The sequence below is a fragment of the Mesoplodon densirostris genome, chromosome 2 (genome assembly GCF_025265405.1).
Source record: "Mesoplodon densirostris isolate mMesDen1 chromosome 2, mMesDen1 primary haplotype, whole genome shotgun sequence".
Classification (NCBI taxonomy): Eukaryota; Metazoa; Chordata; class Mammalia; order Artiodactyla; family Ziphiidae; genus Mesoplodon; species Mesoplodon densirostris.
Window position 1 is genome coordinate 193,120,041 of NC_082662.1, and position 143,771 is coordinate 193,263,811.

Consider the following 143,771-nt stretch of genomic DNA (forward strand, 5'->3'; position numbering starts at 1 on the left):
ACCCCACCTTTCCCCTTTAGTAGCCATAAGTGTGTTTTCTAAATCTGTGACTCTGTCTGTTTTGTATGTTAGTTCATTTGTATCCATGTTTAGAATCCACTTATAAGTGACATAATATGATAAGTCTTTGTCTCTGTCTGACTTATGTCACACAGTGTGATCCTATGTTGTTCCATGGGAGTTGCTGCAACTGGCCTTATTTCATTCATTTCATGGCTGAGTAATATTCCATTATACATAAGTACCACATCTTCTTTATCATTTTTTTCCTTCTAAGGACATTTAGGTTGCCCCCAAGTCGAGGCTCTTGCAAACTGGGCTGCACTAAACGTTGGGGTGCACAAGTCCTTTCCATTTATGGTTTTCCCAACATATACGTCCACGAGTGGAAGTACCGTATGTGCTGTAGCTCTATTTTTTTAGATTTTTAAGGAAACACCATACACTTCTCCAGGGTGGCTGTTAGCAAATTACACTCCCACCATCAGCTTAGCAGGGTTCCCTTTTCTCCATGCCCTCTTCTGCATTTCTTGTGTTTACACTTTGTGAGGATGACTATTCTGACTGGTGGGAAGTGATCCCTCTTTGTAGTGTTGATTTGCATTTCCTGCATGTCTGGTTGGCCCAAAAAGGTGTAAGGGTTTTTCCCTAATATTGCTTCAATCCCCATTCTGGTTACTGGGGCAACCCGAGCCTTAGGGAAATTCCTCTTCCTGATTGGAATTTAGAGTGGCGTGTGCCTGTCCAAACATGTAGGGATTTTGTCTCATTCCTTCCCCACCTTCCCCTCCATCCCCTGGACAAATTCCAAGCCATGCATCCCCTGTTGAAGGTGCTGACTTCCCCAGGTGGGGAGACTCTAAGGAAAGAGGCTGGAGGGGGAACCCGAGCACCAGCAGATGTGGAGATGGGGTGACTTTTCCAATCTCTTCCCGCCCATACGGTCCCCCATGCTCTGGGTGTCTGGTCGGGCACCGGGTGGTTTCCAGCGGTGCGGGCTCTGGCGCCACCCTGCAGGGAGCAGCCCTGATCCTGCGCCTACAGCGCCGCCTGCTGGTCTCTCCGTCCTCCCGTCAGGCGCGGTCTCCTTCTTCGCCCCTGCCTCGGATGGTACGTCTCTTCACTGTCTGGCGATCAGCCTCTCATCCCCACCGCCCCCAACCCTAGCTCCACACCCCTGGTCCTGCGTCATGGATGACCCAGGATCCTCCCTGGGCTCCCCGCCTGCCCACCTTTGTTCAGTGTCCTCAGTCCTCCCATGGGGACAGGTGAATGTTCCCTCTGGAAGCTCCAAACATTTCACCCCAACATCTTCCCCAGGGTCGGCCCCATGTCCCGTCAAGATGTTCCACCCTCACCAAGCCCACAACTACATGGCAAGGGCGGGCATCAGGCCTGCTGCATGCACTGCTGTGCGTCCTGCTGTATACACAGGCATGATCCTGCCCCAGGAGGCAGGAAAAGCAGCCCTCCTGCGGGACGTGGGGAGACAGACTGACCACAGGGCGGACGTCCGCTCTCGGCTCACCAGGCAAGGGCAGCCGAGTGCTCACTCCTTTGACCATTTGTCACCCAGCCGGACGGTGACCCGGCTTTGTTCCCACCCTCGTTGTCCCTCCATTGGCCTCACTCTTGTGGGCAGAGCGGGACAGTGTGGTCTGTGGTCACAGGCGGAGACACACAGACACTGGCTGACCCGCGTTCACCCACGCTTACCACGCGGAACGGGCACTGCACCAGGGCCTGTGCAGTGTGGGTTCACCTGCCCACAGAGAGGCCGGGCCTCTGTCCTGGCTCCACAGGTCACCTTGAGTCTGACGGGAGTGTCTGTGCTCCATGGGCCTCGCTCCAGGCTGGTCTGTGCTGACGGCGTGATACATGGTGGGGCTTCCTGAGTCGCCCCCGGGGTGCTGGAGACCAGGCACATGGTGTCCCCCACGTCGACGTGACAGACCCAATAAGCCCTGCACCTCAGGACTCAGGTGGGCTTCCCTGGGCTGCCACAGCCGAGGAGGTTGGACCCTGCTCATCCCCTCTGTTCTCGCTGATTTTAACTTGCATCCTTCACCATAATAAACCCTGGGTATAACAGCCTCAGGGAATTCTGGGAGCCTCCAAGAAAAAAGAAGCCGGGGAGGGGGTCTCTGTGTCCCCGACTCTGCAGTTGGTGTCAGAAGTCGGTGGGGAGGACCTTGGGGCCCTGGAATCTGAAGGGCCCCTCTACCAGGGGAGGGGTAGGAGACCCCGGGTGGTAGTTAAGCTGAGTCCAAGGCCCTCCTGCGTAGGAGGCATCCTAGCCCCGGGGATCCCAAAGAGGCTGGCTCCCTCCTGCCCTCAGCCCCCAGGCCTGGTCCCTGCTCTTGAGAAATTCCCTAGGGTGGGGTCCTGGTGCTGGATGTGCCCCGATGCTGTGGCCTCCTGAGCCTCCAGTGAGGATAACGGGAGTGGGGGAAGACTTGTTCACAGAAAGGGAGCTTCTGCCGGAACAAAGCCTGGGGTTGCTGCCCCCGCCCCCAGGTGCACTGGGGCAGGAACGTGAGAGAGAGGCTCCCTCCCCTCCCAAGACACACAGGACACATGGGCGCTGGGCACTGGACTCCCACACGATATTAAAATCTCCCACGTAGGCCTGATGGATGAGAGACACTATTTAAAGACTATTAATGGGGCCCGGGGGACCCAGGGGGTGAAGCTGGGGGTGGGGAGAGTTGGAAAATCACCCAAGGATGTGCTCTCCCTGCAGCGACCCCCCAGGTGAGCTCAGGTGGAGGTGGACACATCAAGTCAGAGCCCACATTCGGGGTCTTTGGGGGACAAATACCCAAGCACCCCCAGTCCTTGCCTTCATCTGCTGCAGTTAGGGCCTGCCCTGTCTTCTTCATGGCCAAGTTCTCACCCCTCCCAGGAGCCCTCTTGGGGGTTCAAGGGATGGGGGTGTCCATGGCAGGACTGGAGGGCCTGTGGTGGGCTGGAGGCCACGTGGCAGGCAGGAGGGCTCCCACCGAGCCTGCCGGTCCACACCTCCTGGTCACAGGCCCTCAGAGTCCACCAGGCTGTGGATGTGGTAGAAGCTGCAGAGGTGTGGGGACCGGTCCAGCCATGCAGGTGTCTGACCACCGAGCGGTCAGTGTGGAGTATTCCCAGGGAGCCCTGGCCATGCTCGCACCCTCCCAGGAAGGACACGTCAGCATGGTCCCTGGAATGACCAGGAGGTCAGCCAGAAGCGCCCCCCACCCAACCTCACTGTTACCACAGGAAACAAGAGACAACTCCGTGAGGAAACACAGAACATCACCAGCCTGATGCTGTCCCGAGGAAGGTCGGCTGGCATCTGGGAACTGGCTGCTATGGTGGGTTGAATGGGGCCCCCCCAAGGAGTTATGTCCACGTCATGCCCCCCAGAATCTGAGAATGGAACCTTATTTGGAAGTACGGTGTCTGCAGGTATAATTAGTTACGGATCTGTAGATGACATCATCCTGGATCCGGGTGGCCCTGAATCAGTGACAGTGTCCTTCTAAGAGACAAGGGGAGAGACACAGACACACAGGAGACACCACGTGAAGATGGAGGTAGAGACGGGAGGGATGTGGTCACAAGCCCAGGGATGCCTGGAGCCCCCAGAAGCTGGAAGAGGCAGGCAGGACCCTCCCCTGGAGCCTCTGGAGGGAGCGCGGCCCTGGGCCACCTTGACCTCAGACGTCTGGTCTCCAGGACTGAGAGAGGACAGGTTTCTGCTGCTCTGAGCCTCCGTTTGTGGTCGTTCATCACAGCTGCCCCGGGAAGCTAGTGCAGCTGGTGAGCAGCTCCCGGGCCTGATCTAAACCCTCCCGCCTCCCGTTAGGGGCAGCCCCCTGCGCCTGTGCTGTTGCACAAACCATGTGGTTCATGCTGAACCCCGGCTCCCCTTCTGGGCACCGGCATTTTGGAGGGTGAGGGCAGAGCACACCACGCGACCAGCCCCTGCCGGGTGCCAAGCCTCTAATGAGCTTCCCTGGGGGCACGGGGGTGCGGGTAACTGTCATGGTTCTGCCCTTCGTCGCTGGGGGAAGAGACACCCTAGAGACCCTCGAGGGAAGGAGGGGGCATGAGGGTCATGTGGTGACTGGAGCAGGGGCCCTCCCGCCCGGGCATCCCTACTGCGTGCTGTGACCCATCTCAGCTGTGAGGAGCTGAGCATGTGCCGAGTCCTGTGAGCCTCCCAGCCAGTCCCTCAAGGTGAGGGCAGCCCTGCAGACCCCAGCCCTCTCCTCCACGTCTAGTAGGTGGAAGACCCACTTTTGCTTGCCATTCCAGAAGCGGTTCTGGAGCTGTCCTGGGAGGGCTTCTGGGGTTATGCAGGCTGAGCCCCTGTTGCTAGGCACCCACTTCCCCACAAGAAACCCAGAGCAAGCAGTTTGCCCTGTTGCCTGAATGACCGCCCACCAGTTTTCTCAGGAAAGAATCAGGGGTTTCTGTAGCAATGTCTGCAGGCAGCTCTGCTTCTGGGCCCACGTTCACATCTTCTGTGTAAACACCGAGAACCTTCCTTGACACGTGCCCTGGGCTGACCGCCTCCGCATGCCGACCACAGGCCCCAGTGCGGGCGTCAGACTGACCGCCCGTCTCAGCCTCCTCCTCTTGTTGTCAGAGCTGCTGCAGACCCTGCTCAAAACCCGTGCACCCACCTTTCACAGGGCTGTCCTCCACCCCCCACTTCAGCAGGAGTTGACCTAAGTATTTAAGTGAAGGTCCAGAGATAAGAAAGGACGCTACAAACAAACAGATGGAACCAGCTGGGACCAAGATGGCAACGAATGTGACCTCCAACAGACCCTGAGTCTCATCACATGTTGAATTTGCTATATCAGCATATTAAGTGACACACCCACCGGTGGCCATGACTGGACATGAAAGACCAAAAACCGGTCAAAGGATGTGGTACGCCCCCTTGGAAAAAGCCCCTCCCCTCCCCCCCCAGGCCTCTTCATCCCATCATTAGCCTCACTCCTCCTCCCTTTGTCTTTACTCTTTAAAATTAAAGCACTCTCTCCAGGAGGGCGAGAAGTTGATCTGTGAACTTAGTTCCCGCTTCTCCATTCTCTGGCCACTGAATAGAGCCTGTGCTGTGGTGGTCTGGGCTTTGGTTTTGTTATTTGCCTACTTGACTCCACGTGGAAAAAGGAAACCTTCCCCGCTGAGGCAGAACCCCTCGCCAGGCTGGGGCCTGAGCAGGGTCCACAGGACTTCACTTGGTAACAGTCTGTAAGGGGACGGTGGTCTCTGCCTGTGGGGTGGGGGGAGGAACACCTACAGTCACTGCACCGGCTCCGTGGACGGCACGGCCCCTCGTGGGCCTGGACCGTGTGCTCTCGTCCCCCCACGCCTGACACCCCCGGACAGTCGTGACGCGGTGACCCTGGCTGCTGGGCGTCCAGTCAGGAGGGACCAGAGGCAGCACCTGGTGCCAGGTGAGACGTGCCTTTTCACGGGCAGGGGACGTAGGAGATATTAGGACTTTGTGTCTAGAAAACAATCCAAGTGGCTAGAAGGTGATCTGAGCTGTGGACTTGAAACCCACGTGCGAGGTGAGAGCTCCCACTGGACACTGGCTCGGGAGCTTCCACACAGGCGAGACCACACCAGTGCTTCCCACCCGACCCCTCCAGGCCTCTCTGTGGGCACAGCTGGACCTGCGCTCCTCAGGCTCCCCGACCCAGAGCCTGAAGGGCTGATGCTGCCAGGGCCTGGGGACGCGAGGGGTCCCTCCACCAACGCTGCTCGGCTCCTCCTCGCCAGTGACCAGGGAGGGAAGCCCCGTGGAGTCTGAGGCCCAGCACAGGCAAAGCTCGCACCACCACCCCCGGACCCCTGGCCCCGCCCTGCTTCCTCAGGCCCACCGTCTGCCCCTCCTGGTGCCCGCGTCCCACCGACCCACATTCCCAGTGTGGACGTCCACGTGCACAAGCCTCTCCGTGTCCTGTTCCCACATGGGACACCCCCATCCCTGCTTCTCCCTAATGACGGCCTGGACCCCGAATGTTCTGGGCAGGAAGAGGGCCGAGGAGGACGCCGGCCTGTCCCATCTGCCTCCCGGGGGCCCAGACACAGGACTCGGGGTTGCTGGGCCTTGAGGTCTGGATGCTTCCAGGTGTGGGATGACGATGCCACTGCCCGCTGGAGCCGCTCCTTCCGAGACTCAGGAAGCAGGGGGACCCACCACACGGAGCCCGTCCCCAGGCTCTGCTGCGAGTCTGCTCAGATCTGCTCTCCCGATCCTGAAGGCAGATCTGTGGGAAACAGGGCCTGCGATTCCTATACTGACGGTGTTCTGTGGAACTTCCACTAGACCCCTTCCTACCCTGTTCTGAGCAAATTACTAGTCAGTCCATGCTTCCATCACCCCACGACCAGACCAGGAAGCTGAGGCTCTGAGAAGCCAACTAATCCAGCCGGAAGCACAGACGTGGGACCACGGAGTGGGGTCTGCACCCGCTGCACGCCCAGGGGGACTGCCCACTCCCCGCAGGTTCCACGCCTGCTCCCTTCACCCCTCTCCCGGGACCAGCTCACAGAGCCTCCTCTTGGGGGGATTCACTTACCTTCTTCTAACAGGATCCATCTCACTGTCCTGTTTTGGGATCATCTGGAAGGCTTGTCACTGAAGCACGTTCAGCCTCACGTCACCAGGGCAGCTTTCCTGGATCACACTCACCACCTGCACGTCCACTCTCAACTCAGACCCAGAAAGGCCCCCTCGGCCCCGAACCCCATGGCTCTGCCTGGGCTCCCACCCCCTCCTGCCTGGTCCGTCCCTCTCATGTCCCCTTCAGGGTCACCAGGAGCTCCCACCTGCCCCAGGCAGGCTGTCTGCTCTGTCCTGGGGAGGCCTCCGTGCTGTCAGGTGGAAGACACAAGAGGTACCCGTGGGGCCTCCCTCACGCAGCACAGTGGCCAGCACCCGCCTCCTGACCTCATCACTCAGGATGGACAGGGGCTCAGGGGGCCCGTGGCATCTCCTGGTCCTCATTTCATCCCAGCACTACCCACAGGGAAGTTGCTAAGCAACTATGTGCCGGCTGCGCAGAGAGGACGCTCATACACACGCCCCCCGCCCAGCCCACGGGGCTCTCGTGGCCAGGCCCCTCCCAGGATATGGAGCTCACCTGGGCAGGCACCCAGCAGCCCCCGGGGCTCTCATGTTCAGGCCCCTCCCTGGGTATGGAGCTCCCCTGGGCAGACACCTGGCAGGGCTGGGCACACAGGAGCCATGCACGTAGCCCTAATTGCAGAACACCCCCAGCCCACCTGTTGGTCAGAGCTGACCCTGAGCATCTCAGAGCAGGACCTGAGCTAACAAACAGCAGCTCCTGGACAGGTCTGTGACCCTGGGCTTCACTCTGTGCAGCCTCCCTCCACCTGGTCTTCCAGAGGCTTCCACTGCAGCCGGGGCACCAGGCCTCTGTCTCCACCCACCACCCCTCCTCTCCCTGACTTCTGGGTTCCTCTCATTAGGAGAGGGTCTTGAAGTTGTCTCCCACTCATGGACCAGATAAAATGTTGAGAATACAAGCAGAGTTGCAGCCCTGTGTCTACTGACGCTCAGGACCCCACACCTGTTCCTTGGACCTGGCCGGTGCAGCAACGCCCATTTTCCACAACTCTGAGTCCCTGATGGGCAAGGATTGGCTGACCTGGGCAGCCTGACCCGGCCGGCCAGCCCTCCCCAGGTGTGCCTGTGTTGAGGTCTATATTAACACCCTTCCAGGCAGCAAGAGCCCCTGCAGCTGTGCCTGACGCCATATTCTCTGCCCCGTCAGCAGTGTCGGGGCTGTGCTGGTGGGAGGGAGTGAGGGGCCACGGCTTTGTGGGTGGCCCGTTGTGAGTGGGGCTCTGCTGGACTTTCTGCAGGAGTTGCCAGGCTGCCACCTGTAAAGAAGAGGATGTGTCACCCATACCTGCCGCTGGAATTTCTCTCCGGGCAGAGGTGAGGAAGGAAAAAAGCAGTGGGGGCTGGGACAGGAGGCGTACCTCAGGCAGGGAAGTGGAAAGCTTCCAGAAGAGCACCCGGAGACAGGACCATCCTGGCTGGCCTGCAGGCACCAGGTTGGCCTGCGTGCTGTCGCTGGTGTGGCTCCGCAGCCCTTCCTCTAGACTTTCAAGTCCTTGCACACATTCAGGTGTTTTACCTGGGAAGGGTGGGAACAGTTCAGCAGCAGCTGGCCTGGGGCTCAGCTCACATTTACTCAGAGACGCCTTGGCACAGTCCTCCAGCTTTGCAATGAGGACACTCCTTGCGGGGGAGCTGCTGGCTGCCTGGGAGACGATTCCCCACCTCTGACCAACTTCAGAATTGTTTACCACTGAAGCAAGTGCCCTGATAGGGTTTTCATCTGTGTAACTAGGGGTTTCTTAATTAGCAATGTGAACGGTGACATCAGAGGTCCTGAATCAGGATGGAAATACTTATCCCTAACATGTACAGGCGTAAAAACCTGGGGAGGCCGTGTGCAGCCAGCACCCTTAGGGATGGGCTTCCGACTGACCCCTCAACATTCTGGTGTCCAGCCACTACTTTATGATTTCTGGGGCCCAATGCTGACTCTAAGGGTTCTGTAATCCAGCTTCTATCTGCCTTTAGTGAGACCCACACTTCCAGGATCCTACAGAGCAGGGTCTGTGTGACCGTTCTGTGGCTTCTGTAACAAATGACCACAAGCTGGGTGGTTTAAAACAACAGGAATTGATGCTCCCCCAGTCCTGGAGACCAGGCAGCTGAGATCAAGGTGTTGCAGGACGGAAGTCTCTCCAAAGGCTCCAGGATAGGGTTCTTCCTGACTTTGCCAGCTTCTGGGGGCTCCAGGCGTCCCCAGGCTTGTGGCTGTGTCCCTCCCGTCTCTGCCTCTGTGTTCACGTGGCTTCTCCTCTGTGTCTGTGTTTCTCCTCTGTTGTCTCTCATAAGGACTCTCTCAATTGGATTGAGGGCCACCCTAACCCAAGATGACCTCACCTCGAGATCCTTCATTACATATACAAAGACGCTTTTCCCAGATATGGTCCTGTTCACGTGTTCTGGGGGGGCACGTCTTTTGGGGCCAGCATTCAACCCATTACCTGTGTATAAAATAACCTTCATTTTAGGAGGTAACCAAGGTCCCGTATAGACTGGCACAGACAGCAGCCATGTGGGTGGGGTCTGGGCAGAGTGAGGACCCTGGAATCACCTGGAAAGGATGAAGTCCTGGCTGCATTAGGTGAGCTCTTCCACCACGGGGCCCGTGGAAACAGCCACTCCACTCTGCCCGTGGAAAGGGACCCAGTGCCGAGTCCAGAAGTGGTTATACTGCAAGGCTGGCTCTTCTGGGATTTCATCATCAGTAGCATCATGTAACCAATAACTACGGGCTTGGAGGAGTCACTCTCTGGTACGTGATGACAGCAATGTCACTTTAGGGTCATCCAGCCTAGAATAGGAATGTCTGAAGGAGGAGAGTTTGGGAGATTGCTTGGTTGTCAAGGAAACTGAGAAGGTTTGTCAAGGAAACTTCTCCCTTAAACTGAAGGCAGGGCTGGGAGAGCTGAACTCCAGGGATCTTTTAAAGGGGCTGCTCTGAAGCACCATCACCTGAGAGGTGGTCTCAGCATGAGCTGCGGTTTGAGAAAAGTGTGAGGAGATGAAGCCTGACTTTCTGTGACAGCTGGGGAGGGGTTTGTAAAGCACCTTGGCTTTTAAGGCAAAAGTTTGTTGCTGGAACAAAGTGTTTCCCAAAACTGGGTTGAAGCTCAAGACGTCTCTGTCCCCTTCTCGTGAGAGTCCAGGGCAAGTGGGTGTCAGGTCCCAGGCTCTGTCCCCCTTGTTTCTCCTCCCTGCTTCCAGGTGAGGGCTCCAACCAGCAGGGTGGGGTGACCAGGTGGGCATCATGCCCTCCGTCCTAGGATGCAGGCTGGCCAAGGCCCTCACCACCTCCACCCGTTTCCCTTGGTAACACGAGACACTGTGCCCCAGCTGTAAGGGGTGGGAAGGCTGGGAGGTGCAGGGTAGCCGTGAATAGGAAAAAGGGAAATGGGTTCTGATGGGCAGCTGTGTGTCTCTGCTGTGAGGGTCACCTGGACGGTAGCGCACAGACACTGGGTCCTGTGAAGCTTCGATGCTTTGTGGTTCTGGAAATCCTATAGGAGACGATCCACAGCAGGTGAAGCTAATGCTCTCAGTGGAGCTGGTGAAGCCAAAGATCTGCAGTTCAGACTGAAGGTGCCGATGTACATACAGGACAAGACCATCTCGTGTGAATGGATTTCAGGCACGTTTAACGTGAATGCAGTCATGTTAATGCCTGGCATCTTCTATCTTGTGCCTCCCCTCAGGGACCCCCTCCTCAGTTCCTGAGGATCCTGTAACTCACGTACAGGGGGATGGAGAGTGGGCTCTGTCCAGTCTGAGCCCTGAGTTACCCTGCGTGTGAGTCTGCTCGGGGCCGCCGTAACAAATACCACAGACTGGGCCGCTTAAATAACAGACCTATCTCCCAGTCCTGGATGCTGAGATCAAGGTGTGTGCAGGCTGGCTTCTCCTGAGGCCTCTCTACCTGCTGCTTAGGCAGCCATCTTCTCCCCAGGTCCTCACATGGTCTCCCCCTGTGCCAATCTGTGTCCTAATCTCTTCTTGTAGGACGTCAATCCTATTGGATTAGGATCCAGCCTAGTGACCTCATTTTTACCTTGATCACCTCTTTAAAAATCCCATCTCCAAATACAGCCACGTCCTGGGGTCCTGGGGGTTAGGGGTTCAGCATGTGGATTTGGGGGGACGTGGCTGAGCCTATACCATCCTCCTTAGGAACCAAGGGTGCCTCGGTCCTTCCTTCCCTCAAGTCACACGAGGTGATATAATGGCTCAAGGAGAGGCCACTCGTGCAGAGTTTGTGTCCCAGCTGGGGAACCCTACTCTGCTCTCTTTCATCAGGCAGTGGCAGTGCCAGTCCCCTCCGGAGGTGAGCAGTTCTGGGGTTTCCTGCCATGTCTCCTGGCCTGCTGAGGTGCTCATTGTCAGGGAACCCAGGAGCCAGCAGCTTAGTGGGGATGCCGGGGACCCTCAGGGCCTTTGCAGATGTCTCTCCCGGCAGATACCCTAGCGAAAGTGGGGAAACATTTGGGGGATTGCAGGTGGGAGAGAGTCAGTCTCGTTTATGCTTCAGAAAGACCACGTTGGGGTGGGATGTGAGACGCACCGCGGGGGCAGGGAGTTTGTCAGGCCTGATGGAGGAACCAGGCACAAGATCGGGCTTGGGCCAGGGCTGTGGGCGTAGAGGGGAATTAGTGTGGGAACTGGCCACAGACTGTTGTCGAAATATCGGCTTCCCTGTGCACCGAGGCCGAACAGAAATATAGAGACAGGGATTTTGGAGGAAGAGAGAGATGGCTTTATTTTTCTGCCAGGCAGAAGGGAAGACACAGCCGGCTAGCACCTCAAGAACTGGGCACCCCTCCTTGAGAATCAGGGAAGATTTTAGATGTGGGGGTCTCGCATTCCGGGGTATAGGATGAGGATAAAAATAGTGAAGGTCTTGCATTCCTCCTTTCCTTTGCATTATTTCAAAACAGTCATTGCTGGCATCAGGCCGCCCGGTAATTGGGGCCCAACAGTCTGGTAATTGCATCTGTTTGCCTCTGGTTTATCGGCCGATGAACTTGTTTCTGAAATGAAAACCTAGGGGGTGATTTGTTATGAGGGGCATATAGAATGTAAGTGCTGGACATAATAAGGTTAGGGAGTGAGAGGCAGGGGATGTAACTCACACAGAGTCAGGGGTGATGGGGGCCGAATGTAAATTACATAGTGTCAGGGAGTGAGGTTAGCTTTGTAAAGTACAAATCTAGTTACTACAAATGAGTGACAAAGTAAAACAAGGAGTGATGAACTCTTTCAGGCCAGGTTATGTTTCTTCTCTAGCCTGTTCCCTGTTCCCTTTGTTTTCCTTGTTCTCAGGGGAGGGAAAACTTCATTTCTATTTTTGCTGCAAGAAGACTCTGGAGGAGCAGATAACAGTCAGTGGGGCACAAGGAGGGTGGGAGCCTGGGAGACCCCGGTGTTACCGAGCAAAACGTGGGTCCGCTTGCCCGAGTGCAGTAAAGCCAGTCTACTGACACCGGGTGTGGTGAAGGAAAGTGCAGCTCTAATTGTACAAGTGCCAATACAAGGAGGCCAGGTGGCTTGTGCTCTAAAACCCCAAACTCCCTGAAGGATTTCAGCAAAGCAATTTTAAAGGCCAGGTGAAGGAGAGGGGTCGCAGGGTATGTGGTCAGCTGGTGCACAATTCTCTGGCTGATGGTGAGGTAACAGGCAGTAAACATTGTAAATTCTTAGGCGCCAGAAGCTCCGGGGCTACCTGTTCATGATCATCAAGTAGTTAATTTCTTCCACTTGGTGGTGGAGGAAGCGTGCATCAGACACTGTTATCTGGGTACTTCAGAGAGGACTTACAGCAGAGGACGTGGGGGAGGGCTCTGTCCTGGGAAGGCCCCGTAGGGTCCTGCTCGGTTACACCCGGTGCCTGGGCTCAGCAACCTGGGAAGGTGGGGCTGCTCCTGGGTGTGGGGAGCTGCGGGATCCCAGTCCTCTGAGGGCCCTGTTAGCCCCCAAGGTGAGATGGGGGTGCAGTGGCTGGACAGAGGCGTCTGGCCTGGGGGAGGGGTCCAGGCTGGAAATGTCACTGGAATCATCATAGGGAGGGAGGGAGAGGAAAGGCCAGTGGGGGCAGATGGGTCACAGCAGACTACGTGCAGGTGACTGCGGTCCTGTTGGAAGCAACTCAGAGCCAGAAAGGAGTGGCTGTCAGGGGCTCGGCTCCATTCTCCTGTTCCTTTGTAAAACCGCTGTGTCAGAGCTTGAGACACCACCAGGGGACGTCTGGGCCCAGTGCTGCCGTGGCTTCATCAAAGGCCCCAGGGGGAACACAGGACCACTGCAGGCCCCGCCCATGTCCTCACTGGGAATGAACCCCATTGGGGCTCCTGCACTCACAGACTTGAGGGAACCTCTGTCCTCAGGACCGGTCTTCCTCCCTCCTCTCACCTGCTGGTCAGAGGCCCAGGAACCCCCAACCTGGCTCCACCCCCAGGGCCTGGATTCTGGGACAGCTTAGGGGTAAGCAAGACCCTCATGCTCCTTTATCTGCCTGGGGGTGAGAATGTCTTAAACGCTGCAATTGCCTGATTATGGAGGGCTGAGTGTTTCCAGCAGGTATGGGTGGAAAGATGGGGTGTGAAGTTCCTATGTCTGCAGGGTCTTCCCAGCCTGAAGATGTGTGTGTTTCCCCCGGCCAGTCAGCATCCTCCCAGGAAGCCCAGATCCAGGATTACGAGGGCAGAGGCTCTCCCCTTGCTTATCTGTAACTTCCCACGCCCACAGCAAGGAGCCTGGCTGCCACCATCTCCCATTTATCTGTGCATTGCTCCTTTCCAGGTTATATGTGCAGAGGTTTCAGAATTGTTAGCTACTACACCCTGGAAAGAACTTCGTAGAATAAAGCCCACAGTTTATATATGGACCATTTTGCCTTTAGTCTACGGATTCCTCTCATTTCCAAAGGTAACTTAGGTCAGCAGCTTTTACCCCATCCCCTACAGTGCCTTGTTTCCATATCTTTCTAACACAGTTAGACTCTGTTACATTATGTATTCCATCCTGCAACACTCCTACATCCTAAATAACTAAATATGAATAGATTATGATTGGCCCCTTGGGCTATGCACATCTGTGGGCTTAGACAAATGCATAGTTACAGGTAACCACCCTAGAGTATCACGTGGAACACTTCAAACCCCCCACCCCATGATCTGCTATCATCTATGTAGCTTTGCCTTTCCTGGAATGTCGTCAATGGGGTCATACTGTGTGCAGCCTCCTCAGACTGGATTCTTTCACTTAGCAGTATATACTGAAGATTTATCCATGTCTTTCCATAGGTTGATGGTGCATTCCTTTCTGCTGAATAGGATTCCACTGCATGTGTATGGGAGGGAAAACAATTTTCCCTCTACTTTTCTAGGTTCTTGGTTGAGGCCCCCCCCACCGACCCTGTAATAAAAGACAGATTACCAGGAGAAAAGCAGGAGTTTAATAACATGTATACCTTCTGAATACAGGGGGGATAGCACGGAAACTGAGTCACTCCCTGAAATGACCAAAACCATTCCCTTAAATACCGTCTTCAGCTAAAAACAGAAGAAAGATGCTGGGGAATGGGGGAAGACCACTTATGGCAGGTTATCATGCAAAGCTCAGTAAACAAGGGTATGACTGTTTGCACATTTAAGTCAGGACTTCTCCATTGAAAAGAGTTACTTAAGATTTAATTATCCTTCTATTTTTGGTGCAAAGAGGGACATACCCTTATAAATGGAGATTTCTCTATTGTAAATGTCCTTCATAATACGGCAATCTCAGTTTTCTGAGATTTTTAAAAAACTAAATTTATTATTTTATTTTTGGCTGCATTGGGTCTTTGTTGCTGCGTGCAGACTTTTCTCTGGTTGTGGCGAGCAGCGGCTACTCTTCATTGCGGTGCATGGGCTTCTCATTGTGGTGGCTTCTCTTGTCGTGGAGCATAGGCTCTAGGCATGCAGGCTTCAGTAGTTGTGGCACACGGGCTCAGTAGTTGTGGCACATGGGCTCAGTAGTTGTGGCTCGCGGGCTCTAGAGCGCAGGCTCAGTAGTTGTGGCTCACAGGCTTAGTTGCTCTGTGGCATGTGGGATCTTCCCAGACCAGGGCTCGAACCTGTGTCCCCTGAACTGGCAGGCGGACTCTTAACCACTGAGCCACCAGGGAAGCCCTATTTTTTTTTTAAAGCAGGCCAATAATCCTTATGCCAGAGAGACATATTTTGGGGTGGCATATTCTACTCGCCTTGACATGGATGTACCCCAATTTGCTTATGCATTCATCTTTTGAAGGATATCCTGATTTCTTCAAGTTTTTAGCCATTATGAAAGTGCTGCTGTGAATAATTGCATCCTTGTTTGCATGTGGACATAGATTTTCAAAGCAGTTGCCTAAATACTGGAAGGATGATTGCTGGATCCCAACGTGAGACTTGTTTAGCTTTGGAAAAAACTGCCAAACTGTCTTACAAAGTGGCTGCACATGCATCCCCCCAGCGATGAGGGAGAGTTCCTTTTGTTCCTCACCCTCTAGCAATTGGTATTGTCCTATTTTTGGAGCTTAGCAGTCCTAACAGGTGTGCTGTGATATCTCATGATTTTAATTTGTGATTCCCTAATGGTGTATGATGTTGAGCGTGTTTCTGTATGACTTTCACTCTCTGTGTATCTTTTTCGGCGGGATGTCTGTTCAGATCATGCTGTCATGTTCATGCTGAGAGGAGCCCCGTCTCCTCAGGACCCGCTGGGGCTTTGGCTTCTGGGACACGCGGGGCCGAGTCCACGCTGATGGTCGGGCTTCGGGACAAGCCGGGGTCGAGTCCACACTAACAGAAGCCGGGTCTCCTCAGGACCTGCTGGGGCTTCAGCTTTGGGACACTGTGGGGTCCAGTTCATGCTGACAGGAGCCTGGTCTCCTCAGGACCTGCCGGGAGGTGATGCCACTGAGGGAGAAGGTGAGGAAAAGTGGGCAGAAGGTTCCTGTGCGTGGCTGACCGCTGAGGGTGTCTGTCTTCAGAGGACCCAGGAGAGGAAGGGCTTGATGTGGAAAACTGGGTTTTTGGCCCCTTTTGTGTGCAGTGTAGACAGAGTGCAGTGTTGTTCTTTGGCGTGTGGCGTCTGGTTTTCCCAGCACCGTTTATTGAGGGGACTGTCCTTTCCCTGGTGTATGTTCTTGGCTCCTTTCTTGTGAAGGAACTGACCACATACCTGTGGGTTTATTCCTGGGTTCTCTGCTCTGTTCTTCTGGTCTCTGTGCCTGTTTTTGTTCCAATTCCACACTTTTTTGGGACTGTAGCTTCGTAATCTAGTGTGAAGTCCGGGAGGGAGATGCCTCCAGCCCATTCTCCTTCCTCAGGGTCACTTTGGCTCTCCTGGGTCCTTTGTGGTTCCACACACAACTTAAGATTATTTGTTCTGTTTCTATGGAAAATGTCATTGGACTTTTGGTAAAGATTGCATTGAATGTGTACATTAATTTGGCTAGAATGCATATTTTTTTTAAATTAAAAAAATTTTGGGCCACACCACGTAGCATGCAGGATGCGGGATCTTAGTTCCCCAACCAGGGATTGAACCCGCACCCCCTGCAGTGGGAGTGCAGAGTCCCAACCCCTGGACGGCCAGGGAAGTCCCACCTTAGAATGCATATTTTCACAGTATTCTTTTTACTCATGAGCACAGGGTATCTTTCCATTTATTTTTGTCTGTTCAGTTTCCTTTATCAGTGTCTTCCAGTTTTCAGTGTGCAGGTCCTTCACGTCCTTGGTTAAATTTGCTCCTAGTTATCTTTTTGGATGCAATTGTAAGTGGGATTTTTAAAAATTCTTCTTCTGATGGTTCATTATCAGTGTATAGGATCACAAATGATTTTTGTGCATTGATTTTTCTTTCTTTTTATCCTGCGGCTTTACTGAATTCATTTTTTAGTTGTAACAGTTTTTTGGTGGTTGAATGTGGAAAACTAGAATTCAGAAATCCCACAGTTTCATCTACATCCAGGTCATCCACAGCACCCAAGACATAGTGGCTCCCAATATAATCTTCCTATGGTGCCTCTTGTAGTATGTGGACTCCTACAAGGGTGATTAGCATCACCACTGTGGGTGAACTGGATCTGGGTAGGGCTTGGCCTCTATAACAGAGTTTGATGTCTATATTTCTGGCATGATATGACATGGTTGTTTTGATAAGTACTTTATTTTCTAGTAAATTTCAAGTGTATAAAAAACTTTAAATAGCAGTATAAAGTTTTCCACATTCACAAAATACTCCAGTCTGTTTTACTCTGTGAGAGTGGGAGGGCCACTCTCCCAGGGAACCAGCACATAACCCCATAATGGGGAATAATTATGGTTTCCACATTATAATCCTATCCACAGACCTGCTTCAACTTTCATCAGCTGCCCCAGCTTTGTGGAAATGTATTTTTCCATTCGAATCCAGTTTTCTTTTCTTGGAACCATCACTGGGGCTTTTCCTCACTTTAAAAACCTTGCTGGATTTAAAGTGTACAAGATGAGCATGATCTGGGTGGTTTTTCTGTATGGCTCCTTTCACTTAGGATGTTTTCAGTGTTTATCCACATTGTAACATTGATCATTATTTCGTTCATTTTCCCCATTGTGATTAAAAACACATAACATTTACCATTTAAACCATTTTTAAAAGCTTTTAAAAATTATTTTATTTTATTTTCTATTTTTTGGCTGTGTCGGGTCTTTGTTGCTGCACGCAGGCTTTCTCTAGTTGCGGCGAGCGGGGCTACTCTTCGTTGCCGTGTGCAGGCTTCTCATTGCAGTGGCTTCTCTTGTTATGGAGCACGGGCTCTAGGTGCACGGGTTTCAGTAGTTGTGGCACGAGGGCTCAGTAGCTGTGGCTCACGGGCTTAGTTGTTCTGCAGCATGCGGGATCTTCCAGGACCAGTGCTTGAACCCGTGTCCCCTGCACTGGCAGGCGGATTCTTAACCACTGTGCCACGAAGGAAGCCCCATTTAAACCATTTGTAAGTATACAGTTCTATGGCATTAACTACATTCGCATTGTTGTAAAAATATCCTCACCATCCATCTCCAGAGCTTTATTTTTCCCATGTGAAACCATAACCATTAAATACGAACTCACCTCAACCCCTGGCAACCTTATTCTACTTTGTCTTTGAGTTTGACTTATCTGGATACCCCATACTAGTGGAATCATAGAACGTTTGTCCTTTTTGTGTCTGGCTGGTTTCACTTAGCATAATGACTTCAAGGTTCATCCACATTGTAGCATGTGTGAGAATTACCTTATTTTTAAAGGTTGAATCATATTCCATTGTGTATATACTACACTGTACTTATCCATTCATCTGTTGAAGGATGTGTTGTGTTGCTTCCACCTTTTGGCTATTGTGAATAACGTTGCTGTGAATATGGGGTACAAATGTCTGTTCCAGTCCTTTCTAATATTTTGGGTGTACACCCTGGAGTAGAATCAAGGGATCATACATTTTCCATGTTTTTTAGGAGCCACCATACAGTTTTCCACAGCGGCTGTATAATTTTACTTTATTCCTTTATATGACAGAATAATGCAGCTTATGGATCTACCTTATTTTGCTTATCAATTTACCTGCTGATGGACATTTAAATATTTTCTACCTTGGACTATTGTGAACAGTGCTGCTATGAATAATTGGTGTACAAGTTTTTGTTTGAACGCCTGTTTTCCATTTTTGGGGTATATATCTAGGAGTGGAGCTGTTGAACCACACGGTAATTATGTTTTATATTTTTCAGTAAATGCTAAAGTTTTGCACACATAGACTGCACCATTGTGCATCTCCATAAGTAACTTTTAAGGGTTCCAATTTCTCTGCGTTGTTGCCAACATCTGATATATATATATATATATATATATATATATTTTTTTTTTTTTTGCAGTACGCGGGCCTCTCACTGTTGTGGCCTCTCCCGTTGTGGAGCACAGGCTCGGGATGTGCAGGCTCAGCGGCCATGGCTCACGGGCCCAGCCGCTCCGTGGCATGTGGGATCCTCCCGGACCGGGGCACGAACCTGTGTCCCCTGCATCGGCAGGCGGACTCTCAACCACTGCACCACCAGGGAAGCCCTATTTATTTATTTTAAAATTTATTTTAAAGTTTATTTTTATTCTAGTGTGTGTGAAGGGGCATCACACTGTGGCTTTCATTTGCATTTTCATCATGACTATTGACGTTTGACATCTTTCCATGTCCTTGTTGACCATTTGTATGTCTTGCCTGGAGAGCAGTCCATGCAGCCATTTGTCTGTTTCAAAAATTTTGTTGTTTGTCTTTTTGTTGATGAGTTGGAAAAGTCCTGGGTATATTCTAGGTAAACAGCCTTATCAGATATATAATGTGCCAATATTGCCTTCCATTCTGTGGTCTGTCTTTTTACTTTCTGGATAGCCTCTTTTGATGCACAAAGGTTTGTAATTTTGAGGAAATCCAATTTATCTATTTTTTTCTTTCATTTCTTATGCTTTACTGTCAAATCTAAGAAACCATTGCTAAATTCATGGCCAGGAAGATTTAATTCCTTGGTTTATTTGAGAGTTCATACAGTCATCCCTCAGTACCCACTAGGCCAGGCTTTAGGCCTGGAGTTGAGTCAGTGTGAGGGTTCAGGGGTCACAGTTTCGGGTTATGGGTCATTGTTGGAGAGTCCTGGTAGAGGGTTGTGGTTAAAGGGTCGGGGATTAGAGTTTAGGGGTCAGGGGCGAGGGTCTAGGGGTCTGGGGCGAGGGTTGTTAGGGGGTTACGGTTAGAGGTTAGGGTTCTTAGGGTAAAGGATAGAGTTAGGTTTAAGCACAATTGGCCTTCATTGCCCTCCCCTCTCCTTCTCTCTGAAGCCTCCAGAATGGATAGGACTTGCCCAGGGTCAAACAGGAGTCAGGGAGCTGAGGTCAATAACTGTTTTTCTGGCCTCCCGTCCCCCAGTCCTGTGCTCTGAGAGAAGAATGAAATGTCTGTTCTTGTCTCGGACTGTTTCTTATCCAACTCAACCTCTGTCAAGGATTGGGGAGGGTGTCAGAAGTCATGCATGGTTTCCCTCTGCCCTCCTACCTGGGAAGGGTGATGCTGGCCCTACTCTGTCTGGGCAGCCCCAGGTTCCAGCACAGCCAAGACAGGAGGGCACTCAGTGGACACGTGTGGATTTATACAGGACTGGGTGTAGTGACCTGCCAGCCCCCAGATGCTGCCTTCTTAAGGGCTGGTGGGGCCCTCCTGGCCCTGGAGGCCTCCTTTGTTCCATCTGAGTGGGCATGAATAGATGATCAAGTCTCAGGCAGGATAGCCTTTGACCTCTGACTATCCAGGCAGGCATCTGTGGTCCTCTAGCTCAGTCCAGCCTGGGCATTGTCAGGCCCTCATGTACAGTTACGGAGTTGACCATGATGCTGGGCAATTCAAGAGCTACCTGGGCAGTGTAGACATTCCTTTGAGAAGTTTCAACTACCAACATGCATGTGGCTGAGAAAAAGGCCTCCCGCTCACAGCCTCATAGGCTGCCAAGAGAAGTAATAATCCTCTAAACATTGGAGTGTGTCCCTGACACAACACCCATACAGCAGACCATGGCCCTGCAATCCTTTGTCCTTTCAGTCGTTAGAAACTTTTGACATGCATATTCATTAAGAATCAAAGATATGGAAGCACCTGGACCGCCCAGTGGGAGGTTTACACTGACACTGCCATTGTCTTGGAGAGCCATATGCATCCATGTGGCCTCTGGAAGCCTGCCAATTATGGGTTCCATGGCATGGAATAATTCTTGAGCCTCCTGTTACTTCATTGCACAAGAGTTTCCTTACCACCCTAGCATTTGGTTTCTTCCCTTAGAAAAGGAGAGAGAAGAAACTGGAAAAGGAGCAGTATTGTTTTTCAGGGATGGGTAGTTAATATGGCCAGGGAGATGGCATAACTCACGGGTTCCCACCTCTCAGGGGCAGGAATGAGGTCTGTGGGTCTTCTGAGGGCACATGGGCTGTTCTGGGCCCGCCTCTGAGATGTGAGGACCTGATGCCCAAGGAAAGAGACTTGAGTTTACCACCACCAATGATCCTGACTTTTCAACAAGTGAAAGAACTTCTTGCAGTCTTGGGAGGGACAGTAAGAGCACTGGATACATAGCTGCAGCCCCTGACCCTGAGTGAACCCCTTTCTTCCTTTTGTGTCAGATTCTGTGCTGTGCAGTGAGCTGTCATTGACTTAGAATCTGTTGCTTTCTCCCAGCGAACATCTGTTCTCAGGTCCAAGTGCCTCAGTTTTCCTTTGGGAATTACATCTCACCTGCTTCCAGTCCAAACAGTTGCAGAAGGATGACCCCATGTTCCACCCAGCTCGAAGAAGGGTTTACAACCCACATCTAGCCAGTCCCATTTTCCATCTTCTGGTGTTGGGTCAAGGATGAGAATGCAACCCAAGCCAGATCAAAGGCATTTAAACCCATGACTTTTTGGAATCCAAGAAAAGGAGAAACTCTTTCTCGGAAAATGGATGGTGAGTGGTTGTCAGCCTAGAACTGCTGTTGGCCCAAGGGCAGTGAGAGAGCCTGTGCCTGTGAACGGGGTCCCCCAAAGGCACTGAGCGGGACAAAGTTTTGGAGAGAAGCAAGATCACACTGAGACAGTGTGAGCCGCTGGACCTGCCAGGTCCAAACCCATTCTTCAACTTGTCACTTGCAAGTATTAATGTATTTCTACCCTTACAATAAATACTAATTTATTTTACTTCCGTAAGTGTGTCCAGTCGCTGGGAAAAGAAAAAGTCCTGGTTGATACATCTGAGTCAATAATCCCTGACCCTTTCTCAGGTGTCCTCACTGGGTAGGCGTGGCTGGGGGAGGTGAAGACACTGGGTGGGGTCATGTACTAGGGGAGCTGCCAGACAGCTCTGTCCCTGTTCCTTCCCTGTCCCAGGAGAGGAAAAGCCTGGAACAGTGATAGGATAACCAGTAGGGGAAGAGGTTCCTCAGTGATTCATTGGCCTTTTTGTGTTTTCCTTAATTTAGGGACCATTTTGGTAATGTGTTTTTACAAAGAAATCCCCCTTTTCCTCTAGGTTTCCAGTTTGTTACAGTAGGTTTCTCTTATTTGACATGTACTTTTTCCTGTCTAATTTTCTACAGAATCATGACAAATAATGAACAAATACTGATACTTCACTATTAACTGAAGTCCCTATTCATGTTCCCTTTGTTATACCTTTCCTTGTTCCAGGGTCTCAAAGGACATGGGGTCATCATGTCTGTTTAGTCTCTTCTGGGCTTTGACAGTTGCTCAGACTCTCCTTGTTTCCATGACCTTGACAGTGTGGAGGAGGACTGGTCAGGTATTTTATAGATTGCCGGGCATTGGGATTTGCTTGGTGTTTTTGTCGTGGTTAGACTTGGCTTTGAAAAAGCAGATCACAGAGGTGAAGTGCTTCCTCTTCACTATATATCAAGAGGACAGGCTCTTAAGGAAACTTCTCACTTATATTCTTAACTTTGGTCACCTAGCTGAAGTAGTGTTTGTCAAGTTTTCCCACAGGTTAATTTTTTTCCCATGTCCATCCTGTGTGTCTTATTTAGGAGGAAGTCATAATGCAGAAGCCACACTTGAGGAGAGAGGGGTTAGCTTCACATCCTTGATGGACAGCTGAGTATCTATATGAATTGTTTAGAAGCTTTGTGTGTAGGAGATTTCTACTTAACACCATTCATCGAAAACTATGTAATTTATTTTTACCAGTTTGGACACGTGAATGATTATTGTAAACTTTTGGTTATAATCCAGCACTACATTATTAGACTGCTTAGTTCATTCTTGCTTTGGCTGTTGAGAGCTTTATCCATTTGCTCCTGTTTTCATTTTACATAATTTTTCTTTGGTGGGTTTTTAAAATTTTGGGTACTTCTTTACTTTCTGATATTTTAAGATTACGCTGCTTCATATATTTACTGTCTCAGTCCTAGCATCAGCCCTTTCTTCAAAGAGCCCTTGTTCCTTTTATTAGAGAATGGTATTAAAAACTTACATGTGGGAGCTAAATATGCTCAGCTGACAGTACATAGAAATACGTGTATGTATCCCAGCCTATGCATATACACATAATTATAAAGATTTCCATGTGGAACTATGTGTAGGCTAAAGATAGTTTATACCGATGTCTCCAACCGGATCTGTTATGACATGGATATCGTAATCTTCTCCCTTTGTTTGACTGTAACATCCCACTCCAGTGGTAAGAAACCTGACTTCCACCATTTGTCATTTATTAAATTCAGTGCTTGTTCCATTCGATTACTGATATAGTAGTTTCAGTACTGTTAGCTACTACCCCTCATGGGAAAGAACTTAGAGTCCACTATGTATGTATGGCACATTTTGTCTTTGGCCTACAGATTCTGTACATTTCCAAAGTTAACTTAGGTCAGCCCATCTGTCCCACTACCAACAGTCAGTTTTTCCATACATTTCTGAAACAGTTAGATTCTTTGTTACATTCTGTATTCCAGTCTTTGACACTCCCATATCCTAAGTAGCTAAGTTTGAATAGATTGTAAATTACTTGTTGGGTTGTAAAAATCTTTGTGTGTAGACAAATGCATAGTGACAGGTATTCACCACTAAAGTATCATATGGACTATTTCAACCACATATTCCTTAAACTGTTTACCATTGTCAGTTTTACCTTTTCTAGAATGTCATATAAATGAGGTCATACAGTGTGTAGCACTTCAGACTGGATTCTTTCACTTAGCAATGTAAGTGTTAGTTGCATCTATATCTATATATATATATTTGCACGGGTTGATGATCCATTCCTTTATATCTCTGAATACTATTGCACTGCATGTATATGAGAGGAAAAATAATTTTCCCTCTACACTTCTGTGTTCTTTATTGAGATCTCCCTTGTAATGAAAAAGAGACAAACTGGAGAAAACAATCAGAAGTTTAATATATACCATGCGTACCTCCTGTATACTTGAAAGATACCCAGGAAAACCGAGTCACTCCCTGAAGTGGCCCAAGCCATTACCTTAAATGCTATCTTCTGCTGAGAACAAAAGAAAGATGTTAGGGAATGGAGGAAGCCATTTAAGGGATGTTAGTAGTCAAAGCCCAGTAAACAAGGGTATGGTTGTTACACAGATTTACATCCAGGCCTATTTCATTGACAAGCTTTTTTTTTTTTTTAAACATTTATTTATTTGGCTGCACTGGGTCTTAGTTGCGGCCTGTGTAATCTTTAGTGGCGGCATGCGGGCCTTTAATTGCAGCATGTGGGATCTAGTTCCCTGACCAGGGATTGAACCCTGGTCCCCTGCATTGGGAGTGTGGAGTCTTAACCACTGGACCAGCAGGGAAGTCCCAACAAGCTTTTCTTGATATTTAGTCATCATTCAATTCCTGGTCCAAAGAGGGACATACCCTTACAAATGGAGATATCCTTAATAAATGTAAATTTACCTCCTAAAAGGGCATTTTCTACTTTATTTATTTATTTATTTATTTGCGGTACGCGGGCCTCTCACTGTTGTGGCCTCTCCCGTTGCGGAGCACAGGCTCTGGACACGCAGGCTCAGCGGCCATGGCTCATGGGCCCAGCCGCTCCGTGGCATGTGGGATCTTCGCGGACTAGGGTACGAACCCGTGTCCCCTGCATCAGCAGGCAGACTCTCAACCACTGTGCCACCAGGGAAGCCCTCTACTTGGTTTTGAAAGATTCTCCTGGATCTGCTGTTTCTTAAACTAATCAGTCCAAAATAATCCTTTTGTCAAATGGGCATATTTTGGGGTGGTGTATTCTCCCCTTGACATGTATGTGCCCTAATTTGCTTATGAATTCATCTACAGAAGGACATCCTGATATCTTAAGTTTTTAGCCATTATGAATAGAGCTGCTGTGCATTACTTGATGGTAGTTTTGGTTTGAACACAGTTTTTCAAAGTGTACCTCTAAATACAAGAGGTACACTTCTTGGATCCTAAGGTGAGACTTTTTAGATTTGGAAAAAACTGCCAAACTGTCTTCCAAAGTTGGTTGTACATGCATTCCACCAGCATCTTGAGTATATTCTTGTATGTTTATTTACTGCCTGTTTATCTTCCTGGGCTAGGTGTGTGTTTCAATCTTTACTAAATTTTAATGGCGTTGTTGGCATAATTTGAGTACAAATCCTTTATCAGATATGTGTTTTGGAAATAGTTTCTTGCAGTTTGTGGTTTGTCTTCCTGTTTTCTGAATAAGGTCACCAGACCCAAAGTCATGTAGATTATCTTTTTTTGTCTAGGATTTTTATAGTTTGGTAATTTAAATTTGTCTATGGGCAATTTTGAGTGAATTTTGGTTTAAGTTGTAATGTGTGTCTCTACATTCATTTCATTACATATGGTTTGTAATTAATTGCTCCTTAACCAATTTTAGAGAAGATACAGTGAGACACTTGGCTCCATTTCAGTTTGGATTTCCAAACTTAGTATATACAGCAGAACTGCCTTCCGGATGAGGCCTCTGGGTTTGTGAGAGCGGCACTCCCGGCACTTTTCTCACGTCCCACAGGGGGCGCCAAACCCACCTGTCTGACCCTGGGGGCACAGGTGCACCCTGCCCACAGACTTCGCTCTGTGACAAGCAGACGGGAGCTTTGTCTCCTGTCAGGGCTTAGGTTTCTGGACCATGAGGCATTGTCCACACTGACAGGAGCTGGGTTTTCTCAGGAGCCACCGGTGAGGAGACTCCGCAAGAGGAAAAAATGAGCAAGTGTGGAGAATCTTCCTGTGCAACTGACTGCTGGCTGGGTGGGTGCATCTTCAGGGGACTCAGGAGAGAAAGAGTTTAATGTGGAATACTGTGTGCTTTTAGTTAGCTTTATATGCAGTGTAGATGGTGACCACTGTCGTTCTTTGGAGTCCGGTGTCTAGTTTTCCAGGCACTGGGTGTTGATGGCTTTAGGTAGAATAAACATTTTTTTAAAACTTTGTTGGAGTATAATTGCTTTACAATGGTGTGTTAGTTTCTGCTTTATAACAAAGTGAATCGGTAAAACATATACATATGTTCCCATATCTCTTCCCTCTTGCATCTCCCTCCCTCCAACCCTCCCTATCCCACCCCTCTACGTCATCACAAAGCACCAAGCTGATCTCCCTGTGCTACGCGGCTGCTTCCCACTAGCTATCTATTTTACGTTTGGTAGTGTATATATGTCCAAGCCACTCTCTCACTTTGTCCCAGCTTACCCTTCCCCCTCCCCATATCCTCAAGTCCATTCTCTAGTAGGTCTGTGTCTTTATTCCTGTCTTAACCCTAGGTTCTTCATGACATTTTTTTTCTTAAATTCCATATATATGTGTCAGCATACGGTATTTGTCTTTCTCTTTCGGACTTACTTCACTCTGTATGACAGACTCTAGCTCCATCCACCTCATTACAAATAGCTCAATTTCGTTTCTTTTTGTGGCTGAGTAATATTCCATTGTATACATGTGCCAAGTCTTCTTTATCCATTCATCCAATGATGGACACTTAGGTTGTTTCCATCTCTGGGCTATTGTAAATAGAGCTGCAGTGAACATTTTGGTACATGACTCTTTTTTTTTTTTTTTTTTTTTTGCGGTATGCGGGCCTCTCACTGTTGTGGCCTCCCCCGTTGCGGAGCACAGGCTCCGGACGCGCAGGCTCCGGACGCGCAGGCTCCGGACGCGCAGGCTCTGCGGCCATGGCTCACGGGCCCAGCCGCTCCGCGGCATATGGGATCCTCCCAGACCGGGGCACGAACCCGTATCCCCTGCATCGGCAGGCGGACTCTCTACCACTTGCGCCACCAGGGAGGCCCCATGACTCTTTTTGAATTATGGTTTTCTCAGGGTATATGCCCAGTAGTTGGATTGCTGGGTCATATGGTAGTTCTATTTGTACTTTTTTAGGAGCCTTCCATAATGTTCACCATAGTGGCTGTGCCAATTCACATTCCCACCAGCAGTGCAAGAGTGTTCCCTTCTCTCCACATCCTCTGCAGCATTTACTGTTTGTAGATTGTTTGATGATGGCCATTCTGACTGGTGTGAGGTGATATCTCTTTCTAGTTTTGATTTGCATTTCTCTAATCATTAATGATGTTGAGCATTGTTTCATGTGTTTGTTGGCAATCTGTATATCTTCTTTGGAGAAATGTCTATTTAGGTCTTCTGCCCATTCTTGGGTTGGGTTGTTTGTTTTTTGGTTATCGAGCTGCATGAGCTGCTTGTACAAAATTTTGGAGATTAATCCTTTGTCAGTTGCTTCATTTGCAAATATTTTCTCCCATTCTGAGGGTTGTCTTTTCATCTTGTTCATGGTTTCCTTTGCTGTGCAAAAGCTTTGAAGTTTCATTAGGTCCCATTTGTTTGGTTTTGTTTTTATTTCCATTTCTCTAGGCGGTGGGTCAGAAAGGATCTTGATGTGATTTATGTCATAGAGTGTTCTGCCTATGTTTTTCCCCTAAGAGTTTGATAGTTTCTGGCCTTACATTTAGGTCTTTAGTCCATTTTGAGGTTATTTTTGTGTATGGTGTTAGGGAGTGATCTAATCTCCTACTTTTACATGTACCTGTCCAGTTTTCCCAGCACCACTTATTGAAGAGGCTGTCCTTTCTCCACTGTACATTCCTGCCACTTTATCAAAGATAAGGTGACCATATGTGCGTGGGTTTGTTATTATAGGTCTTTTCCTTCTCTTGTGTTTCTTGCCTAGAGAAGATCCTTTAGCATTTGTTGTAAAGCTGGTTTGGTGGTGCTGAACTCTCTCAGCTTTTGCTTGTCTGTGAAGGTTTTAATTTCTCCATCCAATCTGAATGAGATCCTTGCTGGGTAGAGTCATCTTGGTTGTAGGTTGTTCTCCTTCATCACTTTAAATATGTCCTGCCAGTCCCTTCTGGCTTGCAGAGTTTCTGCTGAAAGATCAGCTGTTAACCTTATGGGGATTCCCTTGTGTGTTATTTGTTGTTTTTCCCTTGCTGCTTTTAATATGTTTTCTTTGCATTTAATTTTTGACATTTTGATTAATATGTGTCTTGGCATGTTTCTCCTTGGCTTTATCCTGTATGGTACTCTCTGTGCTTCCTGGACTTGATTAACTATTTCCTTTCCCCCATTAGGGAAGTTTTCAACTATAATCTCTTCAAATAGTTTCTCAGTCCCTTTCTTTTTCTCTTCTTCTTCTGGAACCCCTATAATTCGAATGTTGGTGCGTTTAATGTTGTCCCAGAGGTCTCTGAGACTGTCCTCAGTTCTTTTCATTCTTTTTTCTCTATTCTGCTCTGCAGTAGTTATTTCCACTATTTTATCTTCCAGGTCACTTATCCGTTCTTCTGCCTCAGTTATCCTGCTACTTATCCCTTCTAGAGTATTTTTAATTTCATTTATTGTGTTGTTCATCGTTGCTTGTTTCATCTTTAGTTCTTCTAGGTCCTTGTTAAATGTCTCTTGCATTTTCTCTATTTCCAAGATTTTGGATCATCTTTACTATCATTATTCTGAATTCTTTTTCAGGGAGACTGCCTATTTCCTCTTCATTTGTTAGGTCTGGTGGGTTTTCATCTTGCTCCTTCATCTGCTGTGTGTTTTCCTGTCTTCTCATTTTGCTTCTCTTACTGTGTTTGGGGGTCTCCTTTTTGCAGGCTGCAGGTTCGTAGTTCCCGTCGTTTTTGGTGTCTGTCCCCAGTGGCTAAAGTTGGTTCAGTGGGTTGTGTAGGCTTCCTGGTGGAGGGTGCCTGTGTTCTGGTGGATGAGGCTGGATCTTGTCTCTCTGGTGGGCAGGTCCACGTCTGGTGGTGTGTTTTGGGGTGTCTGTGGACTTATTATGATTTTAGGCAGCCTCTCTGCTAATGGGTGGGGTTGTGTTCCTGTCTTGCTAGTTGTTTGGCATAGGGAGTGCAGCACTGTAGCTTGCTGGTCATTGAGATAAGCTGGGTTGTTGGTGTTGAGATGGAGATCTCTGGGAGATTTTCGCCGTTTGATATTACGTGGAGCTCGGAGGTCTCTTTTGGACCCGTGTCCTGAAGTTGGCTCTCCCACCTCAGAGGCACAGCACTGACTCCTGGCTGCAGCACCAAGAGCCTTTCATCCACACGGCTCAGAGTAAAAGGGAGAAAAAGTAGAAAGAAAGAAAGAAAGAAAGAGGATAAAAGAAAATAAAGTAAGGTCAAATAAAATAAAGTTATTAAAATAAAGAATTATTAAGAAAAAATTTTTTAAGTAAAAAAAACAAAAACAAACAAAAAACGGACGGATAGAACCCTAGGACAAATGGTGAAAGCAAAGGTACACAGACAAAATCTCACACAGAAGCATACACGTACACACTCACAAAAAGAGGAAAAGGGGAAAAAAATCATAAATCTTGCTCTCAAAGTCCACCTCCTCAATTTGGGATGATTCGTTGTCTATTCGGGTATTCCACAGACGCAGGGTACATCAAGTTGATTGCGGAGCTTTAATCCGCTGCTTCTGAGGCTGCTGGGAGAGATTCCCCTTTGTCTTCTTTGTTCGCACAGCTCCCGGGGCTCAGCTTTGGATTCGGCCCCGCCTCTGCGTGGAGGTCGCCGGAGGACGTCTGTTCTTCGCTCAGACAGGACGGGGTTAAAGGAGCCGCTGATTCGGGGGCTCTGGCTCCCTCAGGCCGCGGGGGAGGGAGGGGCACGGAGGCGGGGCGAGCGTGCGTCGGTGGAGGCCGGCGTGACGTTGCGTCAGCACGAGGCGCGCCCGTGCGTTCTCCCGGGGATGTGGTCTGTGGAGCCCGGGACCGTGGCGGTGGCGGGCAGCACAGGCTCCCGGGAGGGGAGGTGTGGAGAGTGACCTGCGCTCGCACAGGGGCTTCTTGGTGGCGGCAGCAGCAGCCCCAGCGTCCCACGCCCGTCTGTGGGGTCCGCGCTTTCAGCCGCGCCTCGCGCCCGTCTCTGGAGCCTCCTTTCAGCAGCGCTCTGAATCCCCTCTCCTCACGCACCAGGAAACAAAGAGGGAAGGAAAAGTCTCCTGCCTCTTCGGCAGCTCCAGACTTTTCCCCGGACTCCCTCCCGGCCGGCCGTGGCGCACTAACTCCCTTCAGGCTGTGTTCACGCCGCCAGCGCTCTGACTGAAGCCCGAGCCTCAGCTCCCAGCCCCGCCCGCCCGCCCCGGCGGGTGAGGAGAACAAGCCTCTCGGGCTGGTGAGTGGCGGTCGGCACCGATCCTCTGTGCGGGAATCTCTCTGCTTTGCCCTCCGTACCCCTGTGGCTGCGGTCTCCTCCGCGGCTCCGAAGCTTTCCCCCTCCGCCACCCGCAGTCTCCGCCCGCGAAGGGGGCTCCTGGTGTGTGGAAACCGTTTCTCCTTCACGGCTCCCTCCCACTGGTGCAGGTCCCGGCCCTATCCTTTTGTCTCTGTTTATTCTGTTTTCTTTTGCCCTACCCAGGTACGTGGGGAGTTTCTTTTCTTTTCTTTTTTTTTTTCCGGTACACGGGCCTCTCACTGTTGTGGCCTCTCCCGTGGCGGAGCACAGGCTCCGGACGCGCAGGCTCAGCGGCCATGGCTCACGGGCCCGGCCGCTCCGCAGCATGTGGGATCTTCCCGGACCGGGGCACGAACCCGTGTCCCCTGCATCGGCAGGAGGACTCTCAACCACTGCGCCACCAGGGAAGCCCCGTGGGGAGTTTCTTGCCTTTTGGGAGGTCTGAGGTCTTCTGCCAGCGTTCAGTGGGTGTTCTGTAGGGGTGGTTCCACGTGTAGCTGTATTTCTGATGTACCTGTGGAGAGGAAGGTGATCTGTGTGTCCTACTCTTCCGCCATCTTCCCCCTCTCCCAAACATTTTAATAATAGTAATTTTTCTGACGCATGAGCGTGGAATATTGTTTTCTATTGTGTCTTCAGTTTCTTTACCAGTGCTTTATAGTTTTCTGAGTATAGGTCTTTCATGTCCTTGGTTAAATTTATTGCTAAATAGTTCGTTCTTTTGGATGGAATTGTAAATGGGATTGTTTTCTTAATGTTTCTTGCTGGTGGTTCATTATTAGTGTCTAGAAACGAAACTGATTTGTGTATATTGATGGCATATTTTGCAACTTTACTGAATTTATTTTTTAACATACTTTTTGAAGTAATGTGAACAATTGCAATACTAAAATCTCACCGTTTCTACTGCCCCCCAGGTGATCCACAGGACCCACGACATGGTAGCTACTAATATACTCTTCCCACGGTGCCTCTTAATACCGTGCGGACTCCTACAAGGGAAATAAGTATCACAACTTTGGTTGAACGTGGTCTGGGTAAGTCTTGGCCTCTGTAAGAAAAATTTGATGTCTGTCTTATCTGATTTTCTGGCATGATCCTGACATGGTTGTCTAGAAAAGTAATTTACTTTGCAGTGATTTAAAATGTACAGAAAAGTTGCAATAATGGCAAAAAGTACTCACATTTGCCACTTGACAGAAAATGCTCAGTGTGTTTTGCCCAAGGCACCAGCACATAACCCCTAAATGAAGAAATCCTGATGTCCACATTATAATTTAATACTCAGCCCCACTTCAACCTTCACCTACTGTCCGAACGGTATGAAAATGTCTTTTTCCATCCTGATCCAGTTTTCTTTTTCTGGAACCATGACTGAGTTTCTCCCTCATTTGGACAACCTTGATGGATTTGAAGCAGACAAGATGAGTATGGGATCTAGGGGGCCTTTTCTGTATGGCTTTTTTCACTAAGAATGTTTTTAACGTTCATTTTTGTAACAAATATCAGCGCTACACTCTTTTTTTCCATTGTCATTAAAAATACAAAACACGCCTTTAGCATTTAATTCACTTTATGTATACAGTTTTGTGGTATTAACTACCTTCATTTAGTTGCACAAACAAGTTAACTAACATGTGTACTTCCTGTGTGCATGGCAGATACCCAGGAAATTGAGTAATACCCTGAAATGGCCCAAGACATCACCTTAAATACCGTCTTCATCTAAAAGGGGAAAAAAAGGAAGGCTATCGTTGTTTCTGTCTACATTCATTTGATCGTATATGGTTTCCAATTGATGTTGTATAACTAGTTGTGGAGAAGTCATGGGATAGGTGGCTTCATTTCAGTTTGAATTTCCAAATTTAGTGGATTCTGCAGGCTTGTTACAAGGTTTACAAACTTCATATTGGGTCAGGACATCCCATGGTGTAACTGGTATTCATGGTTTGTTCAACAGTTAAAGTTCTGTGTGATATGAGTTCATCCTGGAGTAATCCAGGTTAGTTTCTGTTATACATTTGTCCCAGGATAAAAGGACAAGAGAACTAAGACCTAATTTATAAAAGTGCCTTCAAACTAATTGATACTGAAGTATAGTTAACCTACAATGTTGTGTTAATTTCTGCTGCACAGCAAAGTGATTCATACATACGTACATACATATATACATATTTTTCATATTCTTTTCCATTATGGTTTATTACAGGGTATTGAATACAGTTCCCTGTGCTGTACAGGAAGACCTTATGTATCCATCCTATATATAATCATTTGCATCTACTAATACCAAACTCCCAATCCATCCCACTCCCCTGTCTTCCCCTTGACAACCACAAGTCTGTGTTCTATATTTGTGAGTCTGTTTTTGTTCTGTAGATAGGTTCATTTGGGTCTCATTTTATAATCCACATATAAGTGATATCATATGGTATAGGTTGTTCTCTGTCTGACTTACTTCACTTTGTATGATAATCTCTAGGTCCATCCATGTAGCTGCAAGTGGCATTATTTCATTCTGTTTTATGGCTGAGTAATATTCCGTTGTATATATGTACCACGTCTTCTATATCCATTCATCTGCTGAGGGACATTCAGGTTGCTTCCATGTCTTGGCTATTGTGAATAGTGCTGCTGTGAATGCTGGGGTGCATGTATCTTTTTGAATTACAGTTCTGTGTGGATATGTGCCCAGGAGTGGGATTGCGGGGTCATATGGTAATTCTAGTTTTAGTTTTTGAGGAACCTCCATATTGTTTTCCATAGTGGCTGCATCAATTTACATTCCCACCAGTAGTGTAGTAGGGTTCCCTTTTCTCCACACCCCTTCCAGCATTTCTTTCTAGATATTTTAATGATGGCCATTCTGACCACTATGAGGTGATAACTCACTGTAGTTTTGATTTGCGTTCTCTAATAATTAGCGACGTGGAGCATCTTTTCACGTGCCTATTGGCTATCTGTATGTCTTTGGAGAAATGTCTGTTTAGACCTTCTGCTCATTTTTTGATTTTTTTTTCTTTTTTGAGCTGTATGAGCCGTTTGTGTATTTTAGAATTAAGACCTGTTGGTCGCATCATTTGCAGGTATTTTCTCCCAAACGGTTAGCACAGGTAGTGGAACAACTGGATACCCACATGCAGAAGAGTAAAGTTGGACCCTTACCTCCCCCCACCCCACATACAAAATCAACACAAAATGGGCCAAAGGCCTAGGTGCAAGAGCCAAAATTATAAAACTCGTAGAAGAAAACATGAGAGTAGATCTTCATGACCTTGGATTTGGTCATGATATCTTAGATCTACCGAAAGCACAAGCAACAAAAGACAAAATAGATGAATTAAACTTCCTCAAAATGAAAAGGAGTTGTTTATAAAAGGAGCAAGGAATAAGATAATCCACCATCCAAAATGGCACAGGATGTTTGCAAACCATGTATCTGATAAAGGACTGTATGTAGCCCACCGGCCAAGCCCCCGGTGGTCCGGTGGAGTGTCTGTGCGGCCCCTCCCGTCCTCGGTGATCAGGGAATTTCAGGCCCCACGGCGCCCGAGGGGTGGTCACTGGTCATCCTCGGCACCCTCAAGGAGTGAGTGAGTGCTGGATGGTTTTGAGCCCCGATGTACTCCCATTACTGCCCTCAAAGGCTGAAGCCTTCAGCATGCCTCCAGAAGGACACAGAGTATTTGCAAGTCTTTGAGAGCCAAGAGAACAGTCTTCACTTTTCTGAAAAGGGCATCTTACTATCTCACAGCATGACCATTTTCAATCTGGCTCTCGGGGTGCCCTCCCACCTTCTTTATTTCTCTGAGAGTGGCCATGGTGGTTTGGCTGTCCCCAGTCCCCACACCAGGTGACAAGGCCAGTGGGCCCAGATCCTGGTGGTCCTTAGCTTCATTGGAGATTAACCCAGACTCTCGGCCTGTGATTGAACGGGGATGCCCCTGCTTCTCCCCATCACCAATTCTCATCTCTTCCTCTATCTCTTTTCCTCTTGCTTTTCAGTCTCAGGTTTACCTGATGGTCACCACTCACAGCTCCCGCAGAGCCCAGAGATTTCTCCTTGAAGGAAAGGTTCTGGAAAATCAGAGGGAAAAATAAAGGATGCAGCTGATTGCCGCCTTGTGCTGACGCCCAAGAGGGTGAGGAGAGTGAGTGTTTTCTCATTAGAATTTTAAATCCTGCAAGTAATAGATCATTGGGGGTGGGGGGCATGCAGTGTTTTCCTGCTCATTCTCATAATGTCATTCCTGAATTTTTATGTGGTAAGTAATTTATATTATTTATCAGTAATTTGATTCTTGATATAATCAAATTATTATCAAATTATCCTGATGGAGATATCCATTTAAAAAATGTTAGAGGTAACTCCAAGGGATTTACAACAAACAAGGACACAGAACCCGTTCTCCAGACACTGGCTGAGAGGTTCCTACCCTGAGCCGCAGTCCCCTGGAGGGCGGAGTGGCCATGACTCTCCTCCCACAGGTGAGCCTACACAGGCACATCCCACGTGGGACCACTGCATCGCAGAATCTCAAGAGTGGCCAATGGCAGGCAGCTGGCCAGAGATGCGGACAAGAGAGAACGGCCCAGCAGCCTGGGACAACCCCGGGGTGAGGCCTTAGGAAGGGCCAGTGTCAGAGCCTCAGAGATAACCTGAAGAGAGTTCAGGCTGTTGAGGACATCGTCAGAGATGCACTTAGGGACATCGTCAGGGCCTTAGTTGTGGACAGGATCAGGGCATTATTTAGTGACAGCTTAGACTATAAGGGACAGCATTAGGGCCTGATACTGTTCCTAACAAGGTCCGTAACCCTATGCCTGACTTAGGCCCTGACAGTGTAACTAACAGAAGGCCCGCACGCCAGTCCTAACGAAGACCCTGACACTGTGCCTAACAAAGGCTCTGATGGTAGTGCTAACCAAGGCCCTGACACTGTCCCTAAGTCGTGCCTGAGACTACAGCTAACTCAGGCCATGACACGATACCTAAGCAAGGCTCTGATGCTAGTCCTAACTCAGGCCCTGACACTGTCCCTAACTAAGGCCCTGACACTACTCCAAGCTCAGGCCCTGACACGATACTTAATGAAGGCTCTGATGCTCATCCTAACTAACTCTGTGACACTAATCCTAACTAAGGCCTTGACAGTACTCCTAACTCAGGCCCTGACACTGACCCTAACTAAGGCCTTGACACTACTCCTAAATCAGGCCCTGACATGTTACCGAACAAAGGCTCTGATGCTAGTTGAAAGTAAGGCTTTGACACTGTTCTTAACTAAGGCCTTGACAATACTACTAACTCAGGCCGTGATACTGTCCCTAACTAACGCCCTGACAGTGTACGTAAGTAAGGGCCTGACTCTCCTCCCAACTCTGGCCCTGCCATTATACATAAAAAAGGCTCTGACGCTCGTCCTAACCATGGCCCTGACACTGTCCCTCACTAAGGCCCTGACACTACTCCTAACTCAGGCCCTGACATTATACCTAACGAAGGCTCTGATGCTAACCCTAATTAAGGCCCTGACACTGACACTAACTAAGGCCTTGACACTATTCCTAACTAAGGCCCTAGCCCCAGCCCCAGCCCCAGGCCTAGCCCTAGCCCGAACTCGAGTCCCAGCCCCTGACCCACACTGAACCCCAGCCCCAACCCCAGCCCCAGCCCCAGCCCCAGCCACGGCCCCAGCCCTAGCCTTAGCCCCAGCCCCTGATGCTGATCCTACAGAGACCCTTATGCTCCTCCTAGATCCTCCTAGATCCTGACCCTGTCCTTAACTAAGGCCTTGACACTACTACTAACTCTGGCTGTGACAATGTCCCTAACTAAGGACCTGACAGTGTCCCTAACTAAGGGCCTGACTCTCCTCCTAACTCTTGCCCTGCCATTATACATAATAAAGGCTCTGACGCTCATCCTAACCAAGCCCCTGACACTGTCCCTCACTAAGGCCCTGACATTATACCCAACGTAGACTCTGATGCTAACCCTAACCAAGGCCCTGACAGTGACCCTAACTAAAGGCTTGATACTATTCCTAGCTAAGGGCCTAGCCTTAGCCCCAGCCCCATCCGCAGCCCCAGCCTGTGATGCTGATCCTACAGAGGCCCTTTTGCTCCTCCTAGGCCTTGCCCTGACAGTGTCTTCAACTAAGGCCTTGACAATACTACTAACTTAGGCCGTGATACTGTCCCTAACTAAGGCCCTGACAGTGTACCTAACTAAGGGCCTGACTATCCTCCCAACTCTGGCCCTGCCATTATACATAAAACAGGCTCTGACTCTCGTCCTAACCAAGGCTCTGAGACTGTCCCTCACTAAGGCCCTGACACGATACCTAATGAAGGCTCTGATGCTAAGCCTAACTAAGTCTCTGACACTGACCCTAACTAAGGCCTTGACACTACTCCTAAATCACGCCCTGACATGTTACCGAACAAAGGCTCTGATGCTAGTTGAAAGTAAGGCTTTGACACTGTTCTTAACTAAGGCCTTGACACTAGTACTAACTCAGGCCGTGATACAGTCCCTAACTAAGGCCCTGACAGTGTTTCTAACTAAGGGCCTGACTCTCCTCTTAACTCTGGCCCTGTGATTATACATAAAAAAGGCTCTGACGCCCGTCTAACCAAGGCCCTGACACTGTCCCTCGCTAAGGCCCTGACACTGCTTCTAACTCAGGCCGTGACATTATACCTAACGAAGGCTTTCATGCTAACTCTAAGTAAGGCCCTGATAGTGACCCTATGTAAGGCCTTGACACTATTCCTAACTAAGGGCCTAGGCCTAGCCCTAGCCCTAGACCTAGCCCAAGACCCAGCCCTAGCCCTAGCACCAGCCCAGCCCCAGCCCCAGCCCCAAACGCTGCCCCTAATGCTGATCCTACAGAGGCCCTTATGCTACTCCTAGGCCTTGCCCTGAAACTGTCCTTAACTACGGCCTTGACACTACTACTAACTCAGGCCGTGATACTGTCCCTAACTAAGGCCCTGACAGTGTACCTAACTAAGGGACTGACTCTCCTCCCAACTCTGGCCGTGCAATTATACATAAAAAAGGCACTAACGCCCATCCTAACCAAGGCGCTGACACTGTCCCTCGCTAAGGCCCTGACATCATACCTAACGAAGGCCCTGATGCTAACCCTAACTAAGGCCTTGACACTATTCCTAACTAAGGCCGTATCCCAAGCCCCATCCCCAACCCGAAACCAAGCCCCACCCCCAACCCGAAACCCAGCCCTGGCCCCAGCCCCGGCCCCAGCCCCTGATGCTGGTCGTAGAGAGGCCCTTATGCTCCTCCTAGGCCGTGCCCTGACACTGTCCTTAACTAAAGACTTGATGCTATTCCTAACTAAGTCCGTAGCTCCAGCCCCATCCCCAGCCCTAGCCCCAGCCCTAGCCCCAGGCCCAGCCCCAGCCCTAGCCCCAGCCCTAGCCTGAGTCCCAGCCCCAGCCCCAGGCCTAGCCCCAGCCCCAGCCCCAGCCCTAGCCTTAGCCTCAGCCTCAGCCCCAGCCCCAGCCCCAGGCCCAACCCCAGCCCCTGATGCTGATCCTACAGAGGCCCTTTTTCTCCTCCTAGGCCTTGCCCTGACACTGTCCTTAACTAAGGCCTTGACACTACTACTAACTCAGGCCGTGATACTGTCCCTAACTAAGGCCCTGACAGTGTCCCTGTCTAAGGTACTGAATGTCCTCCTAACTCTGGCCCTGCCATTATACATAAAAAAAGCTCTGACACTCGTCCTAACCGAGGCCCTGAGACTGTCCCTCACTAAGGCCCTGACACTACTTCTAACACAGGCCCTGACATTATACCTAACGAAGGGTCTGATGCTAACCCTAAGTAAGGCCCTGACTGTGACCCTAACTAAGGCCTTCACACTATTCCTACTAAGGGCGTAGCCCTAGCCCTAGCCCTAGCCCAAGCTCCAGCCCCAGCCCCAGCCCTAGCCCCAGCCACTGATGCTGATCCTACAGAGGCCCTTTTTCTCCTCCTAGGCCTTGCCCTGACAGTGTGTTTAACTAAGGCCTTGAGACTACTACTAACTCAGGCTGTGATACTGTCCCTAAATAAGGCCCTGATAGTGTACCTAACTAAGGGCCTGACTCTCCTCCCAACACTGGCCCTGCCATTATACATAAAAAAGGCTCTGTCGCTTGTCCTAACCAAGGCCCTGACAGTGTCCCTCACTAAGGCCCTGACACTACTTCTAACTCAGGCCGTGACATTATACCTCACGAAGGCTCTGATGCTAACCCTAACTAAGGCCCTGACACTATTCCTAACTAATGCCCTAGCCCCAGCCCCAGCCTTAGCCCTAACCCCAACCCGAGCCCCAGCCCCAGCCGCAGCCCCAGCCCCAGCACTAGCACTAGCCCCCACCCCAGCCCCATACCCAGACCCAGCCTCAGCCTCAGCCCCTGATGGTGATCCTACAGAGGCCCTTATGCTCCTCCTAGGCCTTGCCCTGACAGTGTCTTTAACTAAGGCCTTCACAGTACTACTAACTTAGGCCGTGATACTGTCCCTAACTAAGGCCCTGAGAGTGTCCCTAACTAAGGGCCTGACTATTCTCCCAACTCTGGCCCTGACATTATACATAAAAAAGGCTCTGACGCTCGTCCTAACCATGGCCCTGACACTGTCCCTCACTAAGGCCCTGACACTACTTCTAACTCAGGCCCTGACATTATACCTAACGAAGGCTCTGAGGCTAACCCTAACTACAGCCCTGACAGTGACCCTAACTAAGGCCTTGTCACTATTCCTAAGTATGGCCCTAGCCCTAGCCCCAGCCCCAGCCCCATCCCCATCCCCAGCCCCATCCCCATCCCCATCCCCATCCCTAGCCCCAGCCCCATCCCCATCCCCATCCCCAGCCCCTGCCCTAGCCCCAGCCGCAGCCCCAGATGCTGATCCTACAGAGGCCCTTATGCTCCTCCTAGGTCTTGCCGTGACACTGTCCTTAACTAAGGCCTTGACACTACTACTAACTCAGGCCGTGATACTGTCCGTAACTAAGACCCTGACAGTGTCCCTAACTAAGGGCCTGACTCTCCTCCTAACTCTGGACCTGCCATTATATATAACAAAGGCTCTGACGCTCATCCTAACCAAGGCCCTGACACTACTTCTAACTCAGGCCGTGACATTATACCTAATGAAGGCTCTGATGCTAACCCTAACTAACGCCCTGACAGTGACCCTAAGTAAGGCCTTGACACTATTCCTAACTAAGGGCCTAGCCTTAGCCCCAGCCCCAGCCTCAGCCCCAGCCTCAGCCCTAGCCCCAGCCCTAGCCTCAGCCCCTGCCCCATCCCCAGCCCCAGGTCCTGATGCTAATCCTACAGAGGCCTTTATGCTCCTCCTAGGTCTTGCCCTGACACTGTCCTTAACTAAGGCCTTGTTACTATTCCTAACGAAGGCCGTAGCCCTAGCCCTAACCCTAGCCCCAACCCCAGCCCCTGATCCTACAGAGGCCCTTATGTTCCTCCTAGGCCTCGCCCTGACACTGTCCTTAAGTAGGGCCGGGACATTACTACTAAGTCAGGCTGTGATACTGTCCGTAACTAAGGCCCTGACAGTGTCCCTAACTAAGGGCCTGACTGTCTCCTAACTCTGGCCCTGCCATTATACATAAAAAAGGCTCTGTCGCTCGTCCTAACTAAGGCCCTGACACTACTTCTAACTCAGGCCCTGACATTATACCTAACGAAGGCTGTGATGCTAACCCTAACTAAGGCTCTGACAGTGACCCTAAGTAAGGCCTTGACACTATTCCTAACTAAGGGCCTAGCCTTAGCCCCAGCCCCAGCCTCAGCCCCAGCCTCAGCCCTAGCCCCAGCCCTAGCCTCAGCCCCTGCCCCATCCCCAGCCCCAGGTCCTGATGCTAATCCTACAGAGGCCTTTATGCTCCTCCTAGGTCTTGCCCTGACACTGTCCTTAACTAAGGCCTTGACACTATTCCAAACTAAGGGCCTAGCCTTTGCCCCAGCCCCAGCCTCAGCCCCAGCCTCAGCCGTAGCCCCAGCCCTAACCTCAGCCCCTGTCCCATCCCCAGCCCCAGCCCCAGGCCCAGCCCCAGCCCCTGATCCTAGAGAGGCCTTTATGCTCCTCCTAGGTCTTGCTCTGACACTGTCCTTAACTAAGGCCTTGTCACTATTCCTAAGTAAGGCCCTAGCCCTAAACCTAGCCCTAGCCCTCCCCTAGCCTCATCTCCATCCCCATCCCCATCCCCAGTCCCTGATGCTGATCGTACAGAGGCCCTTATGCTCCTCCTAGGCCTTGCCCTGACAGTGTCCCTACCGAAGGCCGTGATACTGGTCCTAAAGAAGGACCGGTGCTCTCGATAACTAAGGCCTTCAAAGTGTCCCTCGCTCCGTTCCTGACTTTATCCCTAGTCCGTAGTTAATGTCCTGCCTCTTACCCTACCTGAAGCCCTAATGCTCTCCCTAACTAAGGCCCTGACTAGTCATCACTAAGGCCCTGACACTGTTTGTAAGTAAGGCCCGGAAGCTGTCCCTAATGCAGGCCCTGCTGCTGGCAATAACTAAAGGCCTGACACTATCCTGAGCTAATATACTGACCCACCTCGAACCAAGGTCCTGACACTATCCCTAAGTCAGCCCTGATGCTGGCCCTAAATCAAGCCCTGAGGCTGTCCCTAACACAGGCCCTGAAGCTATCCCTAAGTGAGGCCTTGACGGTGCGCCTAACTCAGGTCCTGATCATGTCTTTAACTAAGACCGTTATGCTGATCCTACAGAGGCCCTGATGCTGCTCCTGAGTCATGCCCTGACAGTGTCCCCAGCTAAGGGCCTGATGCTAGGCCTCACTCGGGCCCTGTCGCTCTCCCTACATCAGGCTGTGACACTGTCCCTACCTGAAGCCCTGACTCTGGTTCTAAACAAGGCCCCGATATTCTCAGTAACTAAGGTGTTGACACTATACCTGGGTCATGTCCTGACAGTATATCTAGATCATAACTTATCCCTGTCTTTAGCTAAAGTCGAGCCTCTTATGGCAACTAAAGCCCTGATGCTGTGCTTAACTCACACCCTGAATTCAGCCCCAAGGCCGTGCCACTGTCCCTAACTAAGGCCTAGATGCTGGTCCAACGTCAGGGCCTGATACTGTCCCTAACAAAGTCCCTGACACTGTGCCTGACTCAAGCCCTGACAGTGTACCTAACAGAAGGCCCTGACGCCAGTCCTAACCAAGACCCTGCCACTGGCCCTAACAAAGGCTCTGATGGTAGTCTGAACCAAGGCCCTGACACTGTCCCTAAGTAGGGCCTGAGACTACAGCTAACTCAGGCCGTGACACGATACCGAACAAAGGCTTGATGCTAGTTGTAAGTAAGGCCCTGACACTGTTTTTAACTGAGGCCTTGACACTACTACTAACTCAGGCCGTGATACTGTCCCTAACTAACGCCCTGACAGTGTCCCTGTCTAAGGGCCTGACTCTCCTCCTACCTCTGGCCCTGCCATTATACATAACAAAGTCTCTGACGCTCGTCCTTACCAAGGCACTGACACTATCCCTACAAAAGTTTCTGATGGTAGTCCTAACCAAGGCCCGGACACTGTCCCAACTTATGCCCTGACACTACACCTAACACAGACTCTGACAGTGTTCCTAAGAGAGGCACTGATTCCACTCATAACTCAGGCCCTGACACTGACCCTAACTAAGGCCCTGACACTACTCCTAAATCAGACCCTGACAAGATACCGAACAAAGGCTCTGATGCTAGTTGAAAGTAAGGCTTTGACACTGTCCTTAACTAAGGCTTGACACTACTACTAACTCAGGCTGTGGTACTGTCCCTAACTAAGGCCCTGACAGTGTCCCTAACTAAGGGCCTGACTCTCCTCCTAACTCTGGCCCTGCCATTATACATAAGAAAGGCTCTGACACTCATCCTACCAAATACCTGACACTGTCCCTCACTAAGGCCCTGACACTACTTCTAACTCAGGCCCTGACATTATACCTCACGAAGGCTCTGACGCTAACCCTAACAGAGGCCCTGACAGTGACACTAACTAAGGCCTTGACACTATTCCTAACTAAGTCCCTAGCCCTTGCCCCAGCGCCAGCCCCAGCCCCAGCCCCTGATGCTGATCCTACATAGGCCCATATGCTCCTCCTAGGCCTTGCCCTGACACTGTCCTTAACTAAGGCCTTGACACTACTACTAACTCAGGCCGTGATACTGTCCGTAACTAAGGCCCTAGCCCTTGCCCCAGCGCCAGCCCCAGCCCCAGCCCCAGCCCCTGATGCTGATCCTACATAGGCCCATATGCTCCTCCTAGGCCTTGCCCTGACACTGTCCTTAACTCAGGCCTTGACACTACTACTAACTCAGGCTGTGATACTGTCCGTAACTAAGGCCCTGACAGTGTCGCTAACTAAGGACCTGACTCTTCTCCTAACTCTGGCCCTGACATTATACATAACAAAGGCTCTGACACTCGGGCTAACCAAGGCCCTGAAATGACTTATACCTCAGGCCCTGACATTATACCTAACGAAGGCTCTGATGCTATCCCTAACTAAGGCCGTGACAGTGACCCTGAGTAAGGCCTTGACACTATTCCTAACTAGGCCCTGAAGCTACACTTAACTGAGGCCCTGACACTGTCCCTAAATAAGGCCCTGATACTACACCTACAGCAGGCCCTGACCCTGTTCCTAACAGAGGCACTGATGCTAGTCCTAACTCAGGCCCTGAGAGTGTCCGTAACAAACGCCCTGCTGCTGTCAATATCTAAAGTTTTGACAGTTTCCTTAGCATATATCCTGTCCCATCGCTTACTAAGGTCCTGAAACTTTCCCTAAGTGAGCCTTGACGCTGTCCCTAAGTAAGACCCTGAGCCTGTCCCTAAGTGAGGCCCTGAGAATGTCTTTAACCAAGACCCTGATGCTGATCCTACAGAGGCCCTCATACTCCTCCTAGGCCTTGCCCTGACACTGTCCCTACCGAAGGCTGTGACGCTGGTCCTAAAGAAGGCCCAGGTGCTCTCAGTAACTAAGGCCTTCAAACTGTCCCTTGCTACGTTCCTGTCTTTATCCTTAGCCCGTAACCTGACTCAGTCCATAGTTAATGTCCTGCCTCTTACCCTACCTGAAGCCCTAATGCTGTCCCTAACTAAGGCCCCGACTAGTCATCAGTAAGGCCCTGACACTGTTTGTAAGTAAGGCCCGGAAGCTGTCCTAAATGCAGGCCCTGCTGCCGGCAATAAATAAAGGCCTGACACTATCCTGAGCTAATATACTGATCCATCTCTAACCAAGGTCCTGACACTATCCCTAAGTCAGCCCTGTTGCTGGCCCTAAATCCCTGAGGCTGTCCCTAAGACAGGCCCTGAAGCTATCCCTAACTGAGGCCTTGACGCTCTGCCTAACTCAGGCCCTGACCATGTTTTTTTTTGCGATACACCAGCCTCTCACTGTTGTGGCCTCTCCCGTTGTGGAGCACAGGCTCCGGACGCACAGGCTCAGCAGCCATGGCTCACGGGCCCAGCCGCTCCACGGCATGTGGGGTCTTCCCGGACCAGGGCACGAACCCGTGTCCCCTGCATCGGCAGGCGGACTCTAAACCACTGCACCACCAGGGAAGCCCCCATGTCTTTAACTAAGACCGTAATGCTGATCCTACAGAGGCCCTGATGCTTCTCCTGAGTCATGACCTGACAGTGTCCCCAGCTAAGGGACTGATGCTAGGCCTCACTCAGGCCCTGTCACTCTCCCTACGTCAGGCTCTGATGCTGTCCCTACCTGAAGCCCTGACACTGGTTCTAAACAAGGCCCTGATACTCTCAGTAACTTAGGTGTTGACACTATACCTGGGTCATTTCCTGACACTATACCTAGATCATAATTTAACCCTGTCTTTAGGTAAAGTCTGGCCTCTTATGGCAACTAAAGCCCTGATGCTGTGCCTAACTGAGGCCCTGAATTTAGTCCCAGGGCCGTGACACTGTCCCTAACTAAGGCCTAGATGCTCATCCTAAGTCAGGGCCTCATACTGTCCCTACCTAGGGCCCTGACACTATTCCTAACGGAGGCCCTGACACAATCCGTAACAAAGTCCTTGACACTACTGCTAACTCAGGCCCTGACAGTGTCCCTAAATAACGCCCTGATACTACTCCTAACTCAGGCCATGACATTGTTCCTAACTAAGGCTCTGATACTACTCTTAACTCAGGCCCTGACATGATACCTAACAAAGACTCTGATGCTAGTCCTAACCAAGGCCCTGACACACAGTCCCTATCTAAGGCCTCGACATTGCTCCTAACTCAGGCCCTCACACGATTACTAACAAAGGCTCTGTTGCTAGTCCTAACTAAGGCCCTGACACTACTTCTAACTCAGGCCTTGACATGATACCTAACAAAGGCTGTGATGCTAGTCTGAACTAAGGCCCAACACTGTCCCTAAAGCCTTGACACTACTCCTAAGTCAAGGGCCTTAGTTAGGTCCTTAGTTAGGAATAGCACCTTAGTTAGGAATAGCATCAGAACCTTTGTTAGGTATCGTGTCAGGGCCTAAGTTAGGAGTACTGTCAGGGCCTTAGTTAGGTACAGTGTCAGGGACTGAGTTAGGAGTAAGGTGAAGGCCTTGGTGAGGACAGTGTCAGGGCCTTAGTTAGGACTATTCAGGTCCTTAGTTAGGGACAGAGTTAGGGCTTCAGGCAGGCTAATTATTACTTAATAAGTAAGCCTTGTTAGGTATCGGGTCAGGGCCTAAGTTAGGAGTACTGTCAGGGTCTTAGTTAGGGACAGTGTGAGGGCCTTGGTTAGGACTAGCATCTGAGCCTTTGTTAGGGACAGTGTCAGGGTCTTAGTTAGGACTAACGTCAGGACCTTCTGTTAGGTACACTGTCAGGGCCTGAGTTAGGATTAGTGTTAGGGCCTTTGTTAGGGACAGTATCAGGCCCTGACGTTCAACCAGCATCTAGGCCTTAGTTAGGGACAGTGTCAAGGCCTTGGGACTAAGTCAGGGCCTGAGTTATGCACAGCATCAGGCCTTTAGTTGGCATAAGAGGCTCGACTTTAGATAAAGACAGGGTTACGTTAAGGTATAGGTATAGTGTCAGGAAATGACCCGGGGATAGTGTGAATACCACAGTTACTGAGAGTATCAGGTCCTTGTTTAGAACCAGTGTCGGGTTCAGGTAGGGATCGCCTGGGAGCCTGTCTTAGGGAGAGCGACAGGGCCTGAGTGAGGCCTAGCATCAGCCCCTTAGCTAGGGACACTCTCAGGGCATGACTTAGGAGCAGCATCGGGGCCTTTGTAGGATGAGCAGTAGGGTCTTAATTAAAGACATGATCAGGGCCTGAGTTAGGAGTACGTTCAGGGCCTTAGGTAGGGAGAGTGTCAGGGCCTTAGTTAAGACTAGCATTAGAGCCTTTGTTAGGTATTGTGTCAGGGCCTGAGTTATGAGTAGTGTCAGGGCCTTAGTTAGGGACAGTGTCAGGACCTGATTTAGCAGTAGTCAGGGCCTTAGTTAGGGACAGCATTAGGGCTTCAGGTAGGATAAGAGGCAGGACATTAGCTACGGACTGAGTCAGGTTATAGGCTAGGCATAACGTCAGGAAATGAGCGAGGGATAGTTTGAAGGCCTTAGTTATTCAGATCATCAGGGCCTTATTTAGGACCTGCGTCAGGGTCTTATCTAGGGGCAGTGTCCACGCAAGGCTTAGGAGTAGCACCAGTACTTCTGTAAGATCAGCATCAGGGTCTTTGTTAAAGACATTATCAGGACCTCTGTTAGAGACAGCCTCAGGGCCTCACTTAGGGACAGTTTCAGGAAATTAGTAAGAGATTGGTCAGGATATAAGCTTAGGATAGTGTCAGGACTTTCGATGTTGACAGCAGCAGGGCCTTTATTAGGGACAGTGTCAGGGCCTGAGTTAGGACTAGCATCAGTGCCTCTGTTAGGAACAGGGTCAGGGCCTGTTGTAGGTGTAGTATCAGGGCCTTATTTAGGGACAGTGTCAGGGCCTGAGTTAGGTGTAGCATCAGGGCCTGAGTTAGGAATAGTGTCAAGGCCTTAGTTAGGGTTACCGTCAGAGCCTTCGTTAGGTATCGTGTCAGGGCCTGAGTTATTAGTAGTGTCAAGGCCTTCATTAAGGACAGTGTCAGGGCCTGAGTTATGTGTAGCATCAGGGCCTTAGTTAGGAATAGTGTCAAGGCCTTAGTTAGGGTCAGTGTCAGGGGCTTAGTTAGGTTTAGCATCAGAGCCTTCGTTAGGTATAATGTCAGGGCCTGAGTTAGAAGTAGTGTCAGGGCCTTAGTGAGGGACAGTGTCAGGGCCTTGGTTAGGACAAGCGACAGAGCCTTTTTTATGTATAATGGCAGGGCCAGTGTTGGGAGGATAGTCAGGCCCTTAGTTAGGGACACTGTCATGGCCTGAGGTAGGTGTAGTGTCAGGGCCTTAGGTAGAGACAGTATCAGGGCCTGAGTTAGTGGTAGTGTCCAGGCCTTAGTTAAGGACAGTGTCAGAGCCTTAGGTACGATTAGCATCAGAGCCTTCGTTAGGTATCGTGTTAGGGCCTGAATTAGGAGTCGCACAAGGCCCTTCATTGGGGACAGTGTTAGGGCCTGAGTTAGGAGTGGCATCAGTGCCTTTGTTAGGAACAGTGTCAGGGCCTTAGGACTAGCATCAGAGCCTTTGTTAGGAATCGTTTGCGGGCCTGAGTTAGGAGTAGTGTCAGGGCCTTAGTTAGGGACAGTGTCAGAGCCTTTTTTAGGTATCGTGTCATGGCCTGAGTTATTAGTAATCTCAGGCCTTACTTAGGGACGGTGTCATTGCCTTGGTTAGGACTAGCATCAGAGCCTTTGTTAGGGACAGTGTCAGGGTCTTAGTTAGGACTGGGGTCAGGGCCTTCTGTTAGGTACTGTCAGGGACTGAGTTAGCCATAGTGCTAGGTCCTTAGATGGGGACAGTATCAGGTCCTGACTTTGGACCAGCATCTAGGCCTTAGTTTGGGACAGTGTCAGGGCCTTGGTTAGGAGTAGCATCAGAGCCTTCTGTTAGGTACAGTGTCAGGGCCTGAGTTAGGAATAGTGTTAGGGCCTTTGTTAGGGACAGTATCAGGTCCTGACGTTGGACCAGCATCTAGGCCTTAGTTAGGGACAGTGTCATGGCCTTGGGGTAAATTCACGGCCTGATTTAGGCACAGCATCAGGGCTTTAGTTGCCATAAGAGGCTCAACTTTAGCTAAAGATAGAGTTAGGTTAATATCTAGGTATAGTGTCAGGAAATGACCTGGGGATAGTGTCAATACCATAGTTGCTGAGAGTACCCGGGGCCTTGTTTAGAAACAGTGTTAGGGCTTCAGGTAGGGACAGCGTCAGAGCCTGACGTAAGGAGAGCAACGGCCTGAGTGAGGCCTAGCATCAGGCCCTTAGCTAGGGATACTCTCAGGGCATGACTTAGGAGCAGCATTAGGGCCTTTGTAGGATGAGCAGTAGGGTCTTAGTTAAAGACATGATCAGGGCCTGAGTTAGGAGTAGGTTCAGGGCCTTAGGTAGGGAGAGTGTCAGGGCCTTAGTTAAGACTAGCATCAGAGCCTTTGTTAGGCATCATGTCAGGGCCTGTGTTATGTGTAGTGTCAGGGTCTTTGTTAGGGACAGTGTCTGACCTGAGTTAGGAGTCGTTTGAAGGCTTTAGTTAGGGCCAATGTCAGGGCCTGAGTTAGGAGTAGTCAGTGACTTAGTTAGGGACAGCATTAGGGCTTCAGGTAGGATAAGAGGCAGGACATTATCTACAGATTGAGTCAGGTTATGGGCTAGGGAAAATGTTAGGCAATGAGCGAGGGATAGTTTGAAGGCCTTAGTTATTCAGAGCGTCAGGGCCTTATTTAGGACCAGTGTCAGGGCCTTATCTAGGGAAAGTGTCAGGCCAGGCTTAGGAGCAGCACAATTGCCTCTGTAGGATGAGCATCAGGGTCTTTGTTAAAGACATTCTCGGGGCCTGTGTTAGGGACAGCCTCAGGGCCTCACTTAGGGACAGCGTCAAGGCTTACATCAGGAGAGTTCTAGGACGTTATTAAGACATTCATTAGAATATATTCTCAGGATAGTGTCAGGACTTTAGATATTGACGGCAGCAGGGCCTTAGGGTCAGTGTCAGGGCCTTAGGACTAGCGTCAGGGCCTTCTGTTATGTACAGTGTCAGAACCTGAGTTAGGAACAGTGTTAGGGCCTTAGTTAGGAACAGTATCAAGCCCTGACCTAGGAGAAGCATCTAGGCCTTAATTAAGGACAGTGTCACGGACTTGGGACTAAATTCAGGGCCTGAGTTAGGCGCAGCATCAGGGCTTTAGTTATCATCAGAGGGAGGACATTAGCTAGTGACAGGGTCAGGTTCACATCTAGGGATCGTGTCACGACGTTAGTTACTGAGAGTACCAGGGCCATTTTTAGAACCAGTGTCAGGGCTTCAGGTAGGGACAGCGTGAGAGCCTGACTTAGGGAGAGTGACAGGGCCTGAGTGAGGCCTAGCGTCAGGCCCTTAGCTGGGGACACTGTCAGGTCGTGACTTCAGAGCAGCATCAGGGCCTTTGTAGGATCACTATTAGGGTCTTAGTTAAAGACATGTTCAGGTCCTGAGTTAGGAGTAGGTTCAGGGCCTTAGTTACGGAGAGTGTCAGGGCCTTAGTTAGGCGTAGCATCAGAGCCTTTGTTAGGTGTCGTGTCAGGGCCTGAGTTAGGACTAGTCAGGGCCTTAGTTAGGGACAGCATTAGGGCTTCAGGTAGGATCAGAGGCAGGACATTAGCTATGGATCGAGTCGGGTTAAGGGCTAGGGATAATGTCAGTAAATGAGCGAGGGATGGTTTGAGGGCTTTAGTTACTCAGAGCATCAGGGCCTTATTTAGAAGCAGCGTCAGGGCCTTATCGAGGGACAGTGTCCGGGAAAGGCTTAGTCGCACCACAAGTGCCTCTGTGGGATCAGCATCAGGGTGTGGGTTAAAGATAGTATCGGGGTGTCTGTTACGGACAGCCTCGGGGCCTCACTTAGGGACAGCGTCAAGGTTCACTTAGGGAGAGTTTCAGGACTTCAGTAAGAGATGGGTCAGGATATAAGCTCAGGATTGTGTCAGGATATAGATATTGACAGCAGCAGGTCTTTATATAGGGACAGGGTCAGGGCCTGAGATAGGAGTAGCATCGGTGCTTTTGTTAGGTTAGGGTTAGGGTTATGGATAGAGGTTTTGGGTTAGAGGTTTAGGGTTAGGGTTAGGTGTTAGGGTTAGGGTTAGCGTCAGTGTTAGTTATGGGTAGGGTTAGTTAGGGTTAGGGTTGGGGTAGGGTTAGGTTTAGGGTTAGGGATTAAGGTTTAGGGTTAGGTTTAGGATTTTAGGGTTTTAGGCTCTCAGGGTTAGGGTTTAGGGTTAGGGTCAGGGTTAGGGTCAACATTAGGGTTTTGGGGTTAGGGTTTAAGGGTTATGGTGAGGGTTAGGGTAAGAGTTATGGTAGGCTTAGGGTTAGCATATGGGTTATGGTACAGGTTAGGGTTAGGGTTATGGTTATGGTTATGGTTAGGGTTTAGGGTTTAGGGTCAGGGTCAGGGTTAGGGTCAGGGTCAGGGTTGGGTTAGGGTTAGGGTTTAGGGTTTAGGGTTAGGGTTAGCGAACGGGTAAGGTTTATGCTAAAGGTGACTGTTAGGGTAGTGTTAAGTTTAGGTTTAGGGTTAGGGTAAGGTTTAGGGTTAGGGTTATGGGTTAGGGTTAAAGTTACAGTTAGGGTTAGGGTTAGTGTTAGTGTTGGCTTAGGGTTAGGCTTAGGTTTATGGGTTAGGGTCAGGGTCAGGTTCAGGTTAGGGTTAGGGTTAGGTTAGGGTATGGGTTAGGGTATGGGTTAGGTTATGGTTTAGTGTTAGTGTACGGGTTACTGTTAGGGTATTGGTTAGGGTATGGTATGCCTTAGTTTTACGATTCGGATATGGGTTAGGGTATGGCTACGGATTAGGTTTAGGTTATTGGTTAGGGTACAGGTTAGGGTACGGGCTAGGGTTAGGGTACAGTTTAGGGTGTGGAGCAAGGGTGTCCTGAAGGGAGTGGCTTGGGGTCAGGAGGCGGTGGAGACTGTGTTTCATGGGAGAGTCTTGCACACCTGTGACATTTCATTCTCGGGGTCACCACAGCAGCGCGGATCCACCATCTGCCCATTTTTGTGTTCCTTCTTCGCTCACTCATTCCCTTGCTCATTCGTTCATTGACCCTCTCGATCCATGACTTGAGCAGTTACTAAGGTTGTACTGTCTGCAGCAAAACACAGGACGCAGAGTGCCCGAGAGATCTGGCCATCGGTAAGACTAAGGCCTGCTCAGCGCGTCACTCACGGTGAGCCTGGGAGTGAACTTTGCACCAGGGCAGGGTCTCCAGGGGGACGAGAAGACCATGCAACTGGGGTGCTGCCGCTTCCCGCCTCCTCTCCCTCAGGCTCCCTGGCCTGCCCGTGTCCCTGTGGCACAGCTCTGTGTTTGGTCACCCTTTGTGTGGTAGAGGCCTGGAGGAGATGGTCAGTGTCCTCATGGGAGGATCCTGCTGCCCACAGAGCATCTGGGACTCTGAATCCAAGTTCAGCAAGGGGAATACTCTGGAACTTTCTGACCCTCCAGGCCCCCAAAGCCTGGGAGCTTGGCTGGGCTCCCGTACCCACTTCTTATGCAGTCTCCCTGGATCCCCCATCCCACCACAGTGAGGATCCAGAAGGTGCTATGTGAGGCCCTTTCCAGTCTGGGCAGCACCAGGGCCCTGGGGCTCTTCCAGGCCCAGAGCATCTCTGAGTGTGTTCCAGTGTAGTGAAAAATTGACAGTTTTCACACAGTGTAGAACAAGCCTGGCTGTTATTTATGGTTCGTGTTGTGTGTGATTTTTCATGGTCTTGGAGAGTCCTATCATTTTTTTAATGCATCAGCACATGTTCCCACAGCATGTGCTTGAGTCCACAGGCTCAGGGGGTATTCCTGGGTTCTCTGGTCAGGAAGGCCCAGTCAGACTGGAGGGGAGACTGACCACACCCAAGGCCTGGTCCTTGTCAGGCAGAGGGCGGGAGATAGTCCAGTTGAGGTAGGATTGAGGCTCATTCCAGGAGGGTCATCCTGACTGTGGTCTAAAGAGATGCTGCTGCTTCTGGGAATATTTTTTTCTAGAGGAGAAAAACAGAGATGTTGTATAGAGCATGACTTGGACTAACAGGCAAAGGCAAGTCTGTGCAGGCCTGCGAGAGGGGGATCATGTCTCCCAAATCTTCATGGACTGTAGACCCAGCACCTCTGCAATCAGCCCCAGGTGGAGCAGCATTAAGACATAGAAGAAGTGGACTTGGGTCAGACTGCAGCTTTGTGATTGTGCACAGAGACGGCTGACTGTTTCCCAACTCCAGTGTTCTAGAACTGGGGCCTCTGGAGGGCATAGGCATTCAGGAATATGGTGAAGTGCTTATGGAAGAGTAGATAGCAAAATGTAAGCCTCAGCCCAGAGCAAGATACCATGCAAGATAACACAAGACGCCCAGTCCGGAAGTAGCACAGACATGACCTGCAACTGACACTCAGACTTGCTTCTCCCACGAGCGGCTGGGGCAGCGGAAGGCTCGGCTGAGGCAGCTGAGCAGGCTGGGTCTGTACCCCACGACTGGGCAGGGCAGAGCGTGCTTGAGCCTTCAACGAGCCTCTGTGACAGGTGCAGGGCTGTGACCATCTTTATTTCCCAGGGACCATCTGGTGTCTCCTCGTTCTTGGGGAGGGTGAAACAAAAACAAACTTTGTGAAATTTCCTGAGCTTCTGTGTGTATGTGTGTGTATTACGTGAGTGTGCACAAGCATGTGCATGTGTGTGCTGTCTGTGCACAGGTCTGTGTACATCCGAGTGCATGTGAGTGTGTTTATGTGCAGGCAGGCACATGTGTGTATACACGTGTTTTTGCATGTGCAGCACGTGTGATTGTGTGCCTGTGTGTGACTGCAGTCCATCTTTTCATGTGTGTGTGTACATGTGTGTGAATGCCGGTATGCTCGGGCATGTACGTGCACATGTGTGTGTACACATGCGTGCTGTGGGGGGATGAGGAAGGCATGGAGTTGTGGCTTTCTGGTGTCGCCTTCCCCCACCCTCCCTTTTGCTGATGCCTCAGCACTTTGTGGTGAAGTGTAGAGACTCAAAAGGAGGACCACTCCCCGCTACCGTCAGTGATCTGCCTGCTCATCCTCACGGTCATCCATCTGTCCAGTAAACATCCCTGAGCCTGTGCCATGTGCTGGGGCCTGGGGTCCACAGTGAAGCAGGAGCATGCTCTCAGCTCTGTTCAGCCCAGCTGGGCGCGGGGCAGAGAAGCTGCAGGCCAGGTGTGTCTGCGGAGGGAGAGGTTACCTCTGGCTGGTGGGTCAGCGGAGGTGGCAGCTGAGCTGAACTGAAGGAGCGGGATGGACAGAGCTCGCTCTAGAGGAGGGTGGGGGCAGGGGGCAGGGGAAGGGGCTGGGTGCCTGGCTCGTGGGGAGGATGCATCGCAGAGGGGCTGCAAGGGTGGCCAGACAGCTAGCTTTGACTTCGTTTTATAGACAGAACAGTTTTGGAACCAGAGTGACAGGATTAGGCCCACATTTTTCCTCTGGTGGCGGCTGAGGGGTTTGATGGTAGAAGAGAGAAGCTGGACCGAAGAACAGGGGTGACGGTAGGGGCTGTGCCTCCGCCAGGCTTCCAGCCTCTTTTTTGTGGTCCCTTGGGTCCACAAGGTTAGCATGCACCTTGCGTGAGGCTGGAATGGGGCTTCCTCTTCATTCACTCTTTCCCAGAAGTAAACGCAACACAGTTTGGAGTTGGTGAGACTGAGGGGGCCATCTTTCAGGAAAGGCAAGCATCAGCGTTGGCTGGGGTGCCCATCCGGAGACAAGGGGGACCCTTAGCCAGACCCGCAGACCCCGGGGAAGGACACGGTGTGCTCAGAGAGGCAGGGATAGTCAGGAAAGCCAGGTGTGCAGAGAAGGCTTGGCCAAGGGGGCCCTGGGGGCTCAGACACTCAGGAAGTGAGGGGAGGGGCGGCCAGACAGCCGTGAACTAGGCCCAGGGGTCGACGGACCAGCGGTCGTGCTGTGTGCCGGGTGGACACACAGGGCCAGAGGCTCTTCTGTAGGGAACGTCTACTGGCTGCAGTGGGCTCTGGAAATTGTCTGCGGGTTGCCACGCCTTCTGGGGCTCTCCGGCCCAGGCCCCAGCCGGGAGCTGCCTGTCCAGCCTACCCTGGCTCCACCTCCAGACTGCGCAAGCCTGGGCGGGCGGGACGGGCTCCTCGTGCCTCGGTTGCCATGACCTGTAATGTTTCCTTTCCAGTTGCCAGATTCATTGTAAGGATATATGTACAGTTTCTTGCGTTGTCTTGCGCCACCCGTTGACTTAGGGAAGAACTCTCCTAGTAGGTTGGCCTGCAAGGTGTGCTACTTCAGAGCTTCCATCTGACATACTCTTCCCTGCCCGAAATGCAAACACAGCACACACTCCCTGCCTGGTTTGGGAATGATGACACCTCACCTCTCACCCCTCCTGCCGTCTCCTGCCTGCACTCCAATCTCAAGGACACTTCAGTTCCACATCTGACTCCCGACCCCTCCAGCTGGTTGGGGACAGGCAGCCTCATGAGACAGTGCACACAAAGTTTTCTGCAGGCCGCTGCAGGCCAGCACAGGTCTTGCTTCACCTCTGGATGGAGCCACTCAGGTGAGCCCAGGTTTTGAGGGATTAGAGTTAAAGGATGCAGGCTAGAGGGTCAGGGTTAGAGGATCAGATTAGACAGTCTGAGTCAGGGTAAGGGTTGGGAGTTTACAGGTCAAGGTCGAGTATCTAGGGGCTAGGGGTTAGGGGCCTTAGGGTTTAGGATTAGAGATTAGGAGGTTAGGGTTAGGGAGTGAACAGTAGAGATTTGGGCGTTAGGGTTAGTGGGTTAGTGTTAAGTACAGCTGGCTCACGGCCCCCCTAACCCCACACCTCTGAGTCCTATAGGGTGGACAAGACTTGCCTGGGGTCACTCACGAGTGTGGGGCTCACCTGGACCGCTGGTTATCTACCCCCGTCTTGGAACCTGATGGCAGAAGAATGAAATGTCTGCTCTGGTCACTGACTGTTTCAAATCCAACTCAACCTCAGTCAACGGCTGTTAGGGCCTCAGAAGCCCACAGGGTTTCCTCCTACCATCTGAACTGGAGAGAGTAGTGCTGGCCCCACTTGGCCTGGGCAGCCCGAGTCCAGCACAGGCCTGACTGAGCTCACTCCATGGTCATGTTATGAATTTATACAGAACTTGGTGCAGTGACCTACCAGCCCCCAGGTGCTGCCTCCTGAGGGCTGGTGGGGCCCTCCTGGGACTGCAGGCATCCTTTGTCCCATCTGAGTGGGCATCAATAGACATCAAGTCTCAGGACAGCCCTTGACCTCTGACCATCCAGGCAGTCATCTATGGTCCTCCAGCTCAGGCCAGCCTGGTCCCTGTCAAGCCCCTGTGGCCAGTTACTGAGCTGACCTTGCTGTTGGCAATTGAACAGCTACCTGGGCAGCACAGACAGCCCTTTGGGATGTTTCAGTTACTAACATGCATGTGGTTGAGAAAAGGGCCTCCCCCTCACAGGCCCATAGCTTGCCAAGCGAGGTAATAACTGTCTAAACATTTGAGTGTGTCCCTGACACAACAACCATACAGCAGACCATGGCCTTGTAATCCTTTGGGCTTCCAGCTGTAACAAACTTTTGATATTCATACTCATTAAGAGTCAAAGATACGGGAGCAACTGGGCCACCCAATGGACAGTTTCACACTGAGGCCGCATGGTCTTGGAGATCCACATGCACCCATGTGGTCTCTGAAAGCTGCCAATGATGGATTCCATGATACGGCATAATCCTTGAGCCTCCCACTGCTTCATTGAGCAAGAATTTCCTAACCACCATAGCGTTTAGTCTCTGCTCTTTGTAAAGGAGGGAGGAGACTGGATAAATGAGCAGTATTGTTCTTGGGGGATGGGTGAGTCATGTGGCCAGCGGGCAGGTGTGACTCCTGGGCTCCCGCCACCAGAGACATCAAGGAGGGCTGTGCCTTTTGCAAGAGGAAGAGGTTCTTGCTGTTGTGGGTGGACAGCAAGAGCACTGGATGGGTGGCTGCAGCCCCTGACCCTAAATCAGCCGCTTCCTTCCTTGGCCTTCAGATCCCACAGCTGTGCAGTGGGCCGTCAGTGGTGTGGAATCTGCCGCTTTCCCCAAGCCAGCATCTGTTCTCATGCCAAAGTCCAGAACCTCAACTTTCCTTTGGGAACTTCTTACCTGTTTCCAGTCCAAACAGCTCCAGAGGGCTGATGCTACCCACCTTGAAGATGGGCATATGATCCACATCAAGCCAATCCCATGTTCCATCCTGTGGGTGCTCTGATGGGTTCAAGGACGATGCTATGACCCAAAACCAGGCCAATGACGTTTATTTTATTTTAATTTTTGGCCATGCTGTGCACGCGGGATTTTAGTTCCCCGACCAAGGATCAAACCTGTGCCCCCTACATTGGGAGCGCAGAGTCTTAACCACTGCACCACCAGGAAAGTCCCTTCCCCTCACTTTCAAAACTGCTATGGATTTAAAGCACACAAGATGGTTGTGATATAAGTGGCCTTTTCAGTATGACTTCTTTGACTTAGAATGTTTTCAATGTTTATCCATGTTGTAACATGGATTATCAGTGCTTCATGCATTTTTAAAATTGTGGTTAAAAATACATAACATGGGGATGGGGGGCAAGTGGAGGGAACGGCCCAGATGCACAGCATTCACGGACCCTCTGGACTGGAGGGACTCAGAGCCGGAGCCCAGAAATCCGGGGATGGATAAGACGCAGCATCCCCTCCAATTCCCATAAGCACCCCTTGCTCCATCCTGCGCCCAAATACCTCAGCTAGGCCCTCTTCCCACTCTTGACACTCCAGACTCAGCAGGGAGATACCTCCACAGCCGCTGCTCCCCACCCTGCAGGAGAAGCTCAGAGGTCCTGTCCCCCTTTCCTCTGAGGGACTCTTTTTGGTGACCACAAAAGAATTTGATCGCTCAGGACAAAGCTGGTAGAGGACAGCGGGATGGCTGCACCCGGAGCGCCGCGCCTCCTCCTGACCTTCGACTTGGATGAGACTATCGTGGACAAAAACAGCGACAACTCCATCGTGCGCGCGCCGTGGCAGGCTAGCGGCTGCCTGAGAGCCTGCGTGCCACCTAGCACGAGGGCTTCTACAACAAATACATGCAGCGCATCTTCCAGTACCTGGGCGAGCAGGGCGTGCGGCTGCGGGACCTGCGCGCCAACTACGAGGCCATCCTCCTGTCGCCCGGCACGGGCGAGCTGCTGCAGTTTGTGGCCAGGCAGGGCGCCTGCTTTGAGGTTATTCTCATCTCAGAAGCCAACACCTTTGGCATGGAGAGCGTGCTGTGCGCCGCCAGCCACCACGGCCTGTTCCGCCACATCTTCAGCAACCCGTTGGGGCCCGACCCTTGGGGGCTGCTGGCGCTGCAGCCCTTCCACGCGCACAGCTGCGCTTGCTGCCCCACCAACATGTGCCAGCACAAGGTGCTCAGCGACTATCTGCGTGAGCAGGCCCACGACGGCGTGCCCTTTGAGCGCCTTTTCTACGTGAGCGACGGCGCCAACGACTTCTGCCCCACGGGGCTGCTGGCAGGCGGCGACGTGGCCTTCCCGCGCCACCACTACCCCATGCACCGCCTTATGCAGGAGGCGCAGAAGGCCGAGCCCAGCTCCTTCCTCGCCAGGGTGGTGCCCTGGGAAACCTCCACTGAAGTGCGCCTACACCTGCATCAGGTGCTGAGGATGTGGCCTGCGGGGGCCACCTGGGCGGGGAGGGGGTGGGGCGGTGGGGGTCGGGAAAGAGAAAGCTAGTTTTATTACTCCCTTTCCCTTTCGTTTTGGTATATCCCTCCGGGATTTCCCGGAATCCCAGGTTGGTCCATTTGGGGACTGGAGGAGGGAGTTGGGAGCTGTCCCCATCTGTGCAGTTAACCCAGCTTGGCTGCCTCCCCCAGTCCCACTGCAAGCGAATTCCGGAGTCTGGCCGCACCAGGGTGGTGTGCATATCTGAGCAGGCAGCAGTGTTTCCACACACCTTGTCCTCCCAGCTGGGGGGACGGGGTTCCCTGTCAGGGTCAAGAAGGAACATGTCCCGCCGCGGTGCAGTTAACTGTTGCCTTGGGCTGCGTGGCCTCCCTCCTCCAGTTTTCTGTCCAGGGGACCCAGGCCCCGAAATGCACCACCCCGACCTCCCCCGCACCGGACTCCCCGCAGAGAGAGGTGGCACTCCTTGCTGATGGTCCCAGGCCTAGATCCTGCTTTACCTACTGTGACCCTACACTACACTCCTTGCCTCCCCCCCGCCCCGCCCACCCTGTTAGCATCCCCACAGGATAAAAAGCTAGAGGGAATAGTCACCTCATGTTGGTGGAAAGAGGTAGCACACTGTTCCGGGGCTCGGTTCTGGCCAGCCAGGGACCTCACAGAGCCCGAAGATGTCTCCTTGCACCCCAGCCTCGTCTGTGCAGCAAGAAACCAGGGACTTAACCAAAGTCGCCCCACTGGCTGGGCCTTTTGAGTCCCTCTCCTCCCGTATGGAAGAGAAAGCCATGATGCTTTAAAGCAGAGCCAGTGGAAACCCAAGGCCCACCTCCCTCTTGTGGAGTTTCAGAGCTGTGAAGGAGGTGAAGGGGCGGAGGTGAGCGAGATGTCTCACGCTGCCATCTGGGGGATGAGGGCGAGGTGAGCTCTGCTCTCAGCCCCACGTAAGTGAGGGAGCTGGTCCCCACTCTTGGAGGAGTGCCCAGCCTGGGGAACCAAGACTGAATACTTAACAAAGCAGGCAACAGGCAAAAGAGCAGTGTGCGGCCCACCTTCACAGAGGGGCACAGGGGTCTAGTGTGGAGGGCTCAGTGAGCACTGAGGAGATGGGAGATACTGCTGCTTAGGGCAGGCAGAGGAGGCTCAACTAGCGGGAGCCTTACAAGTGTGTTGCCTTTCAGTCCCTCGGCCCGCTAGCCCTGCAGGGCAATCATCAGGAGGTCATCAGAATTTTATTCAAAGTTGGCACTTGCAGCTGAGACCCTGTCTTGCATGGCGTAAGGGTCCCCTGTGGGTAAGGTCACCAAACTCCTTGGCTTCCAGTTTTTTCCTGTCTCCAGCAGGCCTCTGGGTACCTCCTCTGTCTTTACCAGGACGCCTTCCCACTGCAATGGGGGGAAGGAACAGACACAGCTCACAGCCCAGGAGGCGTGTCGGGCTGGTTCAGTCTTGACTGGAGCAGGCTTTGGTGTGGGACTCAAGAGGCTCACTCAAGGTGGTGCTTGGGTCAGCATCCCAGAGGTCCCAGGTTGTCAGCAGCTGGGCTGCACATAGTTCCCGGGGAAGAATCCAGATCCCTCTGAGCCGATGCCCTCACAGCAGCCATCGGAGTAGTGGCGGGTGATGCAGATAATGGTGCCCTCAGAGAAGGAGAGTTCATTGTCCTTCTGGCGGGTGTATGGGTACAGTGTCATTACTGCAGGGCGGGAGGAGAGGGGTGCCATGAGACATGCCTCCTGCCCCACCACAGGAATGATTGTGCCCACATATTGGACTCTGGGGGGCAATGTGGGGAGTGGGGCAGGAGATGCCTTCTTCAAAGCCCCAGGACTCCTCCCCAGCTGAGCTAATATTCAGTATCAGGCCAGCTGCTTTCCTCTTCTGTGGGGGTGCAGTGGGGTGGAATAAAAGGCTCCACAAGTGTGACACAGGCCATCCCCTTCACTCCAAGAAACTTCAGTGTTTGAGAGCAGGGCCCCAGGATCTACCCATGTTTTGTAATCTGCTTTCAGCCCCCGTTCATCCTGGTCTTCCCACAGGTTAGGGAACGGCAAGGTTTAGGGCACAGGTGAGGGTACGGACACGTGCTGGGGTCAGGGCACGTGCGGACGCATGGGTCAGTGTCGGCGTACGGATTAGGATTAGGGCACGGTGGAGGGTAAGGTGTAGGGCTGCCGGGGGGTTTCCGTTCAGGGCTAGGGTTCGGGTTAGGGAACGGCAAGGTTTAGGGCACAGGTGAGGGTACGGACACTTGCCGGGGTCAGGGCACGGGCGGACGCACGGGTCAGTGTCGGCGTACGGATTAGGATTAGGGCACGGCGGAGGGTAAGGTGTAGGGCTGCCAGTGGGCTTCCGTTCCACACTAGGGTTCGGGTTAGGGAACGGCAACGTTTAGGGTACAGGTGAGGGTACGGACACGTGCCGGGGTCAGGGCACGTGCGGACGCACTGGTCAGTGTCGGTGTATGGATTAGGATAAGGGTACGGCGGAGGGTAAGTTGTAGGGCTGCTGGTGGGTTTCCGTTTCGGGCTAGGATTCGGGTTAGGGAATGGCAAGGTTTAGGGCACCGGTGAGGGTATGGACACGTGCTGGGGTCAGGGCACGTGCGGACGCACGGGTCAGTGTCGGCGTACGGATTAGGATTAGGGCATGGCGGAGGGTAACGTGTAGGGCTGCCGGTGGGTTTTCGTTCCGGGCTAGGGTTCGGCTTAGGGAACATCAAGGTTTAGGGCACAGGTGAGGGTACGGACACGTGCCTGGATCAGGGCACGTGTGGACACACGGGTCAGTGTTGGCGTACGGTTTAGGATTAGGCCACGGTGGAGGGTAAGGTGTAGGTCTGCCAGTGGGTTTTCGTTCCGGACTAGGGTTCGGGTTAGGGAATGGCAAGGTTTAGGGCACAGGTGAGGGTACGGACACGTGATGGGGTCAGGGCACGTGCGGACGCACGGGTCAGTTTCGGCGTACGGATTAGGATTAGGGTACGGCGGAGGGTACGGTGTAGGGCTTTTGGTGGTTTTCCGTTCCGGGCTAGGGTTCGGGTTAGGGAACGGCAAGGTTTAAGAACCCCTGAAGGAATTGTGTAAGAATTTCGCTGTTTTTTTATTTTGTTTTTGAAATTCAATTTTGTAATGGGGATGAGCTGATTTTCACTGACGTGTTTATGCCGCTCTAGAGACACTTGATTCCCTTACGGAGACATATCAATACATAGGTTTTAAGATTCTTACTAGTCAGATATATTCCTCTGCGCGGAATAGGGATGTTGAGTCCCGTTCACTGAGGAAGGAATAGGTCTTGTCTATTCTCTATTTGGATTATGCAACGGTACCTGTGCTAATATCACACTCTGGTTTTATGCATCACCCCACCTCTCCTTTCCCCTTAAGCAGGCATAAGAGTGTTTTCTAAATGTGAGACTCTGTTCTCTTTCCTAATTCAGTCCATGTGTAGCCATTTTTACATTCCCTTCATAAGTGATATCTTATGATATGTTTCTTTTTCTGTGTGACTTATTTTACTTAGAATCATCGTACCTGAATCCACTCATTATGCTGCTACTGGCCTTATGACATTGATTTCATGGCTGAGGGATATTCCATCGTACGTAAGTACCACAATTTCTTTACCATTTTGGCCTTTCCTGGGATATTTAATGTATCCCGAGTCAAGGTTCTTGTAAGCAGTGTAGCCCTAAATTTTGGGGTGGCTGTGTCTTATTGATTTTCAGTTTTCCCAAGCTATATTCCCATGACTGGAAATGCCCTAGGTTGTGTAGCTCTGTTGTTTATTTCTTTTCGGGAACACAATGCACTCCTCCAGAGTGGCTGTTGGAAATTCCCGCCCATCAGCATAGCAAGGCTCCCTGTTCTCCAGAGCCTGTCTTGCCTTTCTGGATTTTACACATTTTTTGGATATCCCTTTTGACCGGTGGGAAGTGACACTTCTTGGTAGTGTGGATTTGCATTGCGTGCTTGCTTAGTTGGCCAAAAAGGGCGTATGCGTTTTCTCCTGAATATATTCAGGAGAAAACGCATACGCCCTTTTTGGTCAAGTGCATCATTGTCGATGTTGTGACGCTTTTGCTGTGCTTTAAAGGTGATTCCAGTGTACCTCTTGAAATCTGTTTCGTGCAATTCTGCCTCATTTTCAAGTCCGCCTCGTTGCCTTCCCTCAACAGATTTTTGGAAGAGAGTTGTCCTTTACAACTCTGCAGGTTTGTGAATTGCTGTGCCCCTGAGCTCCATTTTTCAACTCGTGTTTTTGTGAGCGGACCACAAATCCACAATTTTGCTTCAGGACCTATACAGGTTCTGGGGGGTGGGCAGGCTGAGACTTTGGTTAATTCTTCTTCCTTATGGGAAATTAGAGTGACATGTGCCCGTCCAAATGCCTATAGCTACTCTCTCATTGGTTCTCACTCTTCTCTTTCATCCTCTGCACAATTTGCCAACTGTGCGAACCAGGATGTTATAGGGGCTGACACGCCAAGTTGTGAGATTGATAGTAAAGCAGTTGGAATGTCAAACCGGAGCACAAGGAGAGGAAAATTAGGAGAGTTTTAGAAACGTTTCGTCATCACAGGGTGTCCGTTCTCTAGGTTTTCCATACATGTTATGACTGTAGTGATATTCCCTTCTACTGGGAGAGTTGAGACCCATGGAATGGGGGGCATGCATTATTGCTTTAACGGGTCTGCATTTTCTCATCCAATGTCACCAATCCTCTCAGTCCCAAGTGTCCAGCCTTATGTTTAATACAGCTGTTGTTGTAGAGAGGGTTATTCCAGGTTTCATGGCACAGGTGAGGGTATGGACATGTGCCGGGGTCAGGGCACGTGCGGACGCACGGGTCAGTGTCGGCATACGGATTAGGATTAGGGCACGGCGGAGGGTAAGGTGTAGGGCTGCTGGTGGGTTTCCGTACCGGGCTAGGGTTTGGGTTAGGGAACGGCAACGTTTAGGGTACAGGTGAGGGTACGGACACGTGCCGGGGTCAGGGCACGTGCAGACGCACGGGTCAGTGTCGGCATATGGATTAGGATTAGGGCACGGCGGAGGGTAAGGTGTAGGGCTGCCGGTGGGTTTCCGTTCCGGGCTAGGGTTCAGGTTAGGGAACGGCAAGGTTTAGGGCACAAATGAGGGTACGGACACGTGCTGGGGTCAGGGCACGTGCTGACGCACGGGTCAGTGTCGGCGTATGGATTAGGATTAGGCCACGGCGGAGTGTAAGGTGTAGGGCTGCCGGTGGGTTTCCGTTCTGGGCTAGGGTTCGGGTTAGGGAACGGCAAGCTTTAGGGCACCAGTGAGGGTACGGACACATGCTGGGCTCAGGGCACGTGCGGACGCATGGGTAAGTGTCGGCGTACGGATTAGGATTAGGGCACGGCGGAGGGTAAGGTGTAGGGCTGCCAGTGGGTTTCCGTTGTGGGCTAGCGTACGGGTTAGGGAACGGCAAGGTTTAGCGCACAGGTGAGGGAACGGACACGTGCCGGGGTCAGGGCATGTGCAGACGCACGGGTCAGTGTCGGCGTACGGATTAGGATTAGGGTACGGCGGAGGGTAAGGTGTAGGGCTGCCGGTGGGTTTCCGTTCCGGGCTAGGGTTCGGGTTAGGGAATGGCAAGGTTTAAGGCACAGGTGAGGGTACGGACACGTGCCGGGGTCAGCGCACGTGTGGACGCACAGGTCAGTGTCGGCATATGGATTAGGATTAGGGCATCGAGAAGGGTAAGGTGTAGGGCTGCCGGTGGGTTTCCGTTCCAGGATACCGTTCGGCTTAGGGAAAGGCAAGGTTTAGGGCACAGGTGAGGGTACGGACACGTGTCGGGGTCAGGGCACGTGCAGACGCAAGGGTCAGTGTCGGCGTATGGATTAGGATTAGGGCACGGTGGTGGGTAAGGTGTAAGGCTGCCGGTGGGTTTCCGTTCCAGGCTAGGGTTCAGTTTAGGGAACGGCAAGGTTTAGGGCACAGGTGAGGGTATGGACACGTGTTGAGGTCAGGGCACGTGCAGACGCAAGGGTCAGTGTCAGCGTACGGCTTAGGATTAGGGCACGGCGGAGGGTAAGGTGTAGGGCTGCCGGTGGGTTTCCGTTCTGGGCTAGGGCTCGGGTTAGGGAATGGCAAGGTTTAGGGCACAGGTGAGGGTACGGACACGTGCCGGGGTCAGGGCACGTGCGGACGCATGGGTCAGTGTCGGTGTACGGATTAGAATAAGGGCACGGCGGAGGGTAAGGTGTAGGGCTGCCTGTGGGTTTCCGTTCCGGGCTAGGGTTCGGGTTAGGGAACGTCAAGGTTTAGGGCACAGGTGAGAGTACGGACACGTGCCTGGGCCAGGGCACGTGCGGACCCACGGGTCAGTGTCAGCGTACGGATTAGGATTAGGGCACAGCTGAGAGTAAGGTGTGGGGTTGCCGGTGGCTTTCCATTCGGGGCTAGGGTTCGGGTTAGGGAATGGCAAGGTTTAGGGCACCGGTGACGGTATGGACACGTGCCGGGGTCAGGGCACTTGAGGACGCACGGGTCAGTGTCGGCGTACGGATTAGGATTAGGGCACGGTGGAGCGTTAGGTGTAGGGCTGCCGGTGGGATTCCTTTCCCGGCTAGGATTCGGGTTAGGGAATGGCAAGTTTTAGGGCACACGTGAGGGTATGGACACGTGCCAGGGTCAGGGCACGTTCGGACGCACGGGTCAGTGTCGGCGTACCGATTAGGATTAGGTCACGTTGGAGGGTATGGTGTAGCGCTGCTGGTGGGTTTCCGTTCCGGGCTAGGGTTCGCGTTAGGGAACGGCAAGGTTTAGGGCACAGGTGAGGGTACGGACACGTGCCGGGGTCAGGGCACGTGCGGACGCACGGGTCAGTGTTGGCGTACCGATTAGGATTAGGGCACGGCGGAGGGTAAGGTGTAGGGCTACTGGTGGGTTCCCATTCCGGGCTAGGGTTCGGGTTAGGTAACGGCAAGTTTTAAGGCACAGGTGAGGGTACGGACACGTGCCGGGGTCAGGGCACGTGCGGACGCAGAGGTCAGTGTCGGTGTACGGATTAGGATTAGGGCACGGTGGAGGGTAACGTGTAGGGCTGCCGGTGCGCTTCCGTTTCAGGCTAGGGTTCGGGTTAGGGAATGGCAAGGTTTATGGCACAGGTGAGGGCACGGACACCTGCCGGGGTAAGGGAGCGTGCAGACGCACGGGTCAGTTTCGGTGTATGGATTAGGATTAGGGCACGGCGGAGGGTAAGGTGTAGAGCTGCCGGTGGGTTTCAGTTCTGGGCTAGGGTTCTGGGTAGGGAACGGCAAGGTTTAGGCCACAGGTGAGGGTACGGACACGTGCCTGGTTCAGGGCACGTGCGGACGCAAGGGTCAGTGTCAGTGTACAGATTAGGTTTAGGGCACGGCGAAAGGTAAGGTGTAGGGCTGCCATTGGGTTTCCGTTCCGGGCTAGGGTTCGGGTTAGGGAACGGCAAGGTTTAGGGCACGGACACGTGCCGGGGTCAGGACATGTGCAGAAACACGGGTTAGTGTCGGCGTACGGATTAGGTTTAGGGCACGGTGGAGGATAAGGTGTAGGGCTGCCGGTGGGTTTCCGTTCCGTGCTAGGGTTTGGGTTACGGAACGGCAAGGTTTTGGGCACAGGTGAGGGTACGGACACGTGCCGGTGTCAGGAAACGTGCGGACACACGGGTCAGTGTCGGCTTATGTATTAGGATTAGGGCACGGCGGAGGGTAAAGTGTAGGGCTGCTGGTGGGTTTCTGTTCTGGGCTAGGGTTCGGGTTAGGGAACGGCAAGGTTTAAGGCAAAGGTGAGGGCACGGACACGTGCCGATGTCAGGGCTCGTGCGGACGCATGTGTCAGTGTCTACGTACAGATTAGGATTAGGGCATGGCGGAGAGTAAGGTGTAGGGCTGCCGGTGGGTTTCTGTTCCCGGTTAGGGTACGGGTTATGGAACGGCAAGATTTAGGGCACAGGTGTGGTTACAGACACGTGCCAGTGTCAGGGCACGTGCGGACGCATGGGTCAGTGTCGGCGTACGGATTAGGATTAGGGTACAGCGGCGGTTAAGGTGTAGGGCTGCCGGTGGGTTTCCGTTCCGGGCTAGGGTTAGGGTTATTGAATGGCAAGGTTTAGAGCACAGGTGAGGGTACGGACACGTGCCCGGGTCAGGGCACGTGCGGACGGACGGGTCAGTGTTGGCGTACGGATTAGGATTAGTGCACGGTGTAGGGTAAGGTGTAGGGCTGCTGGTGGGTTTCCGTTCCCAGCTAGGGTTCGGGTTAGGGAACGGCAAGGTTTAGGGCACCGGTGAGGGTACGGATACGTGCCGGGGTCAGGGCACGTGCGGACGCACGGGTCAGTGTCGGCGTATGGATTAGGATTAGGGCACGGCGGAGGGTAAGGTGTAGGGCTGCCGGTGGGTTTCCATTCCGGGCTAGGGTTCGGGTTAGGGAATGACAAGGTTTAGGGCACCGGTGAGGGTACAGACATGTTCCGGTGTAGGGCACGTGCGGACGCACGGGTCAGTGTCAGCATATAGATTAGTATTAGGGCACGGCGGAGGGTCTTATGTAGGGCTGCCGGTGGGTTTCCGTTCCCGGCTAGGGTTCAGTTTAGGGAACGGCAAGGTTTATGTCACAGGTGAGGGTACGGACACGTGCCGGGGTCAGGGCACGTGCGGACGCACTGGTCAGTGTCGGTGTATGGATTAGGATAAGGGTACGGCGGAGGGTAAGTTGTAGGGCTGCTGGTGGGTTTCCGTTTCGGGCTAGGATTCGGGTTAGGGAATGGCAAGGTTTAGGGCACCGGTGAGGGTATGGACACGTGCTGGGGTCAGGGCACGTGCGGACGCACGGGTCAGTGTCGGCGTACGGATTAGGATTAGGGCATGGCGGAGGGTAACGTGTAGGGCTGCCGGTGGGTTTTCGTTCCGGGCTAGGGTTCGGCTTAGGGAACATCAAGGTTTAGGGCACAGGTGAGGGTACGGACACGTGCCTGGATCAGGGCACGTGTGGACACACGGGTCAGTGTTGGCGTACGGTTTAGGATTAGGCCACGGTGGAGGGTAAGGTGTAGGTCTGCCAGTGGGTTTTCGTTCCGGACTAGGGTTCGGGTTAGGGAATGGCAAGGTTTAGGGCACAGGTGAGGGTACGGACACGTGATGGGGTCAGGGCACGTGCGGACGCACGGGTCAGTTTCGGCGTACGGATTAGGATTAGGGTACGGCGGAGGGTACGGTGTAGGGCTTTTGGTGGTTTTCCGTTCCGGGCTAGGGTTCGGGTTAGGGAACGGCAAGGTTTAAGAACCCCTGAAGGAATTGTGTAAGAATTTCGCTGTTTTTTTATTTTGTTTTTGAAATTCAATTTTGTAATGGGGATGAGCTGATTTTCACTGACGTGTTTATGCCGCTCTAGAGACACTTGATTCCCTTACGGAGACATATCAATACATAGGTTTTAAGATTCTTACTAGTCAGATATATTCCTCTGCGCGGAATAGGGATGTTGAGTCCCGTTCACTGAGGAAGGAATAGGTCTTGTCTATTCTCTATTTGGATTATGCAACGGTACCTGTGCTAATATCACACTCTGGTTTTATGCATCACCCCACCTCTCCTTTCCCCTTAAGCAGGCATAAGAGTGTTTTCTAAATGTGAGACTCTGTTCTCTTTCCTAATTCAGTCCATGTGTAGCCATTTTTACATTCCCTTCATAAGTGATATCTTATGATATGTTTCTTTTTCTGTGTGACTTATTTTACTTAGAATCATCGTACCTGAATCCACTCATTATGCTGCTACTGGCCTTATGACATTGATTTCATGGCTGAGGGATATTCCATCGTACGTAAGTACCACAATTTCTTTACCATTTTGGCCTTTCCTGGGATATTTAATGTATCCCGAGTCAAGGTTCTTGTAAGCAGTGTAGCCCTAAATTTTGGGGTGGCTGTGTCTTATTGATTTTCAGTTTTCCCAAGCTATATTCCCATGACTGGAAATGCCCTAGGTTGTGTAGCTCTGTTGTTTATTTCTTTTCGGGAACACAATGCACTCCTCCAGAGTGGCTGTTGGAAATTTACTTCCCGCCCATCAGCATAGCAAGGCTCCCTGTTCTCCAGAGCCTGTCTTGCCTTTCTGGATTTTACACATTTTTTGGATATCCCTTTTGACCGGTGGGAAGTGACACTTCTTGGTAGTGTGGATTTGCATTGCGTGCTTGCTTAGTTGGCCAAAAAGGGCGTATGCGTTTTCTCCTGAATATATTCAGGAGAAAACGCATACGCCCTTTTTGGTCAAGTGCATCATTGTCGATGTTGTGACGCTTTTGCTGTGCTTTAAAGGTGATTCCAGTGTACCTCTTGAAATCTGTTTCGTGCAATTCTGCCTCATTTTCAAGTCCGCCTCGTTGCCTTCCCTCAACAGATTTTTGGAAGAGAGTTGTCCTTTACAACTCTGCAGGTTTGTGAATTGCTGTGCCCCTGAGCTCCATTTTTCAACTCGTGTTTTTGTGAGCGGACCACAAATCCACAATTTTGCTTCAGGACCTATACAGGTTCTGGGGGGTGGGCAGGCTGAGACTTTGGTTAATTCTTCTTCCTTATGGGAAATTAGAGTGACATGTGCCCGTCCAAATGCCTATAGCTACTCTCTCATTGGTTCTCACTCTTCTCTTTCATCCTCTGCACAATTTGCCAACTGTGCGAACCAGGATGTTATAGGGGCTGACACGCCAAGTTGTGAGATTGATAGTAAAGCAGTTGGAATGTCAAACCGGAGCACAAGGAGAGGAAAATTAGGAGAGTTTTAGAAACGTTTCGTCATCACAGGGTGTCCGTTCTCTAGGTTTTCCATACATGTTATGACTGTAGTGATATTCCCTTCTACTGGGAGAGTTGAGACCCATGGAATGGGGGGCATGCATTATTGCTTTAACGGGTCTGCATTTTCTCATCCAATGTCACCAATCCTCTCAGTCCCAAGTGTCCAGCCTTATGTTTAATACAGCTGTTGTTGTAGAGAGGGTTATTCCAGGTTTCATGGCACAGGTGAGGGTATGGACATGTGCCGGGGTCAGGGCACGTGCGGACGCACGGGTCAGTGTCGGCATACGGATTAGGATTAGGGCACGGCGGAGGGTAAGGTGTAGGGCTGCTGGTGGGTTTCCGTACCGGGCTAGGGTTTGGGTTAGGGAACGGCAACGTTTAGGGTACAGGTGAGGGTACGGACACGTGCCGGGGTCAGGGCACGTGCAGACGCACGGGTCAGTGTCGGCATATGGATTAGGATTAGGGCACGGCGGAGGGTAAGGTGTAGGGCTGCCGGTGGGTTTCCGTTCCGGGCTAGGGTTCGGGTTAGGGAACGGCAAGGTTTAGGGCACAAATGAGGGTACGGACACGTGCTGGGGTCAGGGCACGTGCTGACGCACGGGTCAGTGTCGGCGTATGGATTAGGATTAGGCCACGGCGGAGTGTAAGGTGTAGGGCTGCCGGTGGGTTTCCGTTCTGGGCTAGGGTTCGGGTTAGGGAACGGCAAGCTTTAGGGCACCAGTGAGGGTACGGACACATGCTGGGCTCAGGGCACGTGCGGACGCATGGGTAAGTGTCGGCGTACGGATTAGGATTAGGGCACGGCGGAGGGTAAGGTGTAGGGCTGCCAGTGGGTTTCCGTTGTGGGCTAGCGTACGGGTTAGGGAACGGCAAGGTTTAGCGCACAGGTGAGGGAACGGACACGTGCCGGGGTCAGGGCATGTGCAGACGCACGGGTCAGTGTCGGCGTACGGATTAGGATTAGGGTACGGCGGAGGGTAAGGTGTAGGGCTGCCGGTGGGTTTCCGTTCCGGGCTAGGGTTCGGGTTAGGGAATGGCAAGGTTTAAGGCACAGGTGAGGGTACGGACACGTGCCGGGGTCAGCGCACGTGTGGACGCACAGGTCAGTGTCGGCATATGGATTAGGATTAGGGCATCGAGAAGGGTAAGGTGTAGGGCTGCCGGTGGGTTTCCGTTCCAGGATACCGTTCGGCTTAGGGAAAGGCAAGGTTTAGGGCACAGGTGAGGGTACGGACACGTGTCGGGGTCAGGGCACGTGCAGACGCAAGGGTCAGTGTCGGCGTATGGATTAGGATTAGGGCACGGTGGTGGGTAAGGTGTAAGGCTGCCGGTGGGTTTCCGTTCCAGGCTAGGGTTCAGTTTAGGGAACGGCAAGGTTTAGGGCACAGGTGAGGGTATGGACACGTGTTGAGGTCAGGGCACGTGCAGACGCAAGGGTCAGTGTCAGCGTACGGATTAGGATTAGGGCACGGCGGAGGGTAAGGTGTAGGGCTGCCGGTGGGTTTCCGTTCTGGGCTAGGGCTCGGGTTAGGGAATGGCAAGGTTTAGGGCACAGGTGAGGGTACGGACACGTGCCGGGGTCAGGGCACGTGCGGACGCATGGGTCAGTGTCGGTGTACGGATTAGAATAAGGGCACGGCGGAGGGTAAGGTGTAGGGCTGCCTGTGGGTTTCCGTTCCGGGCTAGGGTTCGGGTTAGGGAACGTCAAGGTTTAGGGCACAGGTGAGAGTACGGACACGTGCCTGGGCCAGGGCACGTGCGGACCCACGGGTCAGTGTCAGCGTACGGATTAGGATTAGGGCACAGCTGAGAGTAAGGTGTGGGGTTGCCGGTGGCTTTCCATTCGGGGCTAGGGTTCGGGTTAGGGAATGGCAAGGTTTAGGGCACCGGTGACGGTATGGACACGTGCCGGGGTCAGGGCACTTGAGGACGCACGGGTCAGTGTCGGCGTACGGATTAGGATTAGGGCACGGTGGAGCGTTAGGTGTAGGGCTGCCGGTGGGATTCCTTTCCCGGCTAGGATTCGGGTTAGGGAATGGCAAGTTTTAGGGCACACGTGAGGGTATGGACACGTGCCAGGGTCAGGGCACGTTCGGACGCACGGGTCAGTGTCGGCGTACCGATTAGGATTAGGTCACGTTGGAGGGTATGGTGTAGCGCTGCTGGTGGGTTTCCGTTCCGGGCTAGGGTTTGCGTTAGGGAACGGCAAGGTTTAGGGCACAGGTGAGGGTACGGACACGTGCCGGGGTCAGGGCACGTGCGGACGCACGGGTCAGTGTTGGCGTACCGATTAGGATTAGGGCACGGCGGAGGGTAAGGTGTAGGGCTACTGGTGGGTTCCCATTCCGGGCTAGGGTTCGGGTTAGGTAACGGCAAGTTTTAAGGCACAGGTGAGGGTACGGACACGTGCCGGGGTCAGGGCACGTGCGGACGCAGAGGTCAGTGTCGGCGTACGGATTAGGATTAGGGCACGGTGGAGGGTAACGTGTAGGGCTGCCGGTGCGCTTCCGTTTCAGGCTAGGGTTCGGGTTAGGGAATGGCAAGGTTTATGGCACAGGTGAGGGCACGGACACCTGCCGGGGTAAGGGAGCGTGCAGACGCACGGGTCAGTTTCGGTGTATGGATTAGGATTAGGGCACGGCGGAGGGTAAGGTGTAGAGCTGCCGGTGGGTTTCAGTTCTGGGCTAGGGTTCTGGGTAGGGAACGGCAAGGTTTAGGCCACAGGTGAGGGTACGGACACGTGCCTGGTTCAGGGCACGTGCGGACGCAAGGGTCAGTGTCAGTGTACAGATTAGGTTTAGGGCACGGCGAAAGGTAAGGTGTAGGGCTGCCATTGGGTTTCCGTTCCGGGCTAGGGTTCGGGTTAGGGAACGGCAAGGTTTAGGGCACGGACACGTGCCGGGGTCAGGACATGTGCAGAAACACGGGTTAGTGTCGGCGTACGGATTAGGTTTAGGGCACGGTGGAGGATAAGGTGTAGGGCTGCCGGTGGGTTTCCGTTCCGTGCTAGGGTTTGGGTTACGGAACGGCAAGGTTTTGGGCACAGGTGAGGGTACGGACACGTGCCGGTGTCAGGAAACGTGCGGACACACGGGTCAGTGTCGGCTTATGTATTAGGATTAGGGCACGGCGGAGGGTAAAGTGTAGGGCTGCTGGTGGGTTTCTGTTCTGGGCTAGGGTTCGGGTTAGGGAACGGCAAGGTTTAAGGCAAAGGTGAGGGCACGGACACGTGCCGATGTCAGGGCTCGTGCGGACGCATGTGTCAGTGTCTACGTACAGATTAGGATTAGGGCATGGCGGAGAGTAAGGTGTAGGGCTGCCGGTGGGTTTCTGTTCCCGGTTAGGGTACGGGTTATGGAACGGCAAGATTTAGGGCACAGGTGTGGTTACAGACACGTGCCAGTGTCAGGGCACGTGCGGACGCATGGGTCAGTGTCGGCGTACGGATTAGGATTAGGGTACAGCGGCGGTTAAGGTGTAGGGCTGCCGGTGGGTTTCCGTTCCGGGCTAGGGTTAGGGTTATTGAATGGCAAGGTTTAGAGCACAGGTGAGGGTACGGACACGTGCCCGGGTCAGGGCACGTGCGGACGGACGGGTCAGTGTTGGCGTACGGATTAGGATTAGTGCACGGTGTAGGGTAAGGTGTAGGGCTGCTGGTGGGTTTCCGTTCCCAGCTAGGGTTCGGGTTAGGGAACGGCAAGGTTTAGGGCACCGGTGAGGGTACGGATACGTGCCGGGGTCAGGGCACGTGCGGACGCACGGGTCAGTGTCGGCGTATGGATTAGGATTAGGGCACGGCGGAGGGTAAGGTGTAGGGCTGCCGGTGGGTTTCCATTCCGGGCTAGGGTTCGGGTTAGGGAATGACAAGGTTTAGGGCACCGGTGAGGGTACAGACATGTTCTGGTGTAGGGCACGTGCGGACGCACGGGTCAGTGTCAGCATATAGATTAGTATTAGGGCACGGCTGAGGGTCTTGTGTAGGGCTGCCGGTGGGTTTCCGTTCCCGGCTAGGGTTCAGTTTAGGGAACGGCAAGGTTTATGTCACAGGTGAGGGTACGGACACGTGCCGGGGTCAGGGCACGTGCGGACGCATGTGTCTGTGTCGGCGTAAGGAGTAGAATTAGGGCATAGCGGAGGGTAAGGTGTAGGCCTGCCGGTGCGTTTCCGTTGAGGGCTAGGGTTTGGGTTAGGGAACGGCAAGGTTTAGGGCACAGGTGAGGGTACGGACACGTGCTGGTTTCAGGGCACATGCGGACGCACGGGTCAGTGTCGGCGTGCGGATTAGGATTAGGAGACGGCCGAGGGTAAGATGTAGGGCTGCCGGTGAGTTTCCGTTCCGGGCTAGGGATCGGGTTAGGGAACGGCAAGGTTTAGGGCACAGGTGAGGGTATGGACACGTGTTGAGGTCAGGGCACGTGCAGACGCAAGGGTCAGTGTCAGCGTACGGATTAGGATTAGGGCACGGCGGAGGGTAAGGTGTAGGGCTGCCGGTGGGTTTCCGTTCTGGGCTAGGGCTCGGGTTAGGGAATGGCAAGGTTTAGGGCACAGGTGAGGGTACGGACACGTGCCGGGGTCAGGGCACGTGCGGACGCATGGGTCAGTGTCGGTGTACGGATTAGAATAAGGGCACGGCGGAGGGTAAGGTGTAGGGCTGCCTGTGGGTTTCCGTTCCGGGCTAGGGTTCGGGTTAGGGAACGTCAAGGTTTAGGGCACAGGTGAGAGTACGGACACGTGCCTGGGCCAGGGCACGTGCGGACCCACGGGTCAGTGTCAGCGTACGGATTAGGATTAGGGCACAGCTGAGAGTAAGGTGTGGGGTTGCCGGTGGCTTTCCATTCGGGGCTAGGGTTCGGGTTAGGGAATGGCAAGGTTTAGGGCACCGGTGATGGTATGGACACGTGCTGGGGTCAGGGCACTTGAGGACGCACGGGTCAGTGTCGGCGTACGGATTAGGATTAGGGCACGGTGGAGCGTTAGGTGTAGGGCTGCCGGTGGGATTCCTTTCCCGGCTAGGATTCGGGTTAGGGAACGGCAAGTTTTAGGGCACACGTGAGGGTATGGACACGTGCCAGGGTCAGGGCACGTTCGGACGCACGGGTCAGTGTCGGCGTACCGATTAGGATTAGGTCACGTTGGAGGGTATGGTGTAGCGCTGCTGGTGGGTTTCCGTTCCGGGCTAGGGTTCGCGTTAGGGAACGGCAAGGTTTAGGGCACAGGTGAGGGTACGGACACGTGCCGGGGTCAGGGCACGTGCGGACGCACGGGTCAGTGTTGGCGTACCGATTAGGATTAGGGCACGGCGGAGGGTAAGGTGTAGGGCTACTGGTGGGTTCCCATTCCGGGCTAGGGTTCGGGTTAGGTAACGGCAAGTTTTAAGGCACAGGTGAGGGTACGGACACGTGCCGGGGTCAGGGCACGTGCGGACGCAGAGGTCAGTGTCGGCGTACGGATTAGGATTAGGGCACGGCGGAGGGTAAGGTGTAGGGCTGCCAGTGGGCTTCCGTTCCACGCTAGGGTTCGGGTTAGGGAACGGCAACGTTTAGGGTACAGGTGAGGGTACGGACACGTGCCGGGGTCAGGGCACGTGCGGACGCACTGGTCAGTGTCGGTGTATGGATTAGGATGAGGGTACGGCGGAGGGTAAGTTGTAGGGCTGCTGGTGGGTTTCCGTTTCGGGCTAGGATTCGGGTTAGGGAATAGCAAGGTTTAGGGCACCGGTGAGGGTACGGACACGTGCTGGGGTCAGGGCACGTGCGGACGCACGGGTCAGTGTCGGCGTACGGATTAGGATTAGGGCATGGCGGAGGGTAACGTGTAGGGCTGCCGGTGGGTTTTCGTTCCGGGCTAGGGTTCGGCTTAGGGAACATCAAGGTTTAGGGCACAGGTGAGGGTACGGACACGTGCCTGGATCAGGGCACGTGTGGACACACGGGTCAGTGTTGGCGTACGGTTTAGGATTAGGCCACGGTGGAGGGTAAGGTGTAGGTCTGCCAGTGGGTTTTCGTTCCGGACTAGGGTTCGGGTTAGGGAATGGCAAGGTTTAGGGCACAGGTGAGGGTACGGACACGTGATGGGGTCAGGGCACGTGCGGACGCACGGGTCAGTTTCGGCGTACGGATTAGGATTAGGGTACGGCGGAGGGTACGGTGTAGGGCTTTTGGTGGTTTTCCGTTCCGGGCTAGGGTTCGGGTTAGGGAACGGCAAGGTTTAAGAACCCCTGAAGGAATTGTGTAAGAATTTCGCTGTTTTTTTATTTTGTTTTTGAAATTCAATTTTGTAATGGGGATGAGCTGATTTTCACTGACGTGTTTATGCCGCTCTAGAGACACTTGATTCCCTTACGGAGACATATCAATACATAGGTTTTAAGATTCTTACTAGTCAGATATATTCCTCTGCGCGGAATAGGGATGTTGAGTCCCGTTCACTGAGGAAGGAATAGGTCTTGTCTATTCTCTATTTGGATTATGCAACGGTACCTGTGCTAATATCACACTCTGGTTTTATGCATCACCCCACCTCTCCTTTCCCCTTAAGCAGGCATAAGAGTGTTTTCTAAATGTGAGACTCTGTTCTCTTTCCTAATTCAGTCCATGTGTAGCCATTTTTACATTCCCTTCATAAGTGATATCTTATGATATGTTTCTTTTTCTGTGTGACTTATTTTACTTAGAATCATCGTACCTGAATCCACTCATTATGCTGCTACTGGCCTTATGACATTGATTTCATGGCTGAGGGATATTCCATCGTACGTAAGTACCACAATTTCTTTACCATTTTGGCCTTTCCTGGGATATTTAATGTATCCCGAGTCAAGGTTCTTGTAAGCAGTGTAGCCCTAAATTTTGGGGTGGCTGTGTCTTATTGATTTTCAGTTTTCCCAAGCTATATTCCCATGACTGGAAATGCCCTAGGTTGTGTAGCTCTGTTGTTTATTTCTTTTCGGGAACACAATGCACTCCTCCAGAGTGGCTGTTGGAAATTTACTTCCCGCCCATCAGCATAGCAAGGCTCCCTGTTCTCCAGAGCCTGTCTTGCCTTTCTGGATTTTACACATTTTTTGGATATCCCTTTTGACCGGTGGGAAGTGACACTTCTTGGTAGTGTGGATTTGCATTGCGTGCTTGCTTAGTTGGCCAAAAAGGGCGTATGCGTTTTCTCCTGAATATATTCAGGAGAAAACGCATACGCCCTTTTTGGTCAAGTGCATCATTGTCGATGTTGTGACGCTTTTGCTGTGCTTTAAAGGTGATTCCAGTGTACCTCTTGAAATCTGTTTCGTGCAATTCTGCCTCATTTTCAAGTCCGCCTCGTTGCCTTCCCTCAACAGATTTTTGGAAGAGAGTTGTCCTTTACAACTCTGCAGGTTTGTGAATTGCTGTGCCCCTGAGCTCCATTTTTCAACTCGTGTTTTTGTGAGCGGACCACAAATCCACAATTTTGCTTCAGGACCTATACAGGTTCTGGGGGGTGGGCAGGCTGAGACTTTGGTTAATTCTTCTTCCTTATGGGAAATTAGAGTGACATGTGCCCGTCCAAATGCCTATAGCTACTCTCTCATTGGTTCTCACTCTTCTCTTTCATCCTCTGCACAATTTGCCAACTGTGCGAACCAGGATGTTATAGGGGCTGACACGCCAAGTTGTGAGATTGATAGTAAAGCAGTTGGAATGTCAAACCGGAGCACAAGGAGAGGAAAATTAGGAGAGTTTTAGAAACGTTTCGTCATCACAGGGTGTCCGTTCTCTAGGTTTTCCATACATGTTATGACTGTAGTGATATTCCCTTCTACTGGGAGAGTTGAGACCCATGGAATGGGGGGCATGCATTATTGCTTTAACGGGTCTGCATTTTCTCATCCAATGTCACCAATCCTCTCAGTCCCAAGTGTCCAGCCTTATGTTTAATACAGCTGTTGTTGTAGAGAGGGTTATTCCAGGTTTCATGGCACAGGTGAGGGTATGGACATGTGCCGGGGTCAGGGCACGTGCGGACGCACGGGTCAGTGTCGGCATACGGATTAGGATTAGGGCACGGCGGAGGGTAAGGTGTAGGGCTGCTGGTGGGTTTCCGTACCGGGCTAGGGTTTGGGTTAGGGAACGGCAACGTTTAGGGTACAGGTGAGGGTACGGACACGTGCCGGGGTCAGGGCACGTGCAGACGCACGGGTCAGTGTCGGCATATGGATTAGGATTAGGGCACGGCGGAGGGTAAGGTGTAGGGCTGCCGGTGGGTTTCCGTTCCGGGCTAGGGTTCGGGTTAGGGAACGGCAAGGTTTAGGGCACAAATGAGGGTACGGACACGTGCTGGGGTCAGGGCACGTGCTGACGCACGGGTCAGTGTCGGCGTATGGATTAGGATTAGGCCACGGCGGAGTGTAAGGTGTAGGGCTGCCGGTGGGTTTCCGTTCTGGGCTAGGGTTCGGGTTAGGGAACGGCAAGCTTTAGGGCACCAGTGAGGGTACGGACACATGCTGGGCTCAGGGCACGTGCGGACGCATGGGTAAGTGTCGGCGTACGGATTAGGATTAGGGCACGGCGGAGGGTAAGGTGTAGGGCTGCCAGTGGGTTTCCGTTGTGGGCTAGCGTACGGGTTAGGGAACGGCAAGGTTTAGCGCACAGGTGAGGGAACGGACACGTGCCGGGGTCAGGGCATGTGCAGACGCACGGGTCAGTGTCGGCGTACGGATTAGGATTAGGGTACGGCGGAGGGTAAGGTGTAGGGCTGCCGGTGGGTTTCCGTTCCGGGCTAGGGTTCGGGTTAGGGAATGGCAAGGTTTAAGGCACAGGTGAGGGTACGGACACGTGCCGGGGTCAGCGCACGTGTGGACGCACAGGTCAGTGTCGGCATATGGATTAGGATTAGGGCATCGAGAAGGGTAAGGTGTAGGGCTGCCGGTGGGTTTCCGTTCCAGGATACCGTTCGGCTTAGGGAAAGGCAAGGTTTAGGGCACAGGTGAGGGTACGGACACGTGTCGGGGTCAGGGCACGTGCAGACGCAAGGGTCAGTGTCGGCGTATGGATTAGGATTAGGGCACGGTGGTGGGTAAGGTGTAAGGCTGCCGGTGGGTTTCCGTTCCAGGCTAGGGTTCAGTTTAGGGAACGGCAAGGTTTAGGGCACAGGTGAGGGTATGGACACGTGTTGAGGTCAGGGCACGTGCAGACGCAAGGGTCAGTGTCAGCGTACGGCTTAGGATTAGGGCACGGCGGAGGGTAAGGTGTAGGGCTGCCGGTGGGTTTCCGTTCTGGGCTAGGGCTCGGGTTAGGGAATGGCAAGGTTTAGGGCACAGGTGAGGGTACGGACACGTGCCGGGGTCAGGGCACGTGCGGACGCATGGGTCAGTGTCGGTGTACGGATTAGAATAAGGGCACGGCGGAGGGTAAGGTGTAGGGCTGCCTGTGGGTTTCCGTTCCGGGCTAGGGTTCGGGTTAGGGAACGTCAAGGTTTAGGGCACAGGTGAGAGTACGGACACGTGCCTGGGCCAGGGCACGTGCGGACCCACGGGTCAGTGTCAGCGTACGGATTAGGATTAGGGCACAGCTGAGAGTAAGGTGTGGGGTTGCCGGTGGCTTTCCATTCGGGGCTAGGGTTCGGGTTAGGGAATGGCAAGGTTTAGGGCACCGGTGACGGTATGGACACGTGCCGGGGTCAGGGCACTTGAGAACGCACGGGTCAGTGTCGGCGTACGGATTAGGATTAGGGCACGGTGGAGCGTTAGGTGTAGGGCTGCCGGTGGGATTCCTTTCCCGGCTAGGATTCGGGTTAGGGAATGGCAAGTTTTAGGGCACACGTGAGGGTATGGACACGTGCCAGGGTCAGGGCACGTTCGGACGCACGGGTCAGTGTCGGCGTACCGATTAGGATTAGGTCACGTTGGAGGGTATGGTGTAGCGCTGCTGGTGGGTTTCCGTTCCGGGCTAGGGTTCGCGTTAGGGAACGGCAAGGTTTAGGGCACAGGTGAGGGTACGGACACGTGCCGGGGTCAGGGCACGTGCGGACGCACGGGTCAGTGTTGGCGTACCGATTAGGATTAGGGCACGGCGGAGGGTAAGGTGTAGGGCTACTGGTGGGTTCCCATTCCGGGCTAGGGTTCGGGTTAGGTAACGGCACGTTTTAAGGCACAGGTGAGGGTACGGACACGTGCCGGGGTCAGGGCACGTGCGGACGCAGAGGTCAGTGTCGGCGTACGGATTAGGATTAGGGCACGGTGGAGGGTAACGTGTAGGGCTGCCGGTGCGCTTCCGTTTCAGGCTAGGGTTCGGGTTAGGGAATGGCAAGGTTTATGGCACAGGTGAGGGCACGGACACCTGCCGGGGTAAGGGAGCGTGCAGACGCACGGGTCAGTTTCGGTGTATGGATTAGGATTAGGGCACGGCGGAGGGTAAGGTGTAGAGCTGCCGGTGGGTTTCAGTTCTGGGCTAGGGTTCTGGGTAGGGAACGGCAAGGTTTAGGCCACAGGTGAGGGTACGGACACGTGCCTGGTTCAGGGCACGTGCGGACGCAAGGGTCAGTGTCAGTGTACAGATTAGGTTTAGGGCACGGCGAAAGGTAAGGTGTAGGGCTGCCATTGGGTTTCCGTTCCGGGCTAGGGTTCGGGTTAGGGAACGGCAAGGTTTAGGGCACAGGTGAGGGCACGGACACGTGCCGGGGTCAGGACATGTGCAGAAACACGGGTTAGTGTCGGCGTACGGATTAGGTTTAGGGCACGGTGGAGGATAAGGTGTAGGGCTGCCGGTGGGTTTCCGTTCCGTGCTAGGGTTTGGGTTACGGAACGGCAAGGTTTTGGGCACAGGTGAGGGTACGGACACGTGCCGGTGTCAGGAAACGTGCGGACACACGGGTCAGTGTCGGCTTATGTATTAGGATTAGGGCACGGCGGAGGGTCTTGTGTAGGGCTGCCGGTGGGTTTCCATTCCCGGCTAGGGTTCAGTTTAGGGAACGGCAAGGTTTATGTCACAGGTGAGGGTACTGACATGTGCCGGGGTCAGGGCACGTGCGGACGCATGTGTCTGTGTCGGCGTAAGGAGTAGAATTAGGGCATAGCGGAGGGTAAGGTGTAGGCCTGCCGGTGCGTTTCCGTTGAGGGCTAGGGTTTGGGTTAGGGAACGGCAAGGTTTAGGGCACAGGTGAGGGTACGGACACGTGCTGGTTTCAGGGCACATGCGGACGCACGGGTCAGTGTCGGCGTGCGGATTAGGATTAGGAGACGGCCGAGGGTAAGGTGTAGGGCTGCCGGTGAGTTTCCGTTCCGGGCTAGGGATCGGGTTAGGGAACGGCAAGGTTTAGGGCACAGATGAGGGTACGGACACGTGCCGGTGTCAGGGCACGTGCGGACGCATGGGTCTGTGTCGGCATATGGATTAGGATTAGGGCATGGCGGAGGGTAAGATATAGGGCTGCCGGTGGGTTTCCGTTCCGGACTATGGTTCGGGTTAGGGAACGGCAAGCTTTAGGCCACCGGTGACGGTACGGACACGTGCCGTGGTCAGGGCACGCGCGGACCCACGGGTCAGTGTCCGCGTACGGATTAGGATTAGGGCACGGCGGAGGGTAAGGTGTAGGGCTGCCGGTGGGTTTCCATTCCGGGCTAGGGTTAGAGTTATTGAATGGCAAGGTTTAGAGCACAGGTGAGGGTACGGACACGTGACGGGGTCAGGGCACGTGCGGACGGACGGGTCAGTGTCGGCGTACGGATTAGGATTAGGGCACGGTGGAGGGTAAGGTGTAGGGCTGCCGGTGGGTTTCCGTTCCCGGCTAGGGTTCGGTTTAGGGAACGGCAAGGTTTAGGGCACACGTGAGGGTACGGACACGTGCCGGTGTCAGGGCACGTTCGGATGCACGGGTCAGTGTCGGCATACGGATTAGGATTAGGTCACAGCGGAGGGTATGGTGTAGCGCTGCCGGTGGGTTTCCGTTCCGGGCTAGGGTTCGCGTTTGGGAACGGCAAGGTTTAGGGCACAGGTGAGGGTACGGACACGTGCTGGGGTCAGGGCACGTGCGGACGCACAGGTCAGTGTCGGCGTACCGATTAGGATTAGGGCACGGCGGAGGGTAAGGTATAGGGCTGCCGGAGGTTTTCTGTTCCGGGGTAGGGTTCGGTTTACGGAACGGCAAGGTTTAGGGCACAGGTGAGGGTACAGACACGTGCCGGTGTCACGGCACGTGCGGACGCACGTGTCAGTGTCGGCGTGCGGATTAAAATTAGGGCACGGCGGAGGGTAAGGTGTAGGGCTGCCGGTGGGTTTCCATTCCAGGCTAGGGTTCAGGTTAGGAAATGGCAAGGTTTAGGGCACAGGTGAGGGTACGGACACGTGCCAGGGTCAGGGCCCGTGCGGATGCACATGTCAGTGTCGGCGTACGGATTAGGATTAAGGCACGGTGGAGGGTAAGTTGTAGGGCTACCGGTGGGTTTCCATTCCAGGCTAGGGTTCTGGGTAGGGAACGGCAAGGTTTAGGGCACAGGTGAGGGTACAGACACGTGCCGGGGTCAGGGCCTGTGCGGACGCACAGGTCAGTGTCGGCGTATGGAGTAGGATTAGGGCAAGGTGGAGGGCAAGGTGTAGGGCTGCCGGTGGGTTTCCGTTCCGGGCTAGGGCTCGGGTTAGGGAATGGCAAGGTTTAGGGCACAGGTGAGGGTACGGACACGTGCTGGGGTCGGGGCACGTGTGGATGCACGGGTCAGTGTCGGCGTGTGGATTAGAATAAGGGCACGACGGAGGGTAAGGTGTAGGGCTGCCGGTGGGTTTCCGTTTCGGGCTAGTGTTCAGGTTAGGGAACAGCAAGATTTAAGCCACAGGTGAGGGTATGGATTCGTGCCGGGATCAGGGCATGTGCGGACGCATGGGTGAGTGTCGGCGTACGGATTAGGATTAGGGCACGGCAGAGAGTAAGGTGTAGGGCTGTCGGTCGGTTTCTGTTCCGGGTTACCGGACGGGTTATGGAACGGCAAGATTTAGAGCACAGGTGAGGTTACAGACACGTGCCGGTGTCAGGGCACGTGCGGACACACGGGTCAGTGTCGGCCTACAGATTAGGATTAGGGCACGGCGGCGGGTAAGGTGTAGGGCTGCCGGTTGGTTTCCGTTCCGGGCTACGGTTAGGGTTATTGAATGGCAAGGTTTAGAGCACAGTTGAGGGTACGGATATGTGCCGGTGTCAGGGCACGTGCGGACGGGCGGGTCAGTGTCGGCGTACGGATTAGTATTAGGGCACGGCGGAGGATTAGGTGTAGGGCTGCCGGTGGGATTCCTTTCCCGGCTAGGGTTTGCGTTAGGGAACGGCAAGGTTTAGGGCACAGGTGAGGGTACAGAAACGTGCCGGTGTCAGGGCACGTGCGGACGCACGGGTCAGTGTCGGCGTACGGATTAGGATTAGGGCACGGCGGCGGGTAAGGTGTAGGGCTGCTGGTGGGTTTCTGTTTTGGGCTAGGGTTCGGGTTAGGGAACGGCAAGGCTTAGGGCACAGGTGAGGGTACGGAAACGTGGAAGGGTCAGGTTATGTGCTGACGCACGGGTCAGTGCTGGCAAACGGGTCAGGAGTAGGGTACAGCGTAGGGTAAGGTTTAGGGCTGGTGGCCGGTTTCCGTTCCGGGCTAGGCTTAGGGTTAGGGAACGGCAAAGCTTAGGGCACAGTTGAGGTTACGGAAACGTGCGAGGGTCAGGCTACGTGCTGACGCACGGGTCAGTGCCAGCGTACGGGCCAGGAATAGGGTACGGCGTACTGTAATGTGTAGGGCTGGTGGCGGGTTTCTGTTCCGGGCTAGGGTTAGGGTTAGGGAACGGCGAGGCTTACGGCACAGGTGAGGGTACAGAAACGTGGGAGGGTCAGGCTACGTGCTGACGCACAGGTCAGTGCCAGCGTACGGGCCAGGAGTAGGGTACGGCGTAGGGTAATGTGTAGGGCTGGTGGCGGGTTTCCGTTCCAGGCTAGGGTTAGGGTTAGGGAACGGCAAGGCTTAGGGCACAGGTGAGGGTACGGAAACGTGGGAGGGTCAGGCTACGTGAGGACGCACGGGTCAGTGCCGGCGTACGGGCCAGGAGTAGGGTACGGCGTAGGGTAAGGCGTAGGGCTGGTTGCGGGTTTCTGTTCCGGGCTAGGGTTAGGGTTAGGGAACGGCAAGGCTTAGGGCACAGGTGAGGGTACGGAAACGTGGGAGGGTCAGGCTATGTGCTGACGCACGGGTCAGTGCTGGCATACGGGCCAGGAGTAGGGTACAGCGTAGGGTAAGGTTTAGGGCTGGTGGTGGGTTTCTGTTCTGGGCTAGGTTTAGGGTTACGGAACGGCAAGGCGTAGGGCACAGGTGAGGGTACGGAAACGTGGGAGGGTCAGGCTATGTGCTGACGCACGGGTCAGTGCTGGCATATGGGCCAGGAGTAGGGTACAGCGTAGGGTAAGGTTTAGGGCTGGTGGCGGGTTTCCGTTCCGGGCTAGGGTTAGGGTTAGGGAACAGCAAAGCTTAGGGCACAGGTGAGGTTACGGAAACGTGCGAGGGTCAGGCAACGTGCTGACGCACGGGTCAGTGCCAGCGTACGGGCCAAGAGTAGGTTACGGCGTAGGGTATGGCGTAGGGCTGGTGGCGGGTTTCCGTTCCGGGCTAGGGTTAGGGAATGGCAAGGCTTAGGGCACAGGTGAGGGTACAGAAACGTGGGAGGGTCAGGCTACGTGCTGACGCACGGGTCAGTGCCAGCGTACGGGCCAGGAGTAGGTACGGCGTAGGGTAAGGCGTAGGGCTGGTGGCGGGTTTCCGTTCCGGGCTAGGGTTAGGGTTAGGGAACGGCAAGGCTTAGGGCACAGGTGAGGGTACGGCAGATGGTAAGGTGTAGGGCTGCTGGTGGGTTTCCGTTCCTGGCTAGGGTTCGCGTTAGGGAACGGCAAGGTTTAGGGCACAGGTGAGGGTACGGACACGTGCCAGTGTCAGGGCACCTGCGGACGCACGGGTCATTGTCAGCGTACGGAATAGGATTAGGGCACGGTGGAGGGTAAGTTGTAGGGCTGCTGGTGGGTTTCCGTTTCGGGCTAGGGTTCGGGTTACGGAACGGCAAAGTTTAGGGCACAGGTGAGGGTACGGACACGTGCTGGGGTCAGGGCACGTGTGGACGCATGGGTCAGTGTCGGCGTACGGATTAGGATTAGGGCACAGCGTAGGGAAAGGTGTAGGGCTGCCGGTGGGTTTCCGTTCCGGGCTAGGGTTCGGGTTAGGAAACGGCAAGTTTTAGGGCACCGTTGAATGTACGGACTCGTGCTGGGGTCAGGGCACGTGCGAAAACACGGGTCAGTGTCGGCGTACGGATTAGGATTAGGGCACGGCAGAGGGTAAGGTGTAGGGCTGCCAGTGGTTTTCCGTTCCTGGCTAGGGTACCGGTTAGGGAACGGCAAGTTTTAGCGCACAGGTGAGGGTACGGAAACGTTTTATGTTCAGGGTACCTATTGACACACAGGTTAGTGTCAGCGTACGGATTAAGATTAGTATACAGCATAGGGTAAGGTGTAGGGTTGGTGGTAGGTTTCCGTTCCGCGCTAGGGTTGGGTTACGGAACGGCAAGGTTTAGGGCACAGGTGAGGGTACGGAAACGTGTTAGTGTCAGGGTACGTGTTGACGCACTGGTTAGTGTCAGTGTACGGATTAGGCTTAGGGTACGGCATAGGGTAAAGTGTAGGGTTGGTGGTAGCTTTCCGTTGCAGTCTAGGGTTAGGGTTAGGGAACGTCAAGGTTTAGGGCACAGGCGAGGGTACTGAAACGTGTTAGGGGGAGGGTATGAGTTGACACAGTGTTTAGTGTCAGCGTACAGATTAGGATTAGGGTACAGCATATTGTAAGGTGTAAGGTTGGTAGTAGGTTTCCGTTCCGGCCTAGGGTTAGGGTTAGAGAACGGCAAGGTTTAGGGCACAGGTGAGTGTATGGAAACGTGTTATGGTCAGGGTACGTGTTGACCTACGGATAAGGCTTAGGGAACGGCTTAGGTTCAGGTGTAGGGTTGGTGTTAGGTTTCTGTTCTGGGCTAAGGTTAGGGTTAGGGAACGGCAAGGTTTAGGGCACAGGTTAGGGTACGGAAATGTGTTAGGGTGAGTGTACGTGTTGATGCACAGGTTAGTGTCAGTGTACTGATTAGTATTAGGGTACGGCGTAGGGTAAGGTGTACGGTGGGTGGTAGGTTTCCGTTCCTCGCTAGGGTTAGGGTTAGGGAACGGCAAGGTTTATGGCAAAGGTGAGGGTACGGAAATGTGTTAAGACCAGGGGTACGCGTTGACGCACGGGTTAGTGTCAGCGTACGGATTAGGATTATGATCCTTCATAGGGTATGGTGTAGGGTTGGTGGTAGGTTTCCGTTCTGGGCTAGGGTTAGTTTTAGGGAACGGCAAGGTTTAGGGCACAGGTGTGGGTACTGAAACGTGTTATGGTCAGGGTACATGTTGACATATGGATTGGGATTAGTGTACGGCTTAGGGTAAGGTGTAGGTTTGGTGGTAGGTTTCCATACCGGGTTAGGGTTAGGGTTAGGGAACGACAAGGTTTAGGACACAGGTGAGGGTACTGAAACGTTTTATGGTCAGGGTACGTGGTGACGTATGGACTAGGATTACTTTACGGCGTAGGGTAAGGCTTTCCATGTTTTATCAGAGGCCCAGAAGGAATTGTACTGAACTTCCCTGTTTTTCTGTTTTGTTTTTGAAATTCATTTTTATAGTGAGATTGAGCTGATTCTCACTGCTGTGTTTATGCCGGTCTAGACACACTTGATTCCCTTATGGAGACATATCAATATATAGGTTTTAAGATTCTTACTAGTCAGATATATTCCTGTATGGGAGATATTGGGTGTTGAGTTCGTTCCCTGAGGAAGGAATAGGTCTTGTCTATTCCTTATTTGGTTTTTGGAACGGTACCTGTGCTAATATCAAACTCTGGTTTTATGCATCACCCAACTTGTCCTTCCCCCTTAAGCAGGCGTACGAGTGTTTTCTAAATGTGAGTCTCTGTTTTCTTTCCTAACTCAGTTCATGTGTAGCCATGTTTACAGGACCTTCATAAGTGATATCTTATGATAAGTTTCTTTTTCTGTGTGACTTATTTCACTTAGAATCATCGTACCTGAATCCACTCATTATGCTGCTACTGGCCTTATGACATTGATTTCATGGCTGAGGGATATTCCATCGTACGTAAGTACCACAATTTCTTTACCAATTTTGTCTTTCCTGTGATATTTAAGGTGTCCCCAAGTCGAGGTTCTTGTAAGAAGTGCAGCTCTACATTTTGTGGTGGCTATGTATTATTGATTTTCAGTTTTCCCAGGGTATATTCCCTAGACTGGAAGTGCCCTTGGCTCTGTTGCTCTGTTGTTTACTTGTTTTATGGAACACAATACAGTCCTCCAGAGAGGCAGTTGGAAATTTACATCCCACCCATCAGCATAACAAGGCTCCCTCTTCTCCAAGGCCTGTCTTGCCTTTCTGGTTTTTACACATATTTCGGATGTCCCTTTTGACCGGTGGGAAGTGATACTTCTTTGTAGTGCAGATTTGCATTGCCCACTTGCTTGCTTGGCCAAAAAGGGCGTATGCCTTTTCTCCTGAATATACGCCCTTTTTGGCCAAGTGCATCATTTTCGAAGTTCTGCCCCTCTTCCTGTGCTTTAAATGTGATTCCAATATATCTCTTGAAATCTCTATCCTGCTATTCTGCCTCGCTTTCAAGTCCGCCTCGTTGCCTTCCCTCAACAGATTTTTGGACAAGAGTTGTCCTTTATAAATCTGCCAGTTTGTGAATTCCTGTGCCCATGAGCTCCATTTTTCAACTCGCTTTTATGTGAGCTGACGGCAAATCCACCATTTTGCTTCAGGACCTATACTGTTCCCGGGGGGGCAGGCTGAGACTTTGGTTATTTCTTCTTCCAGACTGGAAATTAGAGTGACATGTGCTGGTCAAAATACCTACAGCTACTCTCTCATTGTTTCTCCCTCATCCCTTTCATCATCTGCAAAATTGGCAACCTGTGTGAACCAGGATTTTAAAGGGGCTGACTCTGCAGTTTGGGAGGTTGATAGTAATGCAGTTGGAAAGTCAAACTGGAGCACCAGGTGAGGGAATATTAGGGGAGTTTTAGAAACCTTTCACCATCACAGTGTGTCCATTCTCTAGGTTTCCCGTGCATGTTATAGCTGTAGTAATATTCCCTTCAACCTGGAGCGTTGGGACCCATGGAATGTGTGTCTCGCATTATTGCTTTAAAGGGTCTGCATTTGCTCACCCAATCTCACCAATCCTCTCAGTCCCAAGTGTCCAGACTTATGTCTCATCCAGCTGTCGTTGTAGATAGGGTCATTCCAGGTATCATCAGAGCCACTGAAGTAATTGTGTAAGAATTTCCCTGTTTTATTGGGTTTTTTTTTGAAATTCATTTTTATAATTGGATTTAGCTGATTTCACAGCCGTGTTTATAGCATTCTAGACACAATTGATTCCATTACAGTGACATATCAGTACATAGGTTTTAAGATTTTTTCTTGTCAGATATATTCCTCTGCTGGGAATATGGGGGGTTGAGTCCCGTTCACTGAGGAAGGAGTAAGTCTTGTCTACTACATATTTGGTTTATGGAATGGTACTTGTGCTAATATCAAACTCTGATTTTATGCATCACCCCACGTCTCCTTTCCCCTGAAGCAGGCATAATTGTGTTTTCTAAAGGTGAGACACTGTTCTGTTTCCTAATTCAGTTCATGTGTAGCCATGTTTACATTCCCTTCATAATTGATATCTTATGATAAGATTCTTTTTCTGTGTGACTTATTTCACTTAGTATCATCATACCTAAATCCACTAATTATGCTGTTACTGGCCTTATGACTTTGATTTCATGGCTGAGGGATGTTCCATCGTACATAAGTGCCATCCCTTCTTTACCCATTTTTTTCTTTCCTGGGATATTTATGGTGTACTGAAGTTGAGGTGCTTGTAAGCCATGCAGCCCTACATTTTGGGTTGGCTGTGTCTTATTCATTTTCAGTTTTCCCAAGGTATATTCCCATGACTGTAACTGCCCTAGGCTCTGTAGCTTTGTTTTTACTTCCTTTAGGGAACATAATGCACTCTTTCTGAGTGGCTGTTGGCAATTTACATCCCGCCCATCAGCATAAAAAGGCTCCCTGTTCCCCATGGCCTGTCCTGCCTTTTGTGTTTTTATGCTTTTTTTGCATGTCTCTTTTGACAGGTGGGATGTGATACTTCTTTGTCATGTAGATTTGCATTGCCCCCTTGCTTGGTTAGCCAAAAAGTGTGTATGCGTTTTTTCCTGAATATATTCAGGAAGAAATGCATACGCCCTTTTTGGCCAAGTGCATCATTGTCGAAGTTCTTCTTGTTTACATGTGGTTTAAGGCGACTTATTCTCCCTCTTGAAACTTTTTTCTTGCAATTCTGCCTTGCTTTCATATCCTCTTCGTTGCCTTACCTAAATATATTTTTGGACGGTAGTTGTATTTATAACTCTGCAACTTTTTGAATTGGTGAGCTCCTAAACCTCAGTTTTCACCTCACTTTTATGTGATCTGCCCACAATTTGCAGGACTGCTCTAGGACCTATTTTGATCCGGAGAGGCAGGCTGAGCCTTTGGTTATGTCTTCTTTTGATGGCAAAATAAAGTGACATGTACCCCTTCAAACACCTACAGCTAGTCTCTCATTGCTTCCCCCTCTTCCCATTCATCCTATGCACAATTTGGTAACTGTGCGAAACAGGATGTTAAAGGTGCTAATTTTCCCTGTGAGGAGGTTGTTACTAAAGCGGGTGAAATGGCAAACTGGAGCACCACTTTTTGAAAAATTACTTGTGTTTTAGAAACCTGTCCAGATCACACAGTATAAAAACCTCTGGGATTCCCATGCATCTTTTACCTGTAGGAAGATTCCCTTCAACCTGGAGAGTTGGGACCCAGGGAATGGGTAACATGCTGAATTACTTTAAAGGGTCTTCCTTTGCTCACCCAACCACACCAATCATCTGTGCCCCAAGAGTTTCCAGCCTTATGTCTCATCCAGCTGTGGATGTAGATGTGGTCAGTCCGGGTTGCATCACAACTTCTGAACGAATTTTGTAAAAAAACTCTCTCTCTTTCACTGTCTCTGTGTTTTGTGTTTGAAATTTATTTTTATAGTGGCATTTACCTGAATTTCACTGCTGTGTTTATGCCACAGTACACAGACTTGATTCACCTACAGCGATATATCAATACATAGGATTTAAGATTCTTACTAGTCAGATGTATTTTTCTGTGGTGAATAGTGACTGTTGTGTCCAGTTCACTGAGCAAGGAGTAGGTATTTTCTATTATATATTTGGTTTATAGAACGGTATCTGTGCTAACTTCAAAGTCTTGTTTTATGCGTCACCCCACCTCACCTTTCCCCTTAAGCAGGCATAAGTGTGTTTTCTAAATGTGTGACTCTGTTCTGTTTTGTAATTCAGTTCATGTGTAGCGATGTTTACATTCCCCCTCTAAGTGATATCTTATGTTAAGTGTCTTTTTCTGTGTGACTTATTTCACTTAGAATCATCATACCTAAATCCACTTATTATGCTGCTACTGGCCTTATGACATTGATTTCATGTCTGAGTGATATTCCGTTGTACAAAATTACCACAAGTTCTTTACGCAATTTTCTCTTTCCTGGAATATTTAAGGTGTACCGAAGTTGAGGTTCTTGTATGCAGAGCAGCCCTAAACTTTGGGGTGCCTGTGTCTTGTTGATATTTAGTCTTCCCAAGTTATATGCCCGTGAGTGGAAGTTCCCTATGCTCGGTAGCTTTGTATTTTAGATGTTTTAGGAAACAGCATACACTTCTTCAGAGTGGCTCTTGGATATTTATACCCCACCCATCAGCGTGACTAGGCTCCCTGTTCTCCATGGCCTCTCCTGCATTTCTGCTTTGTACACTATTTTTGGATGGCGCTTCTGAGCAGTGGAAATTGAGACTTCTTTGTTGTGCGGATTTGCATTTCCCGCTTGCTTGGTTGGCCAAAAACTCTGTATGTGTTTTATTCCTGAAGATATTCAGGAAAAAAACGCATACACCCTTTTGCCCAACTGCATCATTTTAGATATTCTGCTGCTTTTCATAGGCTTTAAATGTGAGTCCAATCTACCTTTTGAAATCTGTTTTCTGCAATTCTGCCTCTCATTCAGATCCTCTTCGTTGCCTTACCTGAATATATTTTTGGACGTTGGTTATCATTATATCTTTGCAGGTCTTTGAATTGTCTGCTCCTGAGCTCCATTTTTCAACTCGCTTTTTTTTTTTGTGAGCTGGCCGCCAAACCATTGGATTGCTTCTGGCCCTATTCTGGTTCTGGGGAGGCAGGCTGAGCCTTTGGTTAACTCTTCTTCCTAATGGGAAATTAGAGTGACCTGTGCCTGTCCAAACTCCTACAGCTAGTCTCTCATTGGTTCCCCCTCTTCCCGTTTATCCTCTGCACAAATTGCAAACTGTGTGAAACAGGAAGTTAAAGGTGCTGATTCTCCAAGTGGGGAGATTGTTAGTAATGTGGCTGGAATGGCAAACCCCAGCACCAGGAGATCAAAAATGAGGTGCATTTTAGACACCTTTCCTGAGCACACGGTGTACATTCATCTCGGTTTCCCAAGCATGTTTTTGCTGTAGGAAGATTCCCTTGAACCTGCAGATTTGGGACCCATGGAATGGGTACCAGGCAGTATTACTTTAAAAGGTCTGCATTTCCTCACCCAGCCTCTCTAACATCTCTTAGCGTGCATAGCTTCCAGCCTTATATATCATCCTGCTGTGGGTCTAGATGTGTTCAATCCATGTTACATCGTAGCCCTTCAACAAAAGTTGTAAGAATTTTTGTCTGTCTCACTTATTTTCTAAATATTTTTAAATTTATTATTATATTGGTTACAGCTGATTTTCAAAGCTCTGTTTTTTGCTGCTGTACATCCACTTGATTCATGTACTGTGAGACATCAATAAATTCTTTTACAGATTGTTACCAGTCATATGTATTATTTTCCAGTGACTTGAGTGTACTGAGTGCAGTTCTTTGAGGTACCGTGTAGGCCTTGTCAATTATTCAATTTGGTACTTGGAATGGTATCTTTGCTAATTTCAACCTCCTGGATAATACCTCACCCTTCCCCACCTTTCCCATTTAGCAGCCTTATGTCTGTTTTCTACATATTTGACTATGTTTCTGTTTTGTAATTTATTTCATGTGTAGCCATTTTTGATTCCACCTTTAAGTGACATCTTATGATATGTGTCTTTTTCTTTCTGACATATGTCACTTAGAATGATCGTAGGTAACTCCTCCAGAGTTGTTACAACTGGCCTTATTTCATTGATTTCTGGATGAGTAATATTCCACTCTACATAAGTACCCCATCTCTTTCATCCATTTTATCCTTCCAGGGACATTTAGGTTATATCCAAGTTGAGGCTCTTTTTAACAGAGAGGTGGTAAACGTTGGGGTGCCTGTTTTCTGTCGATTTTTGTTTTTCCCAAGGTATACGCCCATGAGTGCAAGTGCCCTATGCTCTGTAGCTCATTTTTTAGATGTTTTAGCAAACACAATACACTTCTCCAGAGTGGCCGTTGGCAAATTACATTTCCACTATCAGCCTCACAGGGCTCCCTTTTCTCCTCGCCCTGTCCTGCATTTCTGGTGTTTACACTTTATGTGGATGGCCCTTCTGACTGATGTGAAGTGATACATTTTGTAGTATTGATTTCCAGTGCCCACCTGTTTGGTTGGATAAAAAGTGTGTATGGCCTTTACTTGAATATATTCAGAAAAAATGCATACGCCCTTTTTGGCCAACTGCATCATTGGCGATGTTCAGCCCCTTTTCTTGTGCTTTAATGGGGAGTCTTTTCTACCTCTTCAAATCTGTTTCCCGCCACACTCCCTTGCTTACAAGTCCTTTTCTGTGACTTACCTCAAGACATTTTTTGACGATAGATATTTTCAACTCTGCAGTTTCATGAATTTTAGTGCCCCTGAGTTCCATTTTTCAACTTGTGTTTTTGGAAACTGGACACAAAACAGCGGGATTTCCTCTAGCCCTATTCTGTTTCTGTGGGCAATTCTAGCCTTTGATGAATTTGTCTTCCGGATTGTAAATTAGAGTGGCATGTGCCTGTCCGAACACCTAGGACTTGTCTCCAACTTTTTCAAATCCTTCCGCTTCATCCTCTGGACAAATTCCAAACTGTGTGCAACAGAATGTTGACGGTGCTGATATCCCCAAGTGAGGAGATTGTTAGGAAAGATGCTGGAGGGGTGAACCTGAGCACCAGGCGATGAGGAGATGAGGTGCCTTTTCCAAACTCTTTCTGATCAAACGGTGTACCATCCTCTAGGTGTGACAGGCATGTTTTAGCAGTAGGAAGGGTCCGGTGCATGTAAGGAGAACACCAGGGATTTTTCCAAATCAGTACCTCCCCGAACCCCAAACTGGGGAATTTTTAAGCTACGGCTACACATATGTCCATTAAGGGCCTTGGGAAATAGGCAGAGTCCAAACTTTAGATGGTTGAAATCTTCAGGGTCAGAAGCGCTCACCATCGGCCTTGCTTAGGTTACATTTTATCTGTCATTGATAGATGATGTCGATAAAATATCTATTCTTTTCCAGATTATTTCCCCTTATAGGTTATTGCAAAATATTCAGTGTAGTTCCCTGTGCTATACAGTAGTTTCTTGTTGATGATCTATTTCATACATAGCAGTGTGTATGTGTTAATCCCAGACTGTTAATTTATCCCTTCTCCTACCTATCCCTTTTGGTAATAATAAATTATAAGATTTTATACTTCTCAGAAATGGGGGAGCTGAAAGAGAGGTATCCTTTTCAATGGAAAAGCATTCAAAACAAGATTGAAGCTTCAGCCAAGAGTATTCGATGTACATCCTTGGAAATAAATCCCTTCATTGCTCTAATGTTGGCCTGACAAATAAGACAGACTTCTTCACTGAACTTGCTTATAGGAAAGTGATGGAAATATCAAATGTAAGTCTTAAAAACATCTTACTTTACCCGAGCCTTATACACTGCTCTATGTTAACTACAGCTTGGCTCACACACCTGCTCATTGAAGTTACAATGTTCTCAATTTCTGTTACTGATCCTCCAGAGTGGACCCCAACAGGAGTCCCCGCGCCCAGTGTCATTGGAGCCAACAGATCAAGACTGAGTTTGGTTCAGAAGCAAAGGAAACTTTATATTTTGAAAACAGAATGGAGAGGTGAGAGCGTGCACTGCCCCACGGGCTGTGGGCTGGGCTGCTGTGTAGGGATCCCGGCAGCGTCAGTGGGAGGGAGGGGATGGAGCTGTCAAAGGCTGGGTTGGCTGCAGCTCAGGCTCTATGTCACGGAGTCTACATGGGACCCTGCTAGCTGAGGTGTCGACCCAGCCATTCTGCACTAGGAAATCGGGTCTGAAGGGCCGGGTGTGGGACCTCTGCATGCGGAACCCCAGGAGCACGTGATATTAGACAAAGCACAAAGGAAAAACAGGTTAGACTTTATTTTATTGCCCAGATTCTCCTTTTATCTCCCAGGAATTTTTAATGAACGTTGCCGGAGACGAACACCTCCTCTGCCTTTTGTCCCGTACCTCATTCTTGGGGTGCTGAGAGTGCAGACCCCTCTTTTGTAACTGCTTCATGCTGAGTTGGGAGCCCTCATACCCGGGGGGAGGGGCAAAATTTCTCCCCAGCACCCTCCAGGTGCGGTTGATTGTCCCAAGGCCTCCTGCCTCACTGCTCGTCCGCCTGAGCACCAGCATTGGAAGAGTTATAGATTCTAATGACCTTTAAGGGTCCAGGAGAGAGATGCACAGAGATGCTGCAGTGGCAGGTTTCACCCCACCCCACATTTTTTTTGGCGACCTTAGGCTGACGAATTTTGCCAGCCTAGATGCTCTGACCAGTAGTCTGTGCTTTCTTTAATTAGGTCCCTGAATTAATGTACAAACAGCACCATGTGTCAGAGCCCTTTCCGCTCAACTCCCAGACAGTCCAGGGTTGGTGGTGATCCAGGACCATGACGTCCACTGAGTCAACGGCCTTTTGAAGTAGCCAGCAGTCCAGCCGGTCATATTGGCCACCATCACCGCGGTGTCTGTAGGGTTTTCTATGGAGAAAGCGTGATATACATTTCCCCCGCCAAGCTTATTAGCTCCCCTCTGTGTGCAGTAAGTCCTGCAAGCAGTAGTCTGCTCTTCCGGGGCACAGTCTTGTTGTTTTCTGAGAGAAACTCCAGGTCAAGTGATGGTCACACGAGTCATCTTGGGGGCCCATTGCCCCCGTTTGTGTCCCTGGAGGTTGGAGTTGGAGGGCCTCCTCACTCGAGGTCAGTGTGTCCACAGAGTGACCCCTGCAATGTCAGGGCATGATGGGTGGTTAGGATCACCACGTGGGGTCCTTTTCCCTTAGGAGGGAGCTGGCCTTGCGGGCTGCTGATTTCCAGCTTTCTAGATACCCCAGTATCCTGGCCTGATGGGGCGGTGGGCAAAGCCCTTGGTGACCATAGTTTATCATACCTGAAGGGAATTCTTGTGTTGCTCCATTTCAAGTGGTTCCAGGTTTTGCACTAAGTCTCCCAGGGCGATTAACCTTTGACCGGGTATGTAAAGGTCAAAGGGTTTAGCTAAATTAGGGAGTTCCTGGGCAAGGGTCTGAATTGACTGCTCTTTCCATTCTTGAAAGGCTGCTTCTGGATTCTATTCAAAAGGATCATCATCTTTTCGTGTCAGTGTTTCATGTAGAGGCCCAGCTATTAGACTGTAGTTAGGGATCCAGATGCAGAAAACCTTGGCCTCCCCAGGAACCCCTAAACTGTCTTCTAGTTTTAGAAGAGGTAAGGCTGCAAATGGCTTCTTCCCTATCCTGGGATGTGTTTCTCTGAATATCTGTGAGAATGAAGCCCAGGCATGTCACCTTAGCCTGGGATATTTGAGCCTTTTTCTTGGACACCTTCTATCCTTTCTTGGCTAGGTAGTTCAGAGGCGTCTTTAGTAGGCCTGGCGATCAGAATGTCATCTGCATATTGAAGGAGGGTTCCCTTTTACAGAGGTAGAACTTTTAGGTCTTTAGAGAACATTTCCCCAATGATGGTGTGGGGATTTTTGAACCATTGGGGCAGGACGGCCCAGCATTATTGCTTTTGTTGCATGTTGTGGCCTGCCAGTCACAAGCCAAAAATTCTTGTGACTCTGAGATGAATGGAATACAGAAGAAGGCATCATTGAAGTCTAATACAGAATGCCATGGCCTGGTGGATGGTAGAATGACCAGCAGTGTGTAGGAAATAGGAGCTACTGGCTGTATATCCTTGGTGGCTTCACTGACTGTCCTGATATCCTTTACCAGGTCTCCAGCAGCCCATGGGGCTCTCGTGGTCAGGCCAATCCCAGGATATGGAGCTCACCTGGGCTGCACCCCCCACCCCACAGCCCACGGGGCTCTCGTGGTCAAGTCCCTCCCAGTGTATGGAGCTCACCTGTGCAGTTACCCAGCAGCCCATGGGGCTCTCATAGTCAGGCCCTTCCCAGGATACGGAGCTCCCCTGGGCAGGTAACCAGGCAGGGCTGGACACACAGGAACCGTGCACATAGCCCAACTTGCAGAGAACCCCCAGCTCATCTGTTGCTCACAGCTGACACAGAACACCTCAGAGCAAGACTTGAACTAACAAACAGCAGCTCTGACAGGTCTGTGACCCTGGCTATCACTCTGTGCAGCCTCTCTCTGCCTGGTCTTCCAGACACTTCCACTGCAGCCAGGGCACCAGGCCTCTGTCTCCACCCACCATCACTCCTCTCCCTGACTCCTGGGTTCTTCTCATTAGGATAGGGTCTTCTTGAATTTGTTTGCCACTCATGGACCAGATAAACTGATAAGAAAACAAGCCACAGCTGCAGCGCATTGTCTATCCTGACTCTCAAGAGCCCACACGTGTTCCTTGGGCCTGGCCCGTTTAACAAGGTTCATTTTCTGCAACTGTGAGCCCCTGAGGGGTGAGGATTGGCTGATTTGGGGAGCCTGAAACTGCCGGCCGGCCCTCCCCAGGTGTGCCTGGTTGAGGTCAATATAAAGAGCGCTCCAGGCAGCAATAGCCCCTGAAGCTGTGCCTGACTCCATATTCTCTGCCCCGTCAGCAGTCTCGGGGCTGTGCTGGTGGGAGGGAGTGAGGGGCCAAGGCTTTGTTGGTGGCCCGGTGTGAGTGGGGCTCTGCTGGACTTTCTGCAGGAGTTGCCAGGCTGCCACCTGTAAAGAAGAGGATGTGTCACCCACACCTTCCGCTGGAATTTCTCTCCGGCCAGAGGTGAGGAAGGAAAAAAGCAGTGGGGTCCGGGACAGGAGGGGTATCTCAGGCAGGGTAATGGAAAGCTTCCAGAAGAGCGCCCGGGGCCAGGACCATCCTGGCTGGCCTGCAGGCACCAAGTTGGCCTGTGTGCTGTCGCTGGTGTGGCTCCACGGCCCTTCCTCTAGGCTTTCAAGCCCTTGTACATATTCAGGTGTTTTACCTGGGAAGGGTGGGAACAGTTCAGCAGCAGCTGGCCTGGGGCTCAGCTCACGTTTACTCACAGATGCCTCAGCACGGTCCCCCAGCTTTGCAATGAGGACGCTCCTTGCATGGGGGGTGGGTTGCTGGCTGTATGGGAGGTGATTCCCCACCTCTGACCAATTTCAGAATTGTTGACCGCTGGAGCAAGTGCCCTGATAGGGTTTTCCTCTGTATAACTGGTGGGTTCCGCTTTTTTTTTCTTTTATGGTTCACGGTAGATTATATTCCTCTTTTATGTATTGATAGATATAAGCATGGACATAATTCATTCCTATAAATACATCTGTGTGAAGGGAAGAACTTTTTTGTTTTATTTTTAAATTTTATTTTTAAAAATTTTGAAATTTAATTTTATTTATTTTTTTATACAGAAGGATATTATTAGTTATGTATTTTATGCATATACATGTATACAGGTCAATCCCAATCTCCCAACTCATCCCACCACCACCACCCCATGGCTTCCCACACTTGGTGTCCATACGTTTGTTCTCTACCTCTTTGTCTCTATTTCTTCCCTGCAAACCAGTTCATCTGTACCATTTTTTAGGTTCCACATATATGCATTAATATACAATATTTGTTTTCCTCTTTCTGACTTACTTCATTCTGTATGACAGTCTCTAGATCCATCGATGTCTCTACAAATGACCCAGTTTCATTCCTTCTTAGGGCTGAGTAATATTCCATTTTATATGTGTACCACATCTTTATGCATTCATCTGTCTGTGGGCATGTAGATTGCTTCCATTACCTGGCTATTGTAAATAGTGCTGCAATGAACATTGTGGTGAATGTGCCTTTTTGATTTATGGTTTTCTCTGGGTATATGCCCAGAAGTGGGATTGCTGGATCAGATGGTAATTCTATTTCTAGTTATTTTAAGGAAACTCCATACTGTTCTCCATAGTGACTGTATCAATTTACATTCCCACCAATAGTGTAAGAGGGCTCCTTTTGTCCACACCCTCCCCAGAATTTGTTGTTTGTAGATTTTCTGATGATGCCGATTCTAACAGGTGTGAGGTGATACCTCATTGTCATTTTGATTTGCATTTCTCTTATAATTAGTGATGTTGAGCAGCTTTTCATGTGCGTCTTGGCCATCTCTGTGTCTTCTTTGAAGAAACGTCTCTTTAGATCTTCTGCCCATTTTTGTATTGGGTTGTTTGTTTTCTTAATATTAAGCTGCATGTGCTGTTTATATATATTGGAGATTAAATCTTTGTCCATTGATTCGTTTGCAACTATTTTCACCCATTCTGAGGGATGCCTTTTTCCATTCCCATTTTTTTAAGAAAAAAAGAAAGAAAAAGAAGCAGAACACTAATGTGCGTAAAATATGCCTTTTGAAACGGTCGTTTTGAAATATGGACGTCCTTTGAATTTTTTGGTCGATATGTGACCCCAGGATTTGTTTTCAGGGCAGGTGTCATTTACAGGCCTGCAATGATTTTGAATATCAACTGACCATTAGCGCTGGGATTAAAGCTGCTGTTGTGTGAAACGGCCACAAGGTGGCAGCAGTTCTCCCTTACCAAATCTGGGTACTAGGGCAACAGAGCCTCAATGGAAGTAGTGTTCTAGATTGGAATGTAGAATGGAATGTGCCAGGAGAAAGCCCCTCAAGTTTGTCTCACTACTTCTTGTTCGTGTTTTTAATTTAATTTTTTATGTTTTATTACAGCAAGTTTGATTACAATGTTTGGCTTGTTGTAGGTGTGGAAGATGTGGTTCTTTTACACATATACAGATGTCTGTTCTTCCTGGGATCCTTTTCCCGTGTACGTTAGGACAGAATGTTGAGTAGTCTTCGCCTGGTATTCCGTAGGTCTTTGGTGATTATATATGTCACCTGTGTTTGTATATGTCTGTTAACCCCGATATCGTAATGAAACCAGTCCTCACACCTTTCCATTGGTGAACCATAAGTTTGTTTAATGAATCTGTGATTGCCCTTCTCCGTGGAAATATCTGCCCTGGTATCCATTTTTAGGTAACACCTATAAGTGATATGATACGATATGTGTCTTTCACTTTCTGACTTACTACAAGTCACGTGATTACCTCTAGACTCATCTACGGGGCTGCAAATGGCATTGTGTCCTTTTTTCCTTGGCTTCTATTCTGCCTTAGCGAGGTCCATTTTCAAGAATGTGCTTCACTGAGGGTTGTGGATTAGCTGACCTGGGCAGCCTGAACCTGCCGGCCGGCCCTCCCCTGGTGTGCCTGTTTCAGGTCAATATAAACAGCGCTCCAGGCAGCAATAGCCCCTGAAGCTGTGCCTGACTCCATATTCTCTGCCCCGTCAGCAGTCTCGGTGCTGTTCTGGTGGGAGGGAGTGAGGGGCCACGGCTTTGTGGGTGGCCCGGTGTGAGGGGGGCTCTGCTGGCCTTTCTGCAGGAGTTGCCAGGCTGCCACCTGTAAAGAAGAGGATGTGTCACCCATACCGTCCGCTGGAATTTCTCTCCGGACAAAGGTGAGGAAGAAAAAAAGCAGTGGGGTCCGGGACAGGAGGGGTATCTCAGGCAGGGCAATGGAAAGCTTCCAGAAGAGCGCCCGGGGCCAGGACCATCCTGGCTGGCCTTCAGGAACCAAGTTGGCCTGCTGCTGTCACTGGTGTGGCTTCGCGGCCCTTCCTGTAGACTTTCAAGCCCTTGTACATATTCAGGTGTTTTACCTGGGAAGGGTGGGAACAGTTCAGCAGCAGCTGGCTTGGGGCTCAGCTCACGTTTACTCACAGATGCCTCAGCACTGTCCCCCAGCTTTGCAATGAGGACGCTCGTTGCATGGTAGGTGGGTTGCTGGCTGTATGGGAGATGATTCCCCACCTCTGACCAATTTCAGAATTGTTTACCACTGGAGCAAGTGCCCTGATAGGGTTTTCCTATGTATAAATGGTGTGTTCAGGTTTTTTTTTCTTTTATGGTTCAAGTTAGATTTGATTCCTCTTTTATGTATTTATAGATATAAGCATGGAAATAATTCATTCCTATAAATACATCTGTGTGAAGGGAAGATCTTTTTTCTGTTTTATTTTTAAATTTTATTTTTTAAAATTTTGAAATTTAATTTTATTTATTTTTTTTATACAGCAGGTTATTATTATGTATTTTATGCATATATATGTATACAGGTCAATCCCCATCTCCCAACTCATCCCACCACCACCACCCCATGGCTTCCCACACTTGGTGTCCATACGTTTGTTCTCTACCTCTGTGTCTCTATTTCTTCCCTGCAAACCAGTTCATCTGTACCATATTTTAGGTTCCACATATATGCATTAATATACAATATTTGTTTTCCTCTTTCTGACTTACTTCATTCTGTATGACAGTCTCTAGATCCATTGATGTCTCTACAAATGACCCAGTTTCATTCCTTTTTATGGCTGAGTAATATTCCATTTTATATATGTACCACATGTTTATCCATTCATCTGTCTGTGGGCATTTAGGTGGCTTCCATTACCTGGCTATTGTAAATAGTGCTGAAATGAATATTGTGCTGAATGTGCCTTTTTGATTTACGGTTTTCTCTGGGTATATGCCCAGAAATGGGATTGCTGGATCATATGGTAATTCTATTTCTAGTTTTTTTAAGGAAACTGCATACTGTTCTCCATAGTGACTGTATCAATTTACATTCCCACCAATAGTGGAAGAGGGCTCCTTTTGTCCTCACCCTCCCCAGAATTTGTTGTTTGTAGATTTTCTGAGGATGCCGATTCTAACAGGTGTGAGGTGATACCTCATTGTAGTTTTGATTTGCATGTCTCTAATAATTAGTGCTGTTGAGCAGCTTTTCATGTGCGTCTTGGCCATCTCTGTGTCTTCTTTAAAGAAACGTCTCTTTAGATCTGCCCATTTTTGTAATGGGTTGTTTGTTTTTTTAATATTAAGCTGCATGAGCTGTTTATATATATTGGAGATTAAACCTTTGTCCATTGATTCGTTTGCAACGATTTTCGCCCATTCGGAGGGATGCCTTTTTCCATTCCCGTTTTTTTTAACAAAAAAGGAAAGAAAGAAAAAGAAGCAGAACACTAATGTGTGTAAAATATGCCTTTTGAAACGGTCGTTTTGAAATGTGGACGTCCTTTGAATTTTTTGGTCGATATGTGACCCCAGGATTTGTTTTCAGGGCAGGTGTCATTTACAGGCCTGCAATGATTTTGAATATCAACGGACCATTAGGGCTGGGATTAAAGCTGCTGTTGTGTGAAATGGCCACAAGGTGGCAGCAGTTCTCCCTTACCAAATGTGGTTACTAGGGCAACAGAGCCTCAATGGAAGTCGTGTTCTAGATTGGAATTTAGAATGGAATGTGCCAGGAGAAAGCCCCTCAAGTTTGTCTCAGTACTTCTTGTTCGTGTTTTTCATTTAATTTTTTAATTTTTTATTACAGCAAGTTTGATTACAATGTTTGGCTTGTTGTAGGTGTGGAAGATGTGGTTCTTTTACACATATACAGATGTCTGTTCTTCCTGGGATCCTTTTCCCATGTACGTTAGGACAGAATGTTGAGTAGTCTCTTGGTATTCCGTAGGTCTTTGGTGATTATATATGTCACCTGTGTTTGTATATGTCTGTTAACCCCGATATCGTAATGAAACCAATCCTCACACCTTTCCATTGGTGAAACATAAGTTTGTTTAATGAATCTGTGATTGCCCTTCTCCGTGGAAATATCTGCCCTGGTATCCATTTTTAGGTTTTGCACTAAGGCTCCCAGGGCGATTTACCTTTGACCGGGTATGTAAAGGTCAAAGGGTTTAGCTAAATTAGGGAGTTCCTGGGCAAGGGTCTGAATTGACTGCTCTTTCCATTCTTGAAAGGCTGCTTCTGGATTCTATTCAAAAGGATCATCATCTTTTCGTGTCAGTGTTTCATGTAGAGGCCCAGCTATTAGACTGTAGTTAGGGATCCAGATGCAGAAAACCTTGGCCTCCCCAGGAACCCCTAAACTGTCTTCTAGTTTTAGAAGAGGTAAGGCTGCAAATGGCTTCTTCCCTATCCTGGGATGTGTTTCTCTGAATATCTGTGAGAATGAAGCCCAGGCATGTCACCTTAGCCTGGGATATTTGAGCCTTTTTCTTGGACACCTTCTATCCTTTCTTGGCTAGGTAGTTCAGAGGCGTCTTTAGTAGGCCTGGTGATCAGAATGTCATCTGCATATTGAAGGAGGGTTCCCTTTTACAGAGGTAGAACTTTTAGGTCTTTAGAGAACATTTCCCCAATGATGGTGTGGGGATTTTTGAACCATTGGGGCAGGACGGCCCAGCATTATTGCTTTTGTTGCATGTTGTGGCCTGCCAGTCACAAGCCAAAAATTCTTGTGACTCTGAGATGAATGGAATACAGAAGAAGGCATCATTGAAGTCTAATACAGAATGCCATGGCCTGGTGGATGGTAGAATGACCAGCAGTGTGTAGGAAATAGGAGCTACTGGCTGTATATCCTTGGTGGCTTCACTGACTGTCCTGATATCCTTTACCAGGTCTCCAGCAGCCCATGGGGCTCTCGTGGTCAGGCCAATCCCAGGATATGGAGCTCACCTGGGCTGCTCCCCCTACCCCACAGCCCACGGGGCTCTCATGGTCAAGTCCCTCCCAGTGTATGGAGCTCACCTGTGCAGTTACCCAGCAGCCCATGGGGCTCTCATAGTCAGGCCCTTCCCAGGATACGGAGCTCCCCTGGGCAAGTAACCAGGCAGGGCTGGACACACAGGAACCGTGCACATAGCCCAACTTGCAGAGAACCCCCAGCTCACCTGTTGCTCACAGCTGACACAGAACACCTCAGAGCAAGACTTGAACTAACAAACAGCAGCTCTGACAGGTCTGTGACCCTGGCTATCACTCTGTGCAGCCTCTCTCTGCCTGGTCTTCCAGACACTTCCACTGCAGCCAGGGCACCAGGCCTCTGTCTCCACCCACCATCACTCCTCTCCCTGACTCCTGGGTTCTTCTCATTAGGATAGGGTCTTCTTGAATTTGTTTTCCACTCATGGACCAGATAAAATGATAAGAAAACAAGCCACAGCTGCAGCCCCTTGTCTATCCTGACTCTCAAGAGCCCGCACGTGTTCCTTGGGCCTGGCCCGTTTAACAAGGTTCATTTTCTGCAACTGTGAGCCCCTGAGGGGTGAGGATTGGCTGATTTGGGCAGCCTGACACTGCCTGCCAGCCCTCCCCAGGTGTGCCTGGGTTGAAGTCAATATAAAGAGCGCTCCAGGCAGCAATAGCCCCTGAAGTTGTGCCTGACTCCATATTCTCTGCCCCGTCAGCAGTCTCGGGGCTGTGCTGGTGGGAGGGAGTGAGGGGCCAAGGCTTTGTTGGTGGCCTGGTGTGAGTGGGGCTCTGCTGTCTTTTCTGCAGGAGTTGCCAGGCTGCCACCTGTAAAGAAGAGGATGTGTCACCCATACCTTCTGCTGGAATTTCTCTCCGGACAGAGGTGAGGAAGGAAAAAAGCAGTGGGGGCCGGGACAGGAGGGGTATCTCAGGCAGGGCAATAGAAAGCTTCCAGAAGAGCGCCCGGGGCCAGGACCATCCTGGCTGGCCTTCAGGCACCAAGTTGGCCTGCGTGCTGTCGCTGGTGTGGCTCCACGGCCCTTCCTCTAGGCTTTCAAGCCCTTGTACATATTCAGGTGTTTTACCTGGGAAGGGTGGGAACAGTTCAGCAGCAGCTGGCCTGGGGCTCAGCTCACGTTTACTCACAGATGCCACAGCATGGTCCCCCAGCTTTGCAATGAGGATGCTCCTTGCGTGGGGGGTGGGTTGCTGGCTGTATGGGAGATGATTCCCCACCTCTGACCAATTTCAGAATTGTTTACCGCTGGAACAAGTGCCCTGATAGGATTTTGCTCTGTATAACTGGTGGGTTCAGGTTTTTTTTTTCTTTTTGTTTCAAGTTAGATTTTATTCCTCTTTTATGTATTGATAGATATAAGCATGGAAATAATTAATTCCTATAAATACATCTGTGTGAAGGGAAGAACATTTTTCTGTATTATTTTTAAATTTTACTTTTTAAAATTTTGAAATTTAATTTAATTTATTTTTTTATAGAGCAGGTTATTATTAGTTATGTATTTTATGCATATACATGTATACAGGTCAATCCCAGTCTCTCAACTCATCCCACCACCACCATCCCATGGCTTCCCACACTTGGTGTCCATACGTTTGTTCTCTACCTCGGTGTCTCTATTTCTTCCCTGCAAACCAGTTCCTCTGTACCATTTTTAGGTTCCACATATATGCATTAATATACAATATTTGTTTTCCTCTTTCTGACTTACTTCATTCTGTATGACAGTCTCTAGATCCATCGATGTCTCTACAAATGACCCAGTTTCATTCCTTTTTATGGCTGAGTAATATTCCATTTTATATATGTACCACATCTTTATCCATGCATCTGTCTGTGGGCATTTAGGTTGCTTCCATTATCTGGCTATTTTGAATAGTGCTGCAATGAACATTGTGGTGAATGTGCCTTTTTGATTTATGGTTTTCTCTGGGTATATGCCCAGAAGTGGGATTGCTGGATCAGATGGTAATTCTATTTCTAGTTTTTTTTTAAGGAAACCCCATACTGTTCTCCATAGTGACTGTATCCATTTACATTCCCACCAATAGTGGAAGAGGGCTCCTTTTGTCCACACCCTCCCCAGAATTTGTTGTTTGTAGATTTTCTGATGATGCCGATTCTAACAGGTGTGAGGTGATACCTCATGGTAGTTTTGATTTGCATTTCTCTAATAATTAGTGCTGTTGAGCAGCTTTTCATGTGCGTCTTGGCCATCTCTGTGTCTTCTTTGAAGAAACGTCTCTTTAGATCTTCTGCCCATTTTTGTATTGGGTTGTTTGTTTTTTTAATATTAAGCTGCATGAGCTGTTTATATATATTGGAGATTAAACCTCTGTCCATTGATTCGTTTGCAAGGATTTTCGCCCATTCTGAGGGATGCCTTTTTCCATTCCCGTTTTTCTTAACAAAAAAGGAAAGAAAGAAAAAGAAGCAGAACACTAATGTGCGGAAAATATGCCTTTTGAAACGGTCGTTTTGAAATATGGACGTCCTTTGAATTTTTTGGTCGATATGTGATCCCAGGATTTGTTTTCAGGGCAGGTGTCATTTACAGGCCTGCAATGATTTTGAATATCAACTGACCATTAGCGCTGGGATTAAAGCTGCTGTTGTGTGAAACGGCCACAAGGTGGCAGCAGTTCTCCCTTACCAAATCTGGTACTAGGGCACCAGAGCCTCAATGGAAGTCGTGTTCTAGATTGGAATGTAGAATGGAATGTGCCAGGAGAAAGCCCCTCAAGTTTGTCTCACTACTTCTTGTTCGTGTTTTTAATTTAATTTTTTATGTTTTATTACAGCAAGTTTGATTACAATGTTTGCCTTGTTGTAGGTGTGGAAGACGTGGTTCTTTTACACATATACATATGTCTGTTCTTCCTGGGATCCTTTTCCCATGTACGTTAGGACAGAATGTTGAGTAGTCTTCTCTTGGTAGTCCATAGGTCTTTGGTGATTATATGTGTCACCTGTGTTTGTATAAGTCTGTTAAGCCCAATATCGTAATGAAACCAATCCTCACACCTTTCCATTGGTGAACCATAAGTTTGTTTAATGAATCTGTGATTGCCCTTCTCCGTGGAAATATCTGCCCTGGTATCCATTTTTAGGTAACACCTATAAGTGATATGATACGATATGTGTCTTTCACTTTCTGACTTACTACAAGTCACGTGATTACCTCTAGACACATCTACGGTGCTGCAAATGGCATTGTGTCCTTTTATTCCTTGGCTTCTATTCTGCCTTAGCGAGGTCCATTTTCAACAATGTGATCCCCTGAGGGCTGAGGATTAGCTGACCTGGGCAGCCTGAACCTGCCGGCCGGCCCTCCCCAGGTGTGCCTGGTTGAGGTCAATATAAACAGCGCTCCAGGCAGCAATAGCCCCTGAAGCAGTGCCTGACTCCATATTCTCTGCCCCGTCAGCAGTCTCGGGGCTGTGCTGGTGGGAGGGAGTGAGTGGCCACGGCTTTGTTGGTGGCCCGGTGTGAGTGGGGTTCTGCTGACCTTTCTGCAGGGGTTGCCAGGCTGCCACCTGTAAAGAAGAGGATGTGTCACCCTTACCTTCCGCTGGCATTTCTCTCCGGACAGAGGTGAGGAAGGAAAAAAAGCAGTGGGGGCCGGGAAAGGAGGGGTATCTCAGGCAGGCCCATGGAAAGCTTCCAGAAGAGCGCCCGGGGCCAGGACCACCCTGGCTGGCCTGCAGGCACCAAGTTGGCCTGCGTGCTGTCGCTGGTGTGGCTCCGCGGCCCTTCCTCTAGGCTTTCAAGCCCTTGTACATATTCAGGTGTTTTACCTGGGAAGGGTGGGAACAGTTCAGCAGCAGCTGGCCTGGGGCTCAGCTCACGTTTACTCACAGATGCCTCGGCATGGTCCCCGAGCTTTGCAATAAGGACGCTCCTTGCATGGGGGGTGGGCTGCTGGCTGTATGGGAGATGATTCCCCACCTCTGACCAATTTCAGAATTGTTTACCGCTGGAGCAAGTGTCCTGATAGGGTTTGCCTCTGTATAACTGGTGGGTTCAGGTTTTTTTTTTTCTTTTTTGGTTCAAGTTAGATTTTATTCCTCTTTTATGTGTTTATTGATATAAGCATGGAAATAATTCATTCATATAAATACATCTGTGTGAAGGGAAGAACTTTTTTCTGTTTTATTTTTAAATTTTATTTTTTAAAATTTTGAAATTTAATTTAATTTATTTTTTTATAGAGCAGGTTATTATTAGTTATGTATTTTATGCATATACATGTATACAGGTCAATCCCAATCTCCCAACTCATCCCACCACCACCACACCATGGCTTCCCACACTTGGTGTCCATACGTTTGTTCTCTACCTCGGTGTCTCTATTTCTTCCCTGCAAACCAGTTCCTCTGTACCATTTTTCTAGGTTCCACATATATGCATTAATATACAATATTTGTTTTTCTCTTTCTGACTTACTTCATTCTGTATGACAGTCTCTAGATCCATCGATGTCTCTACAAATGACCCAGTTTCATTCCTTTTTATGGCTGAGTATTATTCCATTTTATATAGGTACCACATCTTTATCCATTCTTCTGTCTGTGGGTATTTAGGTTGCTTCCATTACCTGGCTATTGTAAATAGTGCTGAAATGAGCATTGTGGTGAATGTGCCTTTTTGATTTATGCTTTTCTCTGGGTATATGCCCAGAAGTGGGATTGCTGGATCAGATGGTAATTCTATTTCTAGTTTTTTTTTAAGGAAACCCCATACTGTTCTCCATAGTGACTGTATCCATTTACATTCCCACCAATAGTGGAAGAGGGCTCCTTTTGTCCACACCCTCCCCAGAATTTGTTGTTTGTAGATTTTCTGATGATGCCGATTCTAACAGGTGTGAGGTGATACCTCATGGTAGTTTTGATTTGCATTTCTCTAATAATTAGTGCTGTTGAGCAGCTTTTCATGTGCGTCTTGGCCATCTCTGTGTCTTCTTTGAAGAAACGTCTCTTTAGATCTTCTGCCCATTTTTGTATTGGGTTGTTTGTTTTTTTAATATTAAGCTGCATGAGCTGTTTATATATATTGGAGATTAAACCTCTGTCCATTGATTCGTTTGCAAGGATTTTCGCCCATTCTGAGGGATGCCTTTTTCCATTCCCGTTTTTCTTAACAAAAAAGGAAAGAAAGAAAAAGAAGCAGAACACTAATGTGCGGAAAATATGCCTTTTGAAACGGTCGTTTTGAAATATGGACGTCCTTTGAATTTTTTGGTCGATATGTGATCCCAGGATTTGTTTTCAGGGCAGGTGTCATTTACAGGCCTGCAATGATTTTGAATATCAACTGACCATTAGCGCTGGGATTAAAGCTGCTGTTGTGTGAAACGGCCACAAGGTGGCAGCAGTTCTCCCTTACCAAATCTGGTACTAGGGCACCAGAGCCTCAATGGAAGTCGTGTTCTAGATTGGAATGTAGAATGGAATGTGCCAGGAGAAAGCCCCTCAAGTTTGTCTCACTACTTCTTGTTCGTGTTTTTAATTTAATTTTTTATGTTTTATTACAGCAAGTTTGATTACAATGTTTGGCTTGTTGTAGGTGTGGAAGACGTGGTTCTTTTACACATATACATATGTCTGTTCTTCCTGGGATCCTTTTCCCATGTACGTTAGGACAGAATGTTGAGTAGTCTTCTCTTGGTAGTCCATAGGTCTTTGGTGATTATATGTGTCACCTGTGTTTGTATAAGTCTGTTAAGCCCAATATCGTAATGAAACCAATCCTCACACCTTTCCATTGGTGAACCATAAGTTTGTTTAATGAATCTGTGATTGCCCTTCTCCGTGGAAATATCTGCCCTGGTATCCATTTTTAGGTAACACCTATAAGTGATATGATACGATATGTGTCTTTCACTTTCTGACTTACTACAAGTCACGTGATTACCTCTAGACACATCTACGGTGCTGCAAATGGCATTGTGTCCTTTTATTCCTTGGCTTCTATTCTGCCTTAGCGAGGTCCATTTTCAACAATGTGATCCCCTGAGGGCTGAGGATTAGCTGACCTGGGCAGCCTGAACCTGCCGGCCGGCCCTCCCCAGGTGTGCCTGGTTGAGGTCAATATAAACAGCGCTCCAGGCAGCAATAGCCCCTGAAGCAGTGCCTGACTCCATATTCTCTGCCCCGTCAGCAGTCTCGGGGCTGTGCTGGTGGGAGGGAGTGAGTGGCCACGGCTTTGTTGGTGGCCCGGTGTGAGTGGGGTTCTGCTGACCTTTCTGCAGGGGTTGCCAGGCTGCCACCTGTAAAGAAGAGGATGTGTCACCCTTACCTTCCGCTGGCATTTCTCTCCGGACAGAGGTGAGGAAGGAAAAAAAGCAGTGGGGGCCGGGAAAGGAGGGGTATCTCAGGCAGGCCCATGGAAAGCTTCCAGAAGAGCGCCCGGGGCCAGGACCACCCTGGCTGGCCTGCAGGCACCAAGTTGGCCTGCGTGCTGTCGCTGGTGTGGCTCCGCGGCCCTTCCTCTAGGCTTTCAAGCCCTTGTACATATTCAGGTGTTTTACCTGGGAAGGGTGGGAACAGTTCAGCAGCAGCTGGCCTGGGGCTCAGCTCACGTTTACTCACAGATGCCTCGGCATGGTCCCCGAGCTTTGCAATAAGGACGCTCCTTGCATGGGGGGTGGGCTGCTGGCTGTATGGGAGATGATTCCCCACCTCTGACCAATTTCAGAATTGTTTACCGCTGGAGCAAGTGTCCTGATAGGGTTTGCCTCTGTATAACTGGTGGGTTCAGGTTTTTTTTTTCTTTTTTGGTTCAAGTTAGATTTTATTCCTCTTTTATGTGTTTATTGATATAAGCATGGAAATAATTCATTCATATAAATACATCTGTGTGAAGGGAAGAACTTTTTTCTGTTTTATTTTTAAATTTTATTTTTTAAAATTTTGAAATTTAATTTAATTTATTTTTTTATACAGCAGGTTATTATTAGTTATGTATTTTATGCATATACATGTATACAGGTCAATCCCAATCTCCCAACTCATCCCACCACCACCACACCATGGCTTCCCACACTTGGTGTCCATACGTTTGTTCTCTACCTCGGTGTCTCTATTTCTTCCCTGCAAACCAGTTCCTCTGTACCATTTTTCTAGGTTCCACATATATGCATTAATATACAATATTTGTTTTTCTCTTTCTGACTTACTTCATTCTGTATGACAGTCTCTAGATCCATCGATGTCTCTACAAATGACCCAGTTTCATTCCTTTTTATGGCTGAGTATTATTCCATTTTATATAGGTACCACATCTTTATCCATTCTTCTGTCTGTGGGTATTTAGGTTGCTTCCATTACCTGGCTATTGTAAATAGTGCTGAAATGAGCATTGTGGTGAATGTGCCTTTTTGATTTATGCTTTTCTCTGGGTATATGCCCAGAAGTGGGATTGCTGGATCATATGGTAATTCTATCTCTAGTTTTTTTTAACGAAACTCCATACTGTTGTCCATAGAGACTGTATCAATTTACATTCCCACCAATAGTGGAAGAGGGTTCCTTTTGTCCACACCCTCCCCAGAATTTGTTGTTTGTCGATTTTCTGATGATGCCGATTCTAACAGGTGTGAGGTGATACCTCATTGTAGTTTTGATTTGCATTTCTCTAATAATTAGTGATGTTGAGCAGCTTTTCATGTGCGTCTTGGCCATCTCTGTGTCTTCTTTGAAGAAGCGTCTCTTTAGATCTTCTGCCCATTTTTGTATTGGGTTGTTTGTTTTTGTAATATTAAGCTGCATGAGCTCTTTATATATATTGGAGATTAAACCTTTGTCCATTGATTCGTTTGCAAATATTTTCACCCATTCTGAGGGATGCCTTTTTCCATTCCCGTTTTTTTAACAAAAAAAGAAAGAAAGAAAAAGAAGCAGAACACTAATGTGCATAAAATATGCCTTTTGAAACGGTCGTTTTGAAATATGGTCATCCTTTGAATTTTTTGGTCGATATGTGACCCCAGGATTTGTTTTCAGGGCAGGTGTCATTTACAGGCCTGCAATGATTTTGAATATCAACTGACCATTAGCGCTGGGATTAAAGCTGCTGTTGTGTGAAACGGCCACAAGGTGGCAGCAGTTCTCCCTTACCAAATCTGGTTACTAGGGCACCAGAGCCTCAATGGAAGTCGTGTTCTAGATTGGAATTTAGAATGGAATGTGCCAGGAGAAAGCCCCTCAAGTTTGTCTCACTACTTCTTGTTCGTGTTTTTAATTTAATTTTTTATGTTTTATTACAGCAAGTTTGATTACAATGTTTGCCTTGTTGTAGGTGTGGAAGACGTGGTTCTTTTACACATATACATATGTCTGTTCTTCCTGGGATCCTTTTCCCATGTACGTTAGGACAGAATGTTGAGTAGTCTCCTCTTGGTATTCCATAGGTCTTTGGTGATTATATGTGTCACCTGTGTTTGTATAAGTCTGTTAAGCCCAATATCGTAATGAAACCAATCCTCACACCTTTCCATTGGTGAACCATAAGTTTGTTTAATGAATCTGTGATTGCCCTTCTCCGTGGAAATATCTGCCCTGGTATCCATTTTTAGGTAACACCTATAAGTGATATGATACGATATGTGTCTTTCACTTTCTGACTTACTACAAGTCACGTGATTACCTCTAGACACATCTACGGTGCTGCAAATGGCATTGTGTCCTTTTATTCCTTGGCTTCTATTCTGCCTTAGCGAGGTCCATTTTCAACAATGTGATCCCCTGAGGGCTGAGGATTAGCTGACCTGGGCAGCCTGAACCTGCCGGCCGGCCCTCCCCAGGTGTGCCTGGGTTGAGGTCAATATAAAGAGCGCTCCAGGCGGCAATAGCCCCTGAAGCTGTGCCTGACTCCATATTCTCTGCCCCGTCAGCAGTCTCGGGGCTGTGCTGGTGGGAGGGAGTGAGGGGCCACGGCTTTGTGGGTGGCCCGTTGTGAGTGGGGCTCTGCTGGACTTTCTGCAGGAGTTGCCAGGCTGCCACCTGTAAAGAAGAGGATGTGTCACCCATACCTTCCGCTGGAATTTCTCTCCGGACAGAGGTGAGGAAGGAAAAAAGCAGTGGGGGCCTGGACAGGAGGGGTATCTCAGGCAGGGCAATGGAAAGCTTCCAGAAGAGCGCCCGGGGCCAGGACCATCCTGGCTGGCCTGCAGGCACCAAGTTGGCCTGCGTGCTGTCGCTGGTGTGGCTCCGCGGCCCTTCCTCTAGGCTTTCAAGCCGTTGTACATATTCAGGTGTTTTACCTGGGAAGGGTGGGAACAGTTCAGCAGCAGCTGGCCTGGGGCTCAGCTCACGTTTACTCACAGATGCTTCAGCACGGTCCCCCAGCTTTGCAATGAGGACGCTCCTTGCGTGGGGGGTGGGTTGCTGGCTGTATGGGAGATGATTCCCCACCTCTGACCAATTTCAGAATTGTTTACCGCTGGAGCAAGTGTCCTGATAGGGTTTGCCTCTGTATAACTGGTGGGTTCAGGTTTTTTTTTTTCTTTTTTGGTTCAAGTTAGATTTTATTCCTCTTTTATGTGTTTATTGATATAAGCATGGAAATAATTCATTCATATAAATACATCTGTGTGAAGGGAAGAACTTTTTTCTGTTTTATTTTTAAATTTTATTTTTTAAAATTTTGAAATTTAATTTAATTTATTTTTTTATAGAGCAGGTTATTATTAGTTATGTATTTTATGCATATACATGTATACAGGTCAATCCCAATCTCCCAACTCATCCCACCACCACCACACCATGGCTTCCCACACTTGGTGTCCATACGTTTGTTCTCTACCTCGGTGTCTCTATTTCTTCCCTGCAAACCAGTTCCTCTGTACCATTTTTCTAGGTTCCACATATATGCATTAATATACAATATTTGTTTTTCTCTTTCTGACTTACTTCATTCTGTATGACAGTCTCTAGATCCATCGATGTCTCTACAAATGACCCAGTTTCATTCCTTTTTATGGCTGAGTATTATTCCATTTTATATAGGTACCACATCTTTATCCATTCTTCTGTCTGTGGGTATTTAGGTTGCTTCCATTACCTGGCTATTGTAAATAGTGCTGAAATGAGCATTGTGGTGAATGTGCCTTTTTGATTTATGCTTTTCTCTGGGTATATGCCCAGAAGTGGGATTGCTGGATCATATGGTAATTCTATCTCTAGTTTTTTTTAACGAAACTCCATACTGTTGTCCATAGAGACTGTATCAATTTACATTCCCACCAATAGTGGAAGAGGGTTCCTTTTGTCCACACCCTCCCCAGAATTTGTTGTTTGTCGATTTTCTGATGATGCCGATTCTAACAGGTGTGAGGTGATACCTCATTGTAGTTTTGATTTGCATTTCTCTAATAATTAGTGATGTTGAGCAGCTTTTCATGTGCGTCTTGGCCATCTCTGTGTCTTCTTTGAAGAAGCGTCTCTTTAGATCTTCTGCCCATTTTTGTATTGGGTTGTTTGTTTTTGTAATATTAAGCTGCATGAGCTCTTTATATATATTGGAGATTAAACCTTTGTCCATTGATTCGTTTGCAAATATTTTCACCCATTCTGAGGGATGCCTTTTTCCATTCCCGTTTTTTTAACAAAAAAAGAAAGAAAGAAAAAGAAGCAGAACACTAATGTGCATAAAATATGCCTTTTGAAACGGTCGTTTTGAAATATGGGCATCCTTTGAATTTTTTGGTCGATATGTGACCCCAGGATTTGTTTTCAGGGCAGGTGTCATTTACAGGCCTGCAATGATTTTGAATATCAACTGACCATTAGCGCTGGGATTAAAGCTGCTGTTGTGTGAAACGGCCACAAGGTGGCAGCAGTTCTCCCTTACCAAATCTGGTTACTAGGGCACCAGAGCCTCAATGGAAGTCGTGTTCTAGATTGGAATTTAGAATGGAATGTGCCAGGAGAAAGCCCCTCAAGTTTGTCTCACTACTTCTTGTTCGTGTTTTTAATTTAATTTTTTATGTTTTATTACAGCAAGTTTGATTACCATGTTTGGCTTGTTGTAGGTGTGGAAGACGTGGTTCTTTTACACATATACATATGTCTGTTCTTCCTGGGATCCTTTTCCCATGTACGTTAGGACAGAATGTTGAGTAGTCTTCTCTTGGTAGTCCATAGGTCTTTGGTGATTATATGTGTCACCTGTGTTTGTATAAGTCTGTTAAGCCCAATATCGTAATGAAACCAATCCTCACACCTTTCCATTGGTGAACCATAAGTTTGTTTAATGAATCTGTGATTGCCCTTCTCCGTGGAAATATCTGCCCTGGTATCCATTTTTAGGTAACACCTATAAGTGATATGATACGATATGTGTCTTTCACTTTCTGACTTACTACAAGTCACGTGATTACCTCTAGACACATCTACGGTGCTGCAAATGGCATTGTGTCCTTTTATTCCTTGGCTTCTATTCTGCCTTAGCGAGGTCCATTTTCAACAATGTGATCCCCTGAGGGCTGAGGATTAGCTGACCTGGGCAGCCTGAACCTGCCGGCCGGCCCTCCCCAGGTGTGCCTGGGTTGAGGTCAATATAAAGAGCGCTCCAGGCGGCAATAGCCCCTGAAGCTGTGCCTGACTCCATATTCTCTGCCCCGTCAGCAGTCTCGGGGCTGTGCTGGTGGGAGGGAGTGAGGGGCCACGGCTTTGTGGGTGGCCCGTTGTGAGTGGGGCTCTGCTGGACTTTCTGCAGGAGTTGCCAGGCTGCCACCTGTAAAGAAGAGGATGTGTCACCCATACCTTCCGCTGGCATTTCTCTCCGGACAGAGGTGAGGAAGGAAAAAAGCAGTGGGGGCCTGGACAGGAGGGGTATCTCAGGCAGGGCAATGGAAAGCTTCCAGAAGAGCGCCCGGGGCCAGGACCATCCTGGCTGGCCTGCAGGCACCAAGTTGGCCTGCGTGCTGTCGCTGGTGTGGCTCCGCGGCCCTTCCTCTAGGCTTTCAAGCCCTTGTACATATTCAGTTGTTTTACCTGGGAAGGGTGGGAACAGTTCAGCAGCAGCTGGCCTGGGGCTCAGCTCACGTTTACTCACAGGAGCTTCGGCACGGTCCCCCAGCTTTGCAATGAGGACGCTCCTTGCGTGGGGGGTGGGTTGCTGGCTGTATGGGAGATGATTCCCCACCTCTGACCAATTTCAGAATTGTTTACCGCTGGAGCAAGTGTCCTGATAGGGTTTGCCTCTGTATAACTGGTGGGTTCAGGTTTTTTTTTTTCTTTTTTGGTTCAAGTTAGATTTTATTCCTCTTTTATGTGTTTATTGATATAAGCATGGAAATAATTCATTCATATAAATACATCTGTGTGAAGGGAAGAACTTTTTTCTGTTTTATTTTTAAATTTTATTTTTTAAAATTTTGAAATTTAATTTAATTTATTTTTTTATACAGCAGGTTATTATTAGTTATGTATTTTATGCATATACATGTATACAGGTCAATCCCAATCTCCCAACTCATCCCACCACCACCACACCATGGCTTCCCACACTTGGTGTCCATACGTTTGTTCTCTACCTCGGTGTCTCTATTTCTTCCCTGCAAACCAGTTCCTCTGTACCATTTTTCTAGGTTCCACATATATGCATTAATATACAATATTTGTTTTTCTCTTTCTGACTTACTTCATTCTGTATGACAGTCTCTAGATCCATCGATGTCTCTACAAATGACCCAGTTTCATTCCTTTTTATGGCTGAGTATTATTCCATTTTATATAGGTACCACATCTTTATCCATTCTTCTGTCTGTGGGTATTTAGGTTGCTTCCATTACCTGGCTATTGTAAATAGTGCTGAAATGAGCATTGTGGTGAATGTGCCTTTTTGATTTATGCTTTTCTCTGGGTATATGCCCAGAAGTGGGATTGCTGGATCATATGGTAATTCTATCTCTAGTTTTTTTTAACGAAACTCCATACTGTTGTCCATAGAGACTGTATCAATTTACATTCCCACCAATAGTGGAAGAGGGTTCCTTTTGTCCACACCCTCCCCAGAATTTGTTGTTTGTCGATTTTCTGATGATGCTGATTCTAACAGGTGTGAGGTGATACCTCATTGTAGTTTTGATTTGCATTTCTCTAATAATTAGTGATGTTGAGCAGCTTTTCATGTGCGTCTTGGCCATCTCTGTGTCTTCTTTGAAGAAGCGTCTCTTTAGATCTTCTGCCCATTTTTGTATTGGGTTGTTTGTTTTTGTAATATTAAGCTGCATGAGCTCTTTATATATATTGGAGATTAAACCTTTGTCCATTGATTCGTTTGCAAATATTTTCACCCATTCTGAGGGATGCCTTTTTCCATTCCCGTTTTTTTAACAAAAAAAGAAAGAAAGAAAAAGAAGCAGAACACTAATGTGCATAAAATATGCCTTTTGAAACGGTCGTTTTGAAATATGGGCATCCTTTGAATTTTTTGGTCGATATGTGACCCCAGGATTTGTTTTCAGGGCAGGTGTCATTTACAGGCCTGCAATGATTTTGAATATCAACTGACCATTAGCGCTGGGATTAAAGCTGCTGTTGTGTGAAACGGCCACAAGGTGGCAGCAGTTCTCCCTTACCAAATCTGGTTACTAGGGCACCAGAGCCTCAATGGAAGTCGTGTTCTAGATTGGAATTTAGAATGGAATGTGCCAGGAGAAAGCCCCTCAAGTTTGTCTCACTACTTCTTGTTCGTGTTTTTAATTTAATTTTTTATGTTTTATTACAGCAAGTTTGATTACAATGTTTGGCTTGTTGTAGGTGTGGAAGACGTGGTTCTTTTACACATATACATATGTCTGTTCTTCCTGGGATCCTTTTCCCATGTACGTTAGGACAGAATGTTGAGTAGTCTCCTCTTGGTATTCCATAGGTCTTTGGTGATTATATGTGTCACCTGTGTTTGTATAAGTCTGTTAAGCCCAATATCGTAATGAAACCAATCCTCACACCTTTCCATTGGTGAACCATAAGTTTGTTTAATGAATCTGTGATTGCCCTTCTCCGTGGAAATATCTGCCCTGGTATCCATTTTTAGGTAACACCTATAAGTGATATGATACGATATGTGTCTTTCACTTTCTGACTTACTACAAGTCACGTGATTACCTCTAGACACATCTACGGTGCTGCAAATGGCATTGTGTCCTTTTATTCCTTGGCTTCTATTCTGCCTTAGCGAGGTCCATTTTCAACAATGTGATCCCCTGAGGGCTGAGGATTAGCTGACCTGGGCAGCCTGAACCTGCCGGCCGGCCCTCCCCAGGTGTGCCTGGGTTGAGGTCAATATAAAGAGCGCTCCAGGCGGCAATAGCCCCTGAAGCTGTGCCTGACTCCATATTCTCTGCCCCGTCAGCAGTCTCGGGGCTGTGCTGGTGGGAGGGAGTGAGGGGCCACGGCTTTGTGGGTGGCCCGTTGTGAGTGGGGCTCTGCTGGACTTTCTGCAGGAGTTGCCAGGCTGCCACCTGTAAAGAAGAAGATGTGTCACCCATACCTTCTGCTGGAATTTCTCTCCGGACAGAGGTGAGGAAGGAAAAAAGCAGTGGGGGCCTGGACAGGAGGGGTATCTCAGGCAGGGCAATGGAAAGCTTCCAGAAGAGCGCCCGGGGCCAGGACCATCCTGGCTGGCCTGCAGGCACCAAGTTGGCCTGCATGCTGTCGCTGGTGTGGCTCCGCGGCCCTTCCTCTAGGCTTTCAAGCCCTTGTACATATTCAGGTGTTTTACCTGGGAAGGGTGGGAACAGTTCAGCAGCAGCTGACCTGGGGCTCAGCTCACGTTTACTCACAGATGCTTCAGCACGGTCCCCCAGCTTTGCAATGAGGACGCTCCTTGCGTGGGGGGTGGGTTGCTGGCTGTATGGGAGATGATTCCCCACCTCTGACCAATTTCAGAATTGTTTACCGCTGGAGCAAGTGCCCTGATAGGGTTTTCCTCTTTATAACTGGTGGGTACAGCTTCTTTTTTTCTTTTATGGTTCAAGTTAGATTTTATTCCTCTTTTATGTATTTATAGATAAAAGCATGGAAATAATTCATTCATAGAAATACATCTGTGTGAAGGGTAGAACTTTTTTCTGTTTTATTTTTAAATTTTAGTTTGTAAAATTTTGAAATTTAATTTTATTTATTTTTTTATACAGCAGGTTATTATTAGTTATGTATTTTATGCATATACATGTATACAGGTCAATCCCAGTCTCTCAACTCATCCCACCACCACCATCCCATGGCTTCCCACACTTGGTGTCCATACGTTTGTTCTCTACCTCGGTGTCTCTATTTCTTCCCTGCAAACCAGTTCCTCTGTACCATTTTTAGGTTCCACATATATGCATTAATATACAATATTTGTTTTCTTCTTTCTGACTTACTTCATTCTGTATGACAGTCTCTAGATCCATCGATGTCTCTACAAATGACCCAGTTTCATTCCTTTTTATGGCTGAGTAATATTCCATTTTATATATGTACCACATCTTTATTCATTCATCTGTCTGTGGGCATTTAGGTTGCTTCCATTATCTGGCTATTCTAAATAGTGCTGCAATGAGCATTGTGGTGAATGTGCCTTTTTGATTTATGGTTTTCTGTGGCTATATGCCCAGAAGTGGGATTGCTGGATCAGATGGTCATTCTATTTCTAGTTTTTTTTAAGGAAACGCCCTACTGTTCTCCATAGTGACTGTATCCATTTACATTCCCACCAATAGTGGAAGAGGGCTTCTTTTGTCCACACCCTCCCCAGAATTTGTTTTTTGTCGATTTTCTGATGATGTCGATTCTAACAGGTGTGAGGTGTTACCTCATGGTAGTTTTGATTTGCATTTCTCTAATAATTAGTGCTGTTGAGCAGCTTTTCATGTGCGTCTTGGCCATCTCTGTGTCTTCTTTGAAGAAGCGTCTCTTTAGATCTTCTGCCCATTTTTGTATTGGGTTGTTTGTTTTTGTAATATTAAGCTGCATGAGCTCTTTATATATATTGGAGATTAAACCTTTGTCCATTGATTCGTTTGCAAATATTTTCACCCATTCTGAGGGATGCCTTTTTCCATTCCCGTTTTTTTAACAAAAAAAGAAAGAAAGAAAAAGAAGCATAACACTAATGTGCGTAAAATATGCCTTTTGAAACGGTCGTCTTGAAATATGGGCATCCTTTGAATTTTTTGGTCGATATGTGACCCCAGGATTTGTTTTCAGGGCAGGTGTCATTTACAGGCCTGCAATGATTTTGAATATCAACTGACCATTAGCGCTGGGATTAAAGCTGCTGTTGTGTGAAACGGCCACAAGGTGGCAGCAGTTCTTCCTTACCAAATCTGGTTACTAGGGCACCAGAGCCTCAATGGAAGTCGTGTTCTAGATTGGAATTTAGAATGGAATGTGCCAGGAGAAAGCCCCTCAAGTTTGTCTCACTACTTCTTGTTCGTGTTTTTAATTTAATTTTTTATGTTTTATTACAGCAAGTTTGATTACCATGTTTGGCTTGTTGTAGGTGTGGAAGACGTGGTTCTTTTACACATATACATATGTCTGTTCTTCCTGGGATCCTTTTCCCATGTACGTTAGGACAGAATGTTGAGTAGTCTTCTCTTGGTATTCCATAGGTCTTTGGTGATTATATGTGTCACCTGTGTTTGTATAAGTCTGTTAAGCCCAATATCGTAATGAAACCAGTCCTCACACCTTTCCATTGGTGAACCATAAGTTTGTTTAATGAATCTGTGATTGCCCTTCTCCGTGGAAATATCTGCCCTGGTATCCATTTTTAGGTAACACCTATAAGTGATATGATACGATATGTGTCTTTCACTTTCTGACTTACTACAAGTCACGTGATTACCTCTAGACACATCTACGGTGCTGCAAATGGCATTGTGTCCTTTTATTCCTTGGCTTCTATTCTGCCTTAGCGAGGTCCATTTTCAATAATGTGATTCCCTGAGGGCTGAGGATTAGCTGACCTGGGCAGCCTGAACCTGCCGGCCGGCCCTCCCCAGGTGTGCCTGGGTTGAGGTCAATATAAAGAGCGCTCCAGGCGGCAATAGCCCCTGAAGCTGTGCCTGACTCCATATTCTCTGCCCCGTCAGCAGTCTCGGGGCTGTGCTGGTGGGAGGGAGTGAGGGGCCACGGCTTTGTGGGTGGCCCGTTGTGAGTGGGGCTCTGCTGGACTTTCTGCAGGAGTTGCCAGGCTGCCACCTGTAAAGAAGAGGATGTGTCACCCATACCTTCCGCTGGAATTTCTCTCCGGCCAGAGGTGAGGAAGGAAAAAAGCAGTGGGGGCCTGGACAGGAGGGGTATCTCAGGCAGGGCCATGGAAAGCTTCCAGAAGAGCGCCCGGGGCCAGGACCACCCTGGCTGGCCTGCAGGCACCAAGTTGGCCTGCGTGCTGTCGCTGGTGTGGCTCCGCGGCCCTTCCTCTAGGCTTTCAAGCCCTTGTACATATTCAGGTGTTTTACCTGGGAAGGGTGGGAACAGTTCAGCAGCAGCTGGCCTGGGGCTCAGCTCACGTTTACTCACAGATGCTTCAGCACGGTCCCCCAGCTTTGCAATGAGGACACTCCTTACGTGGGGGGTGGGTTGCTGGCTGTATGGGAGATGATTCCCCACCTCTGACCAATTTCAGAATTGTTTACCGCTGGAGCAAGTGCCCTGATAGGGTTTTCCTCTTTATAACTGGTTGGTACAGGTTCTTTTTTTCTTTTATGGTTCAAGTTAGATTTTATTCCTCTTTTATGTATTTATAGATATAAGCATGGAAATAATTCATTCATAGAAATACATCTGTGTGAAGGGAAGAACTTTTTTGTTTTATTTTTAAATTTTATTTTTAAAAATTTTGAAATTTAATTTTATTTATTTTTTTATACAGCAGGTTATTATTAGTTATGTATTTTATGCATATACATGTATACAGGTCAGTCCCAGTCTCCCAACTCATCCCACCACCACCATCCCATGGCTTCCCACACTTGGTGTCCATACGTTTGTTCTCTACCTCTGTGTCTCTATTTCTTCCCTGCAAACCAGTTCATCTGTACCATTTTTTAGGTTCCACATATATGCATTAATATACAATATTTGTTTTCCTCTTTCTGACTTACTTCATTCTGTATGACAGTCTCTAGATCCATCGATGTCTCTACAAATGACCCAGTTTCATTCCTTTTTATGGCTGAGTAATATTCCATTTTATATATGTACCACATCTTTATCCATGCATCTGTCTGTGGGCATTTAGGTTGCTTCCATTATCTGGCTATTTTGAATAGTGCTGCAATGAACATTGTGGTGAATGTGCCTTTTTGATTTATGGTTTTCTCTGGGTATATGCCCAGAAGTGGGATTGCTGGATCAGATGGTAATTCTATTTCTAGTTTTTTTTAAGGAAACCCCATACTGTTCTCCATAGTGACTGTATCCATTTACATTCCCACCAATAGTGGAAGAGGGCTCCTTTTGTCCACACCCTCCCCAGAATTTGTTGTTTGTAGATTTTCTGATGATGCCGATTCTAACAGGTGTGAGGTGATACCTCATGGTAGTTTTGATTTGCATTTCTCTAATAATTAGTGCTGTTGAGCAGCTTTTCATGTGCGTCTTGGCCATCTCTGTGTCTTCTTTGAAGAAACGTCTCTTTAGATCTTCTGCCCATTTTTGTATTGGGTTGTTTGTTTTTTTAATATTAAGCTGCATGAGCTGTTTATATATATTGGAGATTAAACCTCTGTCCATTGATTCGTTTGCAAGGATTTTCGCCCATTCTGAGGGATGCCTTTTTCCATTCCCGTTTTTCTTAACAAAAAAGGAAAGAAAGAAAAAGAAGCAGAACACTAATGTGCGGAAAATATGCCTTTTGAAACGGTCGTTTTGAAATATGGACGTCCTTTGAATTTTTTGGTCGATATGTGATCCCAGGATTTGTTTTCAGGGCAGGTGTCATTTACAGGCCTGCAATGATTTTGAATATCAACTGACCATTAGCGCTGGGATTAAAGCTGCTGTTGTGTGAAACGGCCACAAGGTGGCAGCAGTTCTCCCTTACCAAATCTGGTACTAGGGCACCAGAGCCTCAATGGAAGTCGTGTTCTAGATTGGAATGTAGAATGGAATGTGCCAGGAGAAAGCCCCTCAAGTTTGTCTCACTACTTCTTGTTCGTGTTTTTAATTTAATTTTTTATGTTTTATTACAGCAAGTTTGATTACAATGTTTGGCTTGTTGTAGGTGTGGAAGACGTGGTTCTTTTACACATATACATATGTCTGTTCTTCCTGGGATCCTTTTCCCATGTACGTTAGGACAGAATGTTGAGTAGTCTTCTCTTGGTAGTCCATAGGTCTTTGGTGATTATATGTGTCACCTGTGTTTGTATAAGTCTGTTAAGCCCAATATCGTAATGAAACCAATCCTCACACCTTTCCATTGGTGAACCATAAGTTTGTTTAATGAATCTGTGATTGCCCTTCTCCGTGGAAATATCTGCCCTGGTATCCATTTTTAGGTAACACCTATAAGTGATATGATACGATATGTGTCTTTCACTTTCTGACTTACTACAAGTCACGTGATTACCTCTAGACACATCTACGGTGCTGCAAATGGCATTGTGTCCTTTTATTCCTTGGCTTCTATTCTGCCTTAGCGAGGTCCATTTTCAACAATGTGATCCCCTGAGGGCTGAGGATTAGCTGACCTGGGCAGCCTGAACCTGCCGGCCGGCCCTCCCCAGGTGTGCCTGGTTGAGGTCAATATAAACAGCGCTCCAGGCAGCAATAGCCCCTGAAGCAGTGCCTGACTCCATATTCTCTGCCCCGTCAGCAGTCTCGGGGCTGTGCTGGTGGGAGGGAGTGAGTGGCCACGGCTTTGTTGGTGGCCCGGTGTGAGTGGGGTTCTGCTGACCTTTCTGCAGGGGTTGCCAGGCTGCCACCTGTAAAGAAGAGGATGTGTCACCCTTACCTTCCGCTGGCATTTCTCTCCGGACAGAGGTGAGGAAGGAAAAAAAGCAGTGGGGGCCGGGAAAGGAGGGGTATCTCAGGCAGGCCCATGGAAAGCTTCCAGAAGAGCGCCCGGGGCCAGGACCACCCTGGCTGGCCTGCAGGCACCAAGTTGGCCTGCGTGCTGTCGCTGGTGTGGCTCCGCGGCCCTTCCTCTAGGCTTTCAAGCCCTTGTACATATTCAGGTGTTTTACCTGGGAAGGGTGGGAACAGTTCAGCAGCAGCTGGCCTGGGGCTCAGCTCACGTTTACTCACAGATGCCTCGGCATGGTCCCCGAGCTTTGCAATAAGGACGCTCCTTGCATGGGGGGTGGGCTGCTGGCTGTATGGGAGATGATTCCCCACCTCTGACCAATTTCAGAATTGTTTACCGCTGGAGCAAGTGTCCTGATAGGGTTTGCCTCTGTATAACTGGTGGGTTCAGGTTTTTTTTTTTCTTTTTTGGTTCAAGTTAGATTTTATTCCTCTTTTATGTGTTTATTGATATAAGCATGGAAATAATTCATTCATATAAATACATCTGTGTGAAGGGAAGAACTTTTTTCTGTTTTATTTTTAAATTTTATTTTTTAAAATTTTGAAATTTAATTTAATTTATTTTTTTATAGAGCAGGTTATTATTAGTTATGTATTTTATGCATATACATGTATACAGGTCAATCCCAATCTCCCAACTCATCCCACCACCACCACACCATGGCTTCCCACACTTGGTGTCCATACGTTTGTTCTCTACCTCGGTGTCTCTATTTCTTCCCTGCAAACCAGTTCCTCTGTACCATTTTTCTAGGTTCCACATATATGCATTAATATACAATATTTGTTTTTCTCTTTCTGACTTACTTCATTCTGTATGACAGTCTCTAGATCCATCGATGTCTCTACAAATGACCCAGTTTCATTCCTTTTTATGGCTGAGTATTATTCCATTTTATATAGGTACCACATCTTTATCCATTCTTCTGTCTGTGGGTATTTAGGTTGCTTCCATTACCTGGCTATTGTAAATAGTGCTGAAATGAGCATTGTGGTGAATGTGCCTTTTTGATTTATGCTTTTCTCTGGGTATATGCCCAGAAGTGGGATTGCTGGATCATATGGTAATTCTATCTCTAGTTTTTTTTAACGAAACTCCATACTGTTGTCCATAGAGACTGTATCAATTTACATTCCCACCAATAGTGGAAGAGGGTTCCTTTTGTCCACACCCTCCCCAGAATTTGTTGTTTGTCGATTTTCTGATGATGCCGATTCTAACAGGTGTGAGGTGATACCTCATTGTAGTTTTGATTTGCATTTCTCTAATAATTAGTGATGTTGAGCAGCTTTTCATGTGCGTCTTGGCCATCTCTGTGTCTTCTTTGAAGAAGCGTCTCTTTAGATCTTCTGCCCATTTTTGTATTGGGTTGTTTGTTTTTGTAATATTAAGCTGCATGAGCTCTTTATATATATTGGAGATTAAACCTTTGTCCATTGATTCGTTTGCAAATATTTTCACCCATTCTGAGGGATGCCTTTTTCCATTCCCGTTTTTTTAACAAAAAAAGAAAGAAAGAAAAAGAAGCAGAACACTAATGTGCATAAAATATGCCTTTTGAAACGGTCGTTTTGAAATATGGGCATCCTTTGAATTTTTTGGTCGATATGTGACCCCAGGATTTGTTTTCAGGGCAGGTGTCATTTACAGGCCTGCAATGATTTTGAATATCAACTGACCATTAGCGCTGGGATTAAAGCTGCTGTTGTGTGAAACGGCCACAAGGTGGCAGCAGTTCTCCCTTACCAAATCTGGTTACTAGGGCACCAGAGCCTCAATGGAAGTCGTGTTCTAGATTGGAATTTAGAATGGAATGTGCCAGGAGAAAGCCCCTCAAGTTTGTCTCACTACTTCTTGTTCGTGTTTTTAATTTAATTTTTTATGTTTTATTACAGCAAGTTTGATTACAATGTTTGGCTTGTTGTAGGTGTGGAAGACGTGGTTCTTTTACACATATACATATGTCTGTTCTTCCTGGGATCCTTTTCCCATGTACGTTAGGACAGAATGTTGAGTAGTCTTCTCTTGGTAGTCCATAGGTCTTTGGTGATTATATGTGTCACCTGTGTTTGTATAAGTCTGTTAAGCCCAATATCGTAATGAAACCAATCCTCACACCTTTCCATTGGTGAACCATAAGTTTGTTTAATGAATCTGTGATTGCCCTTCTCCGTGGAAATATCTGCCCTGGTATCCATTTTTAGGTAACACCTATAAGTGATATGATACGATATGTGTCTTTCACTTTCTGACTTACTACAAGTCACATGATTACCTCTAGACACATCTACGGTGCTGCAAATGGCATTGTGTCCTTTTATTCCTTGGCTTCTATTCTGCCTTAGCGAGGTCCATTTTCAACAATGTGATCCCCTGAGGGCTGAGGATTAGCTGACCTGGGCAGCCTGAACCTGCCGGCCGGCCCTCCCCAGGTGTGCCTGGGTTGAGGTCAATATAAAGAGCGCTCCAGGCGGCAATAGCCCCTGAAGCTGTGCCTGACTCCATATTCTCTGCCCCGTCAGCAGTCTCGGGGCTGTGCTGGTGGGAGGGAGTGAGGGGCCACGGCTTTGTGGGTGGCCCGTTGTGAGTGGGGCTCTGCTGGACTTTCTGCAGGAGTTGCCAGGCTGCCACCTGTAAAGAAGAGGATGTGTCACCCATACCTTCCGCTGGAATTTCTCTCCGGACAGAGGTGAGGAAGGAAAAAAGCAGTGGGGGCCTGGACAGGAGGGGTATCTCAGGCAGGGCAATGGAAAGCTTCCAGAAGAGCGCCCGGGGCCAGGACCATCCTGGCTGGCCTGCAGGCACCAAGTTGGCCTGCGTGCTGTCGCTGGTGTGGCTCCGCGGCCCTTCCTCTAGGCTTTCAAGCCCTTGTACATATTCAGGTGTTTTACCTGGGAAGGGTGGGAACAGTTCAGCAGCAGCTGGCCTGGGGCTCAGCTCACGTTTACTCACAGATGCCTCGGCACGGTCCCCGAGCTTTGCAATGAGGACGCTCCTTGCGTGGGGGGTGGGCTGCTGGCTGTATGGGAGATGATTCCCCACCTCTGACCAATTTCAGAATTGTTTACCGCTGGAGCAAGTGTCCTGATAGGGTTTGCCTCTGTATAACTGGTGGGTTCAGGTTTTTTTTTTTCTTTTTTGGTTCAAGTTAGATTTTATTCCTCTTTTATGTGTTTATTGATATAAGCATGGAAATAATTCATTCATAGAAATACATCTGTGTGAAGGGAAGAACTTTTTTCTGTTTTATTTTTAAATTTTAGTTTTTAAAATTTTGAAATTTAATTTAATTTATTTTTTTATACAGCAGGTTATTATTAGTTATGTATTTTATGCATATACATGTATACAGGTCAATCCCAATCTCCCAACTCATCCCACCACCACCACACCATGGCTTCCCACACTTGGTGTCCATACGTTTGTTCTCTACCTCGGTGTCTCTATTTCTTCCCTGCAAACCAGTTCCTCTGTACCATTTTTCTAGGTTCCACATATATGCATTAATATACAATATTTGTTTTTCTCTTTCTGACTTACTTCATTCTGTATGACAGTCTCTAGATCCATCGATGTCTCTACAAATGACCCAGTTTCATTCCTTTTTATGGCTGAGTATTATTCCATTTTATATAGGTACCACATCTTTATCCATTCTTCTGTCTGTGGGTATTTAGGTTGCTTCCATTACCTGGCTATTGTAAATAGTGCTGAAATGAGCATTGTGGTGAATGTGCCTTTTTGATTTATGCTTTTCTCTGGGTATATGCCCAGAAGTGGGATTGCTGGATCATATGGTAATTCTATCTCTAGTTTTTTTAATGAAACTCCATACTGTTGTCCATAGAGACTGTATCAATTTACATTCCCACCAATAGTGGAAGAGGGTTCCTTTTGTCCACACCCTCCCCAGAATTTGTTGTTTGTCGATTTTCTGATGATGCCGATTCTAACAGGTGTGAGGTGATACCTCATTGTAGTTTTGATTTGCATTTCTCTAATAATTAGTGATGTTGAGCAGCTTTTCATGTGCGTCTTGGCCATCTCTGTGTCTTCTTTGAAGAAGCGTCTCTTTAGATCTTCTGCCCATTTTTGTATTGGGTTGTTTGTTTTTGTAATATTAAGCTGCATGAGCTCTTTATATATATTGGAGATTAAACCTTTGTCCATTGATTCGTTTGCAAATATTTTCACCCATTCTGAGGGATGCCTTTTTCCATTCCCGTTTTTTTAACAAAAAAAGAAAGAAAGAAAAAGAAGCAGAACACTAATGTGCATAAAATATGCCTTTTGAAACGGTCGTTTTGAAATATGGGCATCCTTTGAATTTTTTGGTCGATATGTGACCCCAGGATTTGTTTTCAGGGCAGGTGTCATTTACAGGCCTGCAATGATTTTGAATATCAACTGACCATTAGCGCTGGGATTAAAGCTGCTGTTGTGTGAAACGGCCACAAGGTGGCAGCAGTTCTCCCTTACCAAATCTGGTTACTAGGGCACCAGAGCCTCAATGGAAGTCGTGTTCTAGAATGGAATTTAGAATGGAATGTGCCAGGAGAAAGCCCCTCAAGTTTGTCTCACTACTTCTTGTTCGTGTTTTTAATTTAATTTTTTATGTTTTATTACAGCAAGTTTGATTACAATGTTTGGCTTGTTGTAGGTGTGGAAGACGTGGTTCTTTTACACATATACATATGTCTGTTCTTCCTGGGATCCTTTTCCCATGTACGTTAGGACAGAATGTTGAGTAGTCTTCTCTTGGTAGTCCATAGGTCTTTGGTGATTATATGTGTCACCTGTGTTTGTATAAGTCTGTTAAGCCCAATATCGTAATGAAACCAATCCTCACACCTTTCCATTGGTGAACCATAAGTTTGTTTAATGAATCTGTGATTGCCCTTCTCCGTGGAAATATCTGCCCTGGTATCCATTTTTAGGTAACACCTATAAGTGATATGATACGATATGTGTCTTTCACTTTCTGACTTACTACAAGTCACGTGATTACCTCTAGACACATCTACGGTGCTGCAAATGGCATTGTGTCCTTTTATTCCTTGGCTTCTATTCTGCCTTAGCGAGGTCCATTTTCAACAATGTGATCCCCTGAGGGCTGAGGATTAGCTGACCTGGGCAGCCTGAACCTGCCGGCCGGCCCTCCCCAGGTGTGCCTGGTTGAGGTCAATATAAACAGCGCTCCAGGCAGCAATAGCCCCTGAAGCAGTGCCTGACTCCATATTCTCTGCCCCGTCAGCAGTCTCGGGGCTGTGCTGGTGGGAGGGAGTGAGTGGCCACGGCTTTGTTGGTGGCCCGGTGTGAGTGGGGTTCTGCTGACCTTTCTGCAGGGGTTGCCAGGCTGCCACCTGTAAAGAAGAGGATGTGTCACCCTTACCTTCCGCTGGCATTTCTCTCCGGACAGAGGTGAGGAAGGAAAAAAAGCAGTGGGGGCCGGGAAAGGAGGGGTATCTCAGGCAGGCCCATGGAAAGCTTCCAGAAGAGCGCCCGGGGCCAGGACCACCCTGGCTGGCCTGCAGGCACCAAGTTGGCCTGCGTGCTGTCGCTGGTGTGGCTCCGCGGCCCTTCCTCTAGGCTTTCAAGCCCTTGTACATATTCAGGTGTTTTACCTGGGAAGGGTGGGAACAGTTCAGCAGCAGCTGGCCTGGGGCTCAGCTCACGTTTACTCACAGATGCCTCGGCATGGTCCCCGAGCTTTGCAATAAGGACGCTCCTTGCATGGGGGGTGGGCTGCTGGCTGTATGGGAGATGATTCCCCACCTCTGACCAATTTCAGAATTGTTTACCGCTGGAGCAAGTGTCCTGATAGGGTTTGCCTCTGTATAACTGGTGGGTTCAGGTTTTTTTTTTTCTTTTTTGGTTCAAGTTAGATTTTATTCCTCTTTTATGTGTTTATTGATATAAGCATGGAAATAATTCATTCATATAAATACATCTGTGTGAAGGGAAGAACTTTTTTCTGTTTTATTTTTAAATTTTATTTTTTAAAATTTTGAAATTTAATTTAATTTATTTTTTTATAGAGCAGGTTATTATTAGTTATGTATTTTATGCATATACATGTATACAGGTCAATCCCAATCTCCCAACTCATCCCACCACCACCACACCATGGCTTCCCACACTTGGTGTCCATACGTTTGTTCTCTACCTCGGTGTCTCTATTTCTTCCCTGCAAACCAGTTCCTCTGTACCATTTTTCTAGGTTCCACATATATGCATTAATATACAATATTTGTTTTTCTCTTTCTGACTTACTTCATTCTGTATGACAGTCTCTAGATCCATCGATGTCTCTACAAATGACCCAGTTTCATTCCTTTTTATGGCTGAGTATTATTCCATTTTATATAGGTACCACATCTTTATCCATGCATCTGTCTGTGGGCATTTAGGTTGCTTCCATTATCTGGCTATTTTGAATAGTGCTGCAATGAACATTGTGGTGAATGTGCCTTTTTGATTTATGGTTTTCTCTGGGTATATGCCCAGAAGTGGGATTGCTGGATCAGATGGTAATTCTATTTCTAGTTTTTTTTTAAGGAAACCCCATACTGTTCTCCATAGTGACTGTATCCATTTACATTCCCACCAATAGTGGAAGAGGGCTCCTTTTGTCCACACCCTCCCCAGAATTTGTTGTTTGTAGATTTTCTGATGATGCCGATTCTAACAGGTGTGAGGTGATACCTCATGGTAGTTTTGATTTGCATTTCTCTAATAATTAGTGCTGTTGAGCAGCTTTTCATGTGCGTCTTGGCCATCTCTGTGTCTTCTTTGAAGAAACGTCTCTTTAGATCTTCTGCCCATTTTTGTATTGGGTTGTTTGTTTTTTTAATATTAAGCTGCATGAGCTGTTTATATATATTGGAGATTAAACCTCTGTCCATTGATTCGTTTGCAAGGATTTTCGCCCATTCTGAGGGATGCCTTTTTCCATTCCCGTTTTTCTTAACAAAAAAGGAAAGAAAGAAAAAGAAGCAGAACACTAATGTGCGGAAAATATGCCTTTTGAAACGGTCGTTTTGAAATATGGACGTCCTTTGAATTTTTTGGTCGATATGTGATCCCAGGATTTGTTTTCAGGGCAGGTGTCATTTACAGGCCTGCAATGATTTTGAATATCAACTGACCATTAGCGCTGGGATTAAAGCTGCTGTTGTGTGAAACGGCCACAAGGTGGCAGCAGTTCTCCCTTACCAAATCTGGTACTAGGGCACCAGAGCCTCAATGGAAGTCGTGTTCTAGATTGGAATGTAGAATGGAATGTGCCAGGAGAAAGCCCCTCAAGTTTGTCTCACTACTTCTTGTTCGTGTTTTTAATTTAATTTTTTATGTTTTATTACAGCAAGTTTGATTACAATGTTTGGCTTGTTGTAGGTGTGGAAGACGTGGTTCTTTTACACATATACATATGTCTGTTCTTCCTGGGATCCTTTTCCCATGTACGTTAGGACAGAATGTTGAGTAGTCTTCTCTTGGTAGTCCATAGGTCTTTGGTGATTATATGTGTCACCTGTGTTTGTATAAGTCTGTTAAGCCCAATATCGTAATGAAACCAATCCTCACACCTTTCCATTGGTGAACCATAAGTTTGTTTAATGAATCTGTGATTGCCCTTCTCCGTGGAAATATCTGCCCTGGTATCCATTTTTAGGTAACACCTATAAGTGATATGATACGATATGTGTCTTTCACTTTCTGACTTACTACAAGTCACGTGATTACCTCTAGACACATCTACGGTGCTGCAAATGGCATTGTGTCCTTTTATTCCTTGGCTTCTATTCTGCCTTAGCGAGGTCCATTTTCAACAATGTGATCCCCTGAGGGCTGAGGATTAGCTGACCTGGGCAGCCTGAACCTGCCGGCCGGCCCTCCCCAGGTGTGCCTGGTTGAGGTCAATATAAACAGCGCTCCAGGCAGCAATAGCCCCTGAAGCAGTGCCTGACTCCATATTCTCTGCCCCGTCAGCAGTCTCGGGGCTGTGCTGGTGGGAGGGAGTGAGTGGCCACGGCTTTGTTGGTGGCCCGGTGTGAGTGGGGTTCTGCTGACCTTTCTGCAGGGGTTGCCAGGCTGCCACCTGTAAAGAAGAGGATGTGTCACCCTTACCTTCCGCTGGCATTTCTCTCCGGACAGAGGTGAGGAAGGAAAAAAAGCAGTGGGGGCCGGGAAAGGAGGGGTATCTCAGGCAGGCCCATGGAAAGCTTCCAGAAGAGCGCCCGGGGCCAGGACCACCCTGGCTGGCCTGCAGGCACCAAGTTGGCCTGCGTGCTGTCGCTGGTGTGGCTCCGCGGCCCTTCCTCTAGGCTTTCAAGCCCTTGTACATATTCAGGTGTTTTACCTGGGAAGGGTGGGAACAGTTCAGCAGCAGCTGGCCTGGGGCTCAGCTCACGTTTACTCACAGATGCCTCGGCATGGTCCCCGAGCTTTGCAATAAGGACGCTCCTTGCATGGGGGGTGGGCTGCTGGCTGTATGGGAGATGATTCCCCACCTCTGACCAATTTCAGAATTGTTTACCGCTGGAGCAAGTGTCCTGATAGGGTTTGCCTCTGTATAACTGGTGGGTTCAGGTTTTTTTTTTTCTTTTTTGGTTCAAGTTAGATTTTATTCCTCTTTTATGTGTTTATTGATATAAGCATGGAAATAATTCATTCATATAAATACATCTGTGTGAAGGGAAGAACTTTTTTCTGTTTTATTTTTAAATTTTATTTTTTAAAATTTTGAAATTTAATTTAATTTATTTTTTTATAGAGCAGGTTATTATTAGTTATGTATTTTATGCATATACATGTATACAGGTCAATCCCAATCTCCCAACTCATCCCACCACCACCACACCATGGCTTCCCACACTTGGTGTCCATACGTTTGTTCTCTACCTCGGTGTCTCTATTTCTTCCCTGCAAACCAGTTCCTCTGTACCATTTTTCTAGGTTCCACATATATGCATTAATATACAATATTTGTTTTTCTCTTTCTGACTTACTTCATTCTGTATGACAGTCTCTAGATCCATCGATGTCTCTACAAATGACCCAGTTTCATTCCTTTTTATGGCTGAGTATTATTCCATTTTATATAGGTACCACATCTTTATCCATTCTTCTGTCTGTGGGTATTTAGGTTGCTTCCATTACCTGGCTATTGTAAATAGTGCTGAAATGAGCATTGTGGTGAATGTGCCTTTTTGATTTATGCTTTTCTCTGGGTATATGCCCAGAAGTGGGATTGCTGGATCAGATGGTAATTCTATTTCTAGTTTTTTTTTAACGAAACTCCATACTGTTGTCCATAGAGACTGTATCAATTTACATTCCCACCAGTAGTGGAAGAGGGCTCCTTTTGTCCACACCCTCCCCAGAATTTGTTGTTTGTAGATTTTCTGATGATGCCGATTCTAACAGGTGTGAGGTGATACCTCATGGTAGTTTTGATTTGCATTTCTCTAATAATTAGTGCTGTTGAGCAGCTTTTCATGTGCGTCTTGGCCATCTCTGTGTCTTCTTTGAAGAAACGTCTCTTTAGATCTTCTGCCCATTTTTGTATTGGGTTGTTTGTTTTTTTAATATTAAGCTGCATGAGCTGTTTATATATATTGGAGATTAAACCTCTGTCCATTGATTCGTTTGCAAGGATTTTCGCCCATTCTGAGGGATGCCTTTTTCCATTCCCGTTTTTCTTAACAAAAAAGGAAAGAAAGAAAAAGAAGCAGAACACTAATGTGCGGAAAATATGCCTTTTGAAACGGTCGTTTTGAAATATGGACGTCCTTTGAATTTTTTGGTCGATATGTGATCCCAGGATTTGTTTTCAGGGCAGGTGTCATTTACAGGCCTGCAATGATTTTGAATATCAACTGACCATTAGCGCTGGGATTAAAGCTGCTGTTGTGTGAAACGGCCACAAGGTGGCAGCAGTTCTCCCTTACCAAATCTGGTACTAGGGCACCAGAGCCTCAATGGAAGTCGTGTTCTAGATTGGAATGTAGAATGGAATGTGCCAGGAGAAAGCCCCTCAAGTTTGTCTCACTACTTCTTGTTCGTGTTTTTAATTTAATTTTTTATGTTTTATTACAGCAAGTTTGATTACAATGTTTGGCTTGTTGTAGGTGTGGAAGACGTGGTTCTTTTACACATATACATATGTCTGTTCTTTCTGGGATCCTTTTCCCATGTACGTTAGGACAGAATGTTGAGTAGTCTTCTCTTGGTAGTCCATAGGTCTTTGGTGATTATATGTGTCACCTGTGTTTGTATAAGTCTGTTAAGCCCAATATCGTAATGAAACCAATCCTCACACCTTTCCATTGGTGAACCATAAGTTTGTTTAATGAATCTGTGATTGCCCTTCTCCGTGGAAATATCTGCCCTGGTATCCATTTTTAGGTAACACCTATAAGTGATATGATACGATATGTGTCTTTCACTTTCTGACTTACTACAAGTCACGTGATTACCTCTAGACACATCTACGGTGCTGCAAATGGCATTGTGTCCTTTTATTCCTTGGCTTCTATTCTGCCTTAGCGAGGTCCATTTTCAACAATGTGATCCCCTGAGGGCTGAGGATTAGCTGACCTGGGCAGCCTGAACCTGCCGGCCGGCCCTCCCCAGGTGTGCCTGGTTGAGGTCAATATAAACAGCGCTCCAGGCAGCAATAGCCCCTGAAGCAGTGCCTGACTCCATATTCTCTGCCCCGTCAGCAGTCTCGGGGCTGTGCTGGTGGGAGGGAGTGAGTGGCCACGGCTTTGTTGGTGGCCCGGTGTGAGTGGGGTTCTGCTGACCTTTCTGCAGGGGTTGCCAGGCTGCCACCTGTAAAGAAGAGGATGTGTCACCCTTACCTTCCGCTGGCATTTCTCTCCGGACAGAGGTGAGGAAGGAAAAAAAGCAGTGGGGGCCGGGAAAGGAGGGGTATCTCAGGCAGGCCCATGGAAAGCTTCCAGAAGAGCGCCCGGGGCCAGGACCACCCTGGCTGGCCTGCAGGCACCAAGTTGGCCTGCGTGCTGTCGCTGGTGTGGCTCCGCGGCCCTTCCTCTAGGCTTTCAAGCCCTTGTACATATTCAGGTGTTTTACCTGGGAAGGGTGGGAACAGTTCAGCAGCAGCTGGCCTGGGGCTCAGCTCACGTTTACTCACAGATGCCTCGGCATGGTCCCCGAGCTTTGCAATAAGGACGCTCCTTGCATGGGGGGTGGGCTGCTGGCTGTATGGGAGATGATTCCCCACCTCTGACCAATTTCAGAATTGTTTACCGCTGGAGCAAGTGTCCTGATAGGGTTTGCCTCTGTATAACTGGTGGGTTCAGGTTTTTTTTTTTCTTTTTTGGTTCAAGTTAGATTTTATTCCTCTTTTATGTGTTTATTGATATAAGCATGGAAATAATTCATTCATATAAATACATCTGTGTGAAGGGAAGAACTTTTTTCTGTTTTATTTTTAAATTTTATTTTTTAAAATTTTGAAATTTAATTTAATTTATTTTTTTATAGAGCAGGTTATTATTAGTTATGTATTTTATGCATATACATGTATACAGGTCAATCCCAATCTCCCAACTCATCCCACCACCACCACACCATGGCTTCCCACACTTGGTGTCCATACGTTTGTTCTCTACCTCGGTGTCTCTATTTCTTCCCTGCAAACCAGTTCCTCTGTACCATTTTTCTAGGTTCCACATATATGCATTAATATACAATATTTGTTTTTCTCTTTCTGACTTACTTCATTCTGTATGACAGTCTCTAGATCCATCGATGTCTCTACAAATGACCCAGTTTCATTCCTTTTTATGGCTGAGTATTATTCCATTTTATATAGGTACCACATCTTTATCCATTCTTCTGTCTGTGGGTATTTAGGTTGCTTCCATTACCTGGCTATTGTAAATAGTGCTGAAATGAGCATTGTGGTGAATGTGCCTTTTTGATTTATGCTTTTCTCTGGGTATATGCCCAGAAGTGGGATTGCTGGATCAGATGGTAATTCTATTTCTAGTTTTTTTTTAAGGAAACCCCATACTGTTCTCCATAGTGACTGTATCCATTTACATTCCCACCAGTAGTGGAAGAGGGCTCCTTTTGTCCACACCCTCCCCAGAATTTGTTGTTTGTAGATTTTCTGATGATGCCGATTCTAACAGGTGTGAGGTGATACCTCATGGTAGTTTTGATTTGCATTTCTCTAATAATTAGTGCTGTTGAGCAGCTTTTCATGTGCGTCTTGGCCATCTCTGTGTCTTCTTTGAAGAAACGTCTCTTTAGATCTTCTGCCCATTTTTGTATTGGGTTGTTTGTTTTTTTAATATTAAGCTGCATGAGCTGTTTATATATATTGGAGATTAAACCTCTGTCCATTGATTCGTTTGCAAGGATTTTCGCCCATTCTGAGGGATGCCTTTTTCCATTCCCGTTTTTCTTAACAAAAAAGGAAAGAAAGAAAAAGAAGCAGAACACTAATGTGCGGAAAATATGCCTTTTGAAACGGTCGTTTTGAAATATGGACGTCCTTTGAATTTTTTGGTCGATATGTGATCCCAGGATTTGTTTTCAGGGCAGGTGTCATTTACAGGCCTGCAATGATTTTGAATATCAACTGACCATTAGCGCTGGGATTAAAGCTGCTGTTGTGTGAAACGGCCACAAGGTGGCAGCAGTTCTCCCTTACCAAATCTGGTACTAGGGCACCAGAGCCTCAATGGAAGTCGTGTTCTAGATTGGAATTTAGAATGGAATGTGCCAGGAGAAAGCCCCTCAAGTTTGTCTCACTACTTCTTGTTCGTGTTTTTAATTTAATTTTTTATGTTTTATTACAGCAAGTTTGATTACAATGTTTGGCTTGTTGTAGGTGTGGAAGACGTGGTTCTTTTACACATATACATATGTCTGTTCTTCCTGGGATCCTTTTCCCATGTACGTTAGGACAGAATGTTGAGTAGTCTTCTCTTGGTAGTCCATAGGTCTTTGGTGATTATATGTGTCACCTGTGTTTGTATAAGTCTGTTAAGCCCAATATCGTAATGAAACCAATCCTCACACCTTTCCATTGGTGAACCATAAGTTTGTTTAATGAATCTGTGATTGCCCTTCTCCGTGGAAATATCTGCCCTGGTATCCATTTTTAGGTAACACCTATAAGTGATATGATACGATATGTGTCTTTCACTTTCTGACTTACTACAAGTCACGTGATTACCTCTAGACACATCTACGGTGCTGCAAATGGCATTGTGTCCTTTTATTCCTTGGCTTCTATTCTGCCTTAGCGAGGTCCATTTTCAACAATGTGATCCCCTGAGGGCTGAGGATTAGCTGACCTGGGCAGCCTGAACCTGCCGGCCGGCCCTCCCCAGGTGTGCCTGGTTGAGGTCAATATAAACAGCGCTCCAGGCAGCAATAGCCCCTGAAGCAGTGCCTGACTCCATATTCTCTGCCCCGTCAGCAGTCTCGGGGCTGTGCTGGTGGGAGGGAGTGAGTGGCCACGGCTTTGTTGGTGGCCCGGTGTGAGTGGGGTTCTGCTGACCTTTCTGCAGGGGTTGCCAGGCTGCCACCTGTAAAGAAGAGGATGTGTCACCCTTACCTTCCGCTGGCATTTCTCTCCGGACAGAGGTGAGGAAGGAAAAAAAGCAGTGGGGGCCGGGAAAGGAGGGGTATCTCAGGCAGGCCCATGGAAAGCTTCCAGAAGAGCGCCCGGGGCCAGGACCACCCTGGCTGGCCTGCAGGCACCAAGTTGGCCTGCGTGCTGTCGCTGGTGTGGCTCCGCGGCCCTTCCTCTAGGCTTTCAAGCCCTTGTACATATTCAGGTGTTTTACCTGGGAAGGGTGGGAACAGTTCAGCAGCAGCTGGCCTGGGGCTCAGCTCACGTTTACTCACAGATGCCTCGGCATGGTCCCCGAGCTTTGCAATAAGGACGCTCCTTGCATGGGGGGTGGGCTGCTGGCTGTATGGGAGATGATTCCCCACCTCTGACCAATTTCAGAATTGTTTACCGCTGGAGCAAGTGTCCTGATAGGGTTTGCCTCTGTATAACTGGTGGGTTCAGGTTTTTTTTTTTCTTTTTTGGTTCAAGTTAGATTTTATTCCTCTTTTATGTGTTTATTGATATAAGCATGGAAATAATTCATTCATATAAATACATCTGTGTGAAGGGAAGAACTTTTTTCTGTTTTATTTTTAAATTTTATTTTTTAAAATTTTGAAATTTAATTTAATTTATTTTTTTATAGAGCAGGTTATTATTAGTTATGTATTTTATGCATATACATGTATACAGGTCAATCCCAATCTCCCAACTCATCCCACCACCACCACACCATGGCTTCCCACACTTGGTGTCCATACGTTTGTTCTCTACCTCGGTGTCTCTATTTCTTCCCTGCAAACCAGTTCCTCTGTACCATTTTTCTAGGTTCCACATATATGCATTAATATACAATATTTGTTTTTCTCTTTCTGACTTACTTCATTCTGTATGACAGTCTCTAGATCCATCGATGTCTCTACAAATGACCCAGTTTCATTCCTTTTTATGGCTGAGTATTATTCCATTTTATATAGGTACCACATCTTTATCCATTCTTCTGTCTGTGGGTATTTAGGTTGCTTCCATTACCTGGCTATTGTAAATAGTGCTGAAATGAGCATTGTGGTGAATGTGCCTTTTTGATTTATGCTTTTCTCTGGGTATATGCCCAGAAGTGGGATTGCTGGATCATATGGTAATTCTATCTCTAGTTTTTTTTAACGAAACTCCATACTGTTGTCCATAGAGACTGTATCAATTTACATTCCCACCAATAGTGGAAGAGGGTTCCTTTTGTCCACACCCTCCCCAGAATTTGTTGTTTGTCGATTTTCTGATGATGCCGATTCTAACAGGTGTGAGGTGATACCTCATTGTAGTTTTGATTTGCATTTCTCTAATAATTAGTGATGTTGAGCAGCTTTTCATGTGCGTCTTGGCCATCTCTGTGTCTTCTTTGAAGAAGCGTCTCTTTAGATCTTCTGCCCATTTTTGTATTGGGTTGTTTGTTTTTGTAATATTAAGCTGCATGAGCTCTTTATATATATTGGAGATTAAACCTTTGTCCATTGATTCGTTTGCAAATATTTTCACCCATTCTGAGGGATGCCTTTTTCCATTCCCGTTTTTTTAACAAAAAAAGAAAGAAAGAAAAAGAAGCAGAACACTAATGTGCATAAAATATGCCTTTTGAAACGGTCGTTTTGAAATATGGGCATCCTTTGAATTTTTTGGTCGATATGTGACCCCAGGATTTGTTTTCAGGGCAGGTGTCATTTACAGGCCTGCAATGATTTTGAATATCAACTGACCATTAGCGCTGGGATTAAAGCTGCTGTTGTGTGAAACGGCCACAAGGTGGCAGCAGTTCTCCCTTACCAAATCTGGTTACTAGGGCACCAGAGCCTCAATGGAAGTCGTGTTCTAGATTGGAATTTAGAATGGAATGTGCCAGGAGAAAGCCCCTCAAGTTTGTCTCACTACTTCTTGTTCGTGTTTTTAATTTAATTTTTTATGTTTTATTACAGCAAGTTTGATTACAATGTTTGGCTTGTTGTAGGTGTGGAAGACGTGGTTCTTTTACACATATACATATGTCTGTTCTTCCTGGGATCCTTTTCCCATGTACGTTAGGACAGAATGTTGAGTAGTCTTCTCTTGGTAGTCCATAGGTCTTTGGTGATTATATGTGTCACCTGTGTTTGTATAAGTCTGTTAAGCCCAATATCGTAATGAAACCAATCCTCACACCTTTCCATTGGTGAACCATAAGTTTGTTTAATGAATCTGTGATTGCCCTTCTCCGTGGAAATATCTGCCCTGGTATCCATTTTTAGGTAACACCTATAAGTGATATGATACGATATGTGTCTTTCACTTTCTGACTTACTACAAGTCACGTGATTACCTCTAGACACATCTACGGTGCTGCAAATGGCATTGTGTCCTTTTATTCCTTGGCTTCTATTCTGCCTTAGCGAGGTCCATTTTCAACAATGTGATCCCCTGAGGGCTGAGGATTAGCTGACCTGGGCAGCCTGAACCTGCCGGCCGGCCCTCCCCAGGTGTGCCTGGGTTGAGGTCAATATAAAGAGCGCTCCAGGCGGCAATAGCCCCTGAAGCTGTGCCTGACTCCATATTCTCTGCCCCGTCAGCAGTCTCGGGGCTGTGCTGGTGGGAGGGAGTGAGGGGCCACGGCTTTGTGGGTGGCCCGTTGTGAGTGGGGCTCTGCTGGACTTTCTGCAGGAGTTGCCAGGCTGCCACCTGTAAAGAAGAGGATGTGTCACCCATACCTTCCGCTGGCATTTCTCTCCGGACAGAGGTGAGGAAGGAAAAAAGCAGTGGGGGCCTGGACAGGAGGGGTATCTCAGGCAGGGCAATGGAAAGCTTCCAGAAGAGCGCCCGGGGCCAGGACCATCCTGGCTGGCCTGCAGGCACCAAGTTGGCCTGCGTGCTGTCGCTGGTGTGGCTCCGCGGCCCTTCCTCTAGGCTTTCAAGCCGTTGTACATATTCAGGTGTTTTACCTGGGAAGGGTGGGAACAGTTCAGCAGCAGCTGGCCTGGGGCTCAGCTCACGTTTACTCACAGATGCTTCAGCACGGTCCCCCAGCTTTGCAATGAGGACGCTCCTTGCGTGGGGGGTGGGTTGCTGGCTGTATGGGAGATGATTCCCCACCTCTGACCAATTTCAGAATTGTTTACCGCTGGAGCAAGTGTCCTGATAGGGTTTGCCTCTGTATAACTGGTGGGTTCAGGTTTTTTTTTTTCTTTTTTGGTTCAAGTTAGATTTTATTCCTCTTTTATGTGTTTATTGATATAAGCATGGAAATAATTCATTCATATAAATACATCTGTGTGAAGGGAAGAACTTTTTTCTGTTTTATTTTTAAATTTTATTTTTTAAAATTTTGAAATTTAATTTAATTTATTTTTTTATACAGCAGGTTATTATTAGTTATGTATTTTATGCATATACATGTATACAGGTCAATCCCAATCTCCCAACTCATCCCACCACCACCACACCATGGCTTCCCACACTTGGTGTCCATACGTTTGTTCTCTACCTCGGTGTCTCTATTTCTTCCCTGCAAACCAGTTCCTCTGTACCATTTTTCTAGGTTCCACATATATGCATTAATATACAATATTTGTTTTTCTCTTTCTGACTTACTTCATTCTGTATGACAGTCTCTAGATCCATCGATGTCTCTACAAATGACCCAGTTTCATTCCTTTTTATGGCTGAGTATTATTCCATTTTATATAGGTACCACATCTTTATCCATTCTTCTGTCTGTGGGTATTTAGGTTGCTTCCATTACCTGGCTATTGTAAATAGTGCTGAAATGAGCATTGTGGTGAATGTGCCTTTTTGATTTATGCTTTTCTCTGGGTATATGCCCAGAAGTGGGATTGCTGGATCATATGGTAATTCTATCTCTAGTTTTTTTTAACGAAACTCCATACTGTTGTCCATAGAGACTGTATCAATTTACATTCCCACCAATAGTGGAAGAGGGTTCCTTTTGTCCACACCCTCCCCAGAATTTGTTGTTTGTCGATTTTCTGATGATGCTGATTCTAACAGGTGTGAGGTGATACCTCATTGTAGTTTTGATTTGCATTTCTCTAATAATTAGTGATGTTGAGCAGCTTTTCATGTGCGTCTTGGCCATCTCTGTGTCTTCTTTGAAGAAGCGTCTCTTTAGATCTTCTGCCCATTTTTGTATTGGGTTGTTTGTTTTTGTAATATTAAGCTGCATGAGCTCTTTATATATATTGGAGATTAAACCTTTGTCCATTGATTCGTTTGCAAATATTTTCACCCATTCTGAGGGATGCCTTTTTCCATTCCCGTTTTTTTAACAAAAAAAGAAAGAAAGAAAAAGAAGCAGAACACTAATGTGCATAAAATATGCCTTTTGAAACGGTCGTTTTGAAATATGGGCATCCTTTGAATTTTTTGGTCGATATGTGACCCCAGGATTTGTTTTCAGGGCAGGTGTCATTTACAGGCCTGCAATGATTTTGAATATCAACTGACCATTAGCGCTGGGATTAAAGCTGCTGTTGTGTGAAACGGCCACAAGGTGGCAGCAGTTCTCCCTTACCAAATCTGGTTACTAGGGCACCAGAGCCTCAATGGAAGTCGTGTTCTAGATTGGAATTTAGAATGGAATGTGCCAGGAGAAAGCCCCTCAAGTTTGTCTCACTACTTCTTGTTCGTGTTTTTAATTTAATTTTTTATGTTTTATTACAGCAAGTTTGATTACAATGTTTGGCTTGTTGTAGGTGTGGAAGACGTGGTTCTTTTACACATATACATATGTCTGTTCTTCCTGGGATCCTTTTCCCATGTACGTTAGGACAGAATGTTGAGTAGTCTTCTCTTGGTAGTCCATAGGTCTTTGGTGATTATATGTGTCACCTGTGTTTGTATAAGTCTGTTAAGCCCAATATCGTAATGAAACCAATCCTCACACCTTTCCATTGGTGAACCATAAGTTTGTTTAATGAATCTGTGATTGCCCTTCTCCGTGGAAATATCTGCCCTGGTATCCATTTTTAGGTAACACCTATAAGTGATATGATACGATATGTGTCTTTCACTTTCTGACTTACTACAAGTCACGTGATTACCTCTAGACACATCTACGGTGCTGCAAATGGCATTGTGTCCTTTTATTCCTTGGCTTCTATTCTGCCTTAGCGAGGTCCATTTTCAACAATGTGATCCCCTGAGGGCTGAGGATTAGCTGACCTGGGCAGCCTGAACCTGCCGGCCGGCCCTCCCCAGGTGTGCCTGGGTTGAGGTCAATATAAAGAGCGCTCCAGGCGGCAATAGCCCCTGAAGCTGTGCCTGACTCCATATTCTCTGCCCCGTCAGCAGTCTCGGGGCTGTGCTGGTGGGAGGGAGTGAGGGGCCACGGCTTTGTGGGTGGCCCGTTGTGAGTGGGGCTCTGCTGGACTTTCTGCAGGAGTTGCCAGGCTGCCACCTGTAAAGAAGAGGATGTGTCACCCATACCTTCCGCTGGCATTTCTCTCCGGACAGAGGTGAGGAAGGAAAAAAGCAGTGGGGGCCTGGACAGGAGGGGTATCTCAGGCAGGGCAATGGAAAGCTTCCAGAAGAGCGCCCGGGGCCAGGACCATCCTGGCTGGCCTGCAGGCACCAAGTTGGCCTGCGTGCTGTCGCTGGTGTGGCTCCGCGGCCCTTCCTCTAGGCTTTCAAGCCCTTGTACATATTCAGGTGTTTTACCTGGGAAGGGTGGGAACAGTTCAGCAGCAGCTGGCCTGGGGCTCAGCTCACGTTTACTCACAGATGCTTCAGCACGGTCCCCCAGCTTTGCAATGAGGACGCTCCTTGCGTGGGGGGTGGGTTGCTGGCTGTATGGGAGATGATTCCCCACCTCTGACCAATTTCAGAATTGTTTACCGCTGGAGCAAGTGTCCTGATAGGGTTTGCCTCTGTATAACTGGTGGGTTCAGGTTTTTTTTTTCTTTTTTGGTTCAAGTTAGATTTTATTCCTCTTTTATGTGTTTATTGATATAAGCATGGAAATAATTCATTCATAGAAATACATCTGTGTGAAGGGTAAAACTTTTTTCTGTTTTATTTTTAAATTTTAGTTTTTAAAATTTTGAAATTTAATTTTATTTATTTTTTTATACAGCAGGTTATTATTAGTTATGTATTTTATGCATATACATGTATACAGGTCAATCCCAGTCTCTCAACTCATCCCACCACCACCATCCCATGGCTTCCCACACTTGGTGTCCATACGTTTGTTCTCTACCTCGGTGTCTCTATTTCTTCCCTGCAAACCAGTTCCTCTGTACCATTTTTAGGTTCCACATATATGCATTAATATACAATATTTGTTTTCTTCTTTCTGACTTACTTCATTCTGTATGACAGTCTCTAGATCCATCGATGTCTCTACAAATGACCCAGTTTCATTCCTTTTTATGGCTGAGTAATATTCCATTTTATATATGTACCACATCTTTATTCATTCATCTGTCTGTGGGCATTTAGGTTGCTTCCATTATCTGGCTATTCTAAATAGTGCTGCAATGAGCATTGTGGTGAATGTGCCTTTTTGATTTATGGTTTTCTGTGGCTATATGCCCAGAAGTGGGATTGCTGGATCAGATGGTCAGTCTATTTCTAGTTTTTTTTAAGGAAACGCCATACTGTTCTCCATAGTGACTGTATCCATTTACATTCCCACCAATAGTGGAAGAGGGCTTCTTTTGTCCACACCCTCCCCAGAATTTGTTTTTTGTCGATTTTCTGATGATGTCGATTCTAACAGGTGTGAGGTGTTACCTCATGGTAGTTTTGATTTGCATTTCTCTAATAATTAGTGCTGTTGAGCAGCTTTTCATGTGCGTCTTGGCCATCTCTGTGTCTTCTTTGAAGAAGCGTCTCTTTAGATCTTCTGCCCATTTTTGTATTGGGTTGTTTGTTTTTGTAATATTAAGCTGCATGAGCTCTTTATATATATTGGAGATTAAACCTTTGTCCATTGATTCGTTTGCAAATATTTTCACCCATTCTGAGGGATGCCTTTTTCCATTCCCGTTTTTTTAACAAAAAAAGAAAGAAAGAAAAAGAAGCAGAACACTAATGTGCGTAAAATATGCCTTTTGAAACGGTCGTCTTGAAATATGGGCATCCTTTGAATTTTTTGGTCGATATGTGACCCCAGGATTTGTTTTCAGGGCAGGTGTCATTTACAGGCCTGCAATGATTTTGAATATCAACTGACCATTAGCGCTGGGATTAAAGCTGCTGTTGTGTGAAACGGCCACAAGGTGGCAGCAGTTCTTCCTTACCAAATCTGGTTACTAGGGCACCAGAGCCTCAATGGAAGTCGTGTTCTAGATTGGAATTTAGAATGGAATGTGCCAGGAGAAAGCCCCTCAAGTTTGTCTCACTACTTCTTGTTCGTGTTTTTAATTTAATTTTTTATGTTTTATTACAGCAAGTTTGATTACCATGTTTGGCTTGTTGTAGGTGTGGAAGATGTGGTTCTTTTACACATATACATATGTCTGTTCTTTCTGGGATCCTTTTCCCATGTACGTTAGGACAGAATGTTGAGTAGTCTTCTCTTGGTATTCCATAGGTCTTTGGTGATTATATGTGTCACCTGTGTTTGTATAAGTCTGTTAAGCCCAATATCGTAATGAAACCAGTCCTCACACCTTTCCATTGGTGAACCATAAGTTTGTTTAATGAATCTGTGATTGCCCTTCTCCGTGGAAATATCTGCCCTGGTATCCATTTTTAGGTAACACCTATAAGTGATATGATACGATATGTGTCTTTCACTTTCTGACTTACTACAAGTCACGTGATTACCTCTAGACACATCTACGGTGCTGCAAATGGCATTGTGTCCTTTTATTCCTTGGCTTCTATTCTGCCTTAGCGAGGTCCATTTTCAATAATGTGATTCCCTGAGGGCTGAGGATTAGCTGACCTGGGCAGCCTGAACCTGCCGGCCGGCCCTCCCCAGGTGTGCCTGGGTTGAGGTCAATATAAAGAGCGCTCCAGGCGGCAATAGCCCCTGAAGCTGTGCCTGACTCCATATTCTCTGCCCCGTCAGCAGTCTCGGGGCTGTGCTGGTGGGAGGGAGTGAGGGGCCACGGCTTTGTGGGTGGCCCGTTGTGAGTGGGGCTCTGCTGGACTTTCTGCAGGAGTTGCCAGGCTGCCACCTGTAAAGAAGAGGATGTGTCACCCATACCTTCCGCTGGAATTTCTCTCCGGCCAGAGGTGAGGAAGGAAAAAAGCAGTGGGGGCCTGGACAGGAGGGGTATCTCAGGCAGGGCCATGGAAAGCTTCCAGAAGAGCGCCCGGGGCCAGGACCACCCTGGCTGGCCTGCAGGCACCAAGTTGGCCTGCGTGCTGTCGCTGGTGTGGCTCCGCGGCCCTTCCTCTAGGCTTTCAAGCCCTTGTACATATTCAGGTGTTTTACCTGGGAAGGGTGGGAACAGTTCAGCAGCAGCTGGCCTGGGGCTCAGCTCACGTTTACTCACAGATGCTTCAGCACGGTCCCCCAGCTTTGCAATGAGGACACTCCTTACGTGGGGGGTGGGTTGCTGGCTGTATGGGAGATGATTCCCCACCTCTGACCAATTTCAGAATTGTTTACCGCTGGAGCAAGTGCCCTGATAGGGTTTTCCTCTTTATAACTGGTTGGTACAGGTTCTTTTTTTCTTTTATGGTTCAAGTTAGATTTTATTCCTCTTTTATGTATTTATAGATATAAGCATGGAAATAATTCATTCATAGAAATACATCTGTGTGAAGGGAAGAACTTTTTTCTGTTTTATTTTTAAATTTTATTTTTAAAAATTTTGAAATTTAATTTTATTTATTTTTTTATACAGCAGGTTATTATTAGTTATGTATTTTATGCATATACATGTATACAGGTCAGTCCCAGTCTCCCAACTCATCCCACCACCACCATCCCATGGCTTCCCACACTTGGTGTCCATACGTTTGTTCTCTACCTCGGTGTCTCTATTTCTTCCCTGCAAACCAGTTCATCTGTACCATTTTTTAGGTTCCACATATATGCATTAATATACAATATTTGTTTTCCTCTTTCTGACTTACTTCATTCTGTATGACAGTCTCTAGATCCATCGATGTCTCTACAAATGACCCAGTTTCATTCCTTTTTATGGCTGAGTAATATTCCATTTTATATATGTACCACATCTTTATCCATGCATCTGTCTGTGGGCATTTAGGTTGCTTCCATTATCTGGCTATTTTGAATAGTGCTGCAATGAACATTGTGGTGAATGTGCCTTTTTGATTTATGGTTTTCTCTGGGTATATGCCCAGAAGTGGGATTGCTGGATC

General features: G+C 48.8%; 1 protein-coding gene across 1 annotated transcript; it reads left to right on the forward strand.

The window, feature by feature from the left end:
• Positions 1-56,041: 56,041 nt before the first annotated feature.
• LOC132476847 (phosphoethanolamine/phosphocholine phosphatase-like) lies at positions 56,042-56,775 on the forward strand (the record flags this gene model as incomplete). The annotated part of the gene is made up of 2 exons (XM_060079067.1): positions 56,042-56,125; positions 56,179-56,775. Coding segments are annotated over exons 1-2 (681 nt in total), but the record flags the coding sequence as incomplete, so codon positions are not given.
• Positions 56,776-143,771: the final 86,996 nt, after the last annotated feature.